The sequence below is a fragment of the Sylvia atricapilla genome, chromosome 17, assembly GCF_009819655.1.
Source record: "Sylvia atricapilla isolate bSylAtr1 chromosome 17, bSylAtr1.pri, whole genome shotgun sequence".
In the NCBI taxonomy this organism is placed as follows: Eukaryota; Metazoa; Chordata; class Aves; order Passeriformes; family Sylviidae; genus Sylvia; species Sylvia atricapilla.
In genome coordinates this window covers 5,503,970-5,646,881 of record NC_089156.1, presented here as the reverse complement: position 1 = coordinate 5,646,881, position 142,912 = coordinate 5,503,970, and the positions used below count along the sequence as shown (strand labels likewise).

General features: G+C 42.3%; 4 protein-coding genes across 8 annotated transcripts; 3 read left to right on the top strand and 1 right to left on the bottom strand.

The window, feature by feature from the left end:
• Positions 1-32,396: 32,396 nt before the first annotated feature.
• Positions 32,397-86,694, bottom strand: PI4KA (phosphatidylinositol 4-kinase alpha). Of its 2 annotated transcripts, none has more exons than XM_066331378.1 (55): positions 86,473-86,694; positions 84,434-84,550; positions 83,193-83,286; positions 82,438-82,526; positions 81,909-81,981; positions 81,321-81,580; positions 80,573-80,642; positions 78,514-78,662; positions 77,858-77,923; positions 76,767-76,863; positions 76,189-76,380; positions 75,364-75,464; positions 74,498-74,627; positions 73,612-73,744; positions 72,683-72,778; positions 71,811-71,994; positions 70,981-71,084; positions 69,886-70,054; positions 67,974-68,024; positions 54,407-54,515; positions 53,783-53,919; positions 52,769-52,902; positions 52,527-52,609; positions 52,182-52,252; positions 51,941-52,065; positions 51,421-51,502; positions 50,727-50,810; positions 50,282-50,371; positions 49,685-49,804; positions 49,003-49,095; positions 48,482-48,638; positions 48,080-48,207; positions 46,701-46,859; positions 46,329-46,480; positions 45,712-45,819; positions 44,868-44,995; positions 44,668-44,787; positions 43,941-44,020; positions 43,613-43,806; positions 42,792-42,882; positions 41,910-42,077; positions 41,308-41,361; positions 39,956-40,076; positions 39,526-39,655; positions 39,338-39,408; positions 38,803-38,875; positions 38,591-38,661; positions 37,897-38,006; positions 37,198-37,302; positions 36,627-36,752; positions 36,184-36,304; positions 35,421-35,580; positions 34,479-34,568; positions 34,195-34,278; positions 32,397-33,103 (listed from the first exon to the last, which is right to left on the bottom strand). In XM_066331378.1, the coding sequence occupies exons 1-55, from the start codon at positions 86,692-86,694 to the stop codon at positions 33,052-33,054; spliced, it is 6,378 nt and encodes a 2,125-aa protein (XP_066187475.1). In that variant the 3' UTR covers positions 32,397-33,051. The 2 variants fall into 2 exon arrangements, with proteins under 2 accessions (XP_066187475.1, XP_066187476.1); XM_066331379.1 differs by having other exon boundaries at positions 73,612-73,741; positions 86,473-86,648.
• Positions 55,900-65,089, top strand: SERPIND1 (serpin family D member 1). The gene is made up of 5 exons (XM_066331380.1): positions 55,900-55,995; positions 58,006-58,874; positions 62,843-63,116; positions 64,050-64,194; positions 64,578-65,089. Exons 2-5 carry the CDS (start codon positions 58,022-58,024, stop codon positions 64,767-64,769), a joined length of 1,464 nt encoding a protein of 487 aa, XP_066187477.1. The 5' UTR covers positions 55,900-55,995; positions 58,006-58,021; the 3' UTR covers positions 64,770-65,089.
• A 264-nt stretch (positions 86,695-86,958) lies between the features above and the next one.
• Positions 86,959-95,604, top strand: SNAP29 (synaptosome associated protein 29). Its single transcript, XM_066331377.1, has 5 exons — positions 86,959-87,303; positions 88,652-88,848; positions 89,038-89,123; positions 90,397-90,501; positions 91,511-95,604. Exons 1-5 carry the CDS (start codon positions 87,094-87,096, stop codon positions 91,666-91,668), a joined length of 756 nt encoding a protein of 251 aa, XP_066187474.1. The 5' UTR covers positions 86,959-87,093; the 3' UTR covers positions 91,669-95,604.
• Positions 95,605-107,677: 12,073 nt separating this feature from the next.
• On the top strand, positions 107,678-142,423 carry CLTCL1 (clathrin heavy chain like 1). Of its 4 annotated transcripts, XM_066331372.1 has the most exons (33): positions 107,680-107,928; positions 116,161-116,368; positions 120,395-120,663; positions 120,931-121,092; positions 121,606-121,719; positions 122,885-123,058; positions 123,352-123,549; positions 123,920-124,120; positions 124,237-124,389; positions 124,927-125,049; positions 125,845-125,982; positions 126,179-126,343; positions 126,720-126,900; positions 127,253-127,416; positions 127,572-127,697; positions 127,962-128,104; positions 128,701-128,935; positions 130,718-130,840; positions 131,271-131,416; positions 131,808-131,991; positions 132,171-132,363; positions 132,860-133,017; positions 133,111-133,275; positions 133,404-133,511; positions 133,824-133,991; positions 134,076-134,225; positions 135,056-135,187; positions 135,529-135,639; positions 136,171-136,341; positions 136,893-137,114; positions 137,825-137,845; positions 140,013-140,088; positions 141,084-142,423. In XM_066331372.1, the coding sequence occupies exons 1-33, from the start codon at positions 107,887-107,889 to the stop codon at positions 141,197-141,199; spliced, it is 5,040 nt and encodes a 1,679-aa protein (XP_066187469.1). In that variant the 5' UTR covers positions 107,680-107,886; the 3' UTR covers positions 141,200-142,423. The 4 variants fall into 4 exon arrangements, with proteins under 4 accessions (XP_066187472.1, XP_066187469.1, XP_066187470.1 ...); XM_066331375.1 differs by lacking the exon at positions 140,013-140,088 and having other exon boundaries at positions 107,678-107,928; positions 141,084-141,190; XM_066331373.1 differs by lacking the exon at positions 137,825-137,845.
• Positions 142,424-142,912: the final 489 nt, after the last annotated feature.

Below are 142,912 nucleotides of genomic sequence, written 5' to 3'. Positions count from 1 at the left end.
AGCACTCCCCAGAGCCACCAGCACAGGGATGCAGCTCAGACCAACCGGAACAGAAGTACCCAGAGGATGAACTCAGTCATGCAGCTCCTCTTCCCCTCTCCATTTATCACTGTCAAGCTGCAATAATTGAACATTTGCATCCCAAATTTCACACAGCCGTCTCCCCATGTCCCTGCAAATTAGCAGTCCACCTATGTTTACAGACACACATGTCTGCTGGATATCTGCTTGTGCTGTGGGCTGCAGAGATGGGGGAGCAGAAGAATGAGAGTTTTCTATCCTGCTGGTGCATGACAAAATGCTCTGGCTCTGAGGCTGGCCAGCAATACTGTGCTTTATTCCTTATGTTCTTCCATCCCATCTCACAGTGTAACACATCCACATGGTGCTACTGCTGTTGTTTGGAGTTTCTTCTGTTTGTTTGCATCATTTACACTTTTATCTCCTTCCCCTGTGAGCCCTCATGGAGGTGTCTTCCTTTAGTATGCAGGCCTGGTTGGCCAGTTGCCATAGCAATCCATTGCAGTCCTCATAATATTGCAGAAAGCAAGATCAAAAAGGCAGGATTGTAATAAAGAAAAAAAAAAAAAAGAGAGAGAGAGAGAGAGGGAAAGAAGAAGATAAGATGGTCTCTTTCCCACTCTTCTTCTGCCCTACCACACACAGAGGCACTTTGCAAGACCCCATCATTTTAGGACTGGAGTGAAAGATGAATACAGTTTCAACAACCACACTGCCAAAACGCCAAATACTGACAGGGAAGGAGCCATTTACAAAGGTGGGCAGAATGCTCAGCATGCACACAGCCTCCACTCCCTACAACACTGCATATACCACTTTTTCTCACTCTGCTAAATCCCGTACTATTTGCCTAGTGACACAACTCCTTGCTCTAATAACAGCTAATGCCTGAACCTAGAGTTTGCAAAGGCTGACACTGGCCCTCAGTGACTGGAGGCTAAGCTAAGCAACACTCCCTTTATTTCACTACAGCAATCTCATTTGCTGTTTTTCCTGGATGTGTTTGTGATGCCCATTAGAATCAGTCTATTCTATTGTACAAACAAGTACTAATCTAGACCTTTACATGCTGGCCTCCAAAATGGTCCACAGATAGAGCAGCCAAATCACTGCCACGAACAGCTGAGTCCCAGACAAACAAGCCTGTGCTATGAAGGAGTTCAGCACAGGAATGCAAGAGAAAGACACCAAAACATCCGATTTGACAACAGTCCCAAAACAAAGATTAGTGTGCCTGGCCTTGGGGATGCTGCAGCTGATGCTTATGTCAGCACAAAAGCTTTATCAGTGCTGTTTAGTGTCTCTTCCAACATTTGCTCCTAACCCCACATGTGCTGTGGACTTGTGAGGTTATAGGTACCTAGATGAAAGGAGAATACAGCCAGTGCTACCTGAAAAACAGTCCTGGACTCGTCACCAAGACCCTCCTTCCCTTGAGCCCAAAGCTGCCACCCATGTCTTCCCTCACATTTCTGCTCCATTTTGAACATTCTGATTTACTTACAAAAATATTAAAAAGAGATTTTTTTTTTAATTTCATGTTTTACGAGCAGCTTTAGGAGGCAAGGAGATGAAGAATCCATCCCCAGTGGAAAACACGTGGCTAACGGGTAGATTTAATTTACATGAAGCACACCACTCTCTCATAAGCACTGCTTGGCACATTAAACTGGTGTCTTACATCTCCTTCCAGTGCCAGAGATATTCATTTCCCACATCATAAAGACCCATCCATGAATAATAATATTAATAATTAAGCACCTGACTCTAGGGCTATACTTTGAGCATCATAACACTCTAATCATTTGCTTATCCCATGATAATTACACTCCTCCATCCTATTTCTATGCTCTGCCTCATTGGTTAACCATTTATTTGCTAGGGTGTTTCTTGAGACCCCACCCAAGTTTTCGGAGCCCAAGTCTCACCTTCCTAACAAACTGCTGAGGGATGTGCTCAGTATCAGCAGCAGTGTTCCCAAAGACATGCTGCAGTCCCAAGGCTCTGCTGACAACCGTCATTGTCACCAGGCTCACGAAGAGAGGTGGCTCAGCAATGCAGAGCAGTATGGATGCCCCACCAAGCTGTGCTGGCACAAAGCCACACTCATTTCATCTCTTCCTCAAAAGAGAAGTAGCCAAAGCAGTGGGAAGTGAGGAGGATGAATCTGCCACACAGAGCCAGGCAGATAATTCTGGCTAAGCTTGCTCAGCACTGGTGAGGAACCAGAAGCAATACAGCTGTGTTAGGATGGCATTCTGCCTGCACCAATTAGGTTATCTGAGAAGCATGGTCTCTCCTGCACAGGCTCACCTTAGGTGGCCATTAGGGGTTGTGTGGCTCAGTGCTAGTTTTTTCAAGCCCATTACTGTCAAAATTATGTTCCCAGTTTTGCCATCTTTCCCATGCCATATATAAATTCACTTGCTACTGCACTGATTTCAACTAAAAATACAGTTACATGCAAGTCAAGACAAGAAAAGGCTTACTGCCTCCTTTCACACACACACTCCTTTGCCATGGTACTCACCTTTCATGTTTTCCCCACCAAAGCCTGCAACTGCAGCACAAACACCCAAGATTCTTGACTATCTCCTTATCCATGGCATTCCTGCAAACCCCAGCCACAAATTTGTCCCGTAGAGATGGAAACCTCTGGACAGGCAAAGATTCCTCATTACGTGCAATCTCACAACATATAATGCATCATTTCCGAAGGAGCTTCAGAAAGAGAGAAGGTTCATAAAAAGCCACTGGACAGAAATCTGCAAGACCATCAATAAGAAAACAACAGCAGAGAAGCCAAAACAAAATGGGAAATAATAACTAGTACTTCAAGAGTTGAATATATCAAAAAGTTTAGGGTCAGCAAAGAGGGCTTATGAAAATAACATGAAAGCAGCAAGACCAGAAAAAAAAGTCTGTTAAGACAAAAAGGCTGGTGTCAGAAAAGAAGTCTAATGCTGGAAAAACTACTTTTGTGATTGTTTCCAATTCCACACAACAAACGCAAACCCCACAACTGCTGACTTTTATGGCTGAGTTAAATCAGAGATCGGTGCTATGGCTTGATTTTCCTTTGTCTGTTAAATAAAGGACCAACAAACCCCTGTTTCTTGCTGATATCTCAAAACCAGGGAGCAGGAACACAACACATACTCCAAACACAATGGGATTCTATATGCTTACTTGGGTAGAACGTTATTTATCAAAGAGTTACTAGCTACATATAGATGAAGACAAGTCAGATTCTGCAACTCCAGCAAAATAAAGAACATCTTCTGCAGAGTCTGTTAAAATCAAGAACAGCCAGAACCACTGGATGCCAGTGTAGGATGATGCATTTGAAGAGACCATGCTTTCATCAGCACTGAAACAAAGCAAGCAAGGGAAGAAAAACCATTTTTTCAAGAAGTCATGAAAATAAGAGAGGCCGGTTTATGAAACCATGACATGTCAGACTCCAGCACTGGTACTAACACAAGCATCAGAGCAACTTCTCATCAGGTTTTAGTGCCTTGAGGTACTGACGTAGACGGAAACGATTAACCCTGTTCATCGGTGTCACACAGAGCACATCAGGCATCATGAGGGAAGCAAGTGGCCAAGCAGTTGTGGTTCCCCACATCCCTCAAAGCAAGTCACACCACGTCAAACAGGAACACTCAAACAGGAACACGACAGCTCCTGTCTGGAGCTTTGCCCGGGGCTCAGTCTGTGCTGGAGAGCTGCACCTCTTTGTTATACCAAGATACCTACAAACCTCCCCAGCCAAGCAGACCTTGTCTTAAAGGCATTCTGTGCAGATTTCCCTATTCCTTTAGAGAACATGGGACAGTCACCTCTTGCAGCACTGCCTAAAGCACAGTGATATGCAGAGGCACTTTCCCCCTCTTCACCACCCCCCCCCGCCTTTGCAACACTGCCACGCCATCCCTCCCCATCTTTGAGTCAGACAGCTGCACACAAAATGCCTGAAGGACCTCACAGGGGCTGCAGTTTCACACAGAAGCAAAGCACCACCCATCAGCTGCAGGAAGTCAGAGCCCAAAGGCAGGAGCTGAGCAGCTGCTCATTGGAAGCAGCTGATGGCAAAATCCTGCCTCCCTGCAGGGCAATCCTTCCTGGCTCTTCTTGAGCTCAGGCAGGATCCTCACCTCCTCCTGCCTGGCTTGGAATACATCCTGCTGATAACCAACATCACTGCACCTGCCTTGTGCTATGACTTCTTAGCACTGCAGCTATATCAAGTCATATTGCCTAACCACAATTAGTTAAATCATTAAAATTTCAAGCCCTTCAACTCAAAAACATTTAAACCACCCCCCCCCCCAACAAATAACCAGAAACAAATACTTCCAATCATCATTTTAACAGTGTAACTAGCCTTATCTGATGATTTATGCAAACACAATACACACCAGAATACTTGCAATACTTCCTGGAATACCTTCTTATCTTGAATATTTGCCAACAACTTGCTACAACTATTGACTCTGAGTGTTTTTTGTTGAGTTTATTATCTGCTCAGTGTGACTAATCTGTACACCATGTTTATGGAGTTCCTGCTTAACTAGTAACCTCCCAGAATCAAAATCAGTCTTCAGAGTAGCTGTTGACCATTTCAATGTGAATACTTCTGTATGTCTGTAACTCATGGGAGCATCTGCAAGAGTCTCCCTTTCCCAGCACCTCTATGAACTAAACTACGTTGGTCAGAGTAACCAGGGGAAGCCAGCAGAGGAAGCCACAGATATCATGGGGATGATATTGTTATAATTCATACTATATTATGTAATGAAACTGGGTCAGGGCAATGAAAACCATCAACTATCCATCAGTGGCTTTTGTCAGCAGCCATTCAAGCTCCCTCTGGCACAGGGCAGTGCCCCACCAGTTATCTTGAGCTTCCTGTCTGCTTCAAGCTCTGCACTAAAACTAAGTTTTACATTGTCTAAACACAAACCAACATATATACACTTGTATAAACGATACACAAGCAGCTCTGCTCCACTGCATCCTGGAGAAGGCAACCCTACGTAATCACAAGACTGGCACCTGAGAGCTATGAGGACCTGAGGCTAAAACCCAACTGTTGCTTTATACTTTTAATTGTCCAACAATATTCATTCATTGCAACAGTCTGCTGTCTCTTGTATGCAAGACTAGAAGAGCTCCAGGGCAGAGGCCATCATCAGCTTTTGTATGTTTATACAGTGCCTACAACAACAACACAGTAGCAACCGGAAATCTAATAATTAAGTTATTATAGTAACAATGACAGAGCAGAGCAGCAGTGATTCTGACTGTGTCAAAGCTGCATAAATCCATTTAACTCACACAGATATTCTAATCTCCCTGGCCTATTACAGAGCCTAGCTCTTGAGAGCAGAAAATTGGGAGAGAAACTAATGCACTGAAGGTTAGCAGTCCTAATACACAGCTGCTAGTCAGGGTAAAACAATGGGTCAGTTAAGGAAGCCAATGAGTCTGCTTCCAAATGCCTACTCTGAATGCTGTGGGTTAAATTCCTGTAGCCTACAGAGTGAAGAACTGAGAATGAGAAAGATGAATGGGATTTTCTTTTCATGAATGGAAGAACTGGTAACAGAAACTCCTCAGACCTGCAAGCTAAATCAGCCTTGGTACCCTCATCCCTGCCATTGCACAACAGCTTTCCTCTCTTATCACATTAAAGCCTTAACACTTCCTTGGGAGGCTCCTTCTATTCAGTTAAAATCAATAGCATAGGGCTCCACATCACCGTATTCCAGAACCAGAATGTAAACACAATTTGTTTTCAGACCAAGTCAGCGAGGCAAACTCAGCCACATGGTCATCTCTGACTCTGACTGGTGCTTCAACTGCACTAATAAAAGATCCGGCAGTCTACGTACCACAAGACTGTGACTCTCAGTGGGACTCAGGCCAGTGAGGACAGACCCTATAATCTATCTGCTGATAAATTTTAAGCAGAGCACAGCCCAGATTCATAGATAATTCAGAGATGAGAAGAGAGTAAAAACTTTTGTTGCTTCTTTTAGCCAGTATTGTCAATAATACTGTCTGTTACGCCAGAAATTCTATGAACATTATGTCTGCTTTTTATACAACCACTGCTCTGAAGTGATTGCACTCCCAGTTAATGACAGGCACAACAGGTGGATGGAACAGAAGGAGACAAGCAAAAAATAAAATAAGAACATTTTGATTCTAAGCAGTTTGCACATTTCCCTACATCTCAAGAGGTAAGGCACCCTTTCTGCAGTGCTCCTCTGTGGGGCCTGTTCATCATTTGTATGACAACACCTGCAGACATCTCAGAGAACTGCTTGCTGCGACATTTGGCACTGCAAGACATATGGACTCACGGGATATGGTATTTTAAAACAAACCAGAGAGGGCACCAAACACTGACCCCATTTGCACCTGACCTAAAAATTCCAAAGACTAAAGCCCTACCTGCCCCATTAGATGTCACATTATCCTGTTACAGTCTTTGGCTGTGAAATCTTAAAACTTCACCAGACAGGTATGGAACAAGGCATACAGTTGAGGAATTAAGGCAATAGAACAGATGAAATGTGTCTGGGAAAGAGCTTGAGCCTCTTGTGTTCTAGCTCAGGGTTTGCCCAAGACACCACACAAGGCTAAAATCATACTCTACTTTCCTGCACTGTTTTCTCCAGCCAGTCCAGTGTTTTGGCACTTGAGTACCTCTAGCAAATGAAAAAGGAGGCAAGTCCTCTCCTGTATGAAGCACGAGGGAACATGAAGCATCAATTATCGGGTCTGTGACTGTTTTTCAATAGCTGGTCACCCACAGGAGGACCAAGTTCCCAGGAAGAATTAGCAACTTATACAATCCTGAAATTCAAAGAGCAAAAGATCAAAAGGCTCTAAGAAAGACTGTCTCCTGAAGGGGTCAGATACAGGGCCTGGTAGCCATCCAATTAAGTTCTGGCACATTCATTGTGCAATCATTAGTAAGTCAGTGGCTGCTGGCCACCCCGGCCTATGCCAGGGCAAACAGCCCCAGAGCAGGATGCAGCCAGAGGCACAAAACCCATGGGCAGAAATGCTTCTGGGCAGGTGACAAGACATTTGACACAGTTTTAGCAGGGCCTTTACTTGTACCTCAGTGAGCTCCAGCTTCCCACAGAACCACCCACACTGCCAGGGGGTGCCAAGAGAAGTATTCACTCCTGGCTCCTTCCATTCAGGGAGGCAAAGCACTCAGCAGAACTGCAGGACAACAGGGCAAAGTTGATTCCCCTTGCAAGGAGACATCTGTCTGTTCCACAGCCTTACCATGAGCCTCCCTGCAACATTTGCTATGCAAGTGAACTGCAAGGTCAGGTGGGAGGTGTGAGAAGAAAATTGCCATTCCTCCTTGAGTGAACAAGCATGAAAATCCTGCAGCCATCCAGGGTGGTTGCAGGTGAAGCTGGCTTACCCCTGCCACTCAGAGCTGCTTTAGCAGCTGCAAATTTAGCAAGAGTACTGTTAAAATAACCTCACTTATTTATAAAAGCAGGCAGGCTGAGTGACATCTGTGTTACAGAGCACACACCACCGGGAGATTCCCTGACGTTGCAGCAAACCAGTGTAATCTGCATTACGATGCACAATTCTCTCTGCAGCACACACAAGCTGGCTGTGCTCTCCTGGTATCACAGCAGGTCTGATTCTCCTCCCCCTAGGGCTGGGGGAAGATTTGTTATAGGCTTTGGTGGTAAAAAGATCAAGTACTAAATCCATGAGTAACCACTAATGTTACTTGTATTCACTACAGCCTATTCATCTTGTATAATCAGCATTATACATCCTGTGCATCATTCTGTCTCTGCAGTCCTGCAGCATGCACACAGCTCAGTCAGAAATGGGGGCATTATCTTTCAGTTGTTGGATAAAACTGCATTATAACATCATTTACACTGTATGGCTGAGATATTCAAACACTTAAACATGGGATAAGTAAAGTGAATGAAGGACTCACCTTAGTTAGTCTGACTCCTTCAAAAATCTTAGCAATGTTCTGGAATCTTTTTTATAGATTCCTTCCTGCCCACTACAAAGTCTGCTGCTGTAAAGTATCGTGTGTATTAACAAACATAACAAAACAACGAGGTCAGATGCCCTTAATTACACCAGTTTAAATCCAGAGTTACTTTGATAAAATCAATTGGATTATTGATGTTTACAATGGTATACTGGGGAGCAGAATTTGACACTTAATCTCTCTCACATGGGTTGCTGCCCTGCAGCAAACTGCAGGTCCTAGTAATCTGTTCAGATGCCATCAATGTAATCTGTAGCAACTGCTCTGCATCTAGCAAATTAGTATAATGATCTAACACTCAGCAGTAACAGCAATTAATGCTTACAGCCAAGGCACGCACTGTCCTCTATACCCATATAACATGCACAGATCCCCTGCAGAATATTCCACAAACCAGCTGTATTTATCAACAGAAGCATCAAAAGCAAGATCCTGTCCCTGCAATAAACCACCAGCTTTATTCTGCCTCTCGGCATTCCCTGGGCCTGACTGTGCCTGTCTCACCTAAGGTATGGCATGATGATACACTCACTTGTCTCCAGCTGGACAGTCAGGGTTGTCCTGGAGCACACTGGTACCCACAGCTGCAGAATCATGCACACAAATGGAAATTGTGAAATGCATTCATCATGCACCTTTTGTGTCCCTTTCTAGTAATGTCATTTACCAAACTCTCTGAAATGTTCCTTGAATGTACATGGGCTTCATCTATACCAAAACTTCTTTTGCACAACGATTACAGGTTTTGAAACAACACTTTCTTGCATTTCTCCAAAAAAAAAATTATCAAAAATTCCAGTCTTTTCATTGTGACTGAGAGAAAAATTGTAAATCAAAGCCATAAAGAAAAAAGTACATTCTAATAAAGACACTAAGCTCTACTCTAGATGCCTACGGCTTCTGATTGTGCCCATACCAGTACAAAGATGGCAACAACACATGTTCAATCAGAGCCTACTTTAAAGCTATTCTGTGCCACAGTAAAAAGGAATACATGGTGTAAATCATAATCCCAAAGACTGACACTGAAATTGCCTCAGATGTCTCACAACTGGATCTAGCTCAGCTATTATATATTAATTTGGCTAAAAAAGCCCTGCTTTTCTAGTATTCACACTGCAGGCAAGATGCAGGGGGATGACTTTTATGCAGGTAGGTGGGCTCCTTTTTCATCCTGGACCTCTGCTGAGTTGAAGGTTTATAAGCCACAGCAAGCTTGCCACTATCACTATTCAAAAATGATGCCATCTTAAAATAGCACAAAGGCAGATCTCAAAGAAAATAGCACTGTTTCCTTTCCTACAGTCAGCTGTGTATATGCCATTCTCATGTTACACAGATGGACTGAACAACGCTCTTGTCATTGATCTACAGATACAAATGCTGTCCCTAAATGCTGTTACTACTTGGCTGCAGTGCCTCCATTGAAACAGTTGTCTTTTCAGCCCTTACTCATCATAAATTACTTACCAAATGAGAATATGTCTATTTATCTTGTACGCAAAAGGACTGTGCTTGGAAAGAAATCCTTCTCTAAGAGATTTAGGCACTGGGAAAGGCTGCTCTGGGTCAGTGCAGATCTGGTTCACTAACTATTGGAGAAGAAAAGCTTCCAGATACTCAAGTATTTATCACAAAACGTGAAAAATTAACAACAATATTCAAACAAGTTTAAAAAAATAATCACCCCTTCAAGTACACTCAGCTTTCCTTCCCGTTCCAAACCCAAGTCAAGTGCCAGGTGGGAGTGCCACAGACAGAGCAGCACAGCTCCACCCACATGCACAGCAGCGCCTTTGCCACACTTCCAAACAACTGAAATTCAGTTCAGCACCTCAGGTTTTCCTTCACTCCGGGATTTCAGTGAGTTTTACAAGGAATTTTTTGTTCGCTTGTTTTCCTTTTTGCTAAACCACCCCTTGCAAATATGTTAATGTGCGGAGCTTCACAGTGGGCAAATTACAGACCAGTCTACTCAGGGAAGGTCCTTCCTAGCAGGCACAAGTCAGACGTTTATGCCTTGACATACATGGTTCTTGTAACTTTATATTTCACTTCATCCTTTTTTATCCAGTTCTTCATGCTCTCAGCGCTTAAAGACAACGAGCAGGTATCAAGATCATGGATGCAGCTTCAACATTCAATTGATTTACACAGGGAATTTCATGCCTTGTTCTACCTGCCTTAGAAAATTCTCCTCTTTACTTCTTGGATCCTGCTGAAATCCTTGCCAAGTGCTACATTTTGTCAAGATGTCCTGCAACACATGACTCTAGAATATTTTCTTTAGATGTTTAAAAAATGTTACTATCAAAGACAACATTTATAATCCACTGTCTCCTTTCTCTTCTGCTGGGGGGTCCTTACCATCATCATGCTTGTCCTCATTTCACATGCTTCTGGAATTTTAAAAAAATTCTCTGGGATTGAAGTAATTCTCCATTATTGCCCCCCTCTCCAACTTAGATAATCTTTTTCTGCATAAACTGGATCATATTTCTAAGAATAATCACTTCTCCCTGAATATTTTTATTTTTGTAGTGCTTTTGAGAACACAGAATGCATGAGAACAGACTCAGAACCCCACGTGAAGGCTGGAGAGGAAATGTCCAGACCTTGACCAGGAGCAGATCTGGCTGCTGAGACTGCTGACGGTCTAAATCAACAGTTATCAACCTTTTTCAGGTTGCAGATGTAAAAATTTCCCATTGGCTGTCCTAGGCTTTTTATAGCAAATCTAAGCACACTGTCAACAGGCTCACTTTCCTTTGGCGCTTTCAGAAGAACCTCTGGGAGCCTCCAGACCGCAGATTATAAACCATTAAATCAATTGTCTTAAAAAGAGGTGCAAATTTCTCGTTCAGCTCAACAAGGTGTTAACAGCCCAGTGCAGAAACAGCAACCCGGGTGTCAGCACTCCCAAGCAGCCTGACAGAATGATGACCAACAGAGACATCAGATAATTTCGCCATTGTGCAAATATTTGAGGAGCACAGCTGGTATCAACATCTGTATTTTTCAGCCCAACTTCTGACACTGGTGTCCTAATTCAAAGCAAGAAGTTTAGTGAAATTCTGTTTCTCTTCCTATGTCCCTGATTAGCATTAATATATGTAAATTTTTATGCAAATACATGACATTTAAAGGTAAAAACTCTGCTCTATATAATAATTACATATACTTTTTAGAAAGGTTTTTAAAGACCTATAATTATGAGATAAAAGACAGCATATAACTCTCATATTTAAATGTTCTACATAAGTTCAAATGGGTATTGTAGCTGTAAGAAAAGATTTACCTTCTAAAGTTCTGATTCAGCAAGACACTTAATATGTAAGTAATTTTAAACATATAAATAAAATGGAGAAATATTGTTTCTTTTTCTAAAGAAAATTTTGGGGAAGTTTTTAATTTCCATTAAAAACTTTATTTCACTAATTGCAAATCAGATATTTAAACAAAGCATTTTCAAAACGATAAATTTTCTTTCCCTAAAAGAATTTTTTTTTTAATTTTTGCCTTCAAAAGGGGAGAGACAGATCAGAAAGTTTCAGCGAATAAAAGTGCATCACAAAATTCTATTTTTTCCATTTTCTCCCTGCAAGATCCGCAGTGAACGTGAAGCTTAACTATGCTGAAACGCTCTGCTGAAACAAAGGCTGGACGGGTTTCCTCCGAGCGGCGTGTTCGAGCAGGTCCCCGCGGTCTCTGTCACTGCGGGCTGGCTCCCGCTCTGCAGCGCAGCAGCCCCGAGGCACCGGGGAATTGCCCAGGGCCGCAGCCCAGCCCCTGCGCGGGTCCCAGCTGCTCTTCCCCTCCAATTCATTTGTGCCTGACCCAACAGCGCTCTGTGCCGGGAGCCAATGCCCCGTGCTCGGGATCACACGGATAACGGCGGCAGACACGGGGGGCACACCGGGCTCCAGCCCGGCTGTGGGTAGCTTCTATCTGCCTAAAAGGATGGGTAAATCCATGGACAGATCACCAAGCAATATCGTAACAAGAAGAAAATGACGATGAGGTAGATGTGCTAAAAGAAGTGGGGAGTGTGACCAGCCTTGCCCCCATCGGCCCCGATGAGCCTCTGTCCTTGCTGGGGCACCACAACTGGGCCACCAGGCAGCCACAGAGCCAGCAGGCTGCACAGGCTTCAGCCAGGTCACTCATCTTCCCTTCCCGGATTGACACCGACCAGGCTACTCAGCTTGGCTTCAAACTTGAACAGAGAATTAGGCCATCCCCTCCTCAAGAAGCAGCTAGGGAAGGAATATGAAAAACGTACACAAAATGAATCCAGGCCAGTGACAACCTGAGGATGGGGGGAGGGAGAAGGATTTATTCATTTTCATGACAATAGCCATAGAGAAAAGAAATGCTCTCTTGCCTCTCCCCAGGGACTTGAATTGAATTCCCAGGGCTGCCAATCAGATCAAGAATTTAACACGATTTATTCTGTGGGGAGCCTGTCTGGAGCCAGTGTGTCAGCATCTGGATGATGCCCTGAGCCTGCACAAGCAGAGCAGCCAGAATCATGGATCTGCCTGACTTGCCATGCAGTGAGAGATTCTGGACACATGCACAGAGAAACGGTTTCCTCCCTCATTTATGGCACCATACAGCTGGGGAGTCAGGGAAGCCTGCATTATTTAATTAAAACTCAAATGGCAGAACACAAGTTTCAGACCAGAAATCATTGGGATTGCTGCAGATGACACTCCCACAAACCACGATCTTGGCTCAGGCTCAATGACTGGCAATAGACTGCTTGAAGTGGTTCCCACTTGGAATAGTGGTTTTGTACCAATGCGGGCAGGAAAAGAGACTCAGCACATTATGAGGCTGACTTTTCTTCTGGGACAGTTTGCAAAGAGTTAAACTGCAGCTTATGTGACTTTTAGCCAGTGCTTGAAAAAATAAATTCATGTTTCAGGCTTTAGAGCACCACGAAGCACTCAGAGTGCCATGGGGATGATAAGCTCTTAGGTCAATTACTGCACAGATGTGCCCCAGTTTGGCTGCCTCTCGTTTTACTAATAATGCCACATGTATATTTCTATATATTTAGCCTATACAAATTCACTGCAGAGAAAGCTGTAGTCTACAGCCCAAATATTCCCAAGTTTGTATATTTATTGTAAGAAGTTTGCATGGCCGTTTCTACAGAAACAAACAGGACCATATGGGTATTTCTGTCACTAGCAGTTCAATCTTTCCCTCACTGCAGTTTCATTTCTTCCACTGTGGTTAAATGCTCAACAAGAAAAAAATAACAGTGCAAAGAATGCCAAGTCCCCTTTTGTTCTTTCCTGGAGCATTTCTAGCTGTGGCATTTTCAGATGTTGCTTAAAGCATGGCACAGCAAATGCAAGACAGCATATTTTACCAAAATCCTGGAAAGACTTCCTGCCAGTAAGAGACTGTTCTGAATTTCCTCAGAAACTGAAGGGTTGAGGGAAAGGATCTCCCACTACAAACATGAAATCCAGACTTAGACTGAAAAACACTCCAGCAGAATTTCAGGACACGATTTGTTATCAAGAACTGGCAACCACAGCACGCAGTGAATGACACATGTATCATGTGCAAAGGTACCATTGGCATTGCCTCATCTTTCCAGTGCATCATCACTAAGCTGGAATATAAGAAGACTTCATATTCCATCTGGTGCAGGAAAAACTTCAGCTCCTACCAAGGACTCCAATGAGAATGGATGCCATCACTTATGTTATTTATTCGCCTATATTAAGCTCAAATTACTTTGAATACATCTATAAATGGGTGCATACCATCCACTGGGAAATCCTCATCCTTCTTTTTTAAGGAAAGAATGTGTCTGTATAGAAATTAAGAGTTGGAGGGGCAATGTTTCATTGAAAGCACCATGCAAAAGATTATGCAAATAACTGCCAGAAAGGCAGGTATTTTGCTACAACTTACAGACTGATCCAAACTGAAAACTCTGTATTATTGTTATTCCCCCATTTAAGGTCCTATTTTCACTTCAGTTTCCATAGAAACCTGTTGTCCTAAATCTGCAGCACTTATAGCCTTTTAGTGTCATGGGTTCTTTCTTTACAGCTCTAATTACACCATCATCCACAAGGGGAAATGGCTGGGATGCTTTTCCCACCACAGAAACATTCAGGAAGTGCTGCTCTGTAGACAGAGGGAATATAAAACCTAATCATAAACCTTCAGACATCGTCCTTTTTGGACAATTCCCCTATTTCACAGCTGTATGTTTTATTGTTTGAGTTTTGAACATGGGCCATGGCAGAAAAAAAAAAATTGGATTTGCAGAGAAAAAAAAATTGGGTTTTTTGCCTTTTCTCTTTTCTGGTCTATGGTAAAGAACAATTACATACGACTGAAGAAAATGGAAAAAATACTTGTAAATTAACTACACTGGTGTCACATGGATATTAAATACATAAGGTTGAACAGAGCTGTTAAGGCATATGGTCCAGAAAGACCTCCCACTGCCAAAGGAATGAAGCTCGTGCCCTTTTATTAATTTACTTCAGTTCTCAGGTCTGCATACAATTTTCTTCTCAGCATATGAGGGGTTAAGGTTCCCACCTATGCATTCCAAATAGACTCAATAAGACTTTTTCACTGTGCTAATATAAAACACACAGAGACCTTTGTCTTCCTGCATGCTGGTAAAATGCCCGTTGTGCTATGCAGATTATTATTGTTATTATTATTTCTGGCACTGTCACTTCTAGCTATGGTGCTTCAAAGCAGTGATATTAAAAACATAAAGGCAGGCAGCCCTTTGGAAATGAGGAATTGCAACAGCAATGCAAAGAACTTTTTATAGCACCCCTTATTGAAACATCTGGAGGAAGTATCATCTAATGGTTAGTGAAGAGAGCTAAAGAGCCAGAACTCTTATGCTCTGTTTCTAGGTCTGTCACTGTCACTGATTTCCATAAACCTGCGCAGGTACCTTAAAAGTTGTATAGAAGTGGTATCTACCCAATCTTGCTTCTTTCTGAGAGTAAAGAAGTAATCTAAAATATGCTGAAACTTTCCCTCTATTAGCAATAACAAAAGATGTGTCTACATGCAGACAGTTTTCTGCTATCACTGCAGTGGTACAAAGATGTTCAAAGACACAGCCGGCCATCATCACCCAGAATCAGCACTTACCTCTCACTTACTCCTCCCATCTCTTCTGTCCTTACTGACGCTGTGTTTCCACCAGTTTGGAAAAGGAACACTTCTTGTGAGCACTCCCTAATTTTCTCCAAAGCCAACAATTTTGCTGTGGCCAACAACTGAAACTGCTTAAACAGCCACTCAGCTTAGGCTGGGGCTCTTCAGTGACCAGTGTAGAGAGTAATATCAGTTGTGAGGTAACATCTTTTACTGAAACAGCTAAGTTCGGTTTGTTGGTTTTTTTTAAAGCAAGCACACTCTGAGCATGGAGCTCAGAGTGTGCTTGCTTTAGGTGAGAAGCAAGAGAGAAAAATGAGAAGATAAGAAAAAGGATTATTGGTGGCATTCCTGACATCAAAAATAGTTGCATCATGTATGGGGCAATTGCAGTTCTGTTTACGGCTCCATAACAACCAGAAAAATACCTAGATTTCCAAATCTTGTTCACCTGGCATCTTAAATAAAATTATTTAAAAACAGAAGTTGTTGAGACACAGGTAATCCTAAAGTGGCAGGTGGAGAGGATACAAAATACAACCCTGTTTTTTTTGCTATATTCACAACACAGTGTGGTCCTCACTTAGAGTTTATCACTATACAGATCTCAAGGCAAAATAGCAGAAACATAAAAATCATGACATCCTGGCCATACACACACTGCTCCAAGCAAATGCAGCAAAAGAAACATCAGGAATATTTATTTGGCTCTTTTTGTCATTGCTGTGCTCTTGCCATAATTTCTGTGAATAATGAAGCTTCATGCTTTCCATGATTGTCTACATCAGCAAAAAGCCACTTGCCTAAGCTTTTTACAGAAACAGAACAACAAAACTAATCCAGCAAAATCTGCACCACAACTATTCTCAGTGTTAGGGAATGTAAAACATTAGTCATTTAACCACAGTGACTGCAGTTATCAAGTGCAGGCAGCTGTTTAAAAGACAACCTATGACAAAACAACCTCATTCCCTACCTTTCAAAATGGTACAGAAATCCAACTTTTGAAGAATGAGCAAATCTGTGAAATTTCCATGAAGTAGAGCTACATTTGTCAGGTAAATTATCTTTTTGTTTGGTATCCTACATCCTGACACTCTCCAGAAGCAAGGAGGTGCCATGTTTTACCAATATTTCCTGAACAAAAGGGGCTTCCAAACTAAACCAGAGGTCATGCTGACCCCACTAGCTAAGGCTTTTAATCCTCACAAGCCGTGTGCAGTCTGATACAACTTTGCCCTCATCAAACTGTTACCTGTTCCAAGTGTTTGCAGATGTTTTCCAGCTGTGTCAGAGGCTACCATTATGACTTTGTTGTTAATGACACTTGAATGGTTTCCTTTAAAAATAGCTCAGGTCCACTTACACTCCAGCTCTGGGGGTGAAGCAGAAGGCAGGCTCAGTGTTCCCAGCCTGCTCTGCCAGTTGCTGCCATGCAAAATGAGCAGCTCTCACACAGGATGAGCAGGATGTGGGAACCAAATCACTGCTTGGGCACTGGCAGCCCTGGCAAAGATATTTCCAAGCTATGCCTGGGGAGAAAAGAGGCCACCAAATTGCTTGTTTCCAATCAGCATATGCTTCAACACTGAAGCAGCCTGTGCTGTAGGGTACATGAGGAGACATTCTATAGGGACATGACACTGGCTGGAGACTACTCAGGGACGAAGAAGAAAACATGCCTGTTTTCTGTTGGGAAAAGCAAGAGTATGGTAGCAACGTTTCATGCAGGAGAGGTGATACATACAGCAGGTACTACAGGTACAGGCAATAGCTCATCCTATAGGGAAAGAAAGAGTGTGGAGGAACTCCTTGTTTCTTGTTGCTGGAGGGACAATTAATAAAACTGTTCTCCTTGGGGTCAGTAAGCTCTGTTTTTACCCATGCTGGGTGGGGACATTAATGCCAGAATTAACACAAGTGTGGGAGAGCCCTCTCTGCTTCCTTGGTCAACACATCAGACTGAGCCTGAGCTCTGCACTGTACTACAGATCTTACTGCATTCATTGCCTGTGCCCACAAAGACTCAATCCTCCCTTCATTTGGTTCCATTTCCTGACTTGACACACTGTGGAGAACATGGCCATGGGCAGATAGAGCACACAGGAGGGGCTGTGCTGTGTGTTAGGAGTGTGTGTGAAAACACCTAAGCTCACAAGAGAAACTCAGCAGCTCCAAGATGGAGTTTTTCCTTCAGTTCATTATGGCTTACCTCACTTCTCCCCTCAGAAACCCCCTTTGTCCTTTCCACTGCCATGCTATTAAGTGTATCGTGCTCAGCACTGACAGGTGACAAATGAAGCATAAGCTGGTTCACCACACTGACCCTTCTTGGCAGGGTTTACCCAGCTGGGCCTGACCTTTTCTTGCCAGCTAAGCAAATTTCCTTTCTCTGAAATTCTGCTCACAGGCTGCTGCTTCCTGGCAAAGAATCAGAGTAGAAGCTACTCACTTCCCATTGTGGGTTCAGAGGAGTCCTCTTCTAGCACCTCAGTTAAAACCATCAAGAAAGCAGATACAGCAGAATGTGAAGAATAATCTTTTAATAAATGAATTATAATGATAAGTTGTTTTTTTTTTTTTCACAAGAAAGGGCCTGAGGGGAAAATGGACAATTGCTGCAATGCCATCCATCCCTCCAAGGAAAGGTAGCCTGTCTCTCATTAAAATACGATTTTTCTGCACAGCTGTCAGCAAGCACAAGTTTTCCAAATGAAGTGGTCAGCAATAACGTGCTTTCATGACAACGTGCAAAGAAGGGAGCAGGAGGGGTGATTTGTGCCCAGTGCAAAAATCAACCAAAGAGACATCCCATGCAGCAGACACACAAAGCTGAGCTCTGCACATCAGAACGTTCCCCAGAGAAGGAGTCAAAGAATCAAAGCAAAGAAGCAGTGATACAAATAGCCTGCCTTTTTCAAACACATCAAAGGCCAGAAAACAAGTCCCTCTCAACCCCAGGGACCAAGACAGAAAAGATCTAATAAAGAATTCAAATGCTATAATCACATAATCCAATAAGCTACAGTTAAACCAAAACACCTCTTTAGCAAACATCTGTAAGTGGGACAGGAAAGGCTCTGAAATGCTTGGCATGGATGGCTCCCCTCACTTCTCCCTGTTAACACATCACCTCCTGTCAGTGAGACAGATGTGAAAGGTTCTTTCTTGGTTTCAAATTCCCACACAGGAAAATAGGAAAAGAGAGAAGAGCATCTCAACAAAAACAGCTAGCACAGATTGACCAGTCACTGAGAACTGAGCAGTACAGAATGTGTGCTGGACTGACTTGCCATGGTGAAAGATGGCTAAGATATCTGTGTGGGAAAGATGAGAAGGGGTAGAGGTTGAGACAAAGAGAAAAAAACCCCGTACTCTCCAGATTTCTGCCAAGGGAAGTCCCTTTCTCTATCCTCCAACGATATTCCACCTCTTGTTTTCATTTTATTCTGGATACGTTCCTTCTTCTTTTCCAGTCCCACATGGTATTTTCTGCCTTGCAATCTCTGAATCTTTCTCCTTCTTGTATTATCTAGGAGTCCATCAGTCATTCAGCCCAAGTACCTGCTTCCCCAGGTGTGTGTCTTCCATCACCTCCCTGCCAAGTCTGCCAAGTCTGCCAAGCAGGGAAATGGCTCACTTTGCCATTGTACAGCAGTGGCAGCTGCACTGATTACTGTGAGTCTGAGGCAGGCTGACTCTGATGCTCTCATACAGCAGTCACACACGTCACAGAAAGAAGCTTTCCATTCCACACTGGCATCAGTCAGGGACTTTGTCCCTCCTTTGCCATGCTGGGTAGGACTATCCCCTTCTCCTTCCATGCTCAGACATGTGGACAGGAGCAGACTCAGGGGACAATTCTGACCTCATCTGAATAAGCAGATCCAGACTTACAAACCTTCCTTTAACAGAAAGGCCATCCATGGCCTGACTGGAGTAATCAGGAAGAACAAGTTTTGCTGACGTATGCATCCCTCAGGTATTTGCTTTTATACCAGCTCCTGAGTACAGTCAGTGAGCAGGGAGCAGTAAATCTCTCTGAAACACAGCAGGGGATGGCGGCACCAGAAAGGGTCATTTCCTCTTGCAGAGACTAGAGCAGGCAAGTGCTGTTCAGTGGGTATAAAGGCAAAGGGGCCCCCAGCTCCTCTGATACACTTGCATGTACAGATGCTTCTGCAGAATCCTAAAATTATCCGGTGAATCTGTACTTAAGTAGCAGAATTAACATTCACATAACATCAATCAACCTTGTACTGGAAGAATTCCACTCTTAGAACTTTCCTTCCTGTGCAGCCTCCTGTCATTAGCTTCTCTTCTACTGCACATGCCATGCGCTAATCCCTGTTTTTTCTGAGTACAATATTCCTATGAGATATCTTACAAAGTGCCTTCCTGAAATCTAGCTAGATGATGTCTGCTGATGAATCAAGACAGTTAAGTTTTCTTATTAAAGAAATATATTAAATCAATTGTAGACATGAGAACAGTATAGAACTGGTGGACTCAAATGTTGCTGCAGAGTCTTAGAACACAACAGGTATGCTCATGGCAGCAGCAGTTTTGGATATGATCCTCAGTTTTCACAGCAAGTATAAAGTGTAGGGCACCTACACAAAATTCTGGCAAGGCATGAGGAGGAATGCTGGAGTTCAATGAAAAAGCACTTTTTCTTTTCTGTAAGTAATCATTATGGAGAGGAGCACAACTCAATGCAGCCATTACAATTCTAAGAGTGGGAATTAACTTACTGGAAAAGGTTGGGCAGTAACCCAGACATGACTCCCATCTGGAACCAGGCCAAAAAGGGTCATCAGCTCCTTTAAACTCCTTGCTTTATGCTATGTGAAATCACTTTTTGTTGATGCAAAACATGACGGTACTTGCTAGGGTATTCAAGAAAAATCCATTACCTTGATGTGCCACATACACATCTCTGCAACAGAGCAGAATGTGTGAGCACACTCACACCAATCATACAGTGAATTTCAGAAAGAGGGTTATAGCAGAAATGGGAGGGAAGTGCTGAATTGCTGTATATGATCTTTTACATGGTGAGTTATCAGTTGATTTATGTAGCAAGTCCCACAGAGTTAGCTCATGATAAATTCATGAGGCATGTGCTTTTGATCGTGCCGTGCTCTTCTCATGTCTTGCCATTTTCAGCTCCCTCTTTATCCACCTTCTGGAGAAATTATTCTACCTCCTGTGGTAAACTGGTGCTATAGACAATAAGGACTAGTCTGCACTGGTTGTCTCTGCTGAAATGCCACATTCTCAAAGGAAAGGGGTACTTGGAGAAGTCAGAAGTCCAGGAGATAGAGGTGCAAGCAGGCTCCTTGGAGGGACTAAGTCTCTCCTAACATATCCAAGCATGTACATCCAGGAAAAAAGAGCTGATGGGGACCAGCTTTCAATCAGCTGGCTCTAGTCAAAGGTGCTTTTTACTGTACATGCACAAAAGTACTCCCAGCTTCACAAGGCACTTAGTGGACAGATGACTTTTCCTGCTAAACTGGGAGAGATGAACTCTTTCTTGAGAGAAGCAGTCTATAGATTTATAAGATGTATCAGCTCTCGTTTAAGCCTCAGATGTCATAAATTCTTCAGTCTACACTCATTCCCAGCTCATAATTACTCTGCATAAGTATGGCTACATCTAAGGAGTAACCAGAGCCATTGCAGCCATGGAGCCCTGCACAGCTGAGGCAGACTTTTGGAAAGGTTGTGCGGCCCCTGTAATGGTACTGTACTGCTTTGAACAGGCATTTGGATCAGCATTAAAGATGACTTGGAGCACACTGGGGCATTCCCTCACTCTCAGACTTAGATCTGCTCTCATTGAAGCCAGCAGTAATCCTGGTGAACATTGCATATGAGCCCATGGAAGCAGGGAAGATAACTCTATCCACCCCCACATCGCTTTATAGTTTGCAATTGCTCAGTATCAAGAAATAATGTTCCATAACTGGTTTTAGGGCACAAACACAGCCTTGGGTTATTTTTATTGGGATAACTGCCCAGTAGGAACAGTCAGGATGGCATTACTACAGTGGCATGACAGTAACAGTTGCATGGCAAAGTGATGTAACCTAGAGAGCATCCCAAACCAGCTTACCTACAAATCACAGTCTGCTTCTTCACCTCGGCAAATGGTGACCTGTGGGAAGATTGCTGCTTTTCAGCACAAACAGAACTTGATGGGGAGAACAGAATGATGGAAAGATCTCTGGCATCTGAACCAACTGCTGTGGTCAAAAGAACTGTCATGAGAGCATGTTTCAGAGTCAAAAGGCTGTGTCCACTTATGGGGTAAGGAGCACTGGTTTTATCCCACTGGAGCATGCATGCTTTAGTGAAAGAGTACCCAGATCTGATGTGTCACAGAAAGATCTATGTCTCATTTTCCCCATCTGTAAGACTAAACAGCTGAGACACGTAGTCAGGCAAGGAACTGCATGAGCAAAGGATTGTGTGCTAAGCTTGCACATTCTTGCTGGAAGGGATATGCCAACCAGGAGGCATTTCCTGACATCAAACACCCAGTACAGCTCCATTTGGTAAAGTCAGTCCAGGTACTCAGGTCAGATTTAGTGTGTATGGTATAAGAATCATTGTCCTTCTAAACATCCTCAGTAACGTGGCACTTTGGAAGACACAATAATTAGCATAATTGTCAATTCAGCCTCTAATAATGTACAATGCGCTCATTAACCCAATTAACCCCACACTGCACAACAACCATCACAAACAACACAAGTGATGCAGTGAAGAGGGATGGATGCTTGACAGCCCTGCCACATCCCAGCACGATGAGATGACACTGGCAAGGGCTGAAGGCAACTCCCAGAGGCAGGACCCCCACCCATCTCGGGATGGGGCACGCTGCCACCTGAGCTGGTGTGTCAGCCATGTGCTCAGCTCCCTTCAGCCTGTCTGGGGCAATAGAGGAGTTTCTCCTCCCACCAGGCTTTTCCTGGTACATTTAATTAAGCACTATGTATCGACACCCCCATGTGCACACCCCACTTCTCGACCCCCCCCTCTTGCTGAAAGAGTCTCAGGTGGGATTCACTCGCCTGCTTTTGCTGCTGCTTAATTCAGTCAGGCTGGTAAATAATTCAGCAAGCACTCAGCCAACAAACAAACAGGCAGGCAGCACAAATGGCCAGACAGGGAGATGGAAGAATGAGAAAGAAAAACCAAATGGGAGAGTGACAGCTTTTGCAGGAGCTCCTTTTCCACAGGCAGTACTTCAAGCTGTGCCTATTTCTTCATTCCCTGTGGTTAAACTCTCATCCCATAAAGAAGCAGGGAAGTTTGCTGAACTGACACTGCAGTTCAGCTCACTGGCTAGGGCCCCACTGAATGACCACACTACCTTTTGATTGAAGTTTAGGAAAGGCTTCTGTACCTTGGTTATGCTCTTCAGCTTTGACAGGGTCCAAGCAGCTCTTGGGCTACACCTGGGCATGCAGGAGTCTGTACCATTGACTCAAGTCTTTTCAGGTCTCTGTTTTCCCAGCTGTAGTAGAGAAGATGAAAATCTTCTGCTGGCATCCCAGCAGCCCAACAAACAGAAGCAATGCTAGGGGCCTGAGAGTCCTTCAGATGAAATGCCAAGGCTTGGCAATACCCTTAGAATTCTCTGACTGCATTAGTGAACACAGCAAAAGAGAGTATCATCAAGCACCAAAAATATTAATTCCAGCCTTCCATAAAAACTGATAACCATAAAAAAACACATCCCAATCACAGCAAAGGTTTGGGATGATTCAAGGTAAACACTCCACTATTCTGTCTACAAAAACAAACAGTAAACCAAAACATTTGGAGTAGAATTTTCAGTGATGCTTAACCTTACAATTATAATGAAGCTTTAACAAATGATATTTTGAAAATGTTTTCTACACATAATTAATTAGCATAAGACAACCTTATTAACACAGCTGTTTGTTTGAGCCAGCTATGTGAGCATCCTATGAGAAAATAATTTTATGAAGTGAATAAGGAAACATCTATGCACCACAAGTTTACTAAAACAGAATCCACATCAACAAGCACCACTGGGAGCCACAGTGATAACAAGACCACCCATCTCAAACTGCTGGGACCCCTCTAGGCCAGGACTAGTGAGGGACACCATGACAACAAGCATTTAGGGGTAGCTTGCACACAATGGGCTCATTAGGTAAATGCCCTGAGTCTTGCTGACTCCTTGCTATAAGGTATTTAACAAGTTTGCATGTGAGGATTGTCCTGAAGTGGTAGTGGAAAGACATGAATTTCAAAGGAGGTGACAAAGCACTGTACAAACATCTCTTAGATTATCAATTCCCTCAATCTATCTTTGGAGCCACATAATTACATGACAGTTGCCAAATTTCAGTATGCAGAAAATACCCTTTGCAAGAGCATAAGAAAAGCAAGTTGGTTTATTAACATGCTTCATGTAACCTACTCTGAGTCTCATGGAAAGGGATAAAAAAGAGCAACAGAAGGTTAACTTGAGAAGATGTACATAGAAAGTAATTACAGCAGAATGAAGTTTTGTCAGGCTGTGGAATAACAAAGCATTTCCTCTGCCAAAATAGAGAATGAGGTAGCAAGCAGGAGCCACAGCTCAATTATCAGCTGCAGAGTTTTACCTGCTAAACCTTGTGCAATTTTGGGTAAGAACGCAGAAAGATGCCCCAGGGAGAAACAGGCTCCTTCTGCTGGTGGGTAAGAGTCAGTCAGATGATCAGAAAGCCACATGCTCCTGGAAAGAAGGCTGCCCAAATAGTGGCTGAGCCACCATGACACTGTGGTGACTGTTAAGCCAGGTATGGCAGCAGCATGGCAATGTGTGCCTGCCAGCTCCTTGGCAGCTCTTTAGTTACCTACCAGCCACAGAGAAAACGGGTTAAAAGAGAAGTGGGGCTACTGCTGAGCAGGTCTGGACACTGCTCTGGAGTTCATGCCCAGATCCACTTGGGGTAAGCAGTGAAGTCATGTGAAACCTTCTTTTAGCAGTTCTGCACGGGGTTGGGCAAACCCCTTCTGGTTTTGGCTGAAGGAGGCTCCTATTGCCCAAACCTTGCTCTGAGATTTTGTTTCAAATACACAGAGGTCCTCCAAGCATAACCATGGCCAAGATCAGCCTGGTTGCAAGTCAGATGTTCAGATGGTTTCCACCCCAAATCATAAATCCCACCCTGTCACCTGGAACTGAGCCCATTCGGCTCAAACCTCAGCTTGCATTTGGGGGAAACGTGACTCCAGTTCACTGAAAGGTTCTCAAATCCAGCCCGTGTTCTGGGTTTGTAACAAACCCTCCAAAACAGGCAAAATGGCCTTGGTTTAGGGTTCATCTGGACCTTGTTGCCAGAGTCATGGTGTCATCTAGTGGTGACAGCTCGTATGGGCACACACACGGTACCCACCTCCACTTGACAAACGTCCCCACAGAGAGTAGCGCAACTGCAGGTCTGGTACATGTCTTCCAAAGTACACCAGCTTTTTCAAAGGCAGAACAGCTCCACCATTTCAGTAAAAGGCACTTGCACCTGGAGGAGAGCTTTTTGCAAATGCTCCCAAATAAAGTCAAGGGCAAACTTTGCATCTCCGATCATTTCTACACAATTAGAAGACAACCTCCTGGGGAAAAGTCAAGCCACAGTAACTTTGAGGGATAGCAGTCATCAGCAAATTCAGTTGTGAACATGTTTTAAATATAAAAGTCATTCTCACTATAGAAGTTGCATCTCTTGAAATGTCTCTTTTACCTACACTGTAATAATGATCAAAAATCATAGCACTAGATACAAGAGGAAAAAGAGCTCCAATTTCAATTTGTACTTTGAGAGCTCTCTTGCATAAATAAGTACACATGCCCAGGTCTCAAGAAAAGGCAGCTGATTTTTGGATTCCCAATTTAGGTACTGGGGGCAAGCTCAAGAACAGTGCAGCTGAAGCAGCTCCCGAAGTCACAGAACATCTTTTTTAAGACATCAAGTGCCTTAGGTCTCACTTCAAGCATTTCTAAAGGGATTTGGCCCACCATATATTCTGTGTGTGGGTTCTGACAACATGGATTCCTTCTCCTCGATGAAGCTAGGAACTGATGTACCTGCTCTTAAACCTAGTCTTGTTTTCAGTCAATGAAATGTAAGCTTAGGAGTTTTACCTTTCAGCTAAGACAAAGCAGGAACACAAACATGCTTGGTTTTCCGGGCTCAGCTGATGAGGAGAAACAAAGTCACCATCAGCCCTGTTGCCATAACCTCAGGCACTGCACTGAGTCACTCGCCCCACAGGCTGATAAGAGCTGCATCTCAAAGGAAAGAAAACTGTTCAGATTGGAAGAATGATCACAGTGTCAGCAGAGAGGCAAAAAAAAATCTGCCCATTTCAGCACTGTCCTGGCAATGAAGTGGGTTTTCAGGTTCCTGAGGTCTATCTGAGGTTTCATCATGGATCCAGCTCAAGTGTTTCCTTGGCAGGTTTGTCTTCTAACCTAGAGCTTAATCCTTCCCTCTGATCTCGTCTTTGTGTCTGCAGGATAATGAGCTTGAAATTACTGTATATTTATGTGTCCCTCTGAGCTCTGATCTGTGACACAACCACAGCTGCAGCTGGACTTGCTTCCTTCTTTATTGTCTAGAGCTGCAGCCTAAAAGGTCAGGCTTGATGCTAAAATCTAATTCAAATCCCAATTTACATATGGGGTAAGAGGGAGAAAGCACTTTTCAAAACCCCGGGTTCTTTTGGGATCTCTCCTGAGACACTGGATTTTAAGCCTGGTAACACACAGACCAGGGCTATCTTCATGGCAGAGGATTCCACACACCCCATTCCACCTTGGTCACAGACAGCGTAGGGAAGACTTTCGACTACTGTTTGCATGGATTCAAAATGACCACAGGAATTATCCAAAATCAATTAACTTTTATAGCTGCACCAAGGTGTTTTCTTCTCTTGGATCTGTTTCCTTCCCCCATCCTATCACCCGTGTTGCACTTATTCTATGAAGCTTAAAGACTTCACTGTGCCATCTACTCACTAGGTCTACCACTAAGGTGAAGCCCAAGGCAAGCTGCTCAAAGGGAAGAGAGAATGCTCAGCTACTGTTATATAGGGCAAGTCTTAATTTTTAGTAAGGACACAAACCTAAAAATAACAGATAACTTACATCAGAGCCTGCATATAGAGTACCTTTCACCTCAAGGAAGCTTTCCAAAAACGTGCATGCACAGCAACACAGAAATGCAGCCACCTCTGGAGCTGCTACAGCTGCTGCCCATCCAATACAGTGTGATAACAACAAGGAGAGCTACCACGACAAACCTCTGGGTTTTTGGTAAATGCACTATGGATTTCTGCATGCTTGCTATACCAGAGGACACCCATATATTTAAAGGCTTCACCTGACACAACAGTGCAGAGCCAGCAAAACACATTTCCTTTTTGTCCCTTGGAAGGTCAAAAACCTCCCCAGCAGAATATGCTGGAATACAAACAGCCAAGCTCTTGAGCAATTTCATATCTGATATTCAGGTACTCGCTAGCTCCAGCACTCAGTGCGTGCTGTGACAGATATGTCACAAGTAAAGGTCACGGCAAGGTTTTCCCCGCCAGACTTGTCCGCTGTACAGGAACGGCAGATCTGTGCCTGCTCAGTCGCTCGGTCCCGTGTCCCAGGCACGGTGGCTTGTTTCGGAGTGCCCTCTGCCGCCCAGCCGCAGAGCTGCGAGCCTGCAGGGAGCGAGGCCGGGACCACGGGCGGGATCTCGGCTAAGGACGGAGCGCAGTCAGCGCCGCTCAGCTCCACGTGCTGGTCAGAGCCCAGCCCCGAGTTCAGCATCGGGCTCTGACTGCCGGAGCTCTAAAGGTTCGCAAAGCACGGCCACCACTGCAAAGCTGGGACTACTTGCTTAAGAAGAGATCGAGACACAATCCTAGCTCTGCCTGTTACCCATGAAGGGTTTTTAGTTCCAGAAGATGTATGTGGACCATCAGGGTATGTAGCAGTCTTTGTGTGAGCACTTGTATTAATAACAACTTCCAATTCCTTTCCCCTTTTGGCTGCCATGGTTTCCTTGGGAAGAGATACCTGAATGCAGTCATGTAGGGAACCTCTCCCCTCAGTGAACAGCCTTTGTTGTTTGCCTGTGTGATTACTGAGATTACTTATCTGTGTCACTGTGTCACCCTCCTGTTCTGCTCTATCAGCTGGCAGCAGAGCCACGTGGAACGTTAATAAAACTAAACACAAGCTTGGTCACAGTTTCTCAGTGCCACTGTAAGCACTGAGGCTCCCCATGGCCGTGCTGACCCTGGAGAGGGCAGCGTTAGAGTAACACGACTCACAGCAACATTATCGCTGCTATTAGGCCACTGTACAGGAAATAAACACAAAGCTGTCACCTGTAACTACAAAGCTTTAGGCACAGGGCTGCTGCAGTGGCAAGGGCCCAGCACAAATCCACTCCTTCAGGGGAGGCTGTGCTAGTTACTAAACCAGCTGGTGCCAGGGCTGCACATTACCAGAGTTCATCTGCTCCTGCCAGCTAAGTAGCTTATTTAATAATTACAGCATGTCACCTTACAAATCTTCCTTCTTCAGGAGTATAACCCCTGTGGCCTCCCAAATCCTTACAGAAACAGATGAGGTACCAAAAAACTCCAACAAACCAATCCATGAACTGCAGGTAACAGTGTGAGGCAGGGATCCTTTGCATCCTTAGCACATGTCAGTAACAAGGTTCTGTCAGGCAGCCTTTGTCTAGAAAGGATCCCTTGTGCATGCTGTCTTGAGCAGATTTTAGTCCTTGGTACATGGAACAAGCAAAACTGCCAGGTCTTAACACCAAACAGCACAGGCATAATATTTTTCAAAAAGTCAAAGAATTAGTTGTGCTTGAAGCTGTATGTACATTCAGAACAGCTTGGGTTTTTTTTTGTTTTGTTTTGTTTTTTTTTTTTTTTTTTTTTGGTTTTTGGTTTTTTTTTTTTTTTTTTTTTTTTTTTTAATAGCATTCATGTGGAAGCAAAGGGAAAGGATGGACATATTTATGATACAAAGGAAGAAAAAAATCTTATCCAAACCACTCCGTTGGCCTCAAACCCTTCCTCTCTCTCCAGCATTTTTCCGAAGAGAACTCCTCTTTCCGTGCTGACTCTCCATTGGCTCCTCCACCGAGCTCCCCTGCCCTGCCCACATCAGCCCCGATGTGTGTGCAGCATGTGCCGGGCGCCTGCAGGGGGTCCCGCGACCCCGTGCACCAGCCAGAACATCACACGGGCACGTTGTGCTAACGGAGGTGGACTGCCGAGCTCCGGTCTCTAACACACATAATGAGATTAGCATTTGAATAGTGCTGATCAAGTTACCAGTAGCGCTGAACCCCGGGCCCATCAGATGCAAATGAATCACTATAAATTTTGCTCCTTTCTTAAAGGCTCTTTGCATGCATGGCCAATGCAGAAAGAACTGCAGTGGGTATTGGCCCAGGAAGTCTGTCTCTCACCATGACTGAGAATTTCTGAGAGTGGAGAAACTATAGGAGCATCTTTCCTTAGTTTTTTTAATTTTTTTTTTAATGAGCAGTTTTTTCCCCTTTTTTTTTGATGTGACTTTTCTCCCAAGGCTGCACAGACATCAGGACGTATTCTGGCGTTAAGTTCAGAGACAAAATCCTTCACAATACCTTCATGTAGGTCTTAATTCTACCTGTTCTAATTACCTGAGTAACTTCTGAAAGTCCTGCCAGCCTCGTGTCAAGGGCATATCCTTCCCTGGTGGGAGGATGAAGGTGAGATAAGTCTGTGGTGTCTCCAACTGCATTGATTCAGTATCTTCGAAGCACTTGCAGTATTGTGGGGAGGCTCAGTATTCTCAGCTCCTCAGTCTCCCTGGAGGAAGATACAGCACACAACCCATTTAGGAGGACTCTTCAGGGTACTGCCTTGTATGATTAAATGTACACAGCCTAATCCCCTCCATATCTCAGTGGACACTCAATTACAGGGGAGTTTTCTCCCAGGTCTGTGCTGCAGGAAGGAACCCTGAGGGGAGGAGAAGGGAAGAAGTCACAGTCAACTTGAGAAAATGAAATCTGCAGATGTCAGGTGAGCTCTGGCACACACCAGAGCTCCCCTGCCACTACAGTGAGAACAGAAGTCACAGGAGCCTATAATTTCTGCTAACACGGAGATTTAACACGTTCACAACATTCTTCAAGCTTCATAGCAGCACGAAATGAAACATCCATGATATCTCAAATGCAGCCATTTGAGTTTTCAGGACCATACTGCAAACGAGCTTGTTCTTAGAGTAACTACATTCAATTGACTTCAGCTGCTTTCATTTCTCTGAAGAAACTCGAGAGAAGGAACTAACATCAGCTCTCCAGACAGCCTGACTGAAGCAAGCAGTGTGAAGAACACTCATACCCATTCACGTCCCGATACAAAACCCTGGATGGCCTTAATTGCATTCCAGCAAATTCTGGGCATCCTGTGCTAGAATACACACAAATTGCTATGTGGTTTGAGATTTGCAACTAGGAGTGGCTTTCTGAGTACCAGAGCTCCATTTATTATTTCTAATATTACTATTCACCAGCTAATTACTCACTTCTACCCCTAGATATTTTTAACACGGTAGATTTATTTTGAGGTGCAGGAAAGTACATGCATATCAGCATTGACTTAACAAAATATTAGAACTCCTGACCACCTCCCATGAGAAGAAGCTTCGCATCATCTCACTCCACCTGCTCCTCGTTAAAGGAAAGGTGTGAGGAAGTTTACCACATTTGTAGTGTCAATCAGCTCCTTTCCTATGGAGCCTAAATAGGTCCAACTAGCCGCAGGCACAGAGCACCAAAATTACTCCATGTCCCAGTTGGTTATATAATAAATCTGAATTAAATCAATAATTAAAGCAGTTCTTGCATGCTGCTTCTCCCTGATGAGCCTCCAAACCTCTTTAGAAAGCCAGTGGCACTTCCCCATAATGAGAAAAGGGGCTCAGAGCCCACTTCGCTGTGTGCCACCCACTGCACAGGCAAGAGACAGACCCACTTTAACATGGCAAAAGCAGGTGTGAATGTAGAATGTAGCCCACCCTGGAAAAAGAACGGGCCCTCCACTGCACCACACACAAGCCCCACCCTGAAGGCAGAGCCAACCCACGCAGCCTTGGCTGTCTCCTCGCAGGCTCCTGAGCTGGGAGCTCAGAGCAGCTCCTTTCTCTGCAGAGAATGAGGTGCCCCTGAGCAGCTACTGCTGCCTGGGCCCCAGGGACACGCCGGGAGACTGAAAAGCTGACTCAGAGCTGATCAGAAATGCACACTCCCGAGGGGAAGGCGTGGGCACCGCCCTATCATCTGCCTACCATCCCCACAGACAGGGAGCACCCTGACCTCCCGCAACAGCCCAGCTTCTGAGGAACACCCCGGCCTGGGCAGCCACAGCCCCAAACCACATCCCTCGGGGTCACAGCTGCGTCCGGAAACCGCGGCCCTCGCATGAACCCCGCACCTCAGGGCTGGGCCCACCTCACGGCTGGGTCTCCCTGACGACACCTCCGCCCCTCAGCGCCGAGCCCGCCATGTCCCACTCACCCGCTGTGCTCCGGGACGGTGTGTGCGTCCAGCCCTCGGGGCTCGTTCTTCCTCACGCAGCCTCCACCCTTCACCCCTGGGGGCTGTGTGCCGCCGGCCCCTCAGCACTGGGTGTCTGTCCCTCAGGCCAGGCTGTACCCTCAGCACTGGGTGTCTGTCCCTCAGGCCGGGCTGTACCCTCAGCACTGGGTGTCTGTCCCTCAGGCCGGGCTGTACCCTCAGCACTGGGTGTCTGTCCCTCAGGCCGGGCTGTACCCTCAGCACTGGGTGTCTGTCCCTCAGGCCGGGCTGTACCCTCAGCACTGGGTGTCTGTCCCTCAGGCCGGGCTGTACCCTCAGCACTGGGCGTCTGTCCCTCAGGCCGGGCTGTACCCTCAGCACTGGGCGTCTGTCCCCTCAGGCCGGGCTGTACCCTCAGCACTGGGTGTCTGTCCCTCAGGCCGGGCTGTACCCTCAGCACTGGGCGTCTGTCCCTCAGGCCGGGCTGTACCCTCAGCACTGGGTGTCTGTCCCTCAGGCCGGGCTGTACCCTCAGCACTGGGTGTCCCCTCAGGCCGGGCTGTACCCTCAGCACTGGGTGTCTGTCCCTCAGGCCGGGCTGTACCCTCAGCACTGGGTCCCCAGGCCCCGGTGTCTCCCACGCCCCGGTGTCCCCTCAGCACTGGGTGTCCCCTCAGGTGCGGGTGTCCCTCAGCACTGCATGTCGCTCAGGCCCGTGTCCCCTCAGACCCCGGTGTCCCCCCAGACCCCGGTGTCCCCCAGGCCCGGTGTCCCCTCAGACCCCGGTGTCCCCTCAGTCCCCGGTGTCCCCCAGGCCTCGTGTCCCCTCAGACCGCGGTGTCCCCCCAGGCCTCGTGTCCCCTCAGACCGCGGTGTCCCCCAGGCCCCGTGTCCCCCAGGCCCGGTGTCCCCTCAGACCCCGGTGTCCCCCAGGCCCGGTGTCCCCTCAGACGGCGGTGTCCCCTCAGGCCCCGTGTCCCCCAGGCCCCGTGTCCCCTCAGACCGCGGTGTCCCCTCAGACCGCGGTGTCCCCCAAGCCCCCGCTGTCCCCCAGGCCGGCGCTCCCGCTCGCCGCAGGGGCGGGGTCCGCCAGGGGGCGCCCCGGGGCCCGCCCAGGCCCGGCTCCCGCTTCTTCCCTGAGGGCACGACCCGGACACTGAGGAAAAGCTCCAAAAACGGGAAAACCCCCTAAAGAGAGGAAAAAAATCGCCTTAAGAGAGGACAGTCCCTGTGTTGAAGAGCCCATGTAGAAGGACAAGCATGTAGAAAGAGGAAAAAAGAAAAAACAAAACCAAAAGACCTATGTCCCAGCCCAGGACTGAGGCCGTTATTCGGCAACACTGGGGAGCTTTACCTTGGTCCTACATTTCAGCTCTTGCACTGAACGTTTACTTTACTAATAAAAAAATGTCACTTGAGATGTACAAGCAGCTGAAGAAGAAATTAGATTTCTCTATTAGAAAGGGCATAATATAATGAACAGTACACAGATGTGCAGAGTGATGTATATGCACTAAAAACAGCACAGGGCAAAACGCTTGCAACAGACACGAAGTCTAACGTCTTTTATTACATTTTGTAGATTAAATATATCTTCAGTAGAGTCTCTCTTTAAAACACACAAAAGGAAAAAATACATTCTTCATGTACATATGAAATACTGACCATGTAGCAGGGACCATTTACAGTGCAAAGTATGAACACAGCTACACAGACATCACCACCTTGGATGATTATCAAGCTTTTTCTACAGTAAAACTGGAACAAGTTAACATTTCTGTTTCCAATGAGAAATCCATACTCTTCCTTTCCATGGCATTTTGTGCAATTGTGCAGGAAAGGGTTTAATTTACTTTTTTTAAGATATTACAAAACCCTTGCATTGCATGAAAAATTATTGAACTCCTCACGCTTTACCACTTTCCCACATTCATAATCGTAATACAACTTTTATTGTGATTGCAACCCAACTCCAAAAATCCAGGGAAAAACAGTAATACATATAACCTGGTACAGAGAAAGGAATGAATCAGAACTGATTGTTGCAATGTCCAGGAAACATGTACCCAGCACGTACACACACACACAGAGGGTGGAAGATAGCGAGGTGTGACAGAGCATCTCCTGTTTGTCACAAGCTTGGAGTGAGGGCACGGGGTTGCACGTTTCACTTGGGCAGTGGATCTCTAGTGTCTAGTAGGGGATGTCATTCTGGTAGTACTGGATCATGTCATATGTTCTACTCCTAGAGAAGAAAAGCAATGCCAGAGGTAAGTAAGAGTTTAAAAAAACACTGCACTCATTGTCAAGAAACATCCATTCAGGATCCCACAGAGACAAAACATGGGTGAAGGAAATCAGCTGCTAATCAAAACTAGCTCTCCATTCTTTGAAGGCATTGTGAAGGCCCAGTTACTGTTATGGACAGCACAAAACATCCTGCTCTTGTTTAAAATAGTTAAAAAAGTATTTCCACACTTCTCAGTGTGGCAACAGCATCAGCAGCTTGGATCCTGTGTTTGGATAAGCCACAAGCACATCACATGGCATTTGCAGTTTGTGTTAGGAGAAGGAAATGCATAATGAACAAATCAAGATCCTCAGGGCTGCATGGAGACAGTATTATGTGGAAATAAAAGTAATCTTAATTAAGGAGAATGATAATAATGAAAATAGAAGTGCAGGGGAAATAACAGCATTAACAGCAGCATCTCTGATGAGTGACTGAGCAAATAAATCCCAGCTTGTTACAGATAACTCAACTATCCCTGGGCAGAGCTTATTCAGGTCACAGATTAACCATGCCACAGGTAGAAAAGTTCAAGCTTGTCAGAACTAAGCTGGTTCTGGCCATTCACACAGCAATGTCACTGCCTTCAGTATTAATTAATCTAAGATTCTGAGCAGGTGCATTAGCAAGCACTGGAACATCCACTCTAGTGGGGCTGTATCTGAGCCAGGTAACTGGTACCTGAGCTGTAACTGGTCTCCAGCTGACCCCATTTGGGACTACTCAAGAGTTTGTATTAGACTCTCCAATATATCTCACAAACTCTGTATTATCTAACATAATAAAACACGCACTTAAGATGTTTAACTATTTCATTTATTCTTTAGACTAACCAGCCTTGCTATTTGACCTTCCTGGACTTAAGTCTTCTTTCCCTGTACAAAAGAGAGGAGATGCAGCACATTCAGAAACAAAACTGCTATCCCTGCACTATCTGAATATCAAAGCCTCAAAAATTTTTGACTGCTGAAACTACTTTTCAGCCCTGCTTGAAGACTGATGACCTTCCTTTAGCCATAGGGAGAAGACATGCATAGAAGCCAAACCTGTTGCTAAGGAAACAATTCTGGATGATCTTGATGATGAAAGTTGCAGCTTCCCTTTCAGTCATGTTGGGGCTGAACCTGTGCCTATATGCAGAAAATCACAATCAAATAAGAGAAAATTACTGAGGTTTCCTTTCAACACAGTATAAATGTGTCTTTGCACAAGCTCAGGCGGGTGTGATTTCACTTGCTGCAAGTACCTACTTCTTGTGAAACCACTTGGTACAAGTGACAGAACGTTTTAATAAAAAACATTTTCCAGTTCACACATATTGCTGACTTACTTCAACAGCTTGATTGTCTGCCCTCGGAAACAGGGCAGCCCTGTATCCAACATCAGTGTAACCAGTGAGACAACTGCATCCATGTAAGGCCTAGAGAAAAAAAAGAGGGAAAAAAAATGTCAGAGCACTCAAACTCCTGCAGCCTTAGCAGGAAAAGCACACAAGCTGAGGAGTTCAACGAGCTGGATCCCACCTTTTTCTGTAATTAAATCAACATAGATAATCCTCTCACATTTGCTGGTGAAGCTACACCATTGTTTGCAATCTGTCACTTTAATTAAATGTCACTCCTTTATGCTGGACTGTCAGGTAGTCAGAATGCTGCAAGATGGTCTCAAGAAGGATTATGCAAAGTAATGCTTTAGCCAACATTTTTTTGGCATCAGAAAGGTGAAGCAATGCACCAGAACAGTACAAAAGGCTGAAACCAGCAACATCACAGGAACATACTATCTATCTTTTAATCTTAATTACTCTGTGTAATTCTTTGCTACATCAGCTCAGCTTCCCTTCTCCTTCCTGTCCTCTTGCTCAGAACATTTATTATCTACTAGGCTATTACTCTACTGCTCGAGTGACACATCTGCTTTGACACAAGAACTTTGTCCAGACTGTTTCCCCTCAAGGAACCAAAATTATCTGGACTCCAAGACAGTAGTTTCTTGTTGTATCGACAGCGCACTAAATTGTGTGAGGAAATGTGTGAAACATCACATTTATAAACTGAATATATAAAATTTTACAATATAGCAAAAAGACAGAAAAAATACCACTAAGATAAGCTGTAAATAGAAGGATTATTGCATTGTTTCAAAGTTTGTAACATACCAGGACAGTCAACAGGCTCAGACTCCCTATGAATCAACATTTGTTATTATTTATCTTCTCATCTGGCTTTGGGCATGCAAGAACTTCCACTCTGAGCAGTTAAGAACACCTTACCTGACTGCCAGATAGCCTCTGACACACATCTCCATAAACCATTTGAATGGCGTTGCCTCCATTTTCCCTCCCATTATCATCACCATCTCATCAGTCAGTTTAATGTCAGGCTCCCAACCCAGGTTTCCACCAGGTGAGCTTTCAAACATGAATCCAAAATCTGTGCACAAAAGATAAACCGCCTCATAAACTTTATATAGAAGCAAGAGAGGTTGATTGCATGTATTAATGTAAACATTTTAACTCCAACTGGAAAAAAGCTTTGGTGAAGTCTAAGAATAACAACAAAAGCATCAACACCATGACATGAGAATCGATGTAAGAATGGTGATATCAAATAAACTGCTGAAATATTTGTGCAGTTCCAGAAAAGCCAAGCTAAAGCAGAGCTTACAGCCTCACAATTATAAAAATTTACTTGTCAAGTTTAATTCATACCCTTGCAGTGAGGAAAGGGATCCAAAGACACATTTCTGTATTTGCACACATGTATCCATGCATGAGTACATAAACATGTGTCATCCATACATATGTATGTATATACTTTCCTGAACCTGACAAAACTTTGCAGAGCTGAATCTACACAGAAGCAGCCACACAAACACACAACACTTAAAAGGCAGACAACCTTCCATGTATGTTTACAAAGAGTGAGATCAGATACAGATGGATCTCAAAGGGGAAATGGCTTATCTGTTATCAGCAATACTTCCGAGCAGAAGGCAAAGGTAGTAACTGACATTCAGAGGTGCATGTGACTGACCGATATGGATGATGTGTCCCTGTTTGTCCAGCATGATGTTGCCATTGTGCCTGTCTTTAATCTGGAGCAGGAACAGGAGCAGACTGTAGGCAGCCATACTGCGGATGAAATTATAGCGAGCCTGTACAAACAACAAGTTAAAACAAATCAGAACAACTTAGAGAATTTAATAACTCTCCATCAGGAGATGAGACAGATGACTAAGGCTTTTTTCTTTTTTTCCATTCATGACTAGTTTGAAATGATGTCCCATGACATACTCCATACATGTATAGCTGCAATTACTTCTTTAGCTAACTCACTAATAGCTAAAAATAGATTATCAGCATCAGGAACTAGACAGAGCATTATAGTAGTCATTATGCAATTATTTGCCATTATTTCTTATAGGTAGAATATCTCTCAGCTGATATTTTTGCCGTGCTTTCCCACTAATATTTTACCTTCTGGAATGCAAGGGTAGACTCATCTCCATATTGCCTTGTAAAATAATCATACATCCCAAAGTCTGTCTGCCTGCCCAGCTGGTCACGGGATGTGCAGTCAGGAATGCACTCAATAACACCACACTGGAGGGGAAGAAGAGGAACAGGTTTGTAAAGTATGCTCCCAAATATATCTTGTTCATGGCTCTTGGCAGTCATACAGGTTCTCTGAGAAACATAGGGAAGCCCATAGATCACCAAATACAGAATTTCTAGTTTGTTAATTAAAAAAAGTATATCCTGTCTTTGAAGATTTCCATGCAACTAAGACAAGCTCTGTGACTTTCCACTGCTTTGCACAGTGTAGTCCCAGAAACCAAACAACATCTGCAAGCAGCAAAATTTCAGAGCTTTAGAAAAGCAGGAAACAGGAGAGGAAAGACTCTTTCTATTGCTGGTACTCCAAATATTTGGCATAAGTGATGTGGGCCGTACTTCCTTATAGCATGGAATTTTTATGTGTGCTGGAAGAAAGTATTTTTGAATTCGGAATGATTTTCTACAGCACTACAGTTAACTGCCCACTTACCCCAGGAGCCGTGGCCACCACTCTGTATGGAAACACAAAAAGATCCAGGCCTACCAGCTGAAATATGTTCTTGAAGAGATCGATGATTTGTAAAGCTAACATGTCCTGTCAGACAAGAAAAAAATTGCACAAACATTGCAGGGGTTACAGGTCATAAACCAGATTATAAACATGCTCTGAAGAACTCTGAAGTGAGCATTAAGTTAAGCAGGTGTGCAGATGTGTGCCTGTGCATGTGACTATGTGGGAAATGAAAAGGGGAACTGATAAATGTTGTGTGACTGGGCAGCATGCAACACTGATGATTTAACTGCTCACCTAAGAATGAACTGCCTATCACCCTTTGATAAAAGAGCTACTAACTCCAGGGATAATAACCAGCATTCCCTCTTAATCAATCAAACTTCAGTGTACAAGATCCCGCCTCAGGAATTACTGCTGTATTACCAATAGCTCAACTGAAAAATAAACTCGGTAAAAAAAATATTTAAGGCTTGATAAACCTATCTTGACAGAATGGCCTTTATTTCCAAACCAGAATTTCTCTCAGGGTACAACACAGTTCTCCCTCTCAGTCCATAACTAGCAGAAATGACCAGACTTCCAAAGAAAAATATTTCTATTCTAGAATTATTTTCTTCTTATGCATTATCCCTAGAAATCTGTCTCCTCTAAGTGCAAAGCCCAACAGCTTTGTACCTGTCTGCAGTCGTCGCCCACTTTAAAGATGGCAGCCTGCCAGCAGGTGTTCTGGGTGTCCTCATCCTCTTCTGCACTTTCGTCAATGGAGTTGGAGCGACACCGCAGACCTGCAACAGGAGAGACGAGCCAAACCCACACGTGGGCTTTAATTAGTCACTTTCTATCAGGACAAGCCCTCTGCACTCAAACCCACAGCATTTTACTGCAGGTGTACCACAGATATTTCTGCCTTATGAGGTAACTATCATAAGAGAGTTCCCTTTGTCTGCTGGAATTAGAACATCTCAAACCAGTGCTTGTGATTTACCTGATAAATGCCTGCATTGCATTGAGCTAGTCAGCTGGAGACTCCCACAAAATGTCTTGTGAGAGAAAAACTGCCAAACCCTGGATTTTGCTACTGTCTATAAACCCAGAAAAGGCCACGGATTTCTCTTTTGGTTTAAAGTAACTTATAATTTCTTCAAGAGCTCTACGTGGCTTGCATCTTGGGACTTAAAAGAAATTTCAGTTTTCAGAATTTTTGTCTCTCTTCCTTTGATCCAGTTGAATTTCTCAGCTGAACCATGGCAAATAAAGTTCAACACAGAAATAATTTTTCTGCAGTGCTACAGGTCACTAAAAGCAGCAGTTTTAAAGGAACTGCTGACTATTAATTAGTAGTATCAATGATTAAGTTGCAGTTACTGACCTTCTTTTTCAAGCTCACTGACTCCGCATCGTTTCACTTTAAATTTGGCCAGATAGGGTGCTTTTGCTGCACTAAATTCCAGTAGAAACAAAGATGATAATGAGTGAAATTAGCCAAACAAAAATTAATAAAAAAATACTTGAATGTCATTAATTAACTTAACAACCATGTATATATATAAAATAAAAATAAATATAACAAGAGCATGGTACCTCTGCATAGGAGTTCCTGACTTGTAGTCAATATCCAGAACAATTGCTTCAGGATTGCTGGGCAAGTAACAGCCTGCAAGACAAAGCAGACAGCTGAGGACAAATCCTCTGACTAGTGAGACAATGCAAGTTGGACAATAACCAATGTCAGTGTCTACAACTTCAGTACATAGTTTTGAATTAATGTTAGAGAGAAACTGGAGATCCACATCTTTTTTTAAAAAGAAGGAGGTAGAAAGCAAAAGAGTTTATTTATTCTTCCTCTTCAGACAAACACTGCTACTTCTATCCATTATATGCATTATCTAACTTGCTTTTGGGTAAGTTTTGATGCATCATATAGAAAATATTCAATGGGCAAAAATATTTGAATTTTTTTCAAGAGAGAAACAACCAAACAAGAACAGTCACCAGCACCAAAACTGAAATCTCTACAAGATGCCACTCATAAGGATTCCAAGATTTGCTTGCAGAAAATACATAATCATGTTCAATGCAAAAACCCACAATTTTATATGACTAAATCACATCTTACCAGGCTGCACTTTCACCTCAGACAGAGCACTCAAACAAGCTTTTTTCCTTTCATCTCCTTTAGGGAATGGCCTGGAAAGATGAATTATCTTTTAATTAACTGCATATTATATATTACTCTACACACTAGCCTCAAATTTGTCTCAAACTTATAAAAACAGAGCACAATTTCTGAAGTACAATACTTACTTGATAATGGCTGAAACATTGGTGATTTTATTAAAGAAATCAAACTCCCGTTGGTAGAACTCCTTGGCTGGGCCAGACAATGAGCCAGTTATCTCCTCCACTAACTGCTCCAGAAGTTCCCCAATGTCAGCTGCACGTGAAAAAACGGAAGCATCTGTGTCAGAAGCTTATTTCAGAAAGTGAAATGATATGGGTGATGGAAATAAGCACCTTTGGATAGTATTAAGAAAAAGATACTGAGGGAAGCAGCACCCTGTCTCAATTGATAAACTCCATCAGGCACTGATGCAGAATGGGCCATACTTCTATAAATAACAGAGAATTTCCCAGCTGAAAGGACTCTTCCTGACAAGCAAGAAGCAGGAAGAAAATTTAGTTTGGACTAAGAAAAGGAAAGGAGTCAAGTCAGATTATATTTTCAAGTACTCACGATCTTTTTGATGTCCTTCTTCATCCAGGTAGATATTAGTTTTCATGTTCCAGATGAACTGGTGAGCCAAGAGCTGAGATTTGGAAGCTGCCCATAGGATGTATTCCCTAACGTAACCCATCTGCAAACCAGCAAGGATCAAAGTTCATTACAACTCTCAGACTCAATATTACTGCTTCTAACAGCTATTCTTCAAACCCAAAAAGTGTTAAATGGATGGAAAGAAGACCTCTGCACTCTCACTTGGCTAAAAAAACATGAATGACAGTGTATTTTTAAAGGCAGTGAACTGATCTTAAATTGTTCTACTCTGTTATTCTAATCAGCCTTTCCCCACCTCGAGGCCATTTTCCATCTCTTCTTTTTGGATTTCCAATCTCTTTTGAGCTCAGAGCATCTTCTAGTACACGTACAAAGCACAGTGTACCAGGGACACTGGTCTTGCCTGGCATCACTACATGCTCCTGTAATACCAGAAATCTACACAGTGTCACAGGGACTGTACAGTTGGGTGGCAAGAACTGCATGTGCTGGCACAGTTCCACTGAAATTCTGGAAAGAAAGAAGACACTTATAAAGTAGAAGTGTCCAAGAAAATCATACTCCTTCCAGCAGCTGCATTCCCTTTCCTCTACCTGCAAGTACTTTTGTAGTCTATAGGTGTTCCTAGAGGTGTTTGACTGATATTAACAGACAGGTGTCTGATGTTGGTGCTCTGCATTGCAGAGTTCTCAAAGAGTAACTACAGTCAGTCACTTACACTATGGGATGGGAGTATGTTCACCTAAAAATAAAACACTGAATAAAGCACTTGTCTGAAAGCCTCACTGGCAGGGAAAATGATCTCACATTAATGAACTCTGAATTTGGTTGTCAAGCTTTACTTCAGCTTCTGCAAGATGAGACTGAGATCTGATTTTCATACTTGCCATGGAACACAAGACACCTCTAGATGTCTTCTTTGGTTAACTCCACAGCAAAATGATTAAGGGCAATAATTTAATTTCATTACTGGTTGTCTCATGCAGCCCTCCAAAAGCTTTATTCAGAGTCCTCACCTGAGGTTTCTTCCCATAACAAAATCTCTTTCCTGGCAGATGAGCTACATAGCCTTTCTCAAGTTTATCTGTTCATAAAAAAGAGGTGTATCCAAAGCCAGCCAGCCTCTAGAGACAATAATTTTTCTTCTATATATTAGATATAGGATAATAATAAGCAGCATTAGATTACACTTAATTTTTATTAGTGCACTAAATTGTGTGAGGAATTGTGTGATTTTTATTTACTGCTTTAAATCTAAAATCTGCATTAAAAACCTGTTTTCTTCACATGTAGCTAATTCATAATCTCACCTTGTCATACCGCAGTGCCTGAACAATCTGTGGAATGTAGAATAAAATGGCATCCTGAAAGAGAAGGGATGGCAGGGTTTTACTGTTTTGTTTTAGTAGTCAGAAGGGAAGATGAGTCACATACACAGAGAAAAGTTCCTTTCAGTTAGGTAAACAAAATCCCACTGCCTCTTTATTTTAAACTATGTATTCAACTCTCTCAAATCAAAGTAGTATTCTGTTCAGTTACTCCCTTCAAAAATATAATTAATAATCATGTACTTCACAGTCCTAATAGAAGTCTGACAAGTGCTAAAAAACAGCATTCTGCTGCCTTAGAAGAAACAACTTTGTCATTGAGAGAAGAGGCAAAAGAGATGATTTGAGAGGGCAGTCTGAAGAGATTTCATCTTAGTGTCATTTACAACAAAGCTGCAAATACATGAGCCAGTTTTACACGGGACAATCAACCTCAAGTTTCCATCCCACTCTGTGCACATTCTGCAGTGTGCTGTGCCCATTTGGCACGTGCCTCTCCATGGCATTAGAATGAAACCTGTGGCCACAGTGGCCAGGGCACAACTCCCTCTGGAGTGCTGAGGCTTTCCTGGAGCTCTTCTTACCGGAGGGAAGGAGCGCAGGACTTTAACCCCGTACTGGGCTGTCAGAGGGTGAGGAGGATACATGCTGGAGAAGTAGGACAGGCCAGTTGGTGGATCTGTGGGTGCCCAGCACAGAACGTGGCTGAGTTCAGGTGCGTCAGCATCAATCGTGTGCCAGGTAACCAGGTACTGAAAGAGCAGGTCAGATACATTAGGGGTTTGTAGCACTCACTGATGTGTGGGTCGTACACATCAGACAGTAATGCTGGCATCTAGCTGCCCTCAGCAAGACAACTGAAACATCGAACTTTTTTTTACAAAATTGAGCTGTTTTATCTAATGCATTTTTTCCATGGAAACCTAGCTGTTGGAATCACCTCACCTCCCAGAACACCAAATGAAGTTACTAAAAGCACAATCCAGGAGTTCTTGCACAGGGAGAAAGAAAAAAGGATGAGTCATTTTGAAAGGATCAAAAAAGGTTCAATTTTCCTGCCATCTATTTTACAGGTGATGTACAGAATGTAAAATGTATAGCTGACAAGACTGAAGTGCTTCACTGCAGATCAGCATGATGAGCCTTCCTCACTTCCAAACCTTGGCCTCTGGATACACAGAAAAGGTTATGCTTGAAATAACTTCAGCAGCAGCACTCATTTGGCTCACTTATTATGCCAAAGGAACAGAAATGGTGGCTGTACTGCAAATGATGACTTTTGAGCAATTTTGTGTACAGTGAGAATACTGAGAAGCAAAATGTACCATTAGCTAACTGGCCACCTCCTCCCACTGCTGTGATTCTCCCCTCAGCACCCTATTTCCACAGCTGGCCTGTCATTCTCCAATATATCTGAATGAAATGGCCTCCTAGGGCCCTGTAACAATAAAAATGTTCACAGGTACCTTTATTGCCTCAGGAACATCACTAACAGCTCCCGGGTCCAACCGGACCAGACGGGTCACTTCTGTTCCAATAGCTTCAGTGTTCTTAAACCTAAGTATAACCAGGAACACAATAACATTGTTAGAAAATTTTGATGGCTTCTTCTATTTATGTGAAGATGAGGACAGCAAAATGCAGAAAACTCTGTGCTCAGTAAACAAACAGTCCAACTATGAAATAACATACACCAATATACTGTGGAAAGAGGATTCTGAAACAAACTGGTCCTCATCCAGTGCCTTTGTATAAACCAGTTGTATTTCAGATCACTTCCACTAGTGGATTCTTGGCTGAAATACTCTGTCTGGGATTCTACAGCAACCAGTGTACAGAACTCTACTTGGCAAAAACTATCACTGTCGTAAGGGGGAAAGAATTTCCTTTCCCTTCCAGAGCCAACTATGCTAATTCTCCTGTAATACTAAAGTGCAAGCCAGTATCTAGCTAAAACACTGCTTTCCAAGATACTTTTAGCACTGCTTAAATTCTGTGCTTGCTAATGGGCTGAATGCTATTAAAAAACAAACTTGATTTCTTCTAAACCAAACACTGTCTAAATGCTGGCAAAGAACAGATGGTAGGAAAGGCAGTTGGACTTCATTAGTGACTCAGCCAAATGAGTCTGTTAAGTAATTCAGTTCTTTTCAAAGGTCTCAAACAGTTGTGACAGTATGCAAGAGGCTGCAACCAGCAGCAAGTGCTATCAGTTCTTACTGTAAATACTCGCTCAACTTCTAAGGCAGCAGTAATTGCATGAGTTGTTTCTTTTGAAATATCTCACCTGGTAGGCAGCTGCACAGCAAGATGAGGAGAAATGCTCCAAGCCAGATTGACATTATCCTTCCACTGCTTCTCACTAAGACTGATATATTTAGACCTCCAGTTTGCTACACTGCTCTCTCCAGTTTGATCCAACTCTAGCTCAGGGGAAGACAGTGGGTTGTACCATGTGATCAAGCGTTCGATCTCAGTAGCCTGAGGGAAACGGGGAAAAAAGGGTTTTCTGGAAGAAACAAAACACTCCCAACCTCATACTTTAGTTTATATATCCTGCAATAGTAAGAGGGTCTTCAAAATTCATGCAGTTTGCCATCCTTCTGATGACTCACCAGCAATGAGAGCAGTAACGTCCTGCGCTTCATGTAGTACTTGTGCAGCTGTGTCCCCCTGTTTGTCTTCTTGGACATTCCTGGAGAAAAGATTACAGAGTATTCAGTGCCTTTTGTTCAGTAGGTTAAACTGGACATTCAAACTGTCCACACCTGGAAACATGAACAGAGGAAGTGAATAACCACAGGACACCTGTAACTTAGATCAGAGTGGTGGCAGGAAGTCAGCACTGCAGCCACTCATCATGCAGGTGTTCTTTGAATATATGGAGTACAACAGGCTGCAGAGATAATGCAGCCAGCAGTGCACTCACTTTAGGAGCACAATAGTCTACTAAAAAGAAAGAGCACGTAGCTTTAAAACTGTACAAAAACACAGTCCACAATCTAATGTCACTCTGCTGTCCCCAGAAAGCACTAGGAGCATGTTTACATGAAGCAAAAAATCTCCTTACAGGATTTCAATACATCTTGACCTCTTCCGGTCTTATTTCTCAGGCACAACAGAATTGAACAATCTATCAAAAAACTAAGGTGATTTCAGAACTTTCCTGCTTGTCACCAGTGAGACTTTTTCTGCCTTTGTTTTTCAGAGTTTGGCACAGGTTATTTAATACCTTGCCAGAATATGAGCCTGATGTTTAAGGTAAATATTGACTTTAAATATCTGCACATAAACTATGCTGTAAAATTGGCTGTAATGAGCTGGTTACAATCAAAAAAATACCTGATTTTTTAGATATGGTTGACATGCCACTGGACAAAGGGTAAGTATTTATCCATCCTTGTGTAGCCTGCTGCCGAGATCCAACATTGATATCCAGGTTGCTCCTGGTGTCTTGATTATCTAAGAGCAGAGTACAAACCTGATGTAGAATCCAATCAAAGAAACTAGACACTTTTAAAACAGCACCTAAAGGAACTCACCAGGTGGCACAAGTTGGCTGGCAGTCAGATACTTCTTATCTGAGAACATTGCTGTCCAAAACTTGATCAATATGCTGATATCCTCACGGAGCCTCTTTTCCCCTTGTGTAGGGAACTTTGAAGGACAACTTGAAAAAAGCACACAAATAATGTGATGTTGAAGACATTAGGGGCAAAAAAAACTCCCAGGAGTTAAAAAACCTCACCAACTTAATCTAATAGTATTTTCTATTCTGATTGAAATCTACAAGGATGAGACCACACATCAATACGTTTTATCCTCATGGTTTTATTATGTCTGACTGAAGAGCACAAACTTCCAACTATAACTGAAAATTAAGGCAGCAGTCTGTCAGCATCCTGGATTCATTTGAAAGTTAATATTAGGACTGACTGACCTCCTTACAATCAGACATTCCTATCAATTAAATTTTCTTTTGTGCCTGAGTCAAATGTTGAAATAATCAGATTCAGTGTGGCTGTATTTTGAAAACAATGAAACTGTATTTCAGCCACACACACTCTAACAGCAGTTCTTTAAACCTTATAAATCTAGATACAATTTTGAGCACTGAATAAACTTCAAAATAAGGAAAAAAGGGAAAAGAACAGAAATATTCCTGCTTTTTAAATCACACATAAAATCTGATACTAATATCTAAGCTTCTTTGAGATAATTTATGAACCATACTAAAGCACAAGACAAGTTTCTGGTTAAGTGGAGAAAAAAGGAAAGGAAGAAAAATGACTAGAAGAGAAAGACAGCTGCTGCTTTGAAGTATCACTAAAGGTTCAGGAAAAACACAAACACATTTTCACTGAGTTGTTTCAAATAAAAGAGTACCTGAAATAATCAAAGGCAGTTGAATAAATCTTTTCTCTCAAAACGTTTCTGATAGTTGCATTTGGAACCACATCAGCATGCAGCAAAGACAAACCCAGGGTCAGCAATCTAAGAAGCAAAATAGAGAATGGAAATGTTGGCTCTCCCAAAATGGTGACCAATACACCACCATGCAAAACACAACTACAGCTGTAACTGTAGCCTGAGAAGTGTCTGTTTCAGAGCTCTTGGCAACCTGTCCACATTGTCATTTTTTTCAAAGCTGTGACTGCTGAAGCACAGAAAGTGAAAGCCTTCAAGTCACAAAAGGTGAAAATAATCAATGAGGCAAATACTAGACTCATTACTAGATCCATGATGTGGGCAATTTGTTATATGAAACCATCCCATGAAGTTTCCTGAAACACCAAAAAATTGCTTTCAAGCTGAAGCGATCAACTTCTGCTTTGAAAACAGAGCTTAGACTGCATCAGTGCAGGGTTTTGAAGCCATTCTCAGCACTTGAAGCCAAGGACAAGTTAAAGATGTCATGAGTAATTGCTTTCTTCCATGTCCCTTATCTCTTCTCGCTATAACCTTGTTTCTGTGGTTCCAGAAGGAAAGACCCAAAGACTCACTTAAATCGGGGCCCAATGGCTGCCACGTGCCGGTTCAAGCTGCCTTTGGCCCCGCCGATGTTCAGGGACAGGGACCGCTGGAGCAGGCTGGAGAAGATCTCGATTTGGTCAGAGCTGCAGTATTTGGCTATTTCAAACCTCTGCACCAAAAACTGAGAAAAAGAGACAGACATACTATGCCTCCTTCGACCTTTTTGAATTTCAAACCCCACTCCCAGGCTCCTCTGTTTCAAACACCTTTCTCCCCATCAATGATTATGCTCATCTAAACAGTCTCTCCTGGCTGTGAGCACGTGACTCCAGTCCTTTCCCAAATCACAGCAACAGGAAATACAGACTGCCACAGGTGAGACACGCAGAAGGAGTACACACCTCTATCCAGATGTAATGTGGGGTCACCTCTGGTGGACAGGGCCTTGGCTGGCTCTCCTCTGAGGCTGCTAATGGATCTGCTTCTTTCTGCTCCGCAGAAAACAGCCCAACTTTCTGCTCCACTGTCATTTGCCAGGCTCCTGCCATTTCCCGCATGAACTGCAAACAGGAAGGTGACAGTGCTTCTTGTTTCAAGAGCATCTTCCTATCTGGAAAGCACAATCCTTCCCCACAGCACACACAAGAACCTACTACATCAATGAAAATTCACTGCAGTGCTGACAGAGAGGCAGAGACAAGTGTATATACCCTACCTAAAAGAAAATGTTTTTTCCACATCCTAAATTACAGAAGGAAGAGAGACTCCCCCAGAATCTCAGCTAGTAACAGAAAGACTGAAGGCAGCAGCAGCCAGGTACTGTATTTTGCTGAGGAGACTGAACTGTTAGATCAGCCCGTGCCATCCATCCTCCTGCTCTACTAAAGGCTGCTGCCTCCCACACGAGCCCAGCAGAGACAAGCACAGGCCAGGTTCCTGTGACCTGCAGGACACAGCTTGGCCCCTGAGCACACCCTGGCTGATCAAGCACACCACAAAGATGGCACAAAATCCAGTTTTGCTGATCCTACTGTCAGGACCAGCATCCTCTGCAGTAAGAGGGCAGAGCAACCAAGGGTGCCTCTCTGTTCTCCTCAACCAGATACAAAGATATTTTCCCAAATATCCAAAGGAAAAAAATTAAACTGATGCTCAAGAAGTTAACCACTGAAACCTGCACATAAACTCAACTAAGTAAATTCAGACAGATGATTATCTCCAGCAAGTGAAACACTTGGTGCTCCCTAAGCAAAGCAATTACCAGAGGCAGCTTTCTCAGCTCTGTGGACTGTCACTACACTGCAGTGAGTTGCTTTATTACTATTTACATTGATCCCCATCTCACAAAATACAACAGGTCTAGCCTGTTGCAGGATTAGGACATTTGCAAGCCTGTGTTTTTATGTAACGGTGCAATACCAAAGGCTGATTAATGAGTAGAGACATTGATTTCTCTTTGTTTTAACCATTCTATAGTTTGTAATAGTACAGAGTCAATTCATGAACAGCTCAGGCATCTCACCAGCAAAGTAAATTCTACTGGGATTCTAACAGGTTTCTTTTGCTGTAACATTCACACTGTTGAGAGGGGTCTGTTTCCCACAGTCCACCTCGTGGGGGTGCACAGACTTCCAACAATACAGGAACAGAGACTTCCTGGCAGGCTAAAGTGATTAACAGCGCATTTAAACATCCTTGACACAGATTCACAACATCTGTGAGTCTCTCAAAATCCTCCCCCTCGAAGGGGCAGAGAATGAGTAGGTAAATCACTCCCTACCGGCACTTCTATTCCATTCTTGGCAGCAAGCAGCCACTCCCAGCAAGCGATTGCTGTTTCCATGCCGTGTTCATTGAACATTCGCAGCGGTCCCCAACACAGATGATGAAGGAGCTGGGGATCACAGTCTGAAAACAAACATTCGCTCAGATTTCTCCAAGGAACAACTGCTTTCCACATCAGCATGCAATTGGTGATCACCACAGTTAATAATCAGCTCCTAAGAATAAATAGCTGTTGGTTTAAAGAGGCTTTCCCCCCAATATAAGCTTAATGGAAAAAACTCAAAACACAGTTTTGCTGCAAGTTGATGCATACTGGGTTGGTATATGGATAGTTTTTGTAGTTTATTATTCTTGGCATTCCCCATCAGAAAGCAGAACTCCATTTGGTTTTCATTACCTTTGCTGCTTATTAGCAGTGCAGTCAACTTAAACATGGCCTGGGTGTAGAATTCAGTATTGCTTGATTCAAGAGCAGCATTCAGCTCTTTGACCATAAGTTTATTCAGGTCAGATGTTCGTCCTGTGGCATTTGAGAACTGAATCATTCCAGAAACCTGTAAAATTTAGGGGGCTTTTCAACAGAGAACAGTATTTTTAGGAATCCAGTTAAGTATTGGTCACGTGCTGACTAGAGAGCTCCACAGAGGCATCTTTTGTTACTACTTTACCAAATCTTTAGCTTTATCTGCAATCTAATCTTTAGCTTTATCTAATCTTTAGCTTTATCTGCAAGACTAACAGTAAAATGATGCGTTTAATAACCTAGGAAAATGATACTCTTTATCCTGAAGGGATTTAGAGGCTGTGTTCCATGTGACATAAACCCATACAGCAGTATAGGTTGGAAGGACATCATCCCCTGAGAAGTGATGCCAGAGCCTCTGGGCACCCCACACTCATGAGAAATCCTGTGCTTACCTCTCCTGCGTAACGGTTGCGCAAGTTAAGAGAAGCCATGAAGTTGGAGTAGTCCTTCTTCACACAAGTTGGTCTTTCAGTTAGCTGGGTTGCCTATGCCAGACCATAACAAGCTGTTTATATTGTTCACATCAAACCATTTGTGTCTTCATCTTTTTGTTCCTTCACATGTTTTAAATTTCCTTATGCTTATAACTGGAGTAGTATCAGGACTGTTACATACAACAGTACCAGGACTGATCAAAATCAAATCAGGAGTATGTGTATTTCTTCCATGGATACAGGATCATAGAATGTCCTGAGCTGGAAGGGACTGACAAGGATCATTGAGTCCAGCTCCTGGCCTTGCACAGGACAAACCCAACAATCACACCACACCATCGGGAGCATTGTCCAAACACTCTGTCAGGCTTGGTGCTGTGACCACTTCCCTGGGGATCCTGTTCCTGTGCCCAGCCACCCTCTGAATGAAGAACCTTTTCCTTTTACCCAGCCTTAAACCTGCCCTCACACAGCTTCGTGACACTGCCTTGGGTTCTGTCACTGGTCACCAGAGAGGAGATCAGTGCCTGCCCCTCTGCTCCCCTGGTGAGGAAGTGGTAGGCAGCAAGGAGGTCTCTCCTCAGCCCTCTAATTTGTCAAGGTCTCTCTGCAGGTGCACAAAGGAACAAACAATACTCACGCCCAGAGTGGTGTTCTCCCTGTTATAGCCTGCAAAGTGCAAAACACTCTCCGTAGCCATGGCCAGTCCAGTGTGCTGGGACAAGCCTGAAACCCAGTTCTGATGTTTGTTTAGGTACTCCTGAAAAAAAAAAACAACACCCAAACTCCAAAATACTTGATTATCTTCAAAACAAGGCAGCTCATAATCAAGTGTTGCATCCTTGCAAACTATGGGAAACTTAATTATACACAGTTGTGACAAAAGACCATGTCTACTCATCCCTTCCAGGCACTGTTCCCCTGGCAATAAGATTTTCTGAATGTCCTCCTAAATACACAAAGAGTAAGACTCCTTCTGTATTCAAAATCAGTAAAGTTATCAAGATAAATGCTTGAAGGCTGTGATTTCTCTTATAAGAATCACTTCTGACAAAAAAACCCTTAGGGGATGAAGTGTTTTGGACTACATGGAAGAAGGGAAAATAATTAGTTGTCCTTTCACATAAGGATAGAATCCTTGAGGATCTTTTTTTAGGGAAGGAAGTATAAACTTCAGGTAGATTTGCAGTGTCCAAGATCTGCAAAAATCAAGTTTTCACAGAGGCAGGCCCATTACCTGTAGATGAGATTTTGTAACAGAGGGAGCCCATTTCATTGCCTCTTGCAGAATCATCCCACAGCGTGCAGCAAAGTCCTTGACTATACTCTACAATAAAAAGCATCAACATGATCAGTAAAATACAGAAAATTTAACATGAGGCACTGGTTTTAAGGGTATAATAAGGAACAAAGGGAACAAGACAATTGCAGCAACACGACACAGTTAAAATTTTCTGTAACAGTTGAATGTGCCCTTGATTAGAAAAGAACTGTCACACTTTAAGTCATGTTAAATAGTTAAATTCAGAAAAACATAAATACTGTGCCATACCCTATTAGAAAAACCTTACCTAGGGAAGTACTTTTAAAAAATGACCATTCAGAGTAGCTCACTAATTTATCTCCAAGCTACCAAACCAGGCATCATTTCATTCTTTGATAAATCCAGGAGGACCACCCACCTCTCTGGCTTCATGCGTGTCAGGGACTGTTATTCTGTAGGGAGCATCAGGAATGTCATAGTATGGTTGGTCCTTGTGAATGTCCTGAACAGAAACAATCATCAACTCCCAGTAAGGCAAAATTCATCATCACCTGGCATTAACACTACAGGTAGCAAACAAGAAGCCTGATTACCAAACCTTTTTTGCTAACATTTGCTCTCAACCTGAACAGCTCTAAAAGAAACTGTTTGTATTCCAGTTTGATTTCTGGAATAAATAATCGCAAAAACCTAACGCACTCTCCTCAACATTTAGTATAAAAATAAAATTCTGTAAAGCATTTCCATCTTCAAAAATTCTAGCATGTAACAGATTCAAGAAATATGGATACACATACACAGACTGGAGAGAATACAACCTGAAAACCATAATTCATAGAAGACCAAACAAACCACAAACCAGAAAAATACCACCACATTTTTATTTCAAATGAGACATTTCAACAATTATAAACCACATCTGACAACAAGTTTTTAGCACTAGTTTTACTGCTTATGAAATACGGTTGCAAAGATAATTCTTGCTTCACAGAATTTAAAACTAAGATATTATCAGTCTTAGTAAAAGGAAAATGAAAATACAAACTTAATTAAGTATCGAATAAATGCAGAACAAAGAAGGAAAAAACATTCTAGGAAAGAAAAGCACTTACTGCACTTAGAGACAGAGACAATGTCTGCAGAATATCTAGCATAGTCTTCAGCACAGTTCCACTCCACAGCAAGTGAGGAAATCTGGAGCAAGACAAAATTCAGAAACACAATAAGCATGGAGAGCTGAGGAAGGCCATTATCTTGAAGGGAGCTGCTTCAAGAGCCAGCTTTATACACCCCTAGGAAAGCTGATACTCAACTGAAGCCACAAAGCCTGCCATGGCTCATGGCAGCCTGGCTCTGTCCACAGCCAAAAGCCAAGGAGAGCTATTGCACAGGAGCTGAGATTGCATTTCTGTCATGGGCATTTTGCTTTGCTCCACCCATGGGAACACTAAGCAGACACGCATTTTAACCAGGAGTTTCAGAGCTCAGGCTAAAAATACCATTGAATGTAATTTTTCAAGGGGACATTTTGGAGAAGAAGCAGCCAAGAAATCCACTTGACCAGTGTCACCAAGTGCCTAAGCAACCACTAAACAGTCATTGTGGAAAGAGAAACACGAAATCTATACTCACTTGTCTACCAGTCCAGACAAGTATTTGTCTGCAACTCTCCTGATCCTCTTGTGGATGTGGTTGAAATTCACAAGCAAGAACTGAGCATGTCTCTCCAGCTCTTCTTCATTCTCCTTAGTTTTAGGCTAAAAAACATGCCAAAGAGAAGTATGAAGCTCTTAAAGGAACAGATAAACTCGCTTTCATAAATGAAATGAGACTATCTACACAAATTCAAAATTTTAGTTTCCAGGTAACCTACTTTATCAGCCATCATTGACAGGAAAGCTTCAAACACCTTATCAGCAACAGCTATCACACACTGCATCATGCCTGAGGAGGGGAGAGAAGTGACAGGTTTCATTGACAAAATTACATTTGTTTTATAAACCAGACTTAACAGTTAAAAAGTGTTTATGTTTACTCAGCCAATATTGAACTTGTTTCAAAACAAAACAAATGTTCTTGGCAAGAATAAAGCAGCAGCAATCTGGTGAACATGAGTCATTTTGTTATATAGCTGCTTGATTTGTTTCTGCTTTGCAGGGCTAGAGATAATTTCCTCATACCTCAAGCTGAGAGGAAACCTAAGACAGGTAAATCTTACCAGATTTGTCTTTCTGAATTGCTTTATCTTCAAAATAGCAAAACATGACTTGGAAGCGATCTTGGTCCGTTGAACGCAGCACCCTAGGGAACGACAGTTTTGTAAGTTGGGATGTTTGGGGGTTTGTTTCAGTTTTTTGTTTATTTTAGATTTTGTTTGTTTCCGGGATTTACTGATTGTTTTGTTTTGGGGTTTTTTTGCTGTTTCCTAAGAGAGAAAACGAAATATAGATAAACATATACCTCATATACTCTAGGCGGTAAACAGAGAGGAGATAGGTAGACATGGCAAAGTCCAACTTATTGATCAATGCTGACACTTCTGGAGGAGGATCCAAGAGATTGATTATGGTACTCCGTAATTCATTGAGTTCAGCCTAGAGATGAATACATGAAGTTATCTGTAGTCCTGTGTTGGTTTGTGTCCTCAAACATGCATTCTGCTATTTGTTAACATTTCACCCTTCACAAGCAATATGTCAGGGTGCTTCTGCCTGCAGACTCAGACCAACCTCCCCTGACTCAGCAAGTCACAATGCTTCAAATACAGAACAGAACTAAATCCGGAATCAAGCTTCTGGCAGAAATAATTGCTAATTCCCATGCAGTTATACCAATAAAGAAATACAAGTCCTACATTAAATGCATGCAAGTTTGACCAACATCAGCACTGTCCAGTTCCTGAAACTTCACGGACTTGTGCCAGTCTTTGGTGTCACAGAACTATGTACCCTAGGCACATAGGCAGATTTCTGTATTATTTGGGAGCCAAAGAGATTTCACAAGCCAAAAAAGAGCCCTTGGGCACAATCTGTCCTGCAAAATCTATCCTATAAATGCTAGGGAGAGAGAATAATACCAGAATCAAGCCAGAGCAAACTTAATATTTCTTTGAAAGCCTGAATGTGTTGTTTCCTTTCAAACTTGGTTGACTTTCTTTTTTTAATCAGTGCAAGTTTTGTCAGATACAAAATGAATAAAAAGCACTAAGAGGCTTCAATCTCCACAAAGACTTGGTTTCTACACCTAATCAAGGTGGTGTAGCTACCTCCCTAAACACTTGTATTAACACTCCATAAAACTGACCCCAAGTCACTTATGCACCCTGATGTCAGAAGAACAGTATAAAATAGCTGCTTTTCACTAACAGGAGGCAGGTTGAAGGGGTGTTGTGCTGTTTCAGTATATCACAGGTACTATGTGATTTAACACTGGCAGACATTATGGAAGGAGGTAACAGAAGAAATTAATTCCTACAGAAGTCACGGTGTCATTCTTCATGGCAGAATTGTACTGCAGAACAGATCGGAGTGGCTCTTTGCTGGGAAACGTGAGTAATGGAGACTTGGTGGCAATTTCACAGACACCTTCATACCATTCTTCTGGCCAAAGACCTGGAACAGAAGGAGAAAGAGGAAGGTGGAATAAGGGATTAAAAAAAATTTTCACAAAGTTACTTGCATTACCAAGCTTTGCACTACTTCTAGGGCATTTTTCATGCTCTTAAGCACAGACACTCAACATGTGATCCATGTTCCAAAATTAGTAATTATGTTTAGGTGAAGTTTCCACTTAATTGCCATTGTAACCCATGTGTCTTATCTTCTATTCCACTAATCTGGCTGTCAAAACTCATAACTAAGGCTATTAACTTAGGAATAAAACTAAGTACAGGTTGTATCATGCTGAATCTGATAATGAAACTGCAAAGATCTAAAGAAATCCCACCAGAGATCTGCCATGAAAGCTGTTTGCTTTGAAGCGTCCCTATGCCTGCAATTTTTCTTCCAGCTGCTGTGAGTGGCCTGCACAGAGCTGTATTGAGATTCATCAAAAGTTTCAATGTGAGCAGCAATGTTGCTCTCTCAGGATGCAGAGTACCTGATCCTTCCACAGCAAATCCCATCAGCACCGAATACAACCAGAAATCGCGGAACAGCTTCTGCAGCCTGGGCTTGGCTTCCTTGATGGGTGGCAAGCGTCTAGTGAGCTGGCAAAGAAATTAAAATTAACCTTAGAAAATGGTGGGAGTTGGAATAACTTAGTTCCACACTAAGGAATCAACTCATGTATCTTCTTTACCATGATTTACAAGGGTAATATTCTTTGTCACCTATGAAAACTAGTGTTATATTGCTGTTATATTGATGGAATTTTCTTTTTGGAGAGCTGAAAGGCTAACTCTGAGATGCCTGAAGTAGGAATTTCCTTTGTTTTACACAGGAATAACACCATGCTGATACAGTAACCTCTGAGGAGGATACATAATATTAGCATACTATCCACTGCAGGGAGGAAGAGACCACATGGTCCTTTACACTGTGCAGAAGACAATGCCATGCAGCTTTGCTTCAGTGTAAAGGAACTCCAAATTAAATAAATATTAGTCAAAAACACTTCTGGTCGCTATTGTTTATCAGCTTTGTGGAAATACATTGAGGCACCAGTTGGGGATCTTTCATTGTTTGCACCCACGCACAGAATGACATCAGTTCTGAAGAATTTACTATCTAAACAAGCAAGCAGAAGAGCATTATTTTCAACACATTTATTACAATTCTCTGATACTTTTTGCACAAACAGCTGCTGCCACCAGAGGAATAGTATATCCTCTCAGCCAACATGATATACAACTTCAGATAAATTTATATAACAAAGATCATACTGTGTTATTCTAAAAAGAGTTAAAGCACAGCTAGTGTATAAAAAATAAAAGAAATTGTCCATTAAACCACAAGCTTCATTCAACAACAGACTGCATATTACTGCTGTAAACTTTATTCACAAAATGTTAAATTCTAATTTAGCTTGAAGAAGTTTTCTCTAAGCACAATAATTCTCTCTGAGAGCCAGCAGTACTTCAGTGAAACCTTACACACAGCCAACTTCAGATGCATTTGTAAATCATGAGGGAGATTAGTCATTTAAAAAGGAACAGCCTGAAAATATCTCTCTATTATAATAAAATCAGTCTGAGTTTAAGCTGGTGAACAGCTCTATGGTAAAAACCTGTTTGTGCAAAGGAAATCTTTGCACCAATACAACACCAGCTGAAGAAACCCCAACACAACCACAGAAGCCTCAAACACTCTGCACTAAGATGCTCCCCCCGTTCCCCATTTCAACACAAAATAGCAGCTACAGGGCTTTTCCTGTCATTAACAGTCAAGTTTATGTGCACGCTTGACTTTGAAACTTTACATACACCGATTTTTGCTCAAAGACCTTCCTCAAAAGGGAACAAGGACCTGCAAAGCTATAGAAGTAGTTCAACAAACAACAGAGAATTCAGCAGAGATCACTAGGCAAGGGAGGGATTTTGGCTGACGAAGTAAGTTTAGCAGTGTTTGGTTTAGAGAATGTTTACTTTGGGAGATACACAAAAAACCAGCGTCAAAGTTCAGATTTAAACCCTGCCGTTCCCTTTACTTGAGCTTTTCAACACATCCTTCCCCTACAGTGGCTTAAAGGTAAGCTTCATTTACCTCTCCTGTTATTTTGGGTAGATCTCACCAAAGACATACATATTGCAGAGAAGGGGGATGTTTTGCCTGTGTAAGTGCAGCTGAGCAATAACTGAACTTTGGTGAAGACGAGAATGTAAAGTTGGGAATACAGACAGCAAATTCTGCTGTGCCAAGAGCAGAAAATGTTTATCAATGGTTACTGGACAGAGTATCTCAGCCCTAAGGGCCTGACTTCTGGGGGCGGGGAAAAAACTAATGAATTTAGGGAGAAACAATTAGAAAAAGACTGACTCAAGATGTTCACTCACAGTGTTAAACAATTTTATAAGCATCTTATTTGGATCCTTCAGTTTTTCAGAACAATGTATTTTTTTATATGGGAGAATCACCTTAAATGGTTTTAGAATTTAATGCAAATTAGTCTGGGGGAGAGTTTCAAAACTTAATCTGCCAGCTCAGTTATTTCAATCCTGTTACAACGTGTTTGAAAATATTTTCCTTCAAGGTTTTATTCACTGATATACAGGTCAGCGAACAGGTACAGGTATGTGAACCTTTATACTTTACAGAACAGCTCTTTCCTAATTTAGAAAGCATTTTAATCAACATCTTCTTAAGATTTTTGTTTTAACTGTATTCAGTATTCTGTCCTGTATTATAATGTAAATAACTGTCTTTTTACTCAAGAAAGTGTATAAATTGAGATTAACTTTATAAATTTGTGAAATAACCTTATAGTTCAGTCGGAGTAAAGCCCAAGGCCTGGCACTCAGACACCCATTCAGTTTCAGCTGACAGATCTGTTGAATAACTACATTTTGACCTCTGACTGTCACAGGACGGAATTTTACTTTTTCATATCTTTTAAAGATCACTTTAATTACTACACCCAATATTATGGTGAAAAGCCTCTCAGACCTATTTCTTGGGAGAGAGTTTTACAGCTGAGTAAGTCTGATGGATTCTCTTCAAATATATACCAAAGAAAATTCTTGATTTTAAAATTTAAAAATGCAACAGTCCAATACTCAGTAGGTGCAGAGATTGATTAAGTTTCCCTTAGAAAAATGGAGGTTCTACTTAAATGTAATCTCAAACAAAAAAGGTGAGGTTCCAGATCTGGAACTGGGATCACAGTAAGCCTAGAGAAACAACGTTCTGAAGGGAGCTCACAGGGACTTCACAACACAAAGGAAACAGAGAGCACTACGAGTTCTGCAGTGCCACGCAAAAGTGAAACAAAACAGAACTAAGCCAAAAGCAGGATCAAGCCAATCCATTACAAAAGTGGCAGATGAGGACAGAGCTGCAGAAAGGGTGCACAGACATTGAGTAACAGGCCCCAGTAAGGCCATGAGCAGGCCAGGACAGACATTTATGCCCAACACTTCCCCCACTGCAGACCCCTAATGGTATTCAGTGCAAATACACATCTTCCTACATGCCCAGATTGCCTTTATTCACCAGACTGCTGCCTTGCTTTTCCAAAATACTCCCACAAAACTTCCTTTTTTTGTTATAGCTACAGGATGTTTGTTTTTCAATTTTTTCAGTACATCTCAGCCTTCTGGTATGCTCCTGCAGGGGCTTGGATCAGGAGTCCCTCTTCCTCCTACCAAGCTCAAATCTTCAAACTTAACTTCACACTATTTTCAGCACACCACTCACAAAGTTAGTGCACAGCTGAAGTGTAACAGTTTAAAATAAAGAGTCCCACATATTCTGGGTAATGAGTTTGGAACTGTTGAAATATGGCAGTAATGACTATTTGTATGGGAGGAGGCCAACCAATTCTTTGGCAGGCTGGAGGCATTGTGTAAGCAAAACCAATTACCAGTAATAACAGACTTATCCATCTAATTGACATCTGTTCCACTAAAAAACAGTGCTGTTGAATAAGGCAACTATAGATCTGCTGCTGCGACAAAAATCAGCATGGGTCTAAAACTAGAGAATAGATAACTAAAATTCAATTACCCTTGTCTCTCTCAACTGTGTTCTGTTGTCTTACAGGCTTTCACCTGTCAGAATGAAGTTCCTATTTCATTTGCTTGCCCTTGCTCTCATCATAACCCCCACATTTTGCGGAGTCAAGGACGTCACTGAGCATTTTGAAATCCTTAAAGGTGCACAGCCACACGAAAATGGGACTTACATGCCAAACCTACCACTCGAGTTCCACAGAGAAAACACCATCACTAATGACTTGATTCCTGAAGAGGAGGAGGAAGAGGACTATCTAGACCTTGACAAGATACTGGGTGATGATGACTACAGTGATGTCATTGATGCTGCCCCACACATGGTTTCTGAAGTTCAGCAAGGAAATATTCTTGAACTATTTCAGGGCAAAACCAGAATCCAGCGCCTCAATATCCTCAATGCAAACTTTGGCTTCAACCTTTACCGCAGTGTGGCAGACAAAGCCAGCTCCTCAGACAATATTATCATGGCTCCTGTTGGTATTTCCACTGCAATGGCTATGATTTCCCTGGGTCTGAAGGATCAAACCCAGCAGGAAGTGTTATCTGTTCTTGGCTTTCAAGAGTTCATTAATGCCAGCAGCAAATACGAGCTCATGACCGTTCACAACCTCTTCCGCAAACTCACCCATCGGCTCTTCAGGCGCAACTTTGGCTACACACTGAGGTCTGTCAATGACCTTTATATTCATAAAGACTTTTCTATTCTCAATGATTTCAAAAACAACATGAAAACATACTACTTTGCTGATGCCCAACCAGCTGATTTCTCAGATCCCAGCTTCATAGCCAAAACCAACGAACGCATCTTGAAGCTGACCAAGGGATTAATAAAGGAAGCTCTTGAGAATATAAACCCTACGACACTGATGATGATTCTTAACTGTCTTTACTTTAAAGGTAAGACTCTGTTATTTCAATCTTAGTGATGGATTTTCTCAGTTTGCAATGCACTGCCATATGTCATTAGAAATCCCAGACAGAATATAAGTCTAATGTACACTACAAAAACCCCACTGACTCCCTCATTAGGAATCGGTATTATTAGCCCATTTTTTGCCTCTCTCTGTAGCCCGATTCTCTGAAGTAAGTGGGCATTGTATACACAGAGCAAATGCTTACTACTTCCAAAACCTTAATGACTCACAGCGAGACAGAAAAACAACATATGAATGCAGAATAGCCCCAGAAATCATAAGCTTTGTAGAAGTACCAGATGGGGAGGTATAGATCCATATGCAAGTCATTAGTCACATTCAGTCCTGGCATCACTGAAATGGTACAGGTTGATTTCAGTTAAGCACTTAACATCTCTGAACTATTCACAACTCATACAAATGACTACAAAGAATTTCTGCTTGAAGGAAGCATTTTTTTAATATGATCAGAGCATGCTCCTTGTCAACAAGTCCATACAGGGGACCTAAGAGAATAACCAAACACTGTTCTTCTACAACTAAAACCAAACACACTCAATTCATGGAATACTTCAGTTAATTCAGCATGAATGGTTTGCTGATATGGGTCCCTTCATGTTTTAGTAAAGGCTGGACAGTTAAAGAGGCTTGAAGTAAAGACTCTACAACTCTCTGTAATATTCTTATTATAAACCCTTATTTTCAATGTCTTTACATTTAAACTAAGAGCCTGTGGTGAGATTTTCAAGATTATTTATCTGCCTCAGGTTGAAAGTTTGTTAGTTTTTCAATAAACTTTTAAAATTATATTTAATGATCAAGAAGTGGGAGGGGCCAATGAAAGAAGAACTGAGGATAAAAGGAAATCTCTGACTGACCGTTTAAGATGAAAATCAGATAAAGGTAGCTCAAAACACGGGTAAGGAAAGACAGTTTAACCTAACAGTGTAACAGTGTTTGCAAACGCAACAAACTCCTTTTCATAATTCATAGAGGAGTTTACTTTCCCCCAGGTATGTCCCTGCTTCCAGGAAACAAAGGCCTCTCTTACACCTGCCATCTCAGCAGGTTATAGAAGCAACATTCCCATAAATGCACCTTTTCCCACTCACTTGCGAGGAATTATTTCCTTAAATAATGCCACTTATCCCTAAAAGAATCTGAAACAATCACTAGCATAAAATCCAGATCATCTCCTATTCTCAGGTACCATCCAAGAGGCACTTGCTTGTATCCTTGATTGCATCCCTGATGATCATATCATACTAAATACAGAGCTTTACTGCCTCTTAAACCATCCTAAGAAAAGGACTAGACAAAGTGAAACAGATATTTTTTAAAATGTAAGTTGGTGAAATTTTAAATACCCTTTTGCTTCACTCTGAAATTATTAAATCCTTGTGCCATCTCAAAATAACAAAAACACCACAAAAATAGACAGCTGTGGCACTGGAACTCGAGTCATGAAAATGAAAAAGACTTTAGAATTTTTCTTCTGTCCATAAAGTCCTGTTAGTCCAAATTGCCTTGGTGCCATCTGCTGAAGGCTGTAATTTCTAACCCTCAAAACAAAGATCAGTTCTCCACTGCTCTCATTCTTTTGTATTACAGTGACGGTCTCCTGGGAATTCCACTTAGAGTGGAACTGAACTTTTTAAAAGCAAGTTCTGCTCCTAGGTTTCTTAGTTTCCCTACTACTCCTAACATGGCAAATTTTGTCCACATTTTTCCATTTGCACTGTTTGTACCACTGCAGAAAAGCTCTGTTAAGCCCTCAGAACTAGGAAACCTATAAGCATTTCCAGATATACAAAGATGCTCAGTAAAAGACTAAATAATGGCCTACTTCACAAACACTGTGAGGTTTCAAGCTCCTTTTACATTAAAGACCACCAAGAAACTATTGGAAACTATTTATGTTGGTAGGAAGCACATTTTATCTTTTATAGATGTCCAGCCTACCCCCCATTCTGCACAGCTCTGGGTAATCATTTATGAGCTTCCTATCAAGTAGGAGCTGGTTATTTTAGCCATGACAGTTCTGGTAACTGACAAATGTTGACAGGTCGAAAATGTCTTGATTTTTTCTGAGATTTCAGTCACGAAAGCAAAAGAGGAGTCACTCAATGGAGACAACATCTATCACCATAGATGCATCCAAAAGACATCTTGAGGGATGATTCAATACAGTCACAAAAGTCATAAAGTGCCAGCTGGTTTCAGCTGGCACACAGGTCCTGCTAGGGATCAATATTCTACCCCAAGACAAACACATTTGCAAAACTGAATTCAAGAAAAATGTTCCCCAGTTCCTCTCTTTCACTTGGAAGAGCTGATTGTCTCCCACCCCTCAGTGGATGGCAGTGCTCCTGAAGCTCCCCTGGTCCCCAGCAGCCCCATGTCACTGGCCAGCTGGAGTCCCACACCTGTGAATTCTGCTCCCTGAAAAACAGCCAGATACTGGGTTTTCCTTGGAAGTGAGACTATTTGTTTGGGAATAGCATAATCCATTTTATACCCCACACCTTTCAGACTATTAACCACAGTCTGATCACTTCTCAAACTGGTCCCCATCAGTCTGACATGTGCAGGAACTATTAGAATGAAAGTTAGACTTAAGACTTTTCTTTTTCACAGACAATCTGGCAAAATCAGGCTAAGGAACCAATTAAGGTTATATTGTAGTCTCTCCACACAGTCACAGTCACATTCCTCACATACTTGCTTGCCAACAATGACCTAAATTCCTGAGTTTTTACAGATATACTGGTAACCCTATTTCCATTATAATCTTCTAGCTTTATCTGCCCCTTAAGAAATGATGTTTATTCCAGAGCCACAGTTCTATAAAAAGACCAATGGAACACTGCATTAAAAAAAACCTTCTTTCAAACAGTCAATAAATATTTCTGGTATCCAGAGTACCTCCACATAAAAACTTCAAATCCTGATGGCAAAGCTTTCTGGGCTGCAAAAATGTGTTGGACTGCATTATTTGGGCATAAACCTGTCAGATTTCAGCAAATTTACAGGAGCCTGTTATCACATCAAACTGGATCATAGAATTTAGCAGTCAACACCCCAACTCTTCATGCTGAGACAGAAAATGAACCATTCTGAATGGACTAAGGTAACATAATGTCTTCAGCACAGCATCTTTTATAACCTCATGGAAAATGAATCCAGCCCTTGCTTAGCTCAATACACAACTAACATTCTCCAAAGAGGTGCATTCAGAACTGGATTCAGGCATCCCATCTCTCAGAAAATACAGCTGGGTCAGGTGTTCTGCTAGAGGCAAACCCTAAAAACTATTTTGCATCTCTTAAAATTTCTAGCTTCCCCATAGGGAAAAATAATACACACTAACCACATTCTTATTTCTGGTTTGTGTTCAGCTGCTTTTGTAATACAGAACACTCGAATCAGACAAATGCTAAGTTAGAAAGCCAGGAATCGTGAAGTCACTTTAAAACTTGTCTTCTAATTAGGCTTCACTGCCTGATCAGGCTAATCAGGCTTCACTGAAATCAGCTGTTGCAATAGGACACAAAGATGCTTGACTCCAGTCAGAAGGCAGTAGAAATCAGAAGGCCTTATTTACAATTCATTTAGCTCTTTTATAACACGCTGTGCTAAAAAGACACATTATTGGTCCATAGGGCTGACACCTCTCCCATTGGCTAAGTAACAGAAACAGCAAACAACACCTGCTGTTATGGGAAAGGAATATTGTTTACACAAGGTTGTTCTGGGGAAAAGGAAACCGTTGAAAAGTTCCCCTTGAGAAGAGCTAGCTCTTCTCGAGCTCAGAAAATATCGAGTCCACAATCAACAATCTCCTGCAGTAACTCCCAATCCACCTCAACCTTCGTGTAAACCTATTCTGGGAACATTTCATTAAAGAGCCACCCTGGGGGGTTTTTTCTGTGTTGTGCATTGTCTGCTCAGGCACCTGGGAGAACAAGTTCCCCGTGGAAATGACCACGAAGCGAAGTTTCCGGCTGAACGAGAAGCAGACGGTGAAGGTGCCCATGATGCAGACCAAGGGCACCTTCCTGGCCGCCGCCGACCCCGAGCTGGACTGCAGCATCATCCAGCTGCCCTTCGTGGGCAACATCAGCATGCTCGTGGTGCTGCCACACAAACTGGCCGGCATGAAAGCCCTCGAAAAGCAGATCACCCCTCAAGTGGTAGAAAAGTGGCAGAAGAGCATGACAAACAGGTATCTGCTGAAAAGCACGTCTTGGTAAAGTCTTAATGTTATTTTCTTGATGAGACTGATGAGGGTAAGTGAAGCTTGCAGAGGATAATATATTTTGATAAAAAAATACAGAACCTAAACAAAACCTCCAAAAAACAGATATACTGAATTAAAAATCAGGACCAGTGATCACTCAAAATTTAAATACCATCAAGGATGATTGAGGTAGAAAATTGTAATGAAGCTTAGAAATTCTTTCTATTGAGTATCTGATGATGTAGATTTAAAGAAAAGATTCTTACTGACAAAGTTTACAATGAGAAGGAAAAACAGGACTGTGAAAATAACAGATTATTCTGCACCAATAATCTTGGTCACATCAGCCTACGTTCAGTTCAGCACTGAGCATTTCAACAGAGCTGTGTGTAAAGGAATATGGAATTACATTCCATGATCAACAAAGGACATCACAATTCTGGGAAGGAAAATTAATAAAACCTCCCTTGAGGAAGATGACAGGGTAGGTGTATCTGTCTTCAGACTTGCTAAAAAGAGATTATTTGATGTGCTATCCAGGAATTCAACCTATTTCTGTTGTACACAATAAGTGACAAATCTCCAGTTTAGTTCTTCAGAAAATCTGACAGCTCGACACTTACTATAAGAACTGAACTGCTCATAGTCACATATCTTATAGATAAAAATAATGCAAATCATGATGAATGAAATATCAAATTGACAAACTAACAGTTTTCACAGGGAAATTACTTTTTAAACCATATTTTAAAAGTCATGATGCTCAAGTTCTGAAAGCAAAAGTACACTCTTGTATATCTGTGTCCTGCTTGCTGAGGACAGCAAAAAATCCAAACCACAAGAGGTCTGTAAAACAAAGGAGTTGTGCACGTATATATCTGCTCAATGAATTTTCCTTTTTGTGTTTATTTTTACTAGAACAAGAGAAGTGGTTATGCCTAAATTTAAGCTGGAGAAAACTTATAATTTGATTGATTATCTGAGATCGATGGGAATAGAAGAACTATTCAATGGCAAAGGCGACTACTCTGGTATATCAGATGAGAAGATCACCATTGACAGGGTATTTACTCCTCAGTTCACCTCCTCTCTGATTAAACCTTATCACCCAATAACATGGCAGCACAGTAACAGTATTGCACAGTAAGCTAAAATAATATTTTTCCTCATCTTTTCTGGAGGACATAGTAGGGAGTGTTGTGGGTTTGTCCTGGTCTATTCACATAATGAAGCACATGTTTAATCAGATGTCAAAGGCACTAAGAGTGTTGTGGTCAGTCAGGAACAGGCTTCTCCGCAGAACAAACCCCAAAGGTTTTTGGTGCTGTGCAGGCTGACCGGCAAGGGTGTGGGACACGGGAGTGGGGAAAGCTGTGAGCACATCATTCATGTACTAAGGAGAGCCTCAATTTGTCTCACTTGTTTCCTGTTTTGTTTGCTGAACAGTTCAACCACCAAGGCACAATCACAGTGAATGAGGAGGGCACAGAGGCTGCAACAATAACCACGGTGGGGTTCATGCCTCTCTCCACTCAGATCCGCTTTGTCGTCGACCGCCCCTTTTTGTTCCTCATCTACGAGCACCGCACCAGCTGCCTCCTGTTCATGGGCAGAGTTGCCAACCCAGCCACATCTTAAAAGCAGAGACGACCCTCCAACACTCTGTTATACATGGGCTGTATAATTACATGTTAAAATACCAGTATCATAAAGGAAAAATTATTGTCGTATTAGCCAATACAAAAGTCACTGGTATAAAAAGAAAAACGTATTATCTACAGGTAGTTTCTCACAAATGGACTCAAAGCAGTAGATAATTTGACTGCAATTTAAAATGGTTAGTGCCATGTATTGATATAAGTGTATTACTAGCAAAAAAAAAATCACAAAGTAACTTACACTTTGTGTTTTGCATCAGTGTATAAAATGTAATCAATAAAGTATTTAGACTATCTGGAGTCTCGAAATTCAGCTCTAAGTTTGTGCTAGGATATCTGTTAATAGGCCTAAGGAAATCCTGAATACCTGACCAGCCATAGACACCTAAGTCTCTCCTGGGCATTTTACACAATTTAACTAGAAACAGATGAAATGTCCCCATTCTTTCATTTGCTTGCATCATTTAATGTTCAGTGAATGCACACAATGTGTATTAACATTCAGACTGCTGCACACAATGAGCATCATGGACCAGTGTATCAAGTAAGAGGAGACAGAATGTCTTGGAGGAATGAAATACCGAGGGACTCACTACTTTTCCCTAATCTGACTTGTATTGCTTCAATACTTCCTCTGATCTTCACTGGTATAAGAGGTATCAGAATTAGGCCAGCCTGGTAAATGGCATAATTATCCTCAGATACCCTTTAGAGGAAAAGCAGTCAGAAAAATGCTCTTTTCACTGGCTCAGTATCACCTAATCCTCTCTAGAAAAAAAGCCATTTATAGCAATCACTCTGTTAATAATCCAGTGCACTCTGCATACTTGATTTAATGGATGAAACCTTTCAAGTCACTTCAAACTTTCTGAATCGTTGTGGTAACAACACAAATTCTGTTAAAATGTCACATTTGAAAATGAGATTATCAACCCACACTTTGCAGAATATCACTGTCTACCTGGTACAAAGAACAGAGCTGCACCATACATTCCAATTATTAAAGACAACGAACATACTCACCTCTGCATACCCTACTTTACATCACACCTTTTAAAAAATGTGCTTCATAATCCAGTAAGAGTATTTTTATTACTTTTTGCATTATCAAATACTATATCAATCTATCTATATACATTATAAGTTTCTCTTATGTTAGCAAAAACACACAAATAACCTTTAAACCAACTGTTATTTTAGGAATTATAAGTTTCCTTAAAAAGATGTTTTTCCAATATTAAGTTTAACTTGCTGATTTAATTTTGTTTTTTTTAAATTTTGCATCTACTCCAATTATATGCCCCATACACAAAGCTTCTCAACCTGTCAACCAGTGAAATGCTGGTATTAGATGATGAAGAAGATACTGATACTGAATAGGAAACTCAGATGTTTCCCCTTGTCTTTAGTCTATCACGTGATAGACAATTTTCAGTACTGGAAGTGTACAACAGAAATCATTAACATTCATACATACATTTTATTGTTTTATCTGTATTCAAAAAGGAAAGCATATACAAGAAAGAAAAGCACATGCAAAAGTTTAAATATTCAGGCTCTAGGTTTAATTAGTTTATCAATGATTGAATGAGCTGGAGCATCTGCAATATGGGTTTTGGGGACTTAAGTAAAGACAATTATTCAAGGCAAAGAGGTCAAACAGAAAAGCAAATCAGCTACTGCTCAAAACTCATGATCTTCATACATTGTGCAAGAAAGTCAAATATTTGTTTCAACAACCATAATGTAACCATTAACTCTTGCTTCAGATTCTGGCCCTATCTGACTGCATTTAAAGGTCACATTGGTTAAGAAAAATGCAGTTATTCCCAGCTATTCAGAACAAATATATCATTGATAAAAATTTGAAAAGTACTTCCATGACTTCTACATTAAGTCTCTAATAAGCACTAATCTTCTCTCAATATGCAAGGAATGGTCCTGCTGTCCCTCAAATCAGCATCCCTGACAGCTGAAAAATGCCACCCACTGGAACATCTCAATGCAGGACTAGCTGAGTAACTATTGAAGTAACAGTGATCCAAGACATTTGCAAACACATTTCTTTAAAGTTGGGAACTGGTCCTTGTGATCACTGCTGGATTTGGGGAGGGCTGATGTATGAAACCAGTGGAAGAGATATGGGAAGGAAAGGAAGTCCTCTGATCTTTAGTGCTAATTTTAGACTCTTCTCTTTGACAGATTCAGTGAAGAGATTTGAGGGGGCAGAGTATGAAATGAATGCTTTTTTCCTGCCTGTTAATGGATGTGCAGTATGAACAAGTTACAGGCAGGCATCCCTACTGCAAGCATGGGATAGGTTTTTCCCTTTTGTCCCACCAGCTGTACAGGAAAAGTTCCACAGAATAATTCAGCTTCAGGAGGGAAACAAGCAGCAGCATTATGCCTTTTGTCCTCTAGGAAGTTTGTCTATGGATCTTTTAGATGTGACTTTTTTTTGTAAAAGCTACAGCAGTTGGACAAATAGTCCTACTGACCTGGTAACACACCTTGGATGTATCAAACTTTCCACTGGATATCTAGATCTACAAGCTTTTCGTGAATTAGCACCTGTACTTTGTTAAAAGAAATGTTTTTTTCCCCAGAAAAAAATTACATCCAAGAGTGAACACAGACCTGCTTCAGAATAAATGAGTCTGGCATGGACACTGGTGTGCTTGCACATTTCCTAAAATGCTTTCAGCCTGACAGTCAATTCTCACTTCAGAAGACATGGGACATGTATCCCCTTCTTGATCAATGTTCTTTTCTTCCTTTTAAGAAGCAGAATTCACTTTGCTGCCAAACTGAGATTTATTTTTCACTCTGTCTCTATTAACTTTTGTTTTTTACTTCTCCTCAGGCCACAGATATGTGCTGTTTCTTACACTCCATGCCAAACACTATTCAAAGTAATATTCCCTGCAGTATTATTTAGCTCAAGAATCTCCTGAATTAATGGCTTCAAACAATCTAACCCTGAATCACAAAAGATTCTTCATTATTAAACAAATGGTTCTCGCCCCTAGAGCAAGGTGTATTATTTTACACTAGCACTACATTTCCCCTGGCTGGTAACCCCTGCACTGGCAGCCAATCAAACCATTTTGCTTGAAATAGCACCAGTATTTGATAAATGCAAGAAAAAATATTGTTTGCAACAACTCATCCATTGGATACTCACCACAGCAATGACAGGAATGAGCACACCCAGGTTCCCTGCACTACTGGAGGCCTGGAGAAGAAAAAGGAAATGCTCAAAACATCTACAGAAGCATTTCTAAAGTGTTTGCTATAAGACATATTTCAAGCATCAAACATTACAATTCTGTATCTTGCAAAGAGATGTACACAAGGTGGTCAAGAGAGCACCCATGAAATCCACAGGACTGAACACAACTTGGAATCTTTTAACAAAGCTTTTCAGGTTTTCCTCATGGACTATTGAAGGGATTTTTTCCCTGTCAGCAGAGTCTATCGATATTGAATAACTGTTAGAAAAATGATTACATTAAATGGGTGGCCACAAAGAAGTATCAAATGTTTACCAGAAGTTACACTGTACTATCAAAATGAAGCCAAAAATAACAAGCCTGTAAAAAGACAGGATTTTCCAGAATTTATTGAAGCAGGAGGAGCTTTTCCATTGAAATATAAGAAACATAAGGAAAATATACATTTCCTTTGACTGTTCTGATCAGGAAAACAGTGATGGCATAGACCCCACTTTAAAGCCTTTCCCAACCTCCCACATCCCTTCACACTGGATTTGGGAAAGAGGCAATGCTCCAGCTCCCTCCTTACAAGAGAGAGACTGCTGGTCCCACACAGACGAGGCAGGGAAGAAATGCTAACAGGGCAGAGCTTTGCAAGAAGTGAAATAAAGCAAAAGGAAGCAATTAAAAAAAAAAAAAAACAAACAAAAAAACCAAGAACAAAGAAAGAAAGAAAGAAAGAAAGAAAGAAAGAAAGAAAGAAAGAAAGAAAGAAGAGGGTAATACAGAAACAAAGCCAAATAGTCTCCAGATGAAACAATAATGGTGTAACCCAATTAAAACAAATTTCAGTTATCTTTCCAGGAGAGTCAAGATAAAGCAAAACAAAGAATGAGTCTTAAAATATTTTTGAAGAGAATAAAATAATAGCATAGAAGACACTCTAAGGGGTAGGGACAACTGGAAAAAGTCAGCACTTTTTTTTGTTAACTTCAGGACAATCCACTGCATGCGACTCACTGCTTCGGAGTCAGAGCAGAGATGCAAACTAACTGCAATGGCCAGAACCCAGCAGAACGACACAATTTCTGTAGAAACCCCACTTTTCTAGTAGCATTCTTTGTTTAAAGAAGTGAAATATCAGCCTCTTTATGATAACACACGGCACTGAGGGCAAAGAAGATGGAATTACTTCCATTCCTGGGCATACTCAAGGGACATCCATGCCAACTCTCAGCAACAGCAGAAGAAAAATAAGATATTTTTTCTTCTCCTCACAGAAATCACTTTTGAATGGTTGAAAACAGAAAAAATAAATCACTGAACATTTTAATGGTTATCAAGCAAATTTAAGTGTGCTGAGAAGATGAGACATAGGCAAACTAATAGAGAAAAAATTGCTTTTGTTTGGGGAGCACAGCATGTGCACTGTTTTACTCTCTTTATCTCTTCTTGAAAATTAAGTAACCCCATCTTCAGAATACCTTTCATAACTGGTATTCTGCATTGAGTAGAATGTTTGAGTGGAACTGCTCTCAGCATCTCCACATTAAAGAAACACTGCCTCCTAGCCCAATGCATCAGAAATCTGTCATTTCTCCACTGCAGAATTGCACGGTTTCAGTCAGTGCAGCAGCTTGTCTCCCATACTGATTCCAGAGCATCCCACGCTTCCCTTGGCAGCTCTGCCTCTGACACTCCAGTTGAGGCAGTCCCAGCTGAACTGCAGCTATCCCATTTTACCTGTGACACTCCACACGGATCAGTGAGGCACCCAGACACGCTTCAGGCTTAGCACAGTGTGGGTTTTCCCTGTGTGTTTAGCAGTGCCACCCACGTAAAGCACAGCTGCACACAACGAAAAACCAGTGCATAGCTGACCTTCAGTGCTGGTCCTTTTTCACTTGCTCTCTCACTAGCTCTCTTTCCTTCCAGCCCAAGCTGAACAAACAGCTCCAGCAAGTTCATCAGCAGCTCATCCACAAGGTGCTCCACCTGGATGTTGGCAGCGATGTTGGCCAGGGCATTAATGACTGCCAAGGAGCAGTGCCTGAGGAGAAAGAACAGCTATGAACAAGCAATTCCTCAGGTTTTATATTTTCAGTGTTTTCTTCAGAATACCGATAGTAACTCTTGTAATAAGGCTATTGACATATTTTAACATAGGGCTTTTTCTTGCTGTTTTTATTAGCAGCACATCACTTTACTGACAATTGAAATGCAATTGGTATTTAAGTGGAAAAACTGTTTCTAAGTTTTTTTAAGTGCCTTTGGAGGATGTCAGATTCATGGCCACAAGGAAAGCACTTCCCTGTAGCAGACAAAAAGCAGCCAAGGGCAATGCTTCTGTTTTGGGAAAGCTCTTGAGCAGAAGGATCAGAACTCCTATCAGCTGTTGAAGCTGAGATTGCACTGGTAAAACACACTGACAGGAACAGAATTCTCTGCTACTCCCCTTCTGCATTGAAAGGTATCCAGCCTACCCCAACCACCAACAGTCAGTGATAATCTTTACTTCTAGTGGAACAACTTACATACAAAGAATTGAATTGTTAATGGCTTGCATTTAATCCCAAACAAGTACCAGGATCATATTAAAAACAAAACAAACTGCACTCTCATCTTTTCTGGGCTAAGAGATTTATAACTAATTACTGCCATTTAGTAATTAATTACTGTGATTACAGATAACATAAGTAATCAATGTCAATTATCTTTCATAAACACTGACTCCTTACAGAGGTAAAAGTTATAAATGCTGCCTGTAGTGAAAAGCATTTTCAGGAATATCTGCATTTTGAAGTGCTAATATTTTTAAATTAACAATTTCTTTTTAACATCAAAGAACAGTTCAATTTGCAATCTTGCAATAAAACTTGATAGTAGGAAAAAGTGAAAAACCCCAAAGCAGCACAAAGGGTATAAAGGGTATTTGATACAGTTTTCACACATTTAAGGGACAGGGTGAAGTATTACCTGTATCCATGGTCCTTACAGTCCTTTGTGGCAGAGTAAACAACTGAGCTTGCTTTAACACTGATTTGCTGGAATAGATTCCACACCTCACCGTAAATGTATTGCTGCAAAAAACCAAAACCAAATCCCTAAGTAAAGCTTATGGAATATAATCTCGCTAAAGAACAGCCCTGGAAAATACTCTAAGTGTTACCAAATCCTCCACATAAGTGTGCAGCCATGGCCTGAGCAATGGTTTCAGCTTCCATGAGGCAAACAGTACAAGTGCCTTTGTGAATGCTTTTAATTGATTCCATTTTAGAAAATTTATTATGTTCTTTAATTCTGCCTTTCTGATAGAAACCATTTTTTCAGGCTTCTGAGTTCTGGCAATTAATTGCTTGTTCAGAGGCACAAATAACATTTGGAAAAAGTCAGTTAATGTTTGTATGACTGAAGAAGTCAATCTTCATACTTCTAAATGTATTAACCTACAAGACTTTGAAAGTTAATTACTGATACAAAAAGAAAATCCTCTTCACTTATCTGTGATAGGCCAAGTTTAAAAACTTAGTAACTTTTGAAAACATTGAGTTTGGTGAGCTTTATAGTGGTTTTTTTTTTTAAGACTTATTTTCTATGGGGATTCATCTTCTTTTCAGGGACAGCACTTTACACATTATCACAGCTTTTGTTTTCTGGTATCACAAAGACTGTACAAGTGTCTACCTGTAGTGAAGAAAAGAGAAGCTTTAAAAGCCCTCTGCACATGCACTTTCTAAAATACATTTCCATTGAACTAAAGGAAAGGGATGATGCACTGGCATCCTCTTGGCCAGTTCTTTCCTTACATTTCCAGTGATGACCAAACAGCCGAGCTGATCAATGATGAGTACGTCAAGGTGAGAAGGTGGCTGGCAAAACTTCTGCTGTAAGATCTGCAGGATGGGTTCCATCACTTTTGGGGTGTCCCTCAGTGCCACTGCAATGTGCCCTAGAGCACGAATTGTGTGGTCAGGAATCAAATGAGCTTCCCTGTTAGGAAAACAAACAAAACCCCCAAGGTGATAAATGTAACTGTTCAACAGTTACCAAGACCTCAGTTACAGTTACCTTACTCATTTCATGTAAGTAACATTTCCTACACTAAATTTAAACACCACTGACAGCTTTAATACTGCCACTCCATACATCCCCAACACTAAAGGATATACTTCCACAAGCTGATTTTCCAAACAAAAAATAACCTCCCCCAAACTCATTATTGAAGAAACCTACACTGAGCCATGAACAAACTGTTCTAAAAACAGTGAAAAGAGGCAAAAATGATGGGTAAAATTCTAAGACAGTCAGACCAGCTACTACAGAACCTCCCCCATGAGATTTCTTGGTTGGTGAGCAGAGCAAAATGCAACAAGTGACAAGATGTGTCTAGCCAAAAAGGACAGCTGAAGCTTGAGGAGAAAGCATCACTCAGCTGAGGACTCAAAATATTCACCAAAGATTTGCTGATTCAATCAGCTAAAACTGAATCCATACCTCTCAGTATGAAAATGGGCTCAGCTCTGCAAACACTTGGCATGGGAAGATCCTGACCCCATGCACAAACCCGTTAATCTCAGAGACATTTAATTCTAAAATAATGCTGCCCATACTTTTATCTTAGGATAAGTCTAAGATTCACTGAGTGAAGGAAAAATGGGTTTTATGACTGACAACTTACTTATCATTCTCCTGAGAGATGTACAGACGGTTGGATAAACTGGCAAGAAAGGCCTCAACAATCACTGAATCTATGGTCAAGCCAGCCTTCAAGCACCTGGAGTAACAATGGACAAAAACCACATAATACATCAATAAAACATATCACTTTTAACTACTGTAAATGCATGCCATCTATATGTAAGGGAAGCAGGTTTACACTGAAGAATAAGAACTAATTGCCAAGGAACACTGCAGATGCATTTTAAAAAATGAGCCGAGTTTCTACTTCTGGTTTTTTCAGAAAAAATAATGATGGGAATATGCAATAAGGTAAACTCAGAATCCAGTGCTTTGAAACTTCAATTCCTTGTCTCTAGTCACCAACTATGTCTCCCCTCTAGCTCTCTGTAGCTGTCTAAAAGGGAAGAATAATCACTGCCCACAGGAGTATGTGACAATCCTTCTGTTACAGGAGGCTCACTTGTGTAATAACTTAAGCTGGAAACAAAAAAAACCTACTGAATATCTACAAAAACACCTACCGACTGAAAATGGTAACTAGCAGATGTGGGAAGCAAAACAAGACTGAATTATTATTTTACAGTTAAGACATAAACAGAACCAAGAGATGCCTGAAGGAAAACGAAGTCACGACCAAACAAGGCACAAAGACTTCATGGCAGCAGGGACCAGAACTTTCTAAATGGGCACAGTACTTTTCTGCCAGGGAAATAGCACGTGTCCACCATTTCACCAGGGAAATAGCACATGTCCAGCATTTTACCAGGGAAATAGCACATGTCCAGCATTTCACCAGGGAAATAGCACATGTCCAGCATTTCACCAGGGAAATAGCACATGTCCAGCATTTCACCAGGGAAATAGCACATGTCCAGCATTTCACCAGGGAAATAGCACATGTCCAGCGTGGTGCCATCCCCCTCTTACCTGCAGATGTTGTCTATGGCAATGTCACGCAGCTGCTCATACATGGATGGCTGACCTTTCTTGCCAGGCATTACATTTAGAGTGGACTCTGAATGCTCGTTGGTGACACTAATCTTGATGTCATTCCCACCTACTAAGAACACAGGAGTACAGGAATCAACACCACTTGATGAGCTATGCAAGCGATTACTGCATTTGACTATTCCTAAATTAATATTCCTAAATTAAGCCACTTCTTATTGCTTCACTATTTTGCCCTAGCATTACAATTTTGCCCTAGCTTTTCCATCAGCAAGTGATTCGAATTGAACATTTTTCTTCTGGAAATCATAACTCGAAAACATGCTAAAATTTAAACCAACAACAAAAACCTGCCCAATGCCAAGACAGTCACATGGCTGGAGCAGAGGATGTGTATGGGAAGTGTGAGGAATGTGACCTAGTTCACTCTGGAGAAGCAGCAGCTTTGGACAGACCCAGTGGCTGCCTCTCAAACTGCTAAGTAGGCTACAGGGCAGACAGAAGCAGTCTTTGTAGGAGAATTAGACACAACGGCCTCAACTTGAAACAAGGGAGGTTCCAACTGGGTATGTGATTTCCTTTCCCTCACTATGAGAATAATTATGCACTGGCTCTGGCTGCAGAATTTCAGTCAAGACAGAAGTGCTCAGTGTCAGCAGAATAGACACAGCAGTTCTACTGCTTACCCTTAGACACATTTCTACCAGAATTTCATTTGCTTCCCTTCTCCCCACCTCCAAAAACAATTGCACAATTCCATCTCCATTTCCACCTACAGCTGCATCATCACAACATACCAAAAAGTATGAAAAAGCCACACAAGTTGGAAAACAATAATACTGGAGCACAGGCTTTTTTCCCTTACCTGTGTGATACTGGTTGTGATATTTGTAAAGTTTCACAAGCACTGGGGAAGGTATCACAAGAAAGTCTCTCAATGATGGATTGACAGAATGAACCACAACAGGGAACCTCTCACACAGACGACCCAGACCCTAAAAAGGAAAAAAAAAAAAAAAAAGATAAAACCAACAAAACATAGCTTTAGAATAAAACAGCACATTTTTATTTCAGCTGCAAGCTTGCAACTTCAGCTCAATACAAACAGAAAACAAAGCAAATCCTACTTAGTTGTAAGAGATTCAATTTTTAGCAGATTTAGACATTTTAAGCCTCTAACTGGTTTAGGTTATTTTAGGGTGTGTCATATACCACTCAAGCCTTGCTGCTCTCTTCCTGGGTGTTTTCACAGCAGTTACATGAAATGAACTGCACCCTCCAAAAATAAAGTAGAAGTTCCAACACTTAAAGGAATCTGATAACTTACAAATTATGTGGTAGGAAACACCACATTTGTAAGACTGGATAAGTGGCCAATAAAGACAAAAGTTAGAATAACAAAGGCTTAGTCTAAAACCTCAGTGACCTGCCAGTCCCGATATTGTAACTATTTGTGTAAAGGACTAAGAAGCTAAATAGTTCAGAAATTAAGTAATGGTTAGAAAACTCTCATGAATATTATTCTTCAAGAAATAGTTGAGCTAAGAAAATTCTAAAAGCAGTTCCTAGTTTTCACACCAGACCTCTGAAATCCCAATGTAGAACACAGTGATGGAAAGTAAAAAAAATAGCAGATAAAGTGCTCCAGCAATCTGTAAAACTCCCCAAACTCTCATTCACTGATACAGTGAGTAATGACAGTAATTAATGACAAATGCTGTAAAGACAGACCTGCAAACAGCAAATTAGCAGTGGTAAGTGAGCAATGATGACTTTGCTTGAGGTTTTTGACTGCAGCTTCTCTGACAACTTGATACACAGGTTTTCTGCACCTTAAATTAAAAAATCCAACAGAAAAAATTATTTTCAATTTGTTATTAGGCCACACACAACTCAATGCTTACTGGAATTTCTAAAATAATGGAGAGAATTTATCAGCTTCAAACTTGTAGTGTAAGATTCAGTGCTGCTTCTGCAAGAACAGTTTTAGAAACTTTGAACCTGCACCAAACAGCTCTGTCAAACACTGTGACTGAAGGAATGACAGTACTTAAAGCAGATTTTGAGCATACTTCATACTGAACAGAAATCAAATACTGCAGTGTCCAAAACAAAAAAAAAAATCGTTCACATATTCAGCAGATGTAAGATCTATACAAGAAAGAAAACAGAGGAAAAGTAAGAAAGAGCTTCCCAGTCCTACTACCAATAAAGAAAAAACATTTTCTTTAAAAGAACCAATGAGAAGTATTTAAGAGATTAAGAGCAATAAATAAAACAGAAACTAGAAAATAAATAGCTGCAATTCAGCATTTATGGCATCCCCTGGAGATAATTAATAGGAAGTTTCTGTTTCCTTTTCTAAAAAGAGACATCTCACTACTCAGCCAACTAATCTGACAACCTTTTGATGGAAGTTCTACTCTTGTATTCTAAAAGTAAAAAGAATTGCACTGAAATTCAATATTTCTCCGAGCACCATCTACTCTGTAAGTATTTCTACAACTTAGAACACAACAGACAGACACTGCAGAGACCAAAGAGCATGTTTTTTACTTTGCTCATCTTTCACAGCCCACACCATGAGATCCACACAGGCAGCATTGGCCTGACAGCGCAGTTTTAAAGGGCTCAGTTCGTTGTGCAATCGATCCACGTCGTGGAGGATTTTCTGAACTTCTGACTGGCTGCTGTTGAATTGCTCCAGCACAAAATCATGGATTTCCTTCACAAATGGGTTGGGAAGGTCTAAAAAAAGAAAAGGAAACAACATTATACTGGAAGGATGGAAGTGAGTGTATCAGAATATCAGCATATATAAAAGTCATTGCTACATTAAAAATTGTATTATTTAATCAAGTTTATGTCCTGCCTGAAAGATAAATATAGCAAAGTGTACCAGTGAATAGACAATTTAAATGCCATCTATTAATCCTTTTAATGGTGGTCAAAATATTTTTTTTTCTATTTTGATAGCACTTTTTAATATGGAAACATTTCAAAATACAAATTAAATACCACAAGTAGAGCTCCCAGGAAATGCAAACCCAAAGTTCAAGCACTCAATACAAAGCAGATGATGCTTGTGACCCTAAACATAATGAAGAATAAATAAAAATAAATAAATACTATACCTTTCATATAGTACAGTGTGTCTCTCAGCATTTTAAACTGAGCAAGGTAAAGAGGGTCACTGAAGGTTTTGTAATAGAGATCTGAACTAGAACCCGTCTGAAAGAGAAAAGAAGCAATCTGCCAGATTCAAAAGGAAGTCTTTTCCATTATACAGATAAATGGATCTCGCTCCATCTCCACAATGTAAACAAGCACATAAAACAGGTACAAGAAGTAACCTCCCAGCTTCTCCCCCTCTACTTTTAACAAAAGAAAAAGTACAGCCATTCAATACATTAAACAAGATTCAGCCACTGATTTGAAGAGCATGTCTGTTTCTCTAACAATGAGGCTAAAAAGAAAAAAGGAGGAGGACTCAAAGCTCTCACTTCACTGAGATGGCACAAGGAGAGGCTGAGGCTGTCTCCACTCAGGCCTACATTTCCAACATGGCAGTGCTCCATGGGAGGCTGAGAGCAAAGCAGAGTCATTTCTGCACACATTTCAGCACACACCCCTTTCACCACAGCTTTATTCCCCGAGGAAATGAGGCAAACTCCATAAAATATGTGGAGGCTGTGACAGAACTGCACCCAGGGGAAAGGAGAACAAGTAACAAACCCTTGCTCTGGAAGGAGGACTCACAGACCTAAAGAACCAAGTCAGACAGCTCTGAAAGTCCACGAGTGCAACACTGACAAACTCACAGAAGTGGCACCTAAAGAGCAGCAGTGATTTCCAAGCCACAAACTGAAAACAACCAATGCATTTCATATATGTGGAAAAAGACAATGGAACTGCAATGTGTAAGAAAGGCCTTAGTCTACAGCAAACCAGTTTTGGGCAACCAATGCTGTAATTTATTAGGACAACAGAGCTAATGTAGGAAAGTAACTATTTCCTCCTCCATTAGTGAAAAAAATCACCCCCTCTTAATCATTTTTCACAGTCCAAGGCTAGATTTAAACCGCTGAAAGAACTATTCAAAAAGGAAATTAGTATCATTTTGCAAAGAGAAGGCATGTCTTACATAGGTAAAATACTAATTTTGCAAGTAGTAAGGCAAAAAATGAAGTATTAAAGCTGTTAAAGGAGAAAGGTAAAACCATACCTCTGCAACTTCAGCTATAACTGCATCTAAGGTCTTCAGAAGAGAATCCTCAACAATCTGTTTTACCTATGGAGGCAAAAAAACCCAAACTAAAACAGGATGTTTCCTGTTAGTGACTCTAGATAGAAGGAAAACATAATTAAATAAAATTTTGCTAATGCATAGAAAACACAAGTCACTTCACTACAAAGCCTCAGATGAAATTAGGCTGCAACAATAACATTTGAGTCTCTCTGCTGTTCCAGAAGAGCTGATGCCAAAAGCAGACACGGCCTGCAGCTTCTGTCACTTGTGTGAATTCCCAGCAAACAAACCCTTCATGAAGACCCACTCTCACAGCAAAACCCAATCTTCTATTTCAGCAACCAGCAGTACACAGATTACACCAGAACAAGTCATCTGCAAGACTCAAGCAGGAAGCAGTTGACACAAATTTACTTAACTTTCCAGATTTTGTATGGTTTATATGAGAGCTTTTCAGGAACACTATTGAAGCGTGACATTAAATGCCATAAAAATAAAATTACATAAAGCTTCAGAGACAAAGGCTGTCATTTTACTTGCAGTTGTAAAAGCTTAAACTTAAACTGCATCTATTTCTAGCAAACATCTAGCACAGAGTGTCACTGCACTCTCCATAAGGAGCCATCACGTACCATGTTCAACAGCTGTCGGAGCATTTCCAGTGGGATGTTAAACTCTTTATTGTTAATACCATTGAAGAGAGGGGAAACTGAAAAGCTGGAGCTGATTGTGGAGAAGTAATAATCAGGATCCAGGGCACTCCCATCGGGAAGATACGAACCTGATCAGAAAAAAAAATAATGGAAATATGAGTTTGAGGAGAGAAAGGATATTAACTTTCTTTAATGGAAACATTTAGCCACCACATAAGAGTTCTAGCACAGTCTTTAACTTGCCAGAGGTGCATTTCAGCTCATCTACTGCTAAATGAAGATATAAAACTACAATACAGTTGTTATTAGAAGTTTACTATCACAACGAGAATTCATTACAAAAACTTGAGTCCATATCAGAGATACTTCTGACAAATATTTCCACAGTAATGATGTGCATCTACCTGGAAACGTTTGTAAAAGCCCTTTAGATTAGAAGCACAAAGATGCAAAGACAGGTCAAGTCAAAATTATCTTGCAAAGTTTTCCCCTGTATTAGATGAAATGAACACATGGAACAGTGCTCATCCTAGAATAGGCACCAATTCACCACAGCAATCAGCAATTTGAAAGCAAAGAGAAACAAATTATTTTTCAGATTCAAGTACTCTATTAAGCAAAAAACTTGCTCAGCAAACTGCTCTTGGCTCTGTTTCCTCTTGAGAAATTACATCTCATGCCTTTCTGAAGTGCTCAGCTGGCTGTGCTAAAGTAACATTCTCGTGATTAACAGGCTTTCAAGCAAGACTATTTATTGACAACAAGTCCTCAATTCTTTTTTAAAGCTGTTAACCTTGGCCAAAACAAAACTAAGATCACTACTCATCTTCTTCAGAAGGCAAGACTACCACAAACTCTATCAACAGAAGTAATATAAGGACTGATTGTAGCTGAAATATTTGGTAGAAGTTAGTACTGAAAATAAACACCTGACTAGAATAACCGTAACTCTACTAGACAGACAACTAAAATAATTAAAAAACTTTTACAAAGTGGTCCACTATTCACCTACAGAGTTAAGATTATTTCTGTTCTACTACAATAGTATCTCTCTAACCTGCAGACTTTGGTTTTTATTCAAACCATGAAGACCACAACACTGAAGAATATATTGGTTCAACACAGTAGACAGAAGATAAACAGGTCTGGTCCTACTTGGCAATGTAAGAATTACTCTGCAGTCCCATTATATGATTGGGGAAGAGATGCCTCTAGAAATAGCAATGTGAAGGAAAAAGAAAAGCAATGTGGAAGAAATTAATTTAAGCCAAGGTTTGAGAGAGGAGAATGGTCCAGAAACAGAGAAAGCCCAAACTGTTAAAAACCTGAAAGGGCCAGACAAATCCAGAGACACCAAAACAGCTCAGATGCAGAGCTAGTCCTCCACATGATTCATAAAGGAGAGTTTCTTTTTAAGCTGTGCTTTGACCTAGAACTCACAGGTGGTGCTCTACCACAACTCAGTAGTTAAGAATTTGCCCATTAATTTGTGAAACTGTCTCAGGTTTTGGCCTTTTATGATACAGTAACTAATGCACATTAGTGAACACTCCAGTGTCTCCTTTAATATTTCCTGCTTCAGCAAATTACCAGGTCTTCCAAAATGAACCACATCACACTCACTCCAAATGGAGCAGTTGTTTTGGATTTATACAACGTGCCACAAGCCTCAAAATTCCAGATCCTAGATCAACAATGCAGTTGTCTACCAAAGCACAATGTTAACTCTTGTTCCTCAAAGTTACTCAGCCTAATCTCCTGAAATCTTTTTGGCCTAGTTGAATTAAGCTCTTCAGTACTAGGCACTGCCAAGCAGGAAGGGAATCAAGAAGTAAGTAAAAAATAACTGAGCTGGGAAATTAATAACTACTTCCTACTGTTTTAAAACCACAATATTTTAAATAATCCTAGCCAGCATATGCCACTGAATTACTATAATAATTCTAAAATGCAGAGAAAGGGGTCAAAAGGTTTTCTGTTTTAAATTTTATATAAATAGCAACAAAACCCCAAACCACTGTTCCTTAAGATAATCTACCTTCAAAGTAATGAACTGCAGCAGATCCTCCAGGAGAGCTGGGAGGGGGATGCCCACGTTCAGGACTGACCTGAAACATTGCACAAAAGCCGTGGTTTAGAAAATATTTATAAAACATTTAAAAACCTGTCAGGGAATAGATTGTACACTTTAAATACAGCTTCAAGCAAAACTAACAGGAACTTACATACTGCTGGGTCTAACAGCTCAATCCAGTCAAAAATGGGAAGCTAAAAAATGCCAGGTCAGTGCTTTTGACTAAAGGGAAGAGATCTGAATGATGACTTCTCTACTGTATGAAACTATGCCAGTAACAATCTGTAGTTTCAAACCCCCATGTCAATCCAGTCTTCCCCCAAGACAATGAACATCCACAGCTCCTGATGAAACCAGGAAGAGTTCCTGTATCCTCCTGTGAAAACTTCAGCCATTAAGTGCCAGCTTCCTGATTTTACAGGTATACATTAGAATGCCTTTTAATGATAATAACACAAGGAATGGGATTTGCCAAATGCCCCATGTAAAGAATTACTAGTACAGTTGCTATTTTAACTGTCACTGCTTCTTCTGTAATTCAGAAACTACAAAACTATTTTGAAACTCAGCTGTGGAACCACAATAAAGACATTTGTATTTGGTCATACAATGTGTTAAGAGACTCTCTGCATATCCAGGCTTAAGTCTTGCCGCCACTGAGACCAAGAAATCATCTCAGTGCTGACTCCAACACAGAGCAAGTCATACAAACCTGTGCAATGCTGGATACACTGCTAGCCTTTCTCTTCAGCGATCCTTCCTGGCAAACAGTGAGCAGAGAACTGGGAAGAATTGATCTGAAATCGTTAAAGGATCGACGGCGAATTCCTTCGAGCTCCTCTGGAACTCTCAGGGAATGTGGGGGAATTTTAGGAAAAAGCTTTGAAAGGAGAGCCTCCTCTGAATTGCTGTAGCGACCAAAGGCTCGAGAAATTCCTATCAGGCAGGGCACTGCATACTTGCATAAATATTCTGGAAAAGAAAAACACATGTAACGGCACATTAACAGTGACCTAGAACTTCCTCTACATTGTTTTGCTACCACTTTACTAAACTGTTTCAGCCCAAACTGCTTTACAACAACTGATTTGTACAAGCACAGGAAAAACCATGAAAGAATCACAAACTACAATAATTCTGCTTCTGTATTTTCCAGTCAGCAACAAACAGAACAGAGAAGTGCTAAGGGAAGCTGAAAGACAAAACTCGCTTCTCGGGATTAATCCTGATAACCAGCAAACAAACACAAGAGAAGTTCAGAGGACAGGAGTTACAAATACAGTAACAATTTTATCACTACCTTTATCGTGCATTTGCGGTGTCTGGCACATTCCCAACAGGAACTGCATTACTTGTAGGATTGCATCCAAAATCTAAAGTCATCAAGATAGACATACAAAAATATCTTTTGGTAAAGTGATATCATTATCTTACACCAGATCATTATAACAAATGAGACCTGTAAATATTTATGTAAGCACCTCTGTGAAGATTTCTGAATGCTGTGTGACTAAAAGATTACATTGCCCTCACTCAGGTTACAGAGCTTCTCTTGCAAAGTCTGCAGTGAGCTTCAAGTGCTACACAATAAAACTGCAGCACTCCCAACCTCAGTATCAAAACTGGAATTCTAAAACTCTGGGCTCAGCAACTGACACCCAAAAGTAACTGCAGACCTATGAATATCCTCCAGGTACTTAACTATTAACACAAGCAAATTAATGCGTCAGTGCATCCCTTGCTGACAGGGAGCAGCTCTTCTCCAGACACTTGTCAGGATTGCAGCATTGCAGAACTGGGTAATACAACAGCACACACTTAAACTGCACCTGCTCTCGGAGAGATGCATCCCTGTAAGCCACGTCAGATAACAACGTCACCAAGCAGAAGCTGAAGTTTTCTGCCACTGGAAGCAAACCTGCAAAGTAATGGAGAGAAAATCAGCACTTAAACCACATTAGAAAGAACCAACACAGAAAGTGCAAACTGTAATAAAGCAAGAAGGCACAAGTGACTCCCATATCATAAAGTTCTGAGACAGATTGTAGAGAAAAATACTATTCCATACAAAATTTAGAAGCGCTCTAACCATCATAATTTCAGCGTAAATATCTAAAGAAAAATAAGAATTAAAAACCTTCCCAGGCTTTCAACTAATCTGAAATAAATCTTAATTACATAATACTGTATAAAAGTATTCTTACATTAAGGGAGCAAAAAAAAAAATGAAGTGTTTTAAACAGCAACTAAGCATCAAATCTAGAAGTAGAGAGTAAGAATCTCATGTTCCACTCTCCTACTCTACCCACTACACAGTCTTTTCCAGTTTAGTAACAAAATATATTGAACACAGAACCATTTGGAAAGTGCAATTCATCAAAAAGCAGCCAAGCAGGAAAACAAGGATCTATTCAACTTCCTTTGGCTTCTAAAGAAAATCAATATTAAAGGCTGTCAGGCCAGGAGCTAAGTAAGAACCTAGCAGGACTTCTCCCCTCCCCTTGAACCATGTCCTGAACAACCTTTGCTATTTCCATTTCCTGCCTGGCATTCCATAACAAAGATCAAAAAATCCAAACATCACCTCTGCCTTTCCGTGCATTGCTTTCTTCTATCCACTGCACTTTGGGAAGGCCCTTCAGGAGCCGCAGAAGGTAAGGAACCACAGTATCCTTGTGCTAAAGAAGAAAATATTCTACTGAAAATGGAGAAGAAAAGCTGAACCATATCATCTCAAGGTATTTTAGAGATGTGGTAAAATTATATTAGCACACACAAAACTTGCTTCTAATGATTACTCCACAGGCTTCTTGACTATTGCAAAACTGATTTCAAAATAAGCAAATGGAAGTAACCCAATTTGGTGCCTTAAATCCAAGCCTTTCATTCCAGGCAGCAGCTCATTCTCTGTAAAAGCTGGAGGAGAAAGTTGCAGAACAGTACTTAACCCCCAATATTTTATTAATTGACAGCAAGCTCCCAGAATAATTTTAAGACAGCTAAGAATTCAGAGTGCCAGTGCCAATTCAGCACATGTGATGCATCCCATGGCCTTGAACAAGTCACTTAACACATCAGTGTAACACTTCAGCTCCCTCACCTGCCAATCAAAGCACAGCACAGCTGCCTTATAAAACAAAAACCCCCAAAAAACCCAAAAGAGGAAAAAGAACAAGGTCAATTATTCCGTGCAAGCTGTACCATAGCACATGGTTACTAAACAGGAGGCGATTTGGGCCTGATGCAAACCTCAGCAATATGAAAAAATTTAAAGTGAGGTCTAATAGCACTGGACCTGGGACTCTGTCCGTGCTTCCTTTCCTCTACACAGAACAATACCAGGCCCAGCAGTCAGAGGGAAGAGAACCAGCTTGTGCTGGCCCTGCTGGCAGACACAGAAGGGATGCTTGTGCACAATGCAGCCTGTGTGCCCTGTCTGTCTGTTTATCCTGGCTTGAAAGGGCCTATTGCAAACCTGGCCCTGAGGAACACACTGCAGCATCCCTGCCAGTCAGGAGCATGTGGGGAAGAACATGCAGTGACACACCTGGTGTAAGTAAATCCTCCTGAAAGCTCTTTCCTTTCTCTGCTTAAGCCATGATAACCAGAACAGCACAGCAGCTGTGGCTGTGGCAGTGCCATGGCTGCTGCCTGTCACACCTACCAGTATTTCCTTGCTCTTCTGACTGCATCCATCCCTTATCTCTGACCTTTTAAATCTACTTTTATGAAGAGCAAATAGCAACTTTTCATTCACTGAACAACTAAACTTGAATTAATCCAAAATCTTTGTAGGTAAATAGGTAGCCTAAGTGAGAAAAATACCTGAAGGTCAGATTCAATTAGGAAGATCCCTAAAGCAATAACAGCATCCCTACGACGTTCATCCAACTGGAAAATCCCATGGAAATCCACTGGACACATACAGAGCAGCTTTTGTACCTGAAAAACAGCAGAGAGAAAGAACAGTGGGATGAGACTGAAAAACAAATTGATGCTTCTTTGAAGCACACAGTAGTCTCTCCATCTTCTGGAACAGATTTGGCCATGTTTCCCTCCTTCAGTCACCAATCTTAGTGAGAACAGCCAAGGACAAGGAGTGATGAATTACAGAAACCAGAAAAATCTCAAGTAGATGTCAAGCATTTTTTCTACAACATGAGCCGATTTAGAGATTTTCTTGAACACTTGATCAAAGTGCTGAAGTATGATAAAGCCTTTGTTCCGCTACTCTTAGATGCAGGAAATATGCAGCAGGCACTTTTATTATATTTACTCAACTCCTGTAAACAAAAAATAGGTGGATGCAGCTTCAGTCACAGCTCCACCAATGCCTTCTACATATACAGAGCTGAAAAATTAACTGTTGCCAACCTGTGTATGACTCCTGCTCAAATCCTGTCAACATAACAGATTAAGTTTTCAGAACTATTACTTTCTCATACTGACCAGTTACTTCTCTCCATACTCCACAAATACAGATTTAAAGAATACATCAAACCTCCCAAATACTTTGTTCTTCTATGGAATTGTTAATAAATGGGAAAATGCATCCTGTCCTTTTACAAATTTCCTTGATGTTAATAAAGACTACCTAAAAATGGCCTTCATAATAAATAACTGCTTGACTTACTAATGTTTGAAGGTCAAGCCACTTCCTATTTAGATAACTCTATGAATATCCCACCTTGAAATTTCTAAAGCAAGAAACAACCTCCCTAGAGGATTAGAAGAATTTACTGGATGCTCAGTGGAATTTGAGATTCTGGTCCCTCAAAAGCCAGACCTCCTAATTACAAGACCTGTAGTACAACAGATAATCCTCTGCCTCAACAAAAAATACAGTAGACGAAATATGAACTTTGGAAAATGACTGCTGATACGTGGTTCCACGTCAGGTTACATTTGCAATAACAATAACATGAGTAACTTCAGTTAGATATGAACTGCTGCTATCACTGAACTGCTGTATTCTATCAAACTGAAGAAAACAAAAACAAAAACAAAAAAAACCAAAAACAAACAAACAAAAAAAACACACACACAAAAAAAAAAAAAAAACACAACCAAAAAAAGCCCGGATATTTGCGAATCAACAGCAGGGCGTAAAAAAATTATTCACCGTTGGCTGTCACATCAATGGTACATTTCCAGAATAAGAAATAAGAAAGGAAGACTGCAAAAGCTGGCTCAGAACAAGCACTATAATTTTCATCAGCACACAGCGGTGCTTTTTGCAGCCATTTAGTCAGGATTCTTGCCCGCTGCCGCTGGGACATGCCGCCACTCGGTGCCCAGGGCCCCGGGCTGTCCCTCCCCGCTGCGGGCACCGCACAGACCCAGCCCGGAGCGGGGCAGCCCCTCGGGGCTCTGCCCTCCGCACAGCTCCACCTCACCCACCTCCTACCGCCACTGCCTGCGCCGCCGGCATTTACCCAGACACGCGGGGGAACGCAGCCAGCCCCAATTAGCTTGAGACCATATTCTACACACTTGGGGGACACGCAGCAAGATCCAGTTCCTTGCCCCGAGGCTCGCTGCTGCCCCACACGGGCATCCCTGAGGCCCGGCCGCGCCGAACGCAGAACGGACGGAGCTGTGGGGACAGAACCCCCTCAGAGCCCACAGACAGCCGCGCCAAGGCAGAGCCGCGTCCCGTCTCCCGGCCCCATCCCGCTCCCCACGCGTGGCAGTGCCACGGGGGCCCGGACACCCCGCACACGGCACAGGCGGGGCACAGAGGGGCCGCGGACGGCGCCCACCGGGCTGCTGGCGAGCCCCGCCGCGGCCGGCTTCCACGCGTGACAACCCCGCAGCCTGCACACACGCAGCCCCCACGCGTGACGGCCGCTCCCCGCCCTCACCTTCTCCAGAGGAGCCGGGTTCTGCACCGCCAGCGACCGCGCCAGCGACAGCACCGTGTTGAAGTAAAAGCCGCGCGAGGTGGCCGCGCTGTTCGCGCGCCCCGCAGGGCCCGCGGAGGGAGCCGCGGCGGTCCCGGCCGTGGCGGCCGCCGTCCCGGCCGCCGCCGCCGTGGCCGCCGTGGCCGCAGCCGCCGCCGCCGCCGCCACCGCCGCGGCCGCCATGTCGTGGGGGAACGGCGCCGGCCGGCCCGCCTCGCCCCCGCCCGCGAGATCTGCGCGTCCCGCGGGAGCACGGCGCACCAATCACGACACAAAGATGGCGGCGCCCGGCGCGGCTTCACTTCCGCCCGGTGCCCCGCCCTCCCTGCGCAGCCATCGCTCCCCATATTCCCCCTCCGCCGCAGTGGTCCCGCCCAGCAGCTGCCTGTCCACCCGCGGCGCTGCGGCGCGCTCACCCCGCCCCGCGGGGGGGAAGGCGCTCCGTGACTCCGCCCGGCGCTTCCGCCCGGCGCTCGGTGCGGTGGGCGGAAGCAGCGGAGCGGCGGCGGCCCGAGGCGGGGGCTTGGGGATTTCTGTGAGGGGCCAGGGCTCCTTGCGGGCGTTCTCCCGGCCGGCGGTGCCATGTCGGCGCTCCCGAGGAGCTACAACCCGTTCGCAGAGGACGAGGAGGAGGATGTGGCGCCGGCGGGTGCCGGCAGGGCGGGCGGCGCGGACCGGCAGTGGTACCTGCAGCAGGAGGTGCTGCGCCGCTCCGCCGCCACCGCCGACAGCACCACCCGCTCCCTGTCGCTGCTCTACGAGTCCGAGCGCATCGGCGTGGCCGCCTCCGAGGTGGGTCGGGGCCGGCAGCGGAGCCTTCGCCCCCGGGCCGCTGGGGAGGAGCGGCCGCAGGGCCCGAGCGCTGCCGCCTCCGGGAGGGGAGCCTGGTTCTCCCTGTCCCCCTGGACAGTCTCCTGGAAAGTCCCTCTTTACCCGCTGTTTTCCAGCCAGCCTGTCTCCCTGTGTTTTCTGGGTGGTGGCGTTTAGGTTTTGGGGGAAAAATCCCAGTCGCAGCCTGTGTGAATAGTGCTGAGGCTTGGCACTTTTCAGCTGCTTTCACCAGTTCCTACTAATTTTTAGCTGACTAAATAGTTTTTAGCAGTTCTCTTGGTTAGACGAAGGGTCTTCCCTGTTAGTTGTTTGTGATGTGCTTGGGTTCACGCTGATTAATCATTTCCTTCATTCCTCTGGCTCTGTTTCAGCACTTCGTGCTCGGGCTCATAGAGGTCTTGTCCATTGTGTCACCTGCTGTAATGGGATGTTCCTGTGTGATGCGGTTGCCTAAATTAACCCCAGAGCATGCCCAAGCTGCAGCCAGTCCTGATGCTCGGAGGGCTCTTGGTGGGACTTCTGTGAACTTTCAGACTCGTGATTTGTTTGTTAAGGAAATCACAAGGGAGGAATCAAGAATTCAGGCTTGATATAGGGCTTGTGGTAAAACTTGATGTCTGTGTGTTTGTGCCTGAGAGGCGGGAAAAGAATATTCAACTAAAACTTCCCAGAGTTTAGGAAGAATATGAACACAAGTTCTTTGTTTTGCACTGGTGGTAGCTGCAGGCAACTTTCCTGCCAGCATTAATCTTTGGATTACTTTGGAATAGTGCTTGTGCTGCTGAATTAGAAAATAGTGTACTTTTATATATAACATTTCCTAAATCCTACACTGTTAAAATTAACGGAAATATTCCTGAAGTCTCAAGAAATTCTGTTTGGGTTTATTTCCTTTGGTTGTTCTATTTCTAAATTATCAGAAACATCCCAGTAAGATGAAAGAATTCCTTCCCATTGAGGGTGCCATTCATGACTAGAAATTGTCCTCTTTGCTCATTCCCTTGCCATAAACATGTGCATTTCCCCCACATCACCCATCTGGTGGTCAGCCATAGATGCAGATGTCAGCTTGACAAAAGGCCAGTACAGAAAACTCGTGGGTGTTATTTGTGGTAGGTGCCAGGAACCAGGTCACAGGGGTGAGGATTTTACAGCTGGTTAATGCCAGTGGCTGACAGGCAACTATTGACTGAGATGCCCCGGGGAGTGAGGGGAAAAGCTGTTTGCCCTCATAAATAATCTGCACAGGTGAAGGAACACTGTTATTTACCCTGGCTTTATGATCTGCTTTCCCTGTCCGTGCCCTCAGGAGCTGGTCCGTCAGGGAGAGGCTCTGAAGCGCACGGAGCAGATGGTGGATAAAATGGACCAGGACCTGAAAACCAGTCAAAGGCACATAAACAGCATCAAGAGTGTTTGGGGGGGCTTGGTGAACTACTTCAAAGCCAAACCTCCAGAGAGCAAGCCAGAGCAGAATGGAGCCCCTGAATATTATGCCAACAGCAGGTAGGTAACATGAACTTTTTTATTTGGGACTTGTCTCTCACAGCATCTTTGAAATGTCACAAGAAAATGAGAAAGTAAAACGTCTGTTGGTTCTTTCAAACTCTTGTAAACTCCTGAGATGGTCTAGCTACCTTTTTTCTTTAATGCTGAGGTCAATACTGATGTTTTCTTTTTCTTTTTTTTTACTAGGTTAAAAGAAGCAATCGTGTCTAGTAAAGAACAAGAGTCAAAATACCAGGAAAGCCATCCAAATTTGAGGAGGCTAGATAATTCAGGTTTGTTAACTTTATTTTACACTGCCTGTAATCCATGTGGGCAAACTTGAAGAGTGATGAAGGCAGGGACCCTTCAGCCTGTCCAGCTACTGATTTACCTTGCTGCCTAACATCTGGAGATTTGTATCCCAGCCCTCATGCTTTTAAATCTAGGGAATTGTTTCCATTAAACTCTTTATATCTGTAGTGAAGATGTTATACCCCCTATAAGCTAGAAGCAACCAGTGCTTATAGGGAATGCACACAGTGTGCAGACAGGGTTTCCCAAAGTTTGCCAAAATGTTACATATTCAGAGGTTCTCCTTTTAACCTTTGTTTGTCATAGTTTTCAGACACATTGTCCTTGTTATTTCCAACATGAATTCTAACCCTCCATACTGAAATCATTTCTTGATTCTCAGAAGGTGATGCGTGGAGTTTAGCCTCCTTCCCCCTTCTCTCAATCCATTAACTTCTGTGAGGGCTTTTCGTGCTAAATAGCTGTTTCTTTATCAGCTGAGCTTCGGCTATGTAACACAGTAAGAGTGGGAAAGCAGCAGGATATCCGTGGTGGTGGTGGTGATGGTGGCGGTGATGATGATGATGGTGGCGGCCTTCCCTTCCCTTCCCTTCCCTTCCCTTCCCTTCCCTTCCCTTCCCTTCCCTTCCCTTCCCTTCCCTTCCCTTCCCTTCCCTTCCCTTCCCTTCCCTTCCCTTCCCTTCCCTTCCCTTCCCTTCCCTTCCCTTCCCTTCCCTTCCCTTCCCTTCCCTTCCCTTCCCTTCCCTTCCCTTCCCTTCCCTTCCCTTCCCTTCCCTTCCCTTCCCTTCCCTTCCCTTCCCTTCCCTTCCCTTCCCTTCCGGCGGCGATGATGATGGCGGCGGTGATGGTGATGATGATGATGATGATGGCGGTGATGTGTCAGTGACCAGGGAAGGCCCCGGGACACCCGTTTCTCCGCGCTCCGTGCAGTGCCCGGCTGTGCCCGGCAGGCGGCGGCGCTCCCCGCGGTCCCGGCGCTGTGTGCGCCCGGGGTTCGCTTCTCTCGGCCTGGCTTCTCTCTCCCAGCGCCCTGCCGCGGCTACGGGTGGCAGCACAAAGGAGAATAATGTAGCTAAGGTGTTCATCTTCAGAGCTGGCCCATGGACAGTGGTCTCAGCCTACTCCCATACTCTGGTTATGTGATTGCCTGGCAGCTGTGGTCAAACTAATTTTTAACAGCCTTGCTAAAATTTCAAAGCCTCTTCTTACATGCTTTTTGATTATACAATATACTGTACTCTGTACTCTTAACAGATAGTGATTTCAACAAAGCAGATTTAGTTTCTTCGGTGCAAAAGGATGTCTACCCAAAGAACCAACAACTGCGAGCTTACCACCAGAAAATTGACACCAACTTAGGTGAGTGAGGAAACTGAAGCTGTTTGATGCATTGTGAATTTTTGATTCCTAAACCAGATAAAATTATTGTGCTATATTGCCAACACTTTTTTAAGTTAATATGCAAAATTTGATGATAATTTTAAAAATCATTTGCTTGTATTTGCATTTCAAAACTATCTACATGGTACCTTCCTTTAGACCCAAATAATTTAAAGCAATGCACAGCTTTTGAAATACATGCTTTGCTAAAAATTGCTAAGAATGGAAAGACACTAAATATTTAATTTGTGGATTTGCTGCATTTCTTCTATTACATCTCAAAACCATGCAGCTGAGTTTGCCTTCCTTTGTTCTGTAGCATATAGACAAAGTGCCTGTTTACTTACATGTGTCACTGTGTAGCTGACCCAGAAAGAAGAGATGGGGAAAAATCAGAAGGGAATAAATCAGAGAGAAATGGTCAATCACAAGGGCTAGTTCAATGTTCTGTTCTCAAGCTGTGGAAAACTTATCTCAAGAAGCATTTATACCAATCAATCATGCAGTGAAATTGTCATGTTTTGGTCAATTACAAAATCTAGAAATTGGAGTTTTTTATCTATGATAAATAACTGCTTAAATCTTCAGCACCCTGATATCATCTCTGCATGAAGTTTAAAGAAAAACAATTGAGGTACTGTGTATGCTGAGCAGAGAAAAGATGTACCAAATTTTCTATGATACATTTAAAAAAAAGGTAAAAACTACAGGGTATGTCATTTCACAAAGATCCAATTTGGTGTTAAGCATTTGCTTAACACCAAATGTAAAATGTAAAAAAGGAGGAAGTGACCGTTTCTGGTAGGAACAGTACAACTATGAACATACCAGTCCTTCCTCTATTTCAGAGGAACACTCAGGCTTGAGGAATCGTATCTGATGTTTTCTAACCCGGGGTTTTGGAGAAGAAGGAATCCTGATAGTGGCCATTTAGAGGACACATGTTAACAGCACTTTGATTCTTTATGGTCCCTCTCTCCCCTGGCAGATGAGATGTCTTCTGGGCTGAGTCGCCTGAAGAGCCTTGCTCTTGGCCTGCAGACTGAAATAGAAGAGCAGGACGATATGTTGGATCGGCTCACAAAGAAAGTAGAGACACTGGATGTCAACATTAAAAACACCGATAGGAAAGTCCGACAGCTTTAAAGGATTTTTAGGATTTCTTTTGTCCTGTGTTGGTTCATCCTGAATGCCTCATCTCAACCAATCTCTTAAAGAAAATCTTGGGCAGTGTATTTCTCTTCTTTTTTTTTTTTTTTTTCTGCCATGTTACTAGTTTTGTTGTCCTTAAAATTACATAGTCTTAAGTCAGCACAATACCTCACATTTCCTCTTGGTTGACATGGAAAAGTGCATGTGGAGTAAAATCTCCCAGCACTGGGTCAGGGTGCCCCACTCAGTTGTGTCATGTGCATGGAGGAATTTGCCCTCACAAAGCTGCAGTGTCCTTGGCCTGGGAGCTGTGATGAGAAAAGGAACTGCATTTTTGCCTCTGTTTTGGGGAGGGGGCAGGGGGAACAGAACGTGCTGCTTTGTTCAGAACAAATGTTGCTAATTCTGTTTACCTACAGATATGTTAAATTCAGGGGAAAATGCTGATTTCCAGCTGTAAAAACATTTAAGTGACTGTTCTGCGGCATTTCTGGGGCTTAAGGAATGAACTGTTCTGTGGAAGTTGTAAAATATCAAGGGTGTCATGCAGTAATGGTAATATCCTGTGTGTGTTCCCTTTGCTAAGACAAATTCACCCAAATGGTGCATCCACAAATTGTGGATTTTTTGTTTAGGCAACTAAATACTCTTTACAGCGTTGTCAGTAAAGATCTCTAAGGGTATCTTATGGTCTGCAAGAAACATTCATTGACAGCGACCCAAAAAGTTTGGGTAACAAAATCAGAACTTAAATGTATGTGCTCTTAAAGATTCTTTTGCAGAAATACTTACCATCTGTTTTTAATTTTCTGCTCGTTCTCAGTTTGTTCATTTAGGTGGTTATTTGAAAAGCTAGCTTCCATTTTAGAAATGGAGAGTTGCTCTGATAGTGCCCAGATTGTAGAAGGTTGTTCTTTAGCATTTATTTCAGATGAGATTACAGATGGAGCCAATGCTGTGCTTTGCTAAGTAATGTGACTGTTTAGAAACTCCACTATGGTTCACATGTATCTGTGTTGGCTTAGCAGAATAGTTCCTGCAAATGAAGAAAAGCCCAAAACCATTTTTGAGTCTTCCAGACAGAATTTGGGCCTTTCACTTTGTTTTGTTCTTTTGTCAGGGTCACTGTAGAACAAAATATCACAATTCTGCTCCAGCCTGAAGACACGACAGTGAGAACTTGCTGTGTGTCTTGAAAACAAGCAAGGTGCTCCTGTTTGGAGAGGCCAAGGGACCAGGGTCAGTATTGGAACTTCACAGGTGACAGTGTATGGCGAGGAAGAGATTGTTACTTCTCTTGAACTAATGCCACGTTGCCTTATGAATTCAAGAAAGACTTTGGTGTTCTGGGCTATCGAGCTTGTCCCCTTCACAGATGTCACATTTGCACCTCCCTCCTTCCTTTTCCGAGGGATTTGTTACCTTGAGCTCACTTGCCACAAGGTGCATCCAATTGCTAGGGAGGTAACAGAAATGGAGCCTTTCTTACTTTACTGTGTCTCCAGAAAGTTCACTTGTAGAAAAAGAAATCACTAAAAAAGCTACACTTATTGGACATAATTGGACACTTACTGGAAAAAAATACTATTTCTGGCATACTGGCAGGGTTGAGTTGTGAATTAGATTTAAGGTGATCCTCTGTTTTCTTTGTTACTGATGGCATTGATTTCAGTTCCCCGCAGAAAAATCTCTTTTGGAGGGACATAAAACTTCAAGAGCAATTGAGTACCTGTAATTGCTTTTTAATTTTACAGTTTGTATCATTTATGCACATTAAGAATTATAAATAGCCTATGAATATTAATATATCATTTAAATATTTGGGTTTATACCATTATTAATTATCTTACTCTGTTAGAATATTTATTAATTATATGATTTGATGTCTCAAGAAAGTTGATAAGTTTATTTAGTAAATTATACAGTTGTTAGTATTCATATGTTAAGTACCTCAGTGAAGGAAGATCAAAATTTTGATGATACCTGGTTTAGTTCCTTATTTGTATTTTAATAACACTCCTTTTAGTGTGAGATCTGCCTTCACCTGAGAGCAACTGTGTCCCAGCTCAGTGTTTGCTAAAGTCAGACTGATAACAAGGACGGACACCGAGACTTTCTTGACTAAGTTATGGCAAATGGAGGAAAAATGTCACTGGAGGATCTGGTTGTGTTAAATATGCAGTAAGAATTCTGGAGCTTGAATCCAAGCAGAAACCTTTGATTTAAGGGTGAAGTGTGCTGCCTTTCTGATGTAAGCTATTTCATTTTTAGTCTAAATTATTTCACAAAATTAACTCAAGTTTTTCAGCAACCAAACGTTTGGTTGTATTTGCCTTATGAAATATTCAGTGCATCCTGGATATCTTTGATGCCTTTAAAAACACAGGCAGGGAAGAGGAATAAAAAATAAATCCCAGTTTGTGTTTTGGGAATAAAAAATAAATCCCCGTTTGTGCTTTGAGAATGCCCTGATCCAAGCAGAGTAGAAACACAGGATCTCAGCCTTGTGGAATCTCTACAGATTAATCTAACTCCTCGTGTCTTCTAACGATCCCATTCACTGCCTCAGTAATGTGTGCCTGCCTTTGCTTAGGTTTTCTTGCTCTGTTTGTTATTTTTGTTTGGTTTTAATGGCCTTGTTTTAAAGGATCATTTCCCACACTGGGTTTCTTTTGCAGGGGGAAAAAGATGGTGCTTGGATATAAAAGTATTTCTGCTACAAACTGAATTGCTTGTCTGCTTTCATATTGATTTTTGCTGATAACAAACTTAAATCTAACTGACGTGAGGAGGCACCACTATTTTGCAATAGTGATGATGTTTTTTATCTCTTGGAATAACTTTCCATCCTACAGGAAAAGGAAATTGAAAGGAAAATAACCACATGATTTTTGCTTTTCCAGGAAATGCCATTTTTGCATGTATAATGAAGGATTTACTTCAGTAGATTTTCTTACTGAGATCTTCTTGGATACTGTTGAAAAACTTTAGCTGTGTAGAGTCCAGGACTTTCAGAAGAAATTTAATTTGCACTTGTGTGCTAATTTTTTATAAAATAAAATATTTTGCCTGCATATTTGTGTTGGCATATAAGCTGGTGTTCTTGCAGCAAAATAGCTCTGGTTAATTTTATTGGCTTGGGTACAAGTTTAATAAGGTCAGAAGAAGATGGCAAAAAACCCATTTCAAGTATTTTTTATAAAAGGCAATTTGCCAATTTCTCAAAAAGTTTGCTAATCAATTTTGAAGAGATCCTAAACACTGGGAAGTGTCATATACCCTTCACAACACAGACATAAAATTCTAAATGCAGCAATGAAGAAGAACAGGAATAACAAGTATCTGATGACCAGACTCCTAGGTGTATTTGATTTTTAAATTTCCTGAGCATTTAATTAAATCTTGTAACAAATTCTTTGTAGCTGAATTTTAGTCTGTACTACACAGATTTTTTTTGCTGTGCTGAGCTGTAGTGGCCCTGCTGAAATCGTTGGGACACGATGATGTCAGGGGTTCTTTTAATGTGTGAAATTCACCTGAAATATTTTGCTGCCTAGTAGTTTTTGTGAGGTGATGTCATTTGTTAAATGGTGAAATAGAAAATTATTTCCAACCAGTCTGCCTTCTGAACAAACATTTTTGTAGGCATTTTTACAAGCATAACATCATACAGAGGATATGTGTTAATTTTTACTTTGAAATACATAGGACTTAATTTTCAAACCACAGGTAGTGATTATTTGTGTCTGTGGCTTTTTTAAATAGAACTTTAATTCTGTGCCACCCGGGCATAACACTTTTTGTACAAGTCAAATTGCATTATCTTTTATTTAAATGCTAAACTGGACTGTAGCTCAGCAGTTTAAGAGATTGAATGGAATGAGTATTGAATGGTAAGACAGTCAATAAAAGGTGCTTATTATTAAGGAAGAGTTGTTGCATTTATTTCCCTTTTATTTTAAATTACAACTTCATTGATATTCTTCCCCCATTACATCTGTTAACACACAGGAGCTACTCTACTAAGTTTGTAGCAGCACGGACATAAGTTTGCAGCTGTTGGGTTTTGGTTTTGAGGATAAAAGAGGGTATGACATTTCTGTGTTATTCTTGAGTAGATTCTCTTAGATTCCTGACAGAGGAATGTAAACCAGCATTTATTTTTGCAAAAGAATTTATTTGTGATGATAAAATAATTCCAGATGTTGCTTAAAAAGTAACCTTGCCCCATAGTGTTTGGTATTATCAGGAATATCAATAACTGGATGTATGCATGAACAGGGGGCAGGTTATAGGAGCAAGGCAAAAAAAGATACAAACCTTTTTGAAAACCTTCTGGTATTTGTGTGGTCCCAAATTTGGTGATGGTAGAAAACTTGTGAAAGTCTTGACCTTCGGGTAGGTCCTTACTTGTATGTGAAGGGAGGAACTTGGCTTCTGAATTTTTTTTGCAGTAGAGTTTAATTTTGATACTGTAAAACAGAGACTCAGAAGTGCTATTTATTATGGAATCTCAGAAAGAGCAAAAGTTAATAGACAGTTTTGGGGTTTTTTTAATTCACATAACTGATTTGCTGCCTTTTTGCTGAGAGTTCTTCAACAATTGGGAATTGAGAGCACTTCCATCTCTGCACTTAATTGTTGCATATAGAAAAATCAAAATAGTACCAAGAGCACAGTGTAGGAGATGATAGAGAATGGAGCAGTGCAGTGGGTTCTGGATCTCTGCTAGGAATATTAATAGTTTGCTGGCTCTGCTGGCATGAGAATGCGTTTCAGAGTCTTCAGGGTATTTGTCACATAGCTGTTTATGGCTGGTCAGGCATTTCAACCCTTTGTGTTTTCTCAAGGACTTCCTTGCCTACAGTGCAGTCCCTGCCCTCCTGGGAAATGAGTGAGGAAAGGGAGGTAAAGGATTGCTCTCCAAGTATGGAACCTCAGGCAGAGCAGGGGCTGTTGGAATGAAGGACCCCAGAGTTCTGCCTGAGGCAGTCTGCTTCTGAGAAGACCTTTGGCTTTAAGAGGGAGTTCTGCAATTTTCATTACATTTTGGTAGGGTCGCTGGTTTGTTTGCTTCCAAACAAATTTGTTACAAATTCCCAAACTGGGAAAAAATGAAGCACAACCCCACCGGGGCTAGAACTGAAGGATTGGTAGGCTTTAGTTGAAAGCAAGCAGGGAGGTGCCCCCAGAATAAACAGGCTGCCAAATCAGGAAAATCCCTGAGTGCCAGGCACAGTTTACTAAGTACAGTGACTGTGCAGCCCTGCCTCCACTATAAAAAGCCTAGATGAACTGTGACTTTGCTGTGGGCAAGGCAGAACCTTCTAGAAAATGGGCTTCCAGCTCTGGCTATTTTGTGGAAAACAGTGGGCCTCCTTGGCATCTCCATGCAAGATGACTCCTTCTCCACATTAACTGTAGATCTGCTCTCTCTGCTCATGGACAGCAGTCACTGGCCAGTGCTGAGCTCTACCCCTCCTAAAAGGTAGGAATTTGATGGAGACTCAGACAATTCCAGATTATTTTGCACCCCAAAAACATAGGCTGCTAACAGCACTGCAGAGGAGACCTGTGAGTCATTTTATCTGTTTCATTGTACATTGTTGCTATAGGCTGTTGACATTTCTGCCATTTATTTCTGTTCCCTAAGCTCTACACAGTCATACACCATGGATAGGAGCTAGTGGGGTTTGTGGGTGCCGTTGGGATCCTCCCCATGTGCTCAGAATGCAAGGCAGCTGCAGTCAGTGACAATGCAGAACCCACTTTGCTGCAGCCAAAGTGCCACTGCCACCTCCCACCTCTTCTCCACGTGCTATCTCTGCAGGTGTGACTGAGACAGGCAGAAAACATTCATCAGTACACACTGTATCACCATATGGAGATACACCATAGGGGTTCATTTTTGTTGAATGACATAAAACTGAATTGCAAAGTGCAGGTGAGAAAAGCTCGTGAGGGGCCTCTTATGAAGGCACTGACCTTACTGAGACACAGAACAACTCTGGCATTCCCTGAACTGGCATTTGTGGCACTGCAAATGTAGCCTTGTTCTCAAGACTAAAAAATACTTCTAGATACAGAAGTGCTTTAGCAGTTCTGATTTGTCTCTTTCCTAATTAGGTATCAGATTTTTTCTGGTTAAACCAAAATATCACTGGGAGCCTTTGTGCTGAATGACAGCAGAAAACACTGAACAAAAATCCCTCTGCTTTTTATGCACATGCCTCCTCTTAATGCTCCCTTGTATTAATTTGAAGAATGTGCTCCCAAAGCAATACTATTTTCAGAAGTTCATATAAGTTGTAGTCCTGCTCATCTATCTGATCTCTCATCGCTGACTTGGGAAAGTTATTTTCCTTAGCCATATCCCTCAGCAACTCCCCATGCCATCCAAGCAATATGTTCATTACTGGAACTTGTGTGATTTAATAATTTCCTGGCACAATAATTCCAAAACATGTGGGAGGAAAAGCGGAGAAAGATTTTTCCATCTCCAGGTATTTATTTTGCTGCATGAACCCTTGCTCTTGACCCTTTTGAATGGCTTTCTGTTGAGCTGCATTTCAACTGCTTGTTGAGTGCTTATCTGAGAAAGACCTTCATCCTTGCAGCCAAAGGTGGAGGCAGGGAAGCTCATTCAGAGGAATCTCTGTATGTACCTGACTGCTGTAGTATTTCCAGCTTTGGACTTCTGGAGCTGTTTTCTTTTCCACAATCTTCATAAGCTAAACAAACCCCATTTTTTCAATCACCTGCTTTACTAATCAGTGTTTGAAATGTAATATTAAGGCCTTCCTCTCCACTCACGCCAGCTGTGCTGGGTTTACAGTGGCAGCCTGCCAGGAGCCCGAGGGCGTCACCTGTGCCCAAGGGAGGTAGATGAGCACAGCCAAAGCAGCTCTTCTGTGGGACACAGCCCCACATTGCTGGTTTCAACTTGTCACTGGACACCAGCAGCTACTGGCAATGACAGAGCAGTGGAGTTTGGGTGCATTAAACAGCAAGACACTGGAGCCTTAAACTAGGAATGTGCTTATTTAGGAAATAGGTGTGTATTTATGTTGAGCACCACGTTAAAACCATTAAGCTTCCTTATATCTTTGCAGTTGGCCACATGTAGATGCACTGCTGAGTCAGTCTGGCTGTGTAACGACCCCAGCAGTCCTCCAGGGAATGTCTCTGCTTCCCCACGTGTCTCAAGTGTCAGGATCATGAAGCTGATTCCTGTGAGAACAATTTTTGTTTGTTATTTGAGAGAATCATTAATTCCAACATACTCTCCCCTGGAGCAGTGATAAATAAAGGCATTAGATAACATTTCAAGATAGATTTGTTAAGCCTCTACCACCTTTTTTTGTGCCTGCCCAAAAGTATAAAATGAACAGTCAAGAGAAGGAAGAGAACTTCTGATGAGTCTCAGATGCTCTGTTGTCCAATTGCTCAGTCATCTGTAGGCCATGTAGTACAACAGAATGTAGTTTTATTTTAACTCTCATCAACTGCTCTGCTGTTTTAGTACCTCTGTAGTACGGAATGACTGGAAGATTGCCAAGCAAGGGGAAGTCTGTGTGTGAACAGCCAGGAGGGATAATACATAAATCTGCTGGAAAGAGGCAATTAAAGGCAGCATTGAGATATAATGAAAAATAGACAATATTGAGCCTCACCAGAAATAGCAACATAAACAGCAGCTACTGTACTGTGAAGTGAACTTTGCTGTAAATAACTGCATTTTACAGAAAACAGATGGATTATGAAGTCTGTGAGCAGACTTACAGAAAGCAGTTTGGTCTTCAGGAACTCATCCATGTTGATGTTTGGCATGTCCTCCTGGCCCAAAGGGACAAAAGGTGGCTTCCTCCTGCTGTTGTATTTACAGAGTCCAGGGGGGAGCTGCAAAATTGGATTACATGCAAGCCAAGTAGAGCTGAAAATAATTCTGCATGTCATATGAAAGGAGATGACAGAGGAAGTGATATCTGAGATCAGCAGTGTAATAGATGCTGCCTTGCTGTTTTGTAACCCAGCAGCTGAGAGGTAACACTCCCGTGAATGCATCAGGCAGCCCTTCCCTGCCTAACCAGAGACCAGGCCCACAGCTTACCACAGCCTTGGCATCACCAGCAAATCCAACTCCATTTCTTGACATGAGTGGGTGGACTGGGAAAGGACAGACCATTCCAAAACGTTTATATCACAAATGAGAGTGGATTCAGGCTGCATTTTAATCCTATGGCCTAGATTTAACTACCCTTGTTTTGGAATAATTGATCAAAAAGCTCAAGAGTTCCCTGTATTCTACCATTTATTCTGCTATTTTGCTGCCTTCATGGAGTATGACCAGTCACAGTCCAGATATAGCAAATCAAGCTCCTGTTTGCAGACACATATTTGGCAATATGCATTAACTGAACATAGTTCTTGCATCAGGCAACACATCATGTGCTGTCTCAGTCACACTCTGAGCTAGAAGAGAAATATGCACATATTTAAAGATCTTTGGGGCTCATGAAAGTGCTTATTTCTTAACATTAAACTTGTTTCTTTCAATTCTTCAGTTTGCCTTTTCCAGCATGACCAAAGAAACAAAAGAAGAGCTGTTTATTATTAACATGTTTCAGTCTTCATAAAGTGGGTAGAAACACACAAAGATGACTCACTTTTGATGTGCTGTAGCTTGAGCCTTACTCCATCCAGAACTAGACTCTGGTTGAGTTGGAGCAAATGACTTGTGGAGAGCTAAGATGAAAGAAGGAAAATTCTGGCACTGGGGGTAGAAATCATCCCTTTGCTTCCTGGATGCAGTATGGCTTGGTGCAGAAAGAAGGAGGCAACTAAAAGCTACTCCATAACAACATTCATATATTCTTTTTGAAATTAGTACTTTATTAGATCACATTTTTCCATGATAAGTACAAAAAATCTGCAAAGAAACACGACAACAAAATGCTATATAAATGGTTTAGCTAGCACTTGGTATGCTTCCCCTTTTATTTTTTGTGTTTGCTTAACATACACTACATATCTGGAGCAGCACAGTTTGCCAGAAGTGCGATGTAATTTTTTATGTTTCAGGGCATCCCTCAGGCTTTTAGAAAAGTAGAAAGTACCAAATTCTCTCTAAATTCAGGAAGATCTTTCTAAAAAGATTAATTATACCCTAAAAGACAGCATTGTAAATTCCCTCTGGTGCTTGTTAAGGCCTCTGCACAAGTTTTCTCCCCTTTTTCAACATCCTTCACACAAATAGCATCAGTTACACTGAAAGCTCTGGCATAAAGGGGCACGGCTGTCTTCATCTTGTGTCATCTAAATTTATTCCAGTGACAGGGCTGCAAAGTGCTTATGTATTGCTTCTGTCTAGTAGGCACTGAGCATTAGTAGGAATTTTTTTTTAGGTAGACATTTCATTATGAGGACTTTCAGCTTGTAAACCTGTGCTTGCCTACATCTTATTCCAGCTCAGCCATCTTGCTTGTTGTCAGTAATCTAGAAGGTAGTAAATGTGTGATGGTCAAACCTCTCTGGGAAATATCTTTGTGTTGTGTTTCTATCTTGAATATTCTAGTTAAGACTGAAGTTCCAGAAAAGCCAGTCTGTTACATTCAGGTTGTACATGTCATTAAGAAGTAAGAAATGCAGAGGATGTCCATTAAAACCTGTTCCACAAACAACTCCAGATAGAGAAAGCCAGGAGTGAAAAAGAAAATGAGAGTGACTTTTATCTTCAGTGTCCTGAAGTCCTACAAGCTGATAGAAAAAACCCCAGCCCCTTTGTGTTACATAAAACAGCATTACATGGTCTAACAACAACCTGCTTTTGAAGGGGAGAATACAGTTCAGAAAATAATGAGGATTTCTGAACTTATATTTAAAGCTAATGCAGACAAAGGTATAGATTCATATAAAAAGCAGGAATTTGGGCATAAGGAAAGGGAACAAAAATATTTCATGAACAATAAAACTAATTCAAGAAGGGACTGACCTTGGTCAGAGATTTTTTTTTTTTTCATGATTTGCACTGACTACTTCATAGATTTGCCAATAAAGGCTGAACTCCCACTTCAGCCATTCCTTCTAAATAAAAGTCTCTCCATTCTGGCTGCCCGTTTCCATAAAACTTGCAGGAATTTTTGAGCTTATTTCTGTCTATCACATATGGTCGAATTTGGCCAATGGTCTCAAAACTGACTGTGGTGGGGAAAAGGAAACAGGCAAACACAGTGAAAGCATACTCATAAAGACTTGCTTCCTTCTGAGGATGGGGGGAATTCATAGATGATAAATTTAGAGAGTACTTCTTTCCAGGAGTAGCAGAAGGGGAAATATATTTTAAATACCCTTTACAAAATAAAAAGTCTGTTTACCATCCGTGTGGTTTACCACTATATTTTAAAATGTAACTCCGTTTCTGCTTTTCTTGGCTTCATTCTCTTTCCTGGATAATATAATAATGTCAAGAAAATGAACACTGAGGTTTTCCCACTCGAGGGTCTATTTCAAAGGAAATAGCTAAAAGGCCCTAACAGTCAATATATTCAGCATTTCTCAAACCACCCCATTAATCTGCAATTGGACAACACTGGCCTTGCTGTAGGACACTCGTGAGAACCAGCAGACCCCTCCAGGTCCTTTCCAGCTCTTTCTCATTCCCTGTTTATGCTCACTGACTAGTTCTGCTCCTAAATGGTAATTAAGGATCAGATCCTTTAGGCTGAATTTTTACTTGGTCTATATATAAATCTAGTTTGGTTTCTGTCATTCCAAACCTAGTGAAATTAGCAAGAGATGCACACTGAATTTATATGGGCTACCTCATGTCTTGCCATTGCTCATATTTTCAAAGAACACATTCACTCTCTACCCACTTGATGAATGAGCTGCCAGAGAAAACACTCTGGAGGAATTCAGCTTCTAAAAAGGTTGGTGTAGGATGCAGCCCTGATGCATCTGTCAGGATTTTGAAGACAGACGTTGACTCCCCTGCCCTTTATCCAGCTTTGTGTCACTGAGCACTACACCCCTGTTTTCACAAGGCTGGCCTGGAGGAGTTGCAATCTCAGCTAAGGAACTGCCATGCAAGGAATGCAGCACCTGTGTTGCAAAGCCTTAAGAACACCAGTGTGAGGGAGGACAAAACAACTCACAGAGAGATACTGGTGTCCATATTGCTTATGGACAGAAATGGCTCCTTCAGATGGAAATGCTCCTGGGAGGCAAGACAAGCATATTGTTTGCACATTGGAGGTAAATTCTGTATCACCATGGCACTCCCTGCGGGGAACCTAAAGACCTCCAGCCTGCACTGCTACAGCCTCTAGACACTCCTCTTCACTTTGACATTAAGTGCTATCAGAATCTGCTGATGGAGATGATGGAGAGACAGAGATGATAATCTCCAGCAGAGCTTTCATGTGCAGGAAATACAGGATGGGGCTTCACATAGTGAACTAAATTCATAAAGCGACCTTTATCAAGAACATGTCAAGAGTAAAATTCACCAGAACAGGACTGTCCTGTATGGCACCATTCTCATGTCAAAGAATGAATTAGACATTAAGCAACTACACATTAAACAACTCTGCAACTTAATCTTTACATTTCAAATAACGTCTTCAAAAACATTACAATTTTTACCAGCCTGCTCTCAGGAGCTTGCACAATGACTTACAAATACCAGAGAAGAAACCCATCCAGAGCCTCAGAGTGCTTTGTATGACCCAGAGTTTTGCACTCAGTAAGAACAGATGGAAAAGGATTGAATTCCAGGCGAAACGAGCATTATTTTAATGTAACTTTGCAGTAAAATGAAGGACTGTGGAACATGTACAAGGAGTCAGTTCTGGATGGGAGACAACTATAAGAGACAGTTCTTGACTCAGCAGCAAGGAGTTTGTTGGAAGGAGAGAGAAGAGACAGAGGGAAGGAAAGGGGCAGACTCCGCTGTCTCCAGGAGACAAGCTGGAAAGAAGTCCAAGGAGCAAGGGTGTGGTTTGAAAAACAAGGAGTACAATTTCAAACTGGATTCTGAAGCAAACAGAGCAGTCAGTGAGGGCTTTGAGATGTATGAAATGCAAAATTTTTCCACGAGAGACCGAATCAGAACTTTAGGAGTTGTTGTGACACTCTGTCAATTGCTGCACCAAAACATCTTTGTGCTGAGACTGCTGATCCAGCATTCCTAAGATTTGCATTTATCTGTTAGGCAAAACATTGATGCTCTGACAGTGCCAGGCAGCATTCAGCTGAGAACAGATGTGGATCAACATCCTGACTTCAGTGCTTTGCCACATGCAGCAGCTCTCCAGCAGTTTGCAGTGATCGTGCACAAGGATGTGCAAGTCCAGCCCACAGAATCCTTGCTTCTTGGAGCTGCACTTTGAGGAATACTCCAAGTGTTTGGGTGTTCCCACTCAAGCAGGTCTCCTGTAGTGGATTCTTTCTCATACAGGCCAGAAGATGTGCCAGGGACTTTTTTACCTTCTTGTGTCAAAACAGGAATGTGGCCAAACATTTGGAAATTGAACACTTTTGTAGTTAACCAGTGATTTGAACGGATGTTGTTGAGCAAGAACCTGAGAGAAACATTTAAGAGAAATGCACATTGCTTTTTCAGTGAGACTTCCTTGGCTGAGTCTGTGAGAAGAAGACTGGGAACATACATACAACATTTTTCCATGTAAATAACAGCCCCTCCAAGACAAAAAATATGGCTCTTCTCAAACACTGGAAAAAGAGCATCAGGCTGCCATCCATAGGATGAGCCAGAAACCCAAATATTTGGATGAGAGCAACTTCTGAAAAAAATAGAGAAACATTTACCAGGACCTTATCCGTCTGCATTGTTAAAGGGATTACACCCTTCTCAGCTGCTGAGTGCTGTGGCTCTGCCTTGTATAAAGGAGCAGGGGAGTAGCAGTCAGCTAATCACAGGGGCACTAACACAGCAAACCATTAGAAACCTTTTACATTCCCTTCCAACAGACTATAGACTGCAGGAAAAATACCGAAATAAGGCCAGTAGTGCCTTTGCACTGAGAGACCCCAAACTAAACATAGAAAACAAGGTTAAAAGAGTCAGTTAAAACATCAATGCCCACAGCTGACAGTACAGAGGTCAGTTTCTTTAGCTGCAGAAGCTCAGCAGGCTGCAGAGTGGAGAAAAGGTGGCAAAATGCTTTTCCTAGGTTTTTGATTTGTGCCAAAATGTCCAACACACTCAGCTCACTTTTCAGAGCCAATCACACTTGCAAAGAATCCAACCCTTGGGATCGGCAAAGCCGGGTCTTATAAAGCACAGATCAAGCACAGAGCAGTGCAGAGAAGGTACAAAGGAGAAAGACATCAACAGACAGAAGTGTGGCAAAGCACTTTTACATAAAGTGAGATACTTTTTTTGCTACAGAAATTATGGGATGTTGTAATTAGGATTTGGCCAGCTGGGAGTGGGCATGAAGGATTATATTATTAAAATTGGAATGAAGAAACATAACAGACCTTTAATTTTAATTATACTTTAAAAGAGCCTCGGTTTCCTTAGCCAGTGATCTTTCTAGTTTATGGCAGCAGCTTAGTACCAGAGTACTACAAATCACTAGGATAGCACACAGTACACAGTGCATTTCTAATTTTTTGTGCATTTCTAATTCTTAATAATGAAAATATCTCAGAAGCAAATCTGTTGCTTGTCACAAATGTTTTTAAAATATCAATGATATAAAATATATACCTTATAACTATGTACACTACTTAAGAGGTACTACTTAATTTGTACAATAACTGATGAAAGTATGTGGCTTTTGGGTTTGGTTTTTTTTTAAGAAATAGATATAAATTAGCAAAAATAGGAGTTCTAGATGTAATTAATTAGCACCCATAAACTGAAAGCGAGGGGGGGAAGTTGACAGAACAAGCTCACTATACCAATGGGCTGGTGACAGACACGTCCTGATGTCCCACTGGCAGTCTGTCTCTGCAGCACTGCTGATCCCCTCATTTAGAAATTCATAACCCACCAAAATTAAACTGCAACTAACAAACCTACAGAGCAGATGCTACTCAACCCCCTTTGGACCACATAAAAAAAAGTTGTCTCCACTTTACCTGCAGTTTTCCTTCGTTCTTTTGAGAGACCAGATGTTGGTGTGTAACCCCAACCCTGAGTCCTCTGGGGAGAGCTACAGAAATCTCCAGATTTCTGCAGGGATGGGCCTTTAGCAGCATTTCATTCCTAGCTACCTGTTAAATGGGGTGTTCAGCATTTCCTCAGCCCACTGTAGACCATTCTTCACCAGGGGATCCCCATGGCTGCAGCCCGTGACCGTGTGTGCCAGTAGGAACCCAAGGTATCTCAGCAAGCCATGCCTATGATTCCTTTGGAAACTTAACCCAGTTTTGGTAATTCCCAACTCCATGTATTAAAAATGAATGAGGTTAAGTGAAAATAATGAGGTTTTTAATTGTAATGTATATGAAATTGTTTTAATCTGCCTTCTGGTTATGAGTCTTCGGGGGTCCCTTGTTCAGCTTTGTATTAGAGATTCCCCTGTAATCTTGTGTTCCCCAGAGCTGAGCTCTCTGGGAAAATGTGAACAACACAATGCTCTGGATAAAACTGCGGGAGCTAGCACCACTGCAGCCATTTCCACCTCAAAGGATTACTGTAATTTAGGAGATAACACATTAACTTCACCTCCCTCATCTAAAGCTAATGGGCAGACTAGGAGTGAGAGAACAAAACAAAACAAAAACAAAGTGTTGATGCATCTCTTGCATGTTGGACCCTTCACTTCTTAGTCACTGAATAGCTTCCAACACACCATGTCAACTCCTGGGGAAGGAGCCCTATTTCTATTTAGAAATTGAAAAGGGAGAACGAATTGACGGTTTTCATAGCTGGACATAAACCCCCTCATCTACCTTCGGGTATGACTGGAGGGAGCAAAGCCCACACGGTGCTAGGGTAAGTCAGCAGTGCTGGGCCAAGGGCAACCGTGTGACCCAGCCCGACCCCAGTGCCTTTGGGGCAGGAGGAGGAGGAGGAGGAGAAGGGTCGCACTTTGGCACAGCCAGCCACGGCGGCAGGTGCCAGGCAGGCGGCTCCCGGCTTCCAGTGCCCACCAGGCAGCCCCGGGGTGTTCCCCGGCTTACTCCGCACCTCCGGCGGGAGCCCCGCGGCGCTGAGGGGAGCAACGGCCCGGCACCGCCGCGCAGCCGTGGGGAAGGAAGGGAGAAGCCCCCAGGGTCGGTGTGAGGGCGGGCCGGGGGCAGCCCCGGGGGGCGGGAGGGTCAGGAGGAGCCCCGGGCTGAGGATGGGCCAGGGGCAGGGCCGGGGTCCGGGCGGGTCAGAGGGAGCCCCGGGGTCCGGGCGGGTCAGGAGGAGCCCCGGGGGTCGGGAGGATCAGGAGGAGCCCGGTGTGAGGGTGGGCCGGGGGTCGGGAGGGTCAGGAGGAGCCCCGGGGTCCGGGCGGGTCAGGAGGAGCCCGGGCTGAGGGTGGGCCGGGGGCAGCCCCGGGCTGAGGGTGGGTCAGGAGGAGCCCGGGCTGAGGGTGGGTCAGGAGGAGCCCGGGCTGAGGGTGGGCCGGGGGCAGCCCCGGGCTGAGGGTGGGTCAGGAGGAGCCCGGGCTGAGGGTGGGTCAGGAGGAGCCCGGGCTGAGGGTGGGCCGGGGGCAGCCCCGGGCTGAGGGTGGGTCAGGAGGAGCCCGGGCTGAGCGTGGGCCGGGGGCAGCGCCGGAGGGAGCTGGGCAAGGGGCCGGGTCACGTGAGCGTGTGTGGCAGCAGCGGAAGGATACCTGCACTCTGACAACCCCTCCGCCCCTCTCCGCTGGCCGTACCCGCGGCGGGGACCACCCGCTCCTCAGAGCCCCGTCCCCGGCCCGCGCCCTCAGCGGGAGTGAGGGATAGCGGGGCAGGGGAAGGCGGGAGCGTGAGGGCGGGCGAGAGGCGACGGCGATGGGCGGAGGAAGAAGCGCGGCGGGGAGGGACTATTTGAGGAGACCCTGGCAGGCTGGTGAGGTGCGGAGTGATCCCGGCGAGTGAGCGGCCCCGCGCTGAGGCCGAGGAGGGCGGCGGGCGCGCCGGGCGCCATCCCAGCGAGGGCTCCGCGCCTGCGCCGCTCCCGCCGCCGTGAGGGGAGCACCGGCGGCCGCCCCGCTTCACTGCCCGCCCCTGCCCCGCGCCCCTGCCCCGGGGAGCTCGCCCCCAGCCATGGCCCAGATACTGCCCATTCGCTTCCAGGAGCACTTCCAGGTGAGCGCAGGGGGGCAGCGGAGAAGGCGCGGGGTCGGGGTCCCCCCTCTTCTGCCTCGCCCCGACCCCTCGGAGGGGGGGGGGCCGCGGCCTAGGCGGGCCGAGGGAGCCCTGAGGGCGGGGAGAGGGGGCCAGGCCGCGGGGGGACCTGCTCCGTCCCCTCCTTCCTTCCCCCCGGAGCGCGGCCGCCGTCCCGCTGGGCGCCGCGGGAAGGCGTGCGGAGCCGAGCCCGCCCCCGGTGCGGACTCCGGGCTGCCGCTTCTATTCATCCATCCGTCCGTCCATCCTTCACGCCCGGAGCTGCGTCCCCGCGGCGTGCGGAGCGGCCGCGATTTGTGCAGAGTCACTCGTCGCCTGAGGGACCTCCCGCTCCGGGGAGGGGGCGGCGCCGAAGCCGCGCTGCTCGCCCCGGGCGCTCCCCCGCCTCGGCTTCGGTGGACGCCGCAGTCTTGCAGGCGAATTGTGGGTTTTTTCCCTTTTACACAAACGACCGTCAGCCTCTGGATCGCGAAGGTTCCTGGAAACCTCTTTTTGTGTAGCTGTGAGGAATTTGGTGAGATGAGGTGCAAGAAAGCATTTGGACTTGGAAGCTGCACAGCCACTGTCCCTCCTTCCAAACATAACAATATTAAAAAATCCTCCCCCAAAATGACATGGTTCTGTTCTTAATATCCTGTGAAAGCCATAATGCCAGCATTGGAAGAGATCCATGGCTAATGGATGCAGCACAGACAAACCGGTTTATATTCCCTGTGACCTGGTGGTGAGGGAGGGTTGTAAATGGAGTGAGAGAACAGCAGTCTCCGAACGTGCAGTTTTAGGCAGGAATTAAAGGAATTTGCTAAATGAATGAGAGAACAGGAAGTGGACTTGGCAAATCATCCTTCTGTAGCTGTACCGCCCCTTTCTGTCAAATCAGGCATCCATTTCAAAATACGAACTGGGTATCATCCCCCAGTGTGGCCTGCGTGCCACTCTGGGCATTTCAGCTTGGGAAATCGTTACAGTCACTTCCAGCTCCCTTTGGGGAGTATTTTTTTGCTTAACTGGAAGAACTGTCCCAGTGACCCTAGAAGGAGCCTGCAAAAAACAGTAATTAGGGTGAATTCCAGAAATATCTAAGCGCTCTGTCCAAGGGAGGAGACACACCTGTGTCCTCTAAGTTTTCATGGCTTAGGAGAGTTTAATGTGATGAAGAATTCTGCGGTCACTCCACCCCCTCCCTGCCAGTGTCCACTCTAGCAGTGATTATAGTAATCTCAGATAGGTTCATAAGAGCTGTGGAACAGCTGTCTGAGTAAGAAACATGGGATCAAAAAGTGGTTTTGATGTCAGACTCTTCTTAGCATATAGTTCCTACCGTTTAGAATTAGCAAGCATAACCGATCCTGCTGATTGTCTTTGGGCTGTACAATAGCGATGAGCGGACATCACACTTAAAATGCAAGAGGTGTCCTATGCTGCCTTGCATGTTAAATGACTGTTTCTGTGATTACCAGTGTTGTATGTCTTGCAATACTGCCAATATCAGCATTGTGCTACCTCAGGTTTGGGTGGGGGGCTGCCCTCCCGCTTTTCGAGGGATTTGTACTGAAGTCATACTCTATTTTTTGCTCCTAAGCAATCTGATCTTATTGAAAAGGCTAAACCTGTGCTTGAGTTACTTTTCCTCAGCGTGAAAGCTGCATGGAGGAGCAGGGGAAACCCTGGGATGGCTGCTGCTACCATGTAGGAACAAACTTGTTCAGCATTCAGTCTTTCCTGTTTCCCCCAGGCTGCGTGCTGCAGCCCTAAAGCAGTACTCTGGTAAAGAGAGGTTGAGATCAGCAGTAGCTGGGAGTAGGCAGTTGCTGCAGGGGTCTGCAGTAGCTTCCTCATGCTGCTTCTGCAGTTGTCCCTACATGGTGGGATAAATAGGGAGGGAAAACAGAAGGAATGTAGGAACTCATAGTGTTTGCTCTGGCTGGGTATCTGCAGTACAGTTATATCAGCTCTAATTTATTGTGTCTTGTGAACTAGAATCAAGAATCACGAATTAATGGTACATGGTGCTTGGTGTTGACTGGTAGAGAATTTGTGAAAACGTTAGGCCTTCTCTTCGTAATACTACACTGGCATACATATTTAGCCTTATCAGATTAATCTCTCTCCCCCCGCCTCACATTCCTTCCAAGTAATTGGCTTGACTATGGTTAAATGACATATTTTAAATTAATATAGTAAATCTATTATGCTGTTTTATGATAAAGCCAAAAAAGTTACAATTCCATGTAATTGTCATGTGTTTCAGTGACCCTAAGTTAAATCTTTCTGTGCCTTAATTCAATCTGTATACTGTTTCTATCTGTAGCCTTTTTAATTAATACAGCTTTAAGTGATTAGAATATCAGTTAGTGCTATAATTAATTCCAAGTTCAGCCTGTTGCTGATGAAACATTATTTCCCTTAAGTTCAGTGTCTTCCCAAGGTGGTTGTATGTACTTTACTAAAAGAACTGAACCATGCAGAAAGTGCTCTCCAGAGAAGCTAAACATAAGTTGCAGTGCTAAATACTGAACTCTTCTCTCCCACTCTCTCTTGCTGGAAGTAGATAAATGGTGGTGTGAAGTGAAACAGTGATCTTGGTCCATGTAGAATTGGAGGAGTGCTAGGGATCGAGCAGACTGTTTGTTTACATTCTTTGTGCAGCTCCTTCTGTCTTCTGGTGATCATCTGTAGTAGCTCCAAGACTGCAGAAGATTCTGGCTGTAGTAGCTCCAAGCCTGTGCAAGAAGAGTGACTGCCAGTCACAGGGCACGTTAAATTTGAAGTTGTTACAGCTTGTGTGTTCAGGTGCTGTGTGAGCTGAAGATGGAGGGTAGTTGCAGTGAAGATAAGATATTCAGGTCTTGGTGGGGTATTGGGAACTCGAAGTCTGTTTGTTTAGCTCCATTTGATGCAATTGAACAGTTATTTTTAGATATGAACTCTGTCACTATGAGACTTAACAAATTCATAAAGAACTTTCATCTTGCTCATTTTTTCCCCAGAGGATACTGGAGTTTTAAGTTCTATAGTAAGGGAAGGGAATAAGACAAGGGCTTAGTTTTTATCTGTCTGATGACTGCCCAGCTGCAGCAGTGCAAACTATGCCAAGTCCTGCTGTAGTGAATTACTCGTGCATACTACTTAAGCTAATGTGATTTAATCAGGTTCTTTACCCCTGAAACAGCGTTTCTGTTGGAGCAATGAATTATAAATTATTTACCAGACTAAACACTTCCAAGGGAATTGTAGTTTACAGTGGAAGTGCAGGAAAAGACCAAATACACTGATAGATGGACTGGAAGCAATACCACTGGAATCCAGTGTACAAACTGTTCCTGATCTAAAATTAAACTTTCCCTTCACTTAGTCATTGCTTTTGTCTTAAAAGCTTCTCTTTGTGCTTCTTTGAGCTTTTTTCAGTTCTCACTAACAAAAATCTTTGCTTGTCTATGGGGAAAACAGTTGCTTAAGCAAGATCTCAGGTTCCGGGACTGGAGCCATCATCCCTTCAATGCACAGACACATAGTTCTGCTTTCTCTTCAGTAACTGATACAGGATCTTGAGCGCAGACAGCTACTGTGAGAAAACTTGTGTGCATGACATGTTCTCAGTACATAAGTGCTACACATCCTGGTGCAGCAGTGACAAGCTAAACTGTCCTGGTTTTAAGCCTAAAGGATGTAGATTGACTTCCATCATTTTCAAGACAAAACCACTTTCTGTTTGGATAGTCTGGCTTGTCTTAATAAGAATTACTATCTGTTGTGCAATAGGCATGACTGAGTTGGATGACTTTCATGGGTTTGCTTTGGCTGGACATGTGGACTTGGGAAGCACTCAGGATATTTACAAGCTCTAAGTCACTTTTTAGATTTGTATTCAAAAGGTAGGGCTAAATATTATGACTTGATTCAGCTATTCAGTGATGAAGAGCCCAAATTTGCTCATTGGATTCAGAAGTGCCCTGCACATGGTAGTGATAACTCGTTTGAGGGGTGATCCAATTCTCATCACAGAAATAGATTGTCGTGTAGGGAGTAACTGTCACTTGAGATGAAAGCCTAACTGCAGCTCAGACCAGTGGTCTTGCATGTTTTGGGTCTTATCTACTTTGTTGGTGTCCCTCAGCTGTCAAGATGGGAGTTATAGCAGGAGATGAGGTGAGGGTGGGCAGTTGAGCAGGAATGCCCAGCAATTCCATGTACATCCTTACTGGGGATGACTGGAACTTTATGTAGTCACATGAGTAAGAGCTATGGGAAACTATTACTGCATTCTTACTTTGTGTTACCTTTAAAAGATATGTGCTTACAGAACTTTCAGCAGGCGTTTTTTGTTTGGGTACATACAGCCTCTATCCAAGCTTTACACTTTTCTAATGGCCTTAGAAACAACAGCTGATCACTTCTAACAAGCATTACACTAAAATTATGCGGCATAAAGCTGAAATGGGACACTTATTAAGCCCTGGAGAGATGTTAAATTCAGAAGTCTCACTCCAGCATTTAACTGATGGTAGGTCCCAGTTACTGGAGTGTCAGTATTAGACAGTAAGGCTTCATTATTTCCCACTGGAGAAACAGACTTAGTTTGAAGACTAGAGGTATCAGTATCTGAGTTGGTCTGTGCTGGCTCAGTGTGGATCACTGCACTCCACGGTAAGGGAAATGAATTACAAAGCTCAGTATTTAGTACAGCTCTTGTGTAGAAGGCATCCTGACTTAATTTCTTAGCAAATGGTACAATGCTGGTAAAGAAGGTGGAAAGGCTAAATATCAGATTAGTAATGGTCTTTCATCCTGAATAGCTTTGTGTCTTCATTCATGTAGAGAAGCAAATAATACATCTTGGTTTAGTCTTTACCATGTCAGTAAGTTTGCAATATCTATAAAATGCTTAAAGATCTTGTGGTATCTAATCCACTCTGTAGTAGTACTAGATATCCGTGAAGCAAAAATCTTTGTTTATCTGGTTCATTCAGCCTGATGGTGAGGATGGCTCTATGCTGTGTGTGTAGCTAATGGCTGTCAGGGCAGGAGTGGCCTTAGGCTGTTACTTGTAGAACTGAGTGTTACCCTTTCTCCTACGGCAAGGCTTGCTGTAACCTGCATGGGGGCGCTTGGTAGGGCTTAACTGGGTTACCCAAAAGTAAAGTGTGGGTGAAATGATGGTAAACGGAATGATGGAAATCATAGTAAATACCTCTGGAATGACAGTGTCATGCTGAATCTTATTTTTAAGAAGAAAGCAACCTTAGTTTGAGAGAGGGTACTGCTTGCCTAAGAAGCATAATAAAAAAAGAAAATTTGGTAGTAACTGAGAGGCCTGTTGTTAACTCCTTTATGAAAATAAACTGAAAAATTGCTAGTTAATACATCTAAAGCTCAGTAATGACCTGTAGCATCTTCACCAGAGGCCTTTTCAGATACATAGCCGAGTGCTTCCTACCTCCTGTAAAAAAGTTTCATCTAATTTTCTGCTTGAGGAAGGGGGAAAGGTGCTTTAGAACAACATTGTTCAGATCATCGTGGAAAATTTGTCCCATGCAGGGTAAAAGTGATGTTTGCTGATGTCCTTTATTTGATGGTAGAAGGATTCTGCTCATATTCTTCTGCATAGTCAGTAAGGAATATGCCTCTCACAGTGCCTCACATATCTCAGGAGGATACCTACCACTGTCCTAATAGTAGGAACAGTCTTCAGTGTTCTCAGACTGCTGAGCTGTGAAGTGTTGTCATCATTGACTGAGGCTTGCAGTATTCACATGGCCATCCTTTAGGGAGTACTGGCATTTAGCCTTTAAAAGATGTGACGAGTTTCCCTAATAATAACAATGGCAGTGATACTTGAGCAGAATTTAACATTACCCTTTCTGAAGCCTTTGCTAGATTTTGTAATAGTTTAAAGCAGGAAATTTTAATACCAGAGTGTGAGGCGGAATCATACTTGTCTTAGTGAAGATACCCAAAATGTTTTCTTCAACAGGGACCAGACTTTGAAGTGAATAATGGTGGGTTTAAAGCTGAACTTCAAGGAAATGCCTCAAGGTTCCCACTTTGCAGAATGAGTGGCCACGGGCTGTCTCTTGAAGAGTAGGTCAAACTGAAGCACACTAATTGAGAAGAGACCTTGAAAAAGCCATGTTTCTGCTTCAGTACTCTGGAAATTCGTCTGAATTTGGATTAATTAAACCAAGTTAGGAACTTAGCTGTGCTGCTGTCAAATCTCTTGACTACTCTTGTGACACTTAATCAGTCTCTTACAATGGACTGTGCTCTGTTGGCAGATGGACTCAGAATATACTCAATATCAAAGTGCTTAAGTGTCAGCTACATGGACATATAATTTGTGACAATATGTGGGCATTGTCTGGTGTAGAGCAAGCAAGCAACAGCGGAATTAAGAGCCTGTTGTTTATTTCTCTGTTGTTCAAGGTCACAGAAGTTGATGGAGCTACAACTTGCGTGTTTATTGGGTGCTAAAACATTATGCCTTACATATGAAAGGTCCACGAGTTACCTTGGTATGAAAACAACTTTCCTTACTGACACAGAAACCTCTAATAGCCACCTACCCAGTAGATTTGTTTTCAAAACTCGGGGTGCAACGTGATCTGATGACGTTGTGCCTAAACTTTGATTCTTTTTTGGAATGAATGGCACCTGCTGAAGTTTACTGTTGTGTATTAAGCATTTACCCCTGAAGTGAGCTGTTAGCTGAATGGCTCTCAATTCTGCTGAGAAACACTTAAGGGAATGAGTAAATGTCTTTTTATGCATTCCTACGTTTGGCTTATATTACATTTGTGAAACTTGACTCTGTTGAGATTAGCAGTTACTGAGCTGAATAGCTCTTCATTAGTCTGCTCAACAGAAAACAAACAATTCCTGAGGCATTCTTGGGCACAGTCCCGCTTAAAAGTATCTCTGTTACATAGCCAATTTACGATTAGTGAGTAGCTGTAACAAGCCATGATCAGCCAGCTCAAACACGCTAAAACAGTGTTTTTGACGCCATCATGGGATTTCTTGCCCGAGGGATTTAGCCTATTGTATGAAGCTCCTGGTGGTACTTCTCAAAGGAGCATAATGACTCAGTGATGCTGGTGGTAGATTCTGTCCTGTGTCCTCGAGGGCAGTCATTTTTCACTTGCAGTGCACTAAAAGTGGTATAGGTTAATCCTTTGAGAAGCTTCAGTGAAGCTGATACAGTTCCTGTGCTTGGAAAGCATCACTTTGGGGCATAAAGCAGGTGCTCAGGCTTGTCACAGTTACTGTTTTATAAAATGCAGCTTACAGATGTACTAAACCAGGGTGTGCTGTATAGGTAAATCTGATTTACTGTGGACCAGTGAAACAGTGATGTTTGTTCACTGCCGTCCCCTCATGTTAACTGAAATTGAGAGGGAATGGAAACAAAGTTAGCTCAAAAGGATGAAAAAGAGATACAGCTTTCTTGTAGGGGAGTCTGTTTGGCAGCTCAGAATGAATCCACGTTGCATTTAGAGTGACTGCTTTGTTTTTACTGTTGTGTGGTTGAGTACAAGTTATGTTTTTAGAGCTGGACATACAGCTGGAAAGGGCCTGCATTACAATCCCTGCCTTTGTTGTTGAGCCTAATGGCATGACATCTTGGGCAAGGAGACATGAAATGCCCGTTTGTTTTAACACATCTTTCTTACCTTTCACTTGTAGGAATTGGGTATTCTGTGAAGTAAGATGAACAAGTTCACTTGTAGGCCAATTGAGACCTGCTGTGTAGACTTCCTTCTACATGTTGCTAGGAGTGGGTTGCATATGGGTATTCTTTTTGTACTACCCACTGGTGCTGAACAGTGTAGTTCTTCCACTTAAGTTCTGAACATCAAATTCACCAGCCTTGCTAAAACTGGAATAGTGATGCTACTGCTGGTGTGGTCTTACCACGTTACTAAAACCAGGTTAAGCAACACATGAGTTAAAACTCCTTTTGGTTTGCATCAATATTACAACTTCAGAATATCTTTAGGACCTGAGTACTGACAGTTGTGTGGTTCTTTGCCTGTGGAACAAAGACTCAGAAGATAAGTCAAAGTTCAGTGGTGTACAGTCTAGTCAGAGGAACTTGTCGGTCTTGCATTTCCTTCTGGAGGAGGTTTTAGACACAGAGTTAGACCTTCAACCCGGGAAGGATAATAAAGAACTCTTTCTTTTTTGTCTTTCTAGCTCCAAAATTTGGGCATTAATCCAGCAAACATTGGATTCAGCACCCTAACAATGGAATCTGACAAGTTCATCTGCATAAGGGAGAAAGTAGGAGAGCAGGCACAGGTAGTGATAATTGACATGAGTGATCCAACAACCCCCATCAGACGTCCAATTTCTGCAGAAAGTGCCATCATGAATCCAGCCTCTAAAGTAATAGCCCTAAAAGGTGAGTAACCCTTTATGATTGCAGTATAAAAACTACTGTTTAGCTGTATTGCTGCTACTTGTTAATGCTTTTAAACTTTATGTAAACTTTCTAAGAAGAATGTGTATGAGGATAAGAATTCTTCCCTGAACTTGCATGCTGTATTTTTGGCAGTAGATCTTTCAGTAATCTTTGGATGATTTGCCTCCAAGTGGGTGTGAGATGCTTGGACCTGGCACTGCAGCCTCCTATCCTCACTGAGGACCAGGTCAGCATCTGGTATACTTTCCCTTTAAACAGGTATTGTAAACATAATGGACACTTGTATAGATGAATAGTATTGTAAAGCCATATTTTCTGCCCTGTCTGGCCCTTCCTTGTAGCTATGAAGGTTTTACTAGATAGTAAGAAAAATGTTGTTAGGATGGCCAGTAAGTGTAAAAGTCTAAAGATGACAAACATGTTAAGTTTGACAAGCATGAGGTTTTGCAGCTACAAGACCTCTGCTTACTGCTACCTGTGGTGATGTTACAGCCTTTAAGTAGCACTCTGAGCTCAAAGAAGTAATTTTTAATTCATGTCTGGCTCTTTCTCAAATGACCAGCATCTGGTATTTAATCTCAATAACTGTTACTGACTATGTACTTTTCTTCCTGCATCTTATCTAAACAGATGGTGAGTGAACTTTGTCCTGACATTGTATGTTTGGTAGTACAGAACGGTCCAATCTCATAAAAAGTACTGAACTTTAAGGTGGCCATTTGACAGTTCACTTCATGGCCAGGTGGGGGAATCATAATCCTCCACTGGTACTACAATGATCATGTTCTCCATTGGCTCGTTTCTAACCATTTGGCTGTTTTGACTATTGACTGTACCAAGTGAAGGAGGAGAGTGTGCTTTTAATGTCTGTGTGTATATGTGTTGGAAGTACAGTTGATAGACAAAATGAAGTTGCAATATTTTTATGAGAGACCTCTGCTAGCATGTCCTGTGTGCTATTCATTTCTGCCTAAGTGTGTTTTTTATTGTGAAAAATCATGGTGAAATTACTTGGGGGTCCAAGAAACTGTCCTCAGAAGTGGTGCAAAACCTTCAACTTCTTTTCTTTGATCTCAGGGTTATACTGACATCAGGTGAGGACTAAAATGAATGTTTGACTTCAGCTGAGTCTGTGATTCAGCTGAGATAGTTATGCATCTTGCAAAGGACTGCCTTACCCTGGGTATGGGTAAAGGTAATAATGAAAAAAATTTCAGATCTGTTAAGAGTTTACTGTCCTTTATCTTGGACCCCTTTAAACAAACTGTATTGGCAAGGAAAGTGCCTTCTCTACACTAGCAGAGCTTCATCCACCTCTTAAAAGGAAACTAATCTGGTTTTAAAATTAATATACTAACTAAATGAATTATTATCAGCTTCAAAGAATATAGCTTTATTCTTGTCAGTTAAGACTTGCTCAAAAGGAGTATTGTTCTGTCCCTTCAGAGTGAATAAATCTGTCCTCTGAATTGACAAGGTTGAGTTAATGATGTCATGTTGACATGCAAAGTTGTGTTGTCAAGTGTTTCAAACTTAATGATCTCTTCTAGAAATAATCTAGTGATCAGAAGGTGGGTAGAAAAGAGCGTTAATAGAGCTGCTATATCCATGATAACCTGAGGACGTGGTTTTAGTCAGTCTCTCACTCCAGACTTTTCCCTGCTGATCGAGTGAGGCTTCAATAGTCAAAATGGTTCCGTATTGTGACTCAGTGTGCTGTGATGGGGAGTTGCTCGTAATCCCAGCATTATTGAGCAATAAATGTAAACACTCACCCTCAGAAAGAGAAATGAAATGGTTCTTGATTTTAACTGATGTCCAGTATGCACAATTTCATTTCTGGATTGCATGTGGCATTCTCCTGGTGTACCAAAATTTGTCCGTTGTCCTTGTGTTCTTGGTCTTCTTGCACTGCTCTGTACTGGGAGTACTCAGCAGTGGGTGTAAGTTGAGAATGCAACATTTGAGGGTGCTTCCATTCTTTGTGGAATGGAGAAATGTCATGCTCCAGTCAACTGAAATGTAAATTCTTGTCCTTATGTTCAAAAATTGAATCTGCTTACTTGTTTACGCCTGTATGGTCTAAATAGACTCACCAGTTTGGTAGTTTGATCAGAAAAACCTTCAGTCTATTTGTCTCAAATCTTGGACTAATAAAGTGTTCAAGTAGACATAAGACTCAAATGCACACTCGCCCTCACTATGACTGTATAGCAGGTCCTGCTTTCTCAATCCAAATAACAGATTTTTTTTTGTAGTTTAATTACACTTTTGGGTTATGAAGTTTGAATAAATGTTGCCACGCTTAGGGATTTGTAGAGCGGTGGTTTCTGCAGCTCCCAACATCCAGGGCTAAAATGCCTAGTGAAGCTTGTAGAAACCATTTCCAGCTGTTACACAAGAGTCACATTTAGTCTAGGAAAGAGACAAGCATGAGCTTTTAGCTGATGGTTGGTTTCTTCTAGGTCCTTAGAACTAGGAAAGACATCCTGCTTCCTCTTCAGGAAGACTGTCCTGAAGAGCAGTTTCTGAATGCACAGCAATGAATATTGTTTGGATTGTGATCGGAGCCCTTCCAGAGCTACTTGTCTCCTGGCTGCATATGAGGTTGCACACTGTGGGAGTTCAGAATCCATTTCTTGATAGCACCAGGCCATTGCTGGACAAAGTTTTGTCCAGTACAGTAAATATGCTCTTCCCAGCTATTAGTTTGCAGGCCTGGGTTTACTGCATCTGTCTTACACAGTAAGTGCATGTGCAGAGCTCATTAGCAGGCTGCCCTTGGTCCCAGGAAAGCAAGCAAGCTCTCCTAGGATGTAGTTGATCAGGTTGACAGTTCTCAATGCAGTTAAACCAGGCAGCAAATGCTGCATGTGATAGCTCTTAAGTCTTGCATTGTCTCTTGGTGCTGCATTAAACTACCGTGATCAATTTATGTGTAAATTATGGTAAAACATTATAGAGCAGCTTAAGATACATATTAACTTGGGATTAGTAACTCTTGAATAGGATTTCTCCATGGGTACAGCAGCCTTTATCTATCAGCGAACATCTCCCAGTTTGGCAGTCAAAAGTGTTACTATCAGGAAATACTTCTGAAATGGGGATAGAAATAATGGCATTACAAGCCAGTACTCCAGCAGTCTGAGTGGGTGTCTTGTGAAAAGAAAAGAATATTTCTTGAGCTAAGTTGTTTCTCTAAAACATCACTTTGACTTCATGAAAGGAATGGATTCTCTTATTCTTTATAGTTTGGTTCAATTAGCATTGGTTTTAAGTCTACTTACTAGGGTAGGGCTTCTGGTTGTTTGAAAGGACTACTAAAATCAAGCCTAAACATGCAGTAGAGTTTGCTAAATAATGAAGAAGTAACCTTAACTGGAACTAAAGCTCTAAACTATTCTGTAGTCTTTCTGAACTTTGGACTGTCCTCTTCAGTAGGTACTTGTGCAAAGCCCATCTAGTTCAGTGTGCAGTTCATCCAACATGAGAACAAAATGGGAGCTGTGATCTTTGGCTGGCTCAAGCTGCTTCAAGTCTCGTGCTGTTTGACTCAGTCCAGGTCATCTACAGCACCTACTAAATTGATACAAACTGGAACCATTCTTTCTATTAATTACACTGAATGACATCTACTAGACATCTGTAACTTGGCATACCAGTGCTGCCAACTAAACAAGAGTTTACACGAGCTCTGTAGCTTAGACCGTCTTTTTACTACAGCTTATAGTTAATTAAAGTGTCTGTGCTTGTCAGTTGTTGGAATGTCTGTGTGAGTGTCCATAAGGAGATTTTTTTGGTTTTGGGATGGTACAAGTGTTGGGGGTGGAGAGGGGATTGTGTTAAGGGTCACGTGTCAAAGGAGACTGAGATGTGACAGGACACGAACCCTGTCTGTAACACCACTGGAACAGTGGGTTAAACTGGGTGCTTGTAAATGGGCAGACTTCAAGATGGCCATTGTGGTAACTGATCTGTGATGTTTCTTGGATTTTATCATACTAGCCGGGAAAACACTTCAGATCTTTAACATTGAGATGAAAAGTAAAATGAAAGCCCACACAATGGCAGAGGAAGTGATCTTCTGGAAATGGATATCTGTAAATACAGTTGCCTTGGTGACAGAGACAGCAGTGTACCACTGGAGCATGGAGGGAGAATCACAACCCCAAAAGATGTTTGATAGACATGCTAGTCTTGCAGGCTGCCAAATCATCAATTACAGAACAGATGAACACCAAAAATGGCTGCTGCTGATAGGAATTTCAGCACAGGTAAGTTCCCTGGCAGCAACCTGTTATGAAGATAATTGGGAGAGCTCTGGCCCCACTTCACTTAATAGCTGCTGTAGTTTAACTTTGGCTTCTGTAAATAAAAAATTCAAAACTGTCTTTTGTGTAGGAATGGCCTGACTTTTATTTTAGTTTGAGTGTTGGAGGAGGGGATGAGAGGCATTTGCTGCTTTTTAGTTTACTGTCTCAAGGGTCTTACTAGAAACATTTGAAATCTTATGTCTGAAAGCTGACCTTTCTTTTTTCTAGCAAAATCGTGTGGTTGGTGCAATGCAGCTGTACTCGGTTGATAGAAAAGTCTCCCAACCTATAGAAGGCCATGCAGCAGCTTTTGCAGAATTCAAAATAGAGGGAAATGCCAAACCTTCTACCCTCTTCTGTTTTGCTGTGAGGAGTCCTGCAGGAGGCAAGGTAAAGTCTGCAGCTATGTTCCTGTAGTACCATAGGTAGGCTGTTTACGTCAAGCTGAATGTGGAATTCAGTAGCATTGAATATGCTACAGCTGCTGAGCAGTCTGTGCAGGGCTGAGGTAACACCACAGTAAATGCCTTGGCCTTTCTAGTCTTGTCCTGCAAAACTGATGAATTGACAAGTCTGACTCTAAATATCTTGAATGGGTTGTCTCAAATAGGAATAGTTGGCTTTCACAGAAAGCGTGGGGTTGGTTTTTTTTGTGTTTTGTTTTGTTTTGTTTTGTTTTGTTTTGTTTTGTTTTGTTTTGTTCTGTTTTGTTTTTATTCTTCTCCCAGGTTTTAATTTGTCAAGTTCCGGAAAACTTAACATTCTGAGTATGTGGAGCACAGCTCCCCAGACAGTGTTGGCCAAATGTGGCAGATGACTTCAGTAGCATATCTGAGGAAAGGAACTTCTTTCATGTGGCTGTACTTGCAGGCAATCTTGTGACATGAACTCTCTTCTTTCTAGCTGCACATAATCGAAGTAGGTCAGCCAGCAACTGGAAATCAGCCATTTGTTAAGAAAGCCGTTGATGTGTTTTTCCCACCTGAGGCACAAACAGACTTTCCTGTGGCAATGCAGGTAAATGTTTGAACCCCAATAAATGAGCTTTATAGCCTGGCAATGAGCTGACATCTGTTGTAAAGATTGCTTTCTACAGTAATTTGCTGTCATTCTTCCTAGTTCTGGGAGGGGTGTTAATAGGTTTGTGAGAGGTAGCATGGACATTAAAACAGTAACTGAAATATATAGACTCTTCCCATATTTTAAGAAATAATAAACAAAAAGCCCCAAAAAAACTTCTACAAAAATGAACTGAAACCAATGAAGCAGACCCAGAAAAAAGACTTTGACAGTGTCTTCAGGGAGGATGTATCCAACATCACTTTTGCTATTCAGCTTTCTGCTAATGTTCCAAGTGCTAGATAAGAATATTAGCATATGAGCTCTAGTAGCAGCACAGAAAAGGCAGTTTGGGGCATTAGTGGGAGGTTCTTTAGGAAAGAACAGAGCTGGTTGCTATCACAGACCGAATTTCACTTAGCATGTTTCTAGGACTAGAAATTCTGTCATAAAAATCAGACTATCTTGGATAGTCATAAGACTTGACAAGTCTTATAGACCAGCTTCATTAATAGACCAAGAGATATGCCCATAACTAAGGTGTGTGCATGGCAGGATTCATGTGGCCCTATACTTCAGCTTAAGGCTTAATTTAACAAAACATCCAAAGATTTGTTCCAAGGGGAGAATACTTCTATGTCTGAAAACCCATTTTGGCTTGAAAGCCTCCCCAGTTTCTGTGACTTGACAAATAAACTAGAGTACTCAGTAGATGAGTTTAGATTCTGCTGGTGCTTTGGGTAAAGCTTTGTTGGAAGAGAATGGGATTATCTCATTAGTATTTCTGAACAGAAACTTGTACTGACATATCTAGACTAGAATGCTAATTATGCCCAAACTTTTTTCCTTAGCTTGGCTTATTAGGATGAGGAGTATGTTCTTTGCTGCAGATGAATTTTAATTTCCCTTCAACCTCTCTATTCACCGGAGCTATGCCTGCAAATGGCCAGTGAAGCTGTTCATTGCTTTTGAGTCTGAAAGGAAGAAGCCTGAAGCTATATTTGTTCTTAGTGTCAGTACAAAGGCATGTCACTGCAGTACTTTTTTGTGACTAGGCGAAAGGCAGCTGTCTAAGTGTTACAGTCTTAGTAGTTTTGACTAATAAAACCCTGTCTTTTGGCAGATTGGAATTAAGCATGGTGTTATTTATCTGATCACGAAGTATGGATATATCCACATGTATGATTTGGAGTCTGGAGTGTGCATCTACATGAACCGTATTAGTGCTGATACTATCTTTGTCACAGCTCCTCACGAACCTACCTCAGGCATTATTGGTGTGAACAAAAAAGGACAGGTAACAAATCCACCATTATGTTTCTGAGCCTTCTAAAGTTCAGACGGAATGTAACAAACCATGAGTGACTTGGTGCAACAAATGTCATGGAAGAGAACAAGTGACTATTTGGTTAATCAGTTTTTTTATCTCTTGTAGTACAGAACTAACTTGGAGATTAACTTGATTTTTTAGTATCCTTATCTTATTTTTTAATCTCCTTATCTGATGAGCTGCATAGCGATTTTGTTGTCGTATTTCAGAGTGGTTGTGGAAAGGACATTACTCCTCAATATGTCTCTTGTCCTTTCCAGGTGCTTTCTGTATGTGTTGAGGAAGACAACATAGTGAACTATGCTACGAATGTTCTCCAGAATCCTGACTTGGGACTAAGAATGGCTATACGTAGTAACCTAGCTGGGGCAGAGGAGTTGTTTGCCAGAAAGTTTAACACACTGTTTGCTCAAGGAAACTATGCAGATGCTGCTAAAGTAGCTGCGTCTGCACCAAAGGTAAGTAACTCCAAAGGTGAAGCTTAGAAATCATGGAAATTTGCCTAAGATTAATGGATTGCTTAGCTTACTTGCATTTCAGAGCTTGACATTCAAAACATAAATGCAGTGTTAGTTTTCTGCAGTTTGGCAGGAGTTCTGACTAATACATTCTCCTGTATCCCATAAAGGAGTAGCTGCTATCCATTTCTAACCAGACTGGACTTTGTGTGGCCACTGATTTCTTGCTAGAAAGTCATTGGTTTGATGGTCTCTATCCTGAAGGTTTAGCAGTAGATGCTTCAGTTTATCCTTAAAACCTGCTTTTTTTTACAAATGCTATTCAGTCTTCTCTAATTAAACATTGCTTCTGTCTCTTGTGCCTGTTCAGGGAATTCTACGTACCAGTGATACGATTAGGAAGTTCCAGAGTGTACCAGCTCAGCCTGGGCAGGCCTCTCCCCTGCTCCAGTACTTTGGAATATTGCTTGACCAGGGGCAGCTGAACAAGTTTGAGTCTCTGGAGCTCTGCCGCCCAGTCCTGCAGCAGGGCCGCAAACAGCTCCTGGAGAAGTGGCTGAAGGAAGACAAGGTAGGCTCCATCATGACATCAGCCTATTTCTGTTGACTTGTGAGTGTGAACAATACTGTTGTTGATGCTACATCTCTGAGTTCTTCTGCTTGACAAAATACCACTTCTGACTTCAGCTGGAGTGCTCAGAGGAGCTGGGAGACTTGGTGAAGACGGCTGACCCAACCCTTGCACTCAGCGTCTACCTTCGAGCGAATGTGCCAAACAAAGTGATTCAGTGCTTTGCTGAAACTGGCCAATTCCAGAAAATTGTGCTGTATGCTAAGAAGGTAAATCATTTATCACAAACTGCAGGCTCTGTCTTATGTTTAATGTGTCCATTGTGCAAATTGTAGTGTATTAGTACAGTCTAAAAGGTCTGCAAAAAATAAACTTCAAAACATCCAGAATTTTATGAGGTATTAATTTAAAGGACTGGCTTAAGCTTGTTCTACAGAATAAAGATACAATACTTCCTGAATTCCTCAGACTTTATTTTGTAATCCATAAAAAAAGAAAAATTACCTAATTGTCCACGTTTAAGTTTAGGACTTGATAAATAGGGCTTTAGGACTGTTGAAAAATTTATTTCAGAGAGTTTTCTTACATAGCCAAGGAATTGCCCTGGCACAAGTTCAGTTACTAAGTAGGTGAATACTGAATTTCTGTGTCAACAGGCAAGAAATGTTTTTGTCTGAGAATTCCTGGAAGATGGGGATGGGCACTGCAAGCTTACAACTGTTTGTAGTCCCTATGTTGAAGAATCTGAAGGCTCACCAGAAGCGTGATGCTTCCTAAATACATATGACTGTTTCTGAAATCTCTAGGTTGGCTATACCCCAGACTGGATCTTCCTACTGAGAAGTGTGATGAGAGTCAGTCCAGAACAAGGCCTGCAGTTCTCTCAGATGCTGGTTCAGGATGAGGAGCCACTGGCTAATATTAACCAGGTGAGTCCTACAACAAGAGGTCTGGTCTCTTCCTAGACAGAGGGAGTAGTATACTGCCATTCTGGGGACTGGGTAAGGCTGGTTCATATCTCTTGTCATCTTGATTAGAGGAGTGACGAAAGTCTAGACAAGTTTGGTTATCATGGAGTTCTTTGGAGGCAATTCTCAAGTCCTTGTGGAAGCTTTCTGGTTTATTCGTAGTAAACCTGCCACAGTCTTTGTCTAAGAAGCAGAGTGTTACTGTACTACTGTTGGCTTTAATGGAATGTACATCTCTTCCATTTACAGGAAGGTGAACAAAAAAACCTAAGTTGAGTTCTGGCTGCCATTGGCCACTTCTTGTTAAATGGATGGAGAAATAAGTTTGTGTTATTAAGTAACTAAAGCTACATGGGAAAAATCATGGCTTTTCTTCTAGCAGCTATCCCAACAAGAGAGAGGGGATGAGCTTTGTATGCTGTGTTAGAACCAAGTAAGAGTGGGTGGTAAAGTCTGGCATAATAGCTCAGAGTAATGCACTTCTTCCATTCTAGAGAAAAAGGAAACATGAAACTTGTCTCTATTACCATGATAGTAATACTATGAAAACAAGAGAATGCACAGTATGCTAGGTGCTGTGATAGCCTGTAGTCTTACTTGGAGATAAGTTAGAATTGCAGCATGAAGTGGAAGATAGGGGATACAGTATCATAACATCACCCCAGGACACCTGTCTAGCCAGGCTTGTTGTATACACAGAAAAAGGTACATGTGTGTATATAGACCCCTCTTCTGTAACTTGACCAATCTCAACAGATTGTGGATGTGTTCATGGAGCACAGTCTTCTGCAGCAGTGCACATCCTTTTTGTTGGATGCCCTGAAAAACAACCGCCCTGCAGAAGGCCACCTTCAGACCCGTCTCCTGGAAATGAATTTGATTCATGCCCCGCAGGTACGACCCAGTTCCTTCAAAAAGAGAGAGACAGTACTGGACTTGTACAAGAATAGGATGTCTGATACTGTTATCTCTAAGTCGTTTAGTAACATGAAAGTCTGCTAAGTAAGTCACTGCTGTGACTTCTCAACAACTTGTAGGCTAAGCTGCTGTGATTCTCTTGACAGTCTGAATATGAAATGTAACCTCCTAGGTTGCAGATGCCATTCTGGGAAACCAAATGTTTACACACTACGATCGTGCTCATGTTGCCCAGCTGTGTGAAAAGGCAGGCTTGCTCCAGAGAGCTTTGGAGCACTACACGGATCTCTATGATATTAAACGTGCAGTTGTTCATACTCACCTCTTGAATCCTGAGGTAAGTGTTATCCAGAGTAAGAAAATGATGTGAAGAGTCTTTAGCACTTCTACAGCTGCTGTAAGATGGATTGTAGGTACTGAAGTAGCACAAGTAGCTGTGATTCAAGAACATTTGTCTAGTTAGTAATTAAATGTAATCTGCACTTCTAGTGGCTTAAATCTGACCTCAGTTTCCCAGGTGGGCGTTTCAAATATTATTTCCAAGCTGCACTTTTGTAATTGTCAATACAGTGAGTGTTTCTTTCTATGTCTTTGGTCTTAGTTCATGGAAGATTTCTCTCTAGTAGCTGGGGTAGAAACTGTCTAGTTGGCATGTCTTAGAAATCAGTCAAATCCTGTATGAGTTGCTGAGTAAAATTTCTGTCTCTTTGCAGTGGCTTGTGAACTTTTTTGGCTCTCTCTCAGTTGAAGACTCTGTGGAGTGTTTGCGTGCTATGCTGTCAGCCAACATTAGGCAAAACCTACAACTCTGTGTGCAAGTTGCTTCTAAATACCATGAACAGCTTGGCACCCAGTCTCTTGTGGAGCTTTTTGAATCTTTCAAAAGCTATGAAGGTACAGTATTAGAGGGGGCAGCTTACTTGGAAGCACTGACTGATTGAAGCTAATAGTAAGGATTGTAGCTTTTATGGGAGAGGTACTTGTCACATGGCTGGATCTCAGGATATATTTATGAAAGTGAGCTCACTACAGTGAGTTTTAGGGGTAGTTTTGTTCTAGATAGTTTCTTAACTCTCTTGAGTAAAGATCAGAAAGAAAGATTAAACCTGAGAGAAGTTTCTGATTCTCCCTGCAGTTGTCTGAAAGCTACTCTCTCAGCAAGGCTGAACTAAGTCACAAGCTGAAGCCCATACAGCCTTCACTTGCTTCACTTCTAACAATGTTAAACACATGTGACTCTTTCCAGGACTATTCTATTTCTTGGGTTCCATTGTAAACTTTAGCCAGGATCCAGATGTTCATTTCAAGTACATCCAGGCAGCTTGCAAGACTGGTCAGATAAAGGAAGTGGAAAGAATCTGCCGTGAAAGTAACTGCTATAACCCAGAACGAGTGAAGAACTTTTTGAAGGTAAATATTTTGCCCAGGGATTTGAAGGGTCTTCTGTCTATTTTGCTTAGCAGCAGAACTACGGCTTTCTAATGGAGGGAAACACCAAGAAGGCTTAGTTGGCATGGATGTGAATAATCTATTGTTGTTTTTTTTCTCTTTCACACAAAATATAGGAGGCCAAGCTCACAGATCAGCTTCCTCTGATCATTGTCTGTGATCGGTTTGACTTTGTTCATGACCTGGTGCTCTATTTGTATCGCAATAATCTGCAGAAGTATATTGAGATCTATGTACAGAAGGTGAGGACTTGCTTTTTACTTCATTATAAGGAACTTATCAGACTACAGCATAATCGTTGTCTCTTTTTTGCTCACTCTCCCAGTGCAGAGGCTCTTCATTAGGCCTTTTGTCTATCACAAAAACATTATTCCTGGGATGTATATACAAATGTTAGTTACTAGAAGTTCTCTGCTCTGAGGCATAATTTGAAACTGTTAACTAGAACTTAGGGTGCATTATTAGTAATGCTGATAATTAATTTTAATGATGGTGCCTTACTCTAGGTGAATCCTAGCCGTATACCAGCAGTGGTTGGAGGGCTTCTTGATGTAGATTGTTCTGAAGATGTCATCAAGAACTTAATCATGGTGGTGAGAGGGCAGTTCTCCACAGATGAGCTGGTGGCCGAAGTGGAAAAAAGAAATCGGTAATGAAAACGCATCTGTAGGCATCAGTGTTGGGCTTCCCTGACCCTGCTATACACGGATTGAACTGCATGCAGTTTTGTTAAATGATAAAGCACTAATACTGTTTTGTGTTTCTTTATGGAAAAGCAGTTCAAATTTGCTAGCTGGTCTTTTGATTGTTTGGATTGTGTAGGAATGCCTGACAGCACTGCATGATGTATAATAATGGCTTTTGAACACTCATACAACCAGCCATGGGATGTGCCTTTGGAGTAAATTTGGATCAAACTGTCTTGACAGTCTAGCTGTAGGCACACAGCAGCTTCTGTAATTAGTTTTTAACTACCTGTTAAATGAACAAATGGCTTTAAGCATGACCTGCCAGCTAATACAACAGGGCTTGAGAGATTGTAAGACTAGGGGTATCTGCAGCCTTCCCAGATGCTAAACTGCAGATCTGGCTTCTGCTCATTTAAGACTCATTAGAAAATAACTGGCTGGTCTGTGTTTGCTTTTAAGTTTGACCAGCAGACTTGCTTGAAGGGAAGGCCTGAGTGGTAGGTGTCAAACATACCTCAGACTGACTTATAAACCTAAAATGTTTGCTTCTTCAAAGGCTTAAGTTGCTGTTGCCATGGCTTGAATCAAGGATTCATGAAGGCTGTGAAGAACCTGCGACTCATAATGCTTTGGCCAAAATCTACATTGACAGTAATAATAATCCAGAGCGCTTCCTTCGTGAAAATCCTTACTATGACAGCCGTGTAGTTGGCAAATATTGTGAAAAGAGGGACCCTCATCTGGCCTGCGTTGCTTATGAGAGGGGGCAGTGTGATCTGGAACTCATAAAGGTTAGCAAAACTGCATTTATAAACATGCTTAAAAGAACTACTTGTTGCCTGAAGTGGAAGCCTGTCTGGCTGTTAGTCTGACACTTGCAGAATCCTGTCTTGCAGTCTCACTCAGGAGTTGAGGCAGGTGGGATTCTTCTGTGTGGAGACAGTAATTTTTATGCTGATGAGAAGAACTTATGCTGTATATCCAAACTGGATTTGTATAGCTGGAACTTTGAAGTACCCTCCATGTGTTTCATCCAGTGATTCTGCTTGAAATTCATTTGTTTGTTAGGCCCAGGTAATGAATATGCCTACCATTAAAACTTTGTTAATTTGATTTATTTTGAGCCTTGAAGACTCAACAGGAGGAACAGGCTGTCCTCTAGCCTGACTCCACAGTGAAAGACAAGTTTCACTGAAACTAAAACAGGACTTGTAATTTACCTTGTTGTGATTGATCCATAGACTTGCTCCAGCACTTAACCAGAAATGAGGAAAATAAATATTGACAGTCTAACTACAAGAACTTACTCCAATAGCATTCCTCTCCTATCTTTAAGCTTGTTCTTAGGACATCCCTCAGATTTTCAAGGGCCAGTGAAATTCTCAGGGTTCTCAAACACTTTCTAGTGTCAATGTGAACACCAGAGGTTAATGTCAGATGAAGGCAGTGGTGCTTCTGGCTGCTGAGAAAAACATTCTCCTCCTACCTGTGCTTCCATACTGGTATATGCAGAGAAACTCAGCATTAGAGTACTAGTATAATCCAGGCTTGCTACTGAAAGTGGATGACTTTCCAGCCTGAAGTGGTTAATTTTTAAGTAATAGTTCCACTGTAGCTATTAAAAAAGAGCTGGCTACATCATCTCCTTTATTTCAGGATATGAAGGTGGCTTTGAGTTATTGTTTGCTGGGAGACTGCTGGGATAAACTTTACCATTCTAGTTAACCATTAAAACCTGTCTGTACTAGTTTCTTCCCAGAAATGATGTTCTAAGAAGGTATTTCTGGTTATTGAGAAAGGATCTTCCTGTAAGAATTATTCTCAAGACATTGTTGTCTCCTAGAAGAAGGGTCAGTTCCTGCAACGGATAAATGTAAAGCATAAAGCAAATTTGTGCTGGTACTGATTTGCTTACAGCACAGTAATTGAGATTCCATGGGCTTATTTGGATACTAGCAATGTGAGCTGTTACTATAAGATGACTTAAGCCTTCAGATTTCTACTCTTCTAGCTGGAAGTTGAAGCTAGTGGTATGACTAGGATCAGGACTTGTAACTCTCCCATGGTGCACTTCTATAAGGAATTTCACATTTATTCTGTACCCTTAACACCTTAACAAGAGAATCCAAGCCACTTGCTATTCTGAACACTCATAAATGCGTGTAAAGCTAATGGCACCAAGTACATAACCTTCTAGCTTTAAACACCTGCACCATTCCTCAGTTCACTACTTAGCACTGCCCAGGCAAGTGGCTCCCTTTTCTAGATTTAAAATTTAAATTCTTCAGGCTTCTGCAGGTCTTCACTTCAACCAGAAGCAAATAGTTACTGTGAAGGCACAGTCAGTGTTTGTGTGTTGGGCAAAACCAAGAGAAGCTATAGGAATTCTGCTGCAGACCTTCTCCATGAGCCTTCCAGATCAGAGGTTGGGTAAGAACTTGTCTGTGGCATTCAGCATTGGTCAGAAATTAGTTCTAGTCAGTCTTCTAGACTGTCTAGTTCACAGCTAGCTAAACCTGTCTTGTGGTACTGACCCTGAGCAACGATGCCAATAACTGTAACTTCTCCTTCAGGTGTGCAATGAGAACTCCCTGTTTAAGAGCGAGGCTCGCTATCTGGTGCGCAGGAAGGACCCTGAGCTCTGGGCAAATGTACTGGAAGAAAACAACCCGTTCAGGCGGCAGCTTATTGATCAGGTACAGCAAAAGGGCTGAACTTGCAGTGTGTGGAGACCTCAGGGTGTCTCAGAAACGTTATGGAGCATTAAAGTAGCATTCTTCCCCCACGAGGTCCTTTAAAACCCCATCTCATCATATAGAAGTTTGTAAGAGTTGGAGTGGCATGTGTTAATTCTGACCTTCATGGTCAGAGTATTTTGCTACCAGTAAGATTTTTTTTCTGTCCTGGAGAATGACCTTCCTCTAGTGAATTTGTTTCCCACACAGATGTAAGATGTGACTTGACTTCTCTGTAAAATACAGCTAATAGCTGTTCCTTGCTGTCTTTATCAAAATACTCTCAAAATTCTGAAGCTTTAATTTGTAGTTCACTGGACAAATAACTTGACAAATGAACAAATATTGAATTTGAGGAAAACACTTAATAGTTTCCTGCCTTTGAATCTAGGTTGTCCAAACAGCTTTATCAGAGACACAGGATCCAGAGGAAGTTTCTGTAACTGTGAAAGCTTTCATGACTGCTGATCTGCCAAATGAACTGATTGAATTATTGGAAAAAATTGTCTTGGATAATTCTGTATTCAGTGAACACAGGTAAGAGGAAGGCTTTATTCTCAAGTTTAGCCTCTTCAGTGCCTTTGTTTAGGTTGTGAATGATCTAGGTTTTCATGGGCCTCTTGGTTGCAAGACCTAAGCACTCTTCAGTGTTTATAGTAAGATGAAAAGCTAGGATGTAGAGTTCTTTGTGCTTGAAGAACAGAGCTAGTTCACACTATGTAATTTGCAGTGATGTGTTGAGAACAGAGAACACTAATATTGGTAAGCAGTTTCTTTTTGAAGGTAAATGTCAGTGGTTCTCAATCTGGTGGTGAAATGTTGTTTCTAGTGACAATAAGTGGGTTTATTTTTTCACATGTACAATCCATGTCACTTAAGCAGGTGTTGCTGTGCACTGCTTATAGCCTATGCCTTCTGTTAACCAAAGGAACCTGCAGAATCTGCTGATCCTGACTGCCATTAAGGCTGACCGCACCCGAGTGATGGAGTACATCAATCGGCTGGATAACTATGATGCCCCAGATATTGCAAACATTGCCATCAGTAATGAGCTGTATGAGGAAGCCTTTGCTATATTCAGAAAATTCGATGTCAATACTTCAGCAATTCAGGTGAGGTGTGGTTCCTGGATGATGATGTAGAATGCTTCCCTTGACATAAATGGCTGTTCTAAGAGCAGCTAGCTTCACACTGCTTACACAGAGCAGTGTATACATTTGAAGAAAGTTCTGTTAGAAGGGACAGCATTACAAAACTTCAGGTTTTAACTTGGAACTTCAATTTCAAACAGGTGCTGATTGAGCACATTGGCAACTTAGACCGTGCTTATGAATTTGCAGAGAGGTGTAATGAACCAGCAGTGTGGAGCCAGCTGGCCAGAGCACAGCTCCAGAAGGACTTGGTGAAGGAAGCCATTGACTCCTATATAAAGGCAGATGATCCATCTGCCTACATGGAAGTCGTTCAGGCAGCTAATAGGAATGGTAAGGCAAAGCATCTTCAACTTCAGATTGCTTGGATATGAGCTAGGTTATTGCATTTACATTGAGCAGTGGGGACTGTTGAGACTTACAGATTCTGTTTCAAAGGAAATGGGCACAGTTAGTACATGGAATGGATGAGTCAGTGTTAAGTGAGATTCTGGTCAACATGGTTGTCTGTTTTGCTACACCAAACATAGACCTCTTTGTGGAGATGATTCGGACCATTATCTAAAATATTACTAAGTATAATATATTTATTTAGCTTTATGTGGCAGAATTGCTTGCCAGTTGGATTGCAGAACAGTAGCAAGAAGTCCACTCCTGCCTGAGGGTGACTTGGTGTTGACAGGGAATTCCATAACTCCAGTGCAGATGGGTTATTATCGTGGTAGAGGAGAGCCTTCAGCCTGCCAGTGAAAACTGTCCCTAAGGTGGGCAAGGTAAACAGTACAGAATGACTAAACACAGGGCCTTACATATCTCTGTTCTCTTCCAGATAATTGGGAGGACCTAGTCAAGTTCTTACAGATGGCCAGGAAGAAGGCTAGAGAGTCTTATGTAGAGACAGAACTTATTTTTGCTTTGGCAAAAACTAATCGTCTGTCAGAACTGGAGGAGTTTATTAGTGGCCCTAATAATGCCCATATACAACAGGTATGTCTTGATCCAGTTTCCAGGTGTGACTTGTTGCTTAGCTGACCCCTCATTCTTGCTGCTACCCTTGTTTACCTTGGTTTCCTCACTCAGGTTGGTGATCGCTGTTATGAAGAGGGGATGTATGAAGCAGCAAAACTTCTCTATAACAACGTGTCCAATTTTGCTCGCCTGGCTTCTACCTTGGTGCACCTTGGGGAGTATCAGGCTGCAGTGGACAGTGGCCGCAAAGCCAATAGCACAAGGACTTGGAAGGAGGTAACTTAAACTTTCAGTAGATTTTAATTCTAGAACAAGTATTATGGAGATGCCTATTTGGAACTGTTAGTAAACCTCAGATTTGGTAAAGCTTTGTCCTGTTAACTATTTGCTGACTGTCATGACAGGTCTGCTTCGCCTGTGTGGATGGAAAAGAATTCCGCTTGGCACAGATCTGTGGCTTACACATAGTCATCCATGCTGATGAACTTGAGGAGTTGATCAGTTACTATCAGGTAACTCTTAATATTTTAGAAGACTTGTACTGCATACTTGTATCTGCTAATAAAGTGGTCACAGAAAAAAAATACTCTGGGGCCTAATATTTAAACTCAATTTTCCTCTATCTTAATTTCTTAGTGGAGATGTGCATTTTTTCTGTAATAAATAGAGAGGTAATAGTTTCCATTGTGTCTTGTATAATTCTCTTGCCTCATTGGAATCAAAAATCTAAGCACTTTCAACAGAGAGAAAATCAAAGCATGTTATATTTAAGTGAATAATTTTTTTAACAAGCTTTATTAATCCTTATTTTTCCTAACATCCAGGATCGTGGCTACTTTGAAGAACTGATTGCCCTTTTGGAAGCTGCTTTGGGCCTAGAGCGTGCTCACATGGGAATGTTTACTGAACTTGCCATCTTATACTCCAAATTCAAGCCTCAGAAAATGAGGGAACATCTGGAGCTTTTCTGGTCTAGAGTTAATATTCCAAAGGTATGCAGTAAAGTAGCTGCAAGTGAAGGTGGGAAGCTGCCAGCAAATCAAACCTGGTGCATTTTTTTTTATTTGTTTTATTAGGTGCTCAGAGCTGCAGAACAGGCTCATCTCTGGGCAGAACTTGTATTCCTCTATGACAAGTACGAGGAGTATGACAATGCAATAATTACTATGATGAATCATCCCACTGATGCCTGGAAAGAAGGCCAGTTTAAAGACATCATTGCCAAGGTAAGTAACTTGATAACTGAAGCAAAGTGCTGACAGCTTCTTTCAGGACAGAGACAGAAATGCACAACAGAGTTGCTGTTCAGAAAACAGTTTGCTTAAGGTGCTACTCAGTTTTTTTTGCTGTACTTAAAACAACTTCAGTTTAACACAAAGAATTGATCTGATTTTACACTATTTCTTTTCTGCTCTGCAGCACATTCCGTTTAGTGGCTGCAGCTAGCACAGAATGTTTTCAGAGGCTGTGCAGGATCATAGGTCACAAGCAAGAGGCCTAACCTCCTTAACACCTTTGAGCTGACCGCTGTTTTAGTCTGAGGCTGTAACTGTTCTTCAGAGATTTCTGCATATGTTTCCAGCTGTTTCACTGTGAGAAATGGGGTGGGCAGTCCCATGAGTACAGCAGAGAATAGTGATTTGAGAAATAGTTTAAATAAGGTTTGAGACTGAGAACACTCTCACTGCTCTTGGGGGGTTTCAAGGAAATAATTTAAAGACTTTTTAAGGCTACAGTCTTCACTGGCTTCAGAAGTCAATAAATGGTTGTATTAACTGTAGTGGGCTGCCTGTACCAGACCTCTGCAGTGGATGGATTAGAATTGGTTTGTAATGTCCTGGTAGCCTGTGATTTCACTGTCTAGAAGCAGATGGTACAAGAAGCAGTCAGGAGATTGAATAAGAATTCTGCGTAAGTGTAGGACTTCTGACCTCTAGAAGGAAAGTGAAGCTGTTGCTTAGTAGGAGTCACATAAACTTTGTCCTGAGTTAAGTGGTCTGAGCTAAGCACCTTAATCTTACCTGTTTGAAGTAGTAACTGGTGTCTGATCATGCAGGTGGCCAATGTGGAGCTGTACTACAAAGCCTTGCAGTTCTACTTAGACTACAAACCTCTGCTGATCAATGATCTCCTGCTTGTATTATCTCCACGGCTGGATCACACCAGGACAGTCAATTTTTTCTCAAAGGTGAGTTTGGGAGAGCATATGTCAACAAAAGTCCTATTGCTCAAGTTAAGATACTCCGGGCTCTGGCTGGAAAACAGAGTTAACATCTGTTGAGTAGCTTTGCCTCATGTATAAAGGACCAAGAAGCAGCCCAGTCCTGGCTTGATATGGGAAATGCAGGAAGAGTTGTGTAACTGGCCTTGGAGACTGTTTTATTTTACTCCTGGCAGCACAAGATACCTTGTCGAAGGCTTTTAACAATAAGCACAAACTCTCATAATAACAAATGCGAACCTGTTTCAGCAGAACGCAGTGTCAGGTTTGCTATACTTAATCTTGTATTGGAAACATCTTCTTTCCAGGTTAATCAGCTACTTCTAGTAAAGCCTTATCTGCGTTCAGTCCAGAACCACAACAACAAAGGAGTTAACGAAGCTCTAAACAACCTTTTAACAGAAGAGGAAGATTTTCAGGTGAGCCCCAAAAAACAGATTGCTAAGCCTGAGGGATGGTCCCCTGACAAAAAAAGCTGCTGACTTGGTAATGTCCTTGAGTAGAAGATAACACTTCCTCCAATGCAATAGAGAGAGGGTGTGCAGTCAGGGCCTTAGCAGGCAGTAGTCTTGAGACATCAATGATTTGCAAAAAAGCAGGTGCCACAGATGTTTTTCTCAGAACACACCTCACAAAGGTCAGTATCAGGTGTGTACTCAGTGGACAGCACTTTTGTGAATAAATTTGCTTCTGGCCCCATTGACTGCTATTGGAAGACATGCTTTGTCTCTTAATGTCTCTTCTGTCTGCAGCCAGTATAACCAAGTTAACATCTTGCTTTTTTAGAAAATATCCTTTGAAAGGTGCATGAAACACTTTGGTAATTAAGGTGTAGCCATAGTATCAACATCCAGCCAGCAGAGCTGAAACACTTGTGCATTATGCTTAGCTGCTTCTCTACTCCTCACCTACTGCCATCTGGAAACGTGTAACAACTCTCTCCCAAACAGGGTTTGAGAGCTTCCATTGATGCCTATGACAACTTTGATAACATAACATTGGCTCAGCGTCTGGAAAAGCATGAACTAATTGAATTTAGGCGTATTGCAGCGTACTTGTACAAGGGTAACAACCGCTGGAAACAGAGTGTGGAGCTCTGCAAGAAAGACCGTCTGTACAAGGTGAGTTAATGACACTGCATAAATCTTCTGGATACTGAATGTTTGTTAGCTTGAAATCTGGAGTTTTAATTAGGAGTCCTTCACTTGAAGTAAAGACACTTAAAGCAGAAGTGATTGCCATTTCAAATGTATGTCTTAAATCTAGTTTCATAATCTTGTCCTGTGTCTGGGGATGTGTCTCTGTCAATCAGTGGCACCTGTACATGTGTGGAATGTTCTCCATAGAACTCAAGTCGCAGGCTCTTGCAAGGGTACAGATGAAATGTGATTATGCTGGTATGCTCTTCAAGACTCTAGTGAGTCCTTACAGGCCAATTTGTGCAGTAGTCTGTAGGAAACCTGTTGGATGATGTTAATAAAGTATCTGGCTTGCCTCAGAGTTGTTGTGTGTGGTATCTTGCCTCCTACAGAGCATGCCTTGTGTTGTTAAAGACTTAACTTCATGGTATGTCAAATACCCAGCTTATCTGGCTAGCAATAATGTGAATGTAAGACACAGAGCAAGATGTTGACAGGCAAGGGTCAAGCTTAACTGTTGTTCTCTTCTGTAGGATGCTATGCAGTATGCTGCAGAGTCCAAAGATGCAGAGCTGGCTGAGAAGCTGCTCCAATGGTTCTTGGAAGAAGGCAAGCAGGAGTGCTTTGCAGCCTGCCTTTTCACATGCTATGACTTGCTGCACCCAGATGTAGTCCTTGAGTTGGCATGGAGACATAACATCATGGACTTTGCAATGCCTTATTTCATCCAAGTGATGAGAGAATACCTTACCAAAGTGAGTATTGCATAGGCTAAAAAGCTAAGACTAGAGTCTGCTGTATGATTAGCATTATGTAAACCAGAGCTCTTTGCATATATTTGGAATATTACAATTCCTCACAGAGGAAGTTGTCTTGAAGTTCTGTAGGTTTCATCACTCCAGGCTAGCTAGCAAAGTTTATAAATAGATGCCTTGGCACTTGAAGAGATCTAGTTAAACTTCTGCTTTTAGCAGTAGACATAAGCAAGTGTGCTTCTCACAGCAGCACCGTAGCTGATGAAAACTTGGTGAGGACAACACGTATATCCTTTTTGTCTTTGTGTAACTATGAAAGTGAAGTCCCCTTATTTCCTAGAGTAAAAAGAGCATAGGGTTTTTGAGTAACTAATAGTGCACATTTTCCTGTATCAGCCATAGGAGTAGACTGCTGAAGGTGTTTGGTTTTTTCAAATGGAAAATAGAACTTCAGATTGCCTGGTTGTACAGGACTGATACTATGAGCTGGTCCTCAACTGAGGGAAGAGAGATTCTGATCATGTGTGGTCCTGAAATGCTTGTCTCAAAAAGCTCTAAGACACCGAGCTAAGGTTCTGCTTTGGAAGGCTGTGGGATTGCGTAGGACATCACAGTAAAGAACTTCATTAAAATGAGCAATGTAAAAGTGACTGCTTCAGGTTTGCTTCTAATAAGTCATGTTAAGTATTCCCCTCTGAATTTTCTTGCAGGTTGATGGACTGTTCTATAAGGTGACACTCTGATTTCAAACTCTCTGTGTTCATTTGTGTCCCTCAATATCCTAGGTTTCTTTTACAGGAATCTAGCTGTAGCTTCTGCCAGAAGAGCAGTGTAATCTAGCTCTAACTCATTTCCTGTTCACTTTCTAATGCTAAAAGGATAACTATTCACAAGCAACTTGAAAATCCAACCGGGCTCTTCTCCTCTTCATGGGAAACAAAAACAAGTGCTTGAGGAGGGCTTTACTTTGAGCTCCTTTTCACTGTATTAGATATTTTGTGGCATAGAGGATGCTACTCATAAAGAAAAGCAGTTGCTATGTAACAGGATGTGTTCCAAGGACAAATTGCACTGTAAATTACCAAAGTGTGCAATAATTCGGGCATCATGGTGAGTCTGAGTAGTGCCATTAAGCTTCTGTAAACTTCTTGCCTGTTGGTATGATGATGGTACTTGCACAGATCTTAAACATCTCCTCTCCTTGTATTTCACTCAGGAGAAACTTGACACACAAGTTCACCTGAACTCTTCCATGTCAGGTTTAGGTCTAAAATAATTTATTTTAAACTGCTGGTTGGATTTACAAGTAATCTTGTATACTAAATATGGGATAACTTGCCAAAAGGAAAATCTGCATGGTGAAAGTGGTTTACAGTGAAACTAATTTAGTCTGTTGAATTAACTGCAAAACATGGAATTGGAGAATGGGCTTTATAAATGTGGTATGTCTAAAATTGTCATGTAACTAACTTCAAAACCACAGAAGAATAGACTAGTTTCAGTGGGATGTGTACATCTTCCAGAACTCACCTGTCTTTTCTGCATAAAAAAATGTTAAAGCACAGAATATCCTCTGTCCCAGAAGGGGTCGGGCACGCGGAGTATAACGACACTCAGCTGGAAACTTTGCGAAGCAGTTTTAGGCAGCAGAGCAGATGTGATGTGGCTCTCCCAGAGCTGCTCCTCCCTTGTGCTGCTCTCGGCGTTCCCGCTGTTCGCCAGCCGAGGGCAGCGCTGCGCTGCGGGCCGGAGAGCGATGGGACAGCGCCGGGGAAAGGCAGCCCCAGAGGGCTGAGTCCGGGTAAACAGAGCAGGAAAATGGGTAGCTGTCAGCTGCTTTGATCCATAGTCATTTGGATAGCCTTTTTAACACCAGTATTTAGTGTTATGCGGGAGAGCTTAGGCTGACAGCTATAAATGAACCAGTAAAACACCTGCTGCCACTCAAGTTGTCAATTTGAGCTGCAAACTTCAAAACGTTGTAGGGACTGTTAAACACCATATCTGGATAACATCTCTAAAGTGTAACAGAGACCCCTCTTGAAGCAGTTCTCAGACCAGATGTGATTCTTGCAGTGGGAAAAGAAGATGAGAAACAGCTGAAATGCAACATTAGGCTAAATGTAGGTTTGCCCAGGATATTAGTACTGCCTGTACCAGGATTTGAAGCTGTGTGACTTTTAGACTTTGTAGTCTTCAGTCTCTGATTCTCTTCTTGTTAATCCTGAGGAGGAAAGTACTGTTGCTCTTCAGATTGCTTTCCATACCCACAATCAAAGTTGTGTTTAGGGCTCCTGCATTACTGTAGCAGTTCCACAAATTTGTTTAGTATTAACAAAGCTTTATGTGGCATGGCACTGAGATCTGCATAAAGCTGATGCTACTAGACCACTTCCCATGATGGTTCTAGAGTTTCCCCTAGAAGAATACCAGTATGGTTAAAACAGTACCTTGCAGCCAGGTTAGGCTGTAGTCCTAGATGAGATCAAACCTCATGGGCCTGGAATATTTGCAAATATCTGTGAGGTGTCACTGAAGGGGAGAGGAGTTGCAGGTTAATAGGTAAATGTAGGTTAGGGTCGTTTGAAATGATGGTCACTCTATTGGGTTTGAGTTGTGGGTCATAGTTAGCAGTGACTAGGGCCCCAAAAAATGCTTCCTTTGAAGGTAATGAGTACCTCATCTGCATTTGAGAGCTGCTGTTTATTGCAATACACCTAAAAGAATTGGGAAGTCAGTTTTACAACAAAGCTTGCTGGGAATAGGCAGACTTTGGTAGTCTCCAACTTGGGCTAAAAAGGACCACTTGTTAGGTGAAGTACCAGGCATGAAAAGCTTCACACAATGGTGCAATTCCTAGACAAGGCCTTCATAAATCTCCTGTTCACTTCAATGTAGGTGGATAAACTTGATGCTTCTGAAAGCCTAAGAAAAGAAGAGGAACAAGTAACTGAACCCACTCCAATAGTATTTGGTAGGTTTTAACTGATTACCTCTTGTTACTCTTTGTGGAGGCAGCTTACATGATCACGTTGGATCCAAGAAAATTGATTTCAGCTAGATAGTAATTGAAATGGTTGTCTCTGCTCAATGAACTGCATAAGTTGTTGAAGTGACATCTCACTCTTACAGTACTTCTGCTCTTCAGATTAAAGTACTGCTCCTCTTACATGGCTCGGATCTCTACTTTAGGAATCATGTTTCAGTATGGTAATAGGACAGGGATACCAGGGTGTTGCCAACCCCAGGAATAACTTACAGAGCGTGAAAATTCCTCTTCTTATTCTTGTCTGAGGAATGTGTCTGCTTTCTGCTCTTCCAAGTAGAAAGGCAGACTGGTTTTCTAGCTCATGCATTTTAAGACATGTGCAGCCAAAACACCATGGCTGTCTTCAAGTGTGATGCTATTTTAGAAGCCCTTCTGAAGAGGCATTCAAGCACCTAGAAGTGGCTGGTAAGGGAAGGATGTGACTGGTTCACTGTCTGATATAAATGTTAACCTGAATTTAACAGATGCATGAGGCATGTGTGGTCCTAGTGATGAAAACAAATCTGTCAAGGTGTGTTCAGACCTTTTGCAGCACCCTCCAGACTGGGAGATGTAACAGACCTAACTATTTGCTTGAATTGCTTTATTCTTTAGATCTGACCATGCATGGGTTAAATAATACCAGTTTGGCTTTCAGTATGGTCTCTTCAAAACAAGCCGTGTTTATTCTGACCTCAAGATCAGTTGATACTCATCTTCCCTCTGAGTCCTGCCTTGCTCTTTGTAGCTTCCTGGTAGCAAGAGCAGATGCATGGGTGCCCATTCCATGGCACATGTTGGGGAATAGTGTGACTGACTGGTGTGTGCTTGCACAGGGGCTGCTTTTAGCTAAATCCTTATAGTCCTATCACACAGTACAACTAGCACTAAGGAAGCTTGGGATCTTAAACTAACTTTCTTTTTGTCTCGTGCTTTTCTAGGCCAGCAGTTGATGTTAACAGCAGGCCCCAGTGCAGTACCTCCCCAGGCAAACTTCCCATATGGATACACAGCACCAGGATTCACCCAGCCGCCTGTTTATGGTTTCAATATGTAACTAGCTCTCTGACAGACCTTCACTGTCTCTGTTCTCTTCCTTCCCGTCCCTTTTTAACTTCTCCAAGAAGTGTACAAGGCACAGATGACCTTCTGTTGGCTGAACACACTTGCTGCCCAGCTCAGTGAGGAGACTTCAGCAGGATGCCTGTTACTGTTATTTATTGATTATTGTCCGGTTACATTTCAACCTCTGAAAGGCAGCTTTTGTTAATGCCATTGTGAGACTCTCGTCTGAAGTTAAGGCACTATTTCACTAACTCATATAGCAATAACTACTTGAGGCCAGGGGGAAGAGAGCATAATTTTCTTTCTTTTGAAAAGCCCATTGAAGGCAGCTGGGAAATAGCCTGGCACCAAGTTGTTAAAGCTTTAGCTGAAGCTACGGAAGTAGCAGGGTTGTTAACAATTCAGTGAAACATCTCTTCAGTAATGAATTGTTGGAAGCTTGTGTACATCTGACCACCCCATTTTATTTGCATTCTTGTGTGCAAAAGAAAATGGGCTTTTCTAATATTTGTGCTCTGAATGTTTAGAGGAATATTGGGAAAGTTTCCTTTTCTGGACAATAATGCTGTTGGAGTTCAATGCTGTTGGGGTTCAATACTGTTGGGGTCTGTTCTCTGTTTTCTGGAGTAGATCTGAGACTTGAAGAAAATAAATCTTCTCATGCCAGAGAGCAAACACTTCCCAGATCCTTTTTGTTTAACAAGAAGAGAGCATGTTACTTATTGACGTTAAATGGTACTAAAACAAACCTCAGCTGTGTGTGGCAAGAGAACATAGGAGTGTGCATGGGCTGCCAAAGCACTGGAGATGCAAGAGCACAGCGTCAGGGTTGGGGAGGGGGACACACTGCTACTGTATTGAGGCAGTAGGGAGGGCCATAATCCTGACTTTTTATTTGCACCTTTAACTGATTCTGGCATTGGCTTCCTGCCACACCGTGTTCTGACCCTGTCTGGTGGGCAGAGTCAGCAGCACCTGCGTGACCAGGGTGCGCTGACTCAGTTCTGCTGTGCTGCAGTAGGATCAACAATGTGTCCATCACCCACCTCTTCCTTTGAGAATGCCAACAGGGATGTATTATTACTTTGTGCCACTTCAAATACATGTATCATTAACGTTTTATGTACTTAGATAACAATGTATAATTTATGGTTATGAATCTTGTGCTAATCTTGAATATTATAAAAGTCCAATTATAAATGTAAAACTGCAGTAATCCACCGTGTGGTTCTAGTCTTACTATCTTGGGTGTGGGGGACTGGCTGGTAGTAATACACTACCACTTATAGCATCAGGTTTCTTAATCTGACAACTGAGGATGCCAGGCAGGAAAAGGGAGACTTGTGCCAAGGCACATAACAGGGAAAGCCTAGTAAATAATTTAAAGGGAGTTGTGGTCTCTTCACCAGACACATCAGCACATGCTGTCACATGGGGAGGGCGTGCTACAGGAGGCAGTCACATGTTTCTTATGCTTTTATTCACTGCGTTGGGAGAGCTTCAGTCCCGTGTGGAGGGAGGTGCTGCAATGAGAGTGTCTTCTCTGTTGAGGTACATCAGTATAGCAGTGGTTTTGGTAAGCTCCACCCTTCCATACTGAGTCCCACTTGGAACAGGGTAAAACCCCTTTAAATGCAAACCAGTGGAGATTGTCGGGGTTGTGGAATCAGTAACAGCAGACTGTGCTTTGGCACAGTTCTAATGA

What these genes read in the sequence shown, in the direction of transcription:
- SERPIND1 (XM_066331380.1), top strand. Translation starts at nt 58,022, where the DNA reads ATGAAGTTCCTATTTCATTTGCTTGCCCTTGCTCTCATCATAACCCCC. An exon ending in CAGAAGAGCATGACAAACAG is followed by an intron (nt 63,117 to 64,049) that starts GTATCTGCTGAA and finishes TATTTTTACTAG; the next exon opens with AACAAGAGAAGTGGTTATGC. An exon ending in AGAAGATCACCATTGACAGG is followed by an intron (nt 64,195 to 64,577) that starts GTATTTACTCCT and finishes TTTGCTGAACAG; the next exon opens with TTCAACCACCAAGGCACAAT.
- PI4KA (XM_066331378.1), bottom strand. Translation starts at nt 86,694, where the DNA reads ATGGCGGCCGCGGCGGTGGCGGCGGCGGCGGCGGCTGCGGCCACGGCG. An exon ending in ACTGCTAATAAGCAGCAAAG is followed by an intron (nt 48,208 to 48,481) that starts GTAATGAAAACC and finishes GTTTGTTTTCAG; the next exon opens with ACTGTGATCCCCAGCTCCTT. An exon ending in GGGACACATCATCCATATCG is followed by an intron (nt 35,581 to 36,183) that starts GTCAGTCACATG and finishes TTTTGTGCACAG; the next exon opens with ATTTTGGATTCATGTTTGAA.
- SNAP29 (XM_066331377.1), top strand. Translation starts at nt 87,094, where the DNA reads ATGTCGGCGCTCCCGAGGAGCTACAACCCGTTCGCAGAGGACGAGGAG. An exon ending in TCGGCGTGGCCGCCTCCGAG is followed by an intron (nt 87,304 to 88,651) that starts GTGGGTCGGGGC and finishes CCGTGCCCTCAG; the next exon opens with GAGCTGGTCCGTCAGGGAGA. An exon ending in GAAAATTGACACCAACTTAG is followed by an intron (nt 90,502 to 91,510) that starts GTGAGTGAGGAA and finishes CTCCCCTGGCAG; the next exon opens with ATGAGATGTCTTCTGGGCTG.
- CLTCL1 (XM_066331372.1), top strand. Translation starts at nt 107,887, where the DNA reads ATGGCCCAGATACTGCCCATTCGCTTCCAGGAGCACTTCCAG. An exon ending in ACTTTCCTGTGGCAATGCAG is followed by an intron (nt 121,720 to 122,884) that starts GTAAATGTTTGA and finishes GTCTTTTGGCAG; the next exon opens with ATTGGAATTAAGCATGGTGT. An exon ending in TTAAAGACATCATTGCCAAG is followed by an intron (nt 134,226 to 135,055) that starts GTAAGTAACTTG and finishes CTGATCATGCAG; the next exon opens with GTGGCCAATGTGGAGCTGTA.